This window comes from Cupressus sempervirens, chromosome 5 (assembly GCF_028749045.1).
Source record: "Cupressus sempervirens isolate cs-2001-9-10 chromosome 5, ASM2874904v1, whole genome shotgun sequence".
NCBI classification, from domain to species: domain Eukaryota; kingdom Viridiplantae; phylum Streptophyta; class Pinopsida; order Cupressales; family Cupressaceae; genus Cupressus; species Cupressus sempervirens.
Genome location: NC_143122.1, coordinates 953,928,851 through 954,073,029, shown reverse-complemented (window position 1 = coordinate 954,073,029; position 144,179 = coordinate 953,928,851). Strand labels below are relative to the sequence as shown.

At 35.7% G+C, this 144,179-nt stretch overlaps 1 pseudogene across 1 annotated transcript; it reads left to right on the top strand.

The window, feature by feature from the left end:
- The first annotated feature begins 32,016 nt into the window (after positions 1-32,016).
- Positions 32,017-124,397, top strand: LOC149559120 (putative potassium transporter 12; annotated as a pseudogene). Its single transcript, XR_016364768.1, has 8 exons — positions 32,017-32,116; positions 53,750-53,995; positions 77,862-77,912; positions 78,131-78,391; positions 78,526-78,578; positions 79,480-79,594; positions 79,709-79,962; positions 123,337-124,397. The product of XR_016364768.1 is annotated as a putative potassium transporter 12 (transcript).
- Positions 124,398-144,179: the final 19,782 nt, after the last annotated feature.

The following is a 144,179-nucleotide window of genomic DNA, read 5'->3' as shown; positions in this document are numbered from 1 at the left end:
ACAATTGAATGTACAAAGCTTGCAAGAAAATTCCCTTTCTTTTGAAATGCCCTTCTCAAAAACTAGCTCCTCCAAACCTTTTTCTTATTAGTTTATTTTATTTTAATTTCATGTGCAATCATTTTGCATTTTGATTAAAATAAACTTTATTCAATTAAATCTTCCTCTCTTATTATTTCACAAGATTTTTTTAATCAAATATTTATTAATTTAACTAATAATGATATTTAGAGCTTATTATAAAAATGAAACTCCTGAATAAATTATTATTAAATTAAATAAATATAATTACACCAAAATTAGAACTTTAATTGAATCTTTAGATTTAATTCTTTTATTTAATTAATTTCTCAATTAATTAAATATTAATTTTCATTAAATTAAATCATTTAATACTCATTTAATTTGATCTAATTATAACTAAAAATCACAATGAACCCACAAAACTAAATATGAGAACCCATTATAAAGTACAAAATACTAACTCAAACTCAAGGATCAAAATCACAAAATCACATCACTTGTCGAATTTAAAAGGGTTAAAACTTAGATACTTGTCCTACTTTCTAGGACAATTAGCTTAGGGTTAGGATTTGGACTCAAGAATTATCTCTCCTCTTTTACCATTGAGATACTTGTGATAGGGCACACTCATCGTGACAATTTAGGGAAGTCGATGCTTGGTATCTATAATCTGCATAAAATTTGAACATGTACATACACATAAATCTAAACTAAACAAGTAATGGTAGGGAGTAGTGCTTTGTGTATATCTTGACTAGCAGGTGACTACCACTCCTCCCTCAACCACATTAGAAATGCCAAACATAAAGTAAAACATACAAGTACATCATACACATGCAAGTATGGGGTAAGTAACCAAAGAAACTGCATATAAATCATCCATCTATCTATTATCATGAAATAACTAAAAATTACTATATGAACATACATGCATCATAATCGAAGGAATAACCATAAACACCTGAAATAACCATTACACAAGTAGCTAATAAAATATATCGACTGAGTCTGAAATAACATTTAATAAAATCTAGTAACCAAGTACTACTAATCATAATATATGATCATAAAAATAGCCTAAAAGGATTGGACAATAACACATAAAAAGTAAACTAGGGGTAGGCATTACATTCACCCCCCTAGACTTAGGCTTACTTCTGGAAGCCTACAAGAAAGACAAAACTCAAGCACTTATTGTGCATATCCTATTGGACCCTTTCCCCTATAGGAGGCTACAACTCAATTGAAAATACCCTCTACGATCTATCCATATCTCCAACTGTAGGTTCTGATGTTGTAGGTCTTTGATCCGAGAAGCATGATTTCCATTGAGGACAATGGGACAACTTATGCCCACATTGTCCGCATGAAAAAAATTCTCTATCAAAACTCTTTTTCACTCTAGGTGTGTTAGATTTCTTAAAACTACCCCCACTAGCAAAAGAATGAATACTCTATGATGGTTGGTTATACTAGTTGTGCTTATTGCACTGAGAGTATTGTGAATCCCTAGTGTGTGAACCATCATCATCACTTTGTGCTTGAGGATAAGATCCTCCCTACTAATATTGTTGATTTCCTCCAAAAGAAGGAGGCTTCCTACTACTACTCACTCCTTGATTACCTTTGGACCCTGTTGCTATAGGTGCTCCCACAAAACAACAATGTCCCAAGGTGACATTTTTCTCTACAAGAATAGCCTGATGTACCACATCCTTGAGGGTTTTAGGTTGGAAAGCCTTTACACCCCCAATGAGATGGTTGTTCAAATCCCAAATGAAATCTTGAACCATCAGTGATGAACTGTCATTGGTTCTTGCATAAGGCATGATCTCATAGAATTTACACTCATACTTTACCATAGTCATAGTATATTGCCTCCAACTATGGAGCTCATTTATCCTCTAATAGTGTCATTACTCTTGTAGGAAGCATTCATAGAAGTTCTCTAGGAATAACTCCCATGTAATGTTGTTCATGTTCACACCCAATTTATTCTCCTCAATGTTCTACCATGTAGCTCTAAAGAGCTCTAGGTGGGTGATGGAAAACCTCTCTTTGACATTAGAGTCAAAGTCCTGTATTGCAAAATATCTATCTAAAGCAATTAACCATTGATCTACCACATATACTATACCAACCCCATTGAAAGGTTGTGATATTTCTTCATCAGCATCCTCTCATACAGACAAGGCATACTAATGAAGCAATATTTCAACCAAGCATCATCTCTACTCCCATCCTATCATGTACTAGCACTCGAGGAATAAGAGAGGAAAACATTAACTCTTATTAATTTATTTTACTCTCATTTAATGAAATTTTATCACTTATTAAAATAACTTACAATGGGTTACATAGGCAACCTCTTTAGGGCTTTGGCCTCCATTGCAAGCCACTTCGCAACATACACATAGATTACCTACCCTAGGCTCATATAAACAACTCATAAAATCACAATTTTCACCTTAGACTTTTACAAGCTACTAGAAAGCACCTAAAAATAAAACATAGTATTCACCTTAGTCCTTTACAAGCAACTGGAAAGCACCTAAGGAACAATCACAATAATCACCTCAATCCTATAAAAGCAACTAGAAAGCATCAAAAAGCATTGATCAAAACTCATCATAGAAACATGTGACACATTACCATGGTTGAGTATAAAATATTGTGACCAAAATATGCATAACATTATCATAGTACAAAATCCCCAAAACCTCTAGTAAACATCTTAACTGGTCAATGTACTAATTCAAACTCGAAACCAACACCAGTAAACCATACATAACGTCAAATATATAACAAAAGTAGTTTTCATTATTTATCAAGTTTTCAAAACATAAAAATTCAATTTTCATTTCTAGGTTTCAATTTTTCATTTTCAAAGTATCACATTTGATATAGTTTGTGGGTTCACGAGTGTTCCAAAATTTCCTTAGTAGAAGAAAAATCATTTTCTTCTTATGAACTGAACCATTTAAACAAAATATCAATCTCATAAAAATTCACTTAACTAAACCAAAATGGGAATACATTACGAATTTAATATATATACATTTTAATAATAACCAAGTAATAAAAAATAAATTCTTTAATCTAAACATTATAAAATCTAATACTAATTATTAAATTATTACTACTAATTATTAAATTACTAATAAATAATTCACTTATTTATTAATAATAATAATTTTTAATTTTTAATAATAATGATTAATTTTAAACATTTTTTTTAATTAAAATTTAATATATTTAAAAATACTAATAAAAAAACTAAATTAAAATAACCTTACCTTAATTTTATTAAGCTCATGGGTTATACTACTACCACTGTAGCTATGCTAACATAGCTACATAGTACTACCTATGATAGGCTTTAAAATCTTGTCGGCAGCTCTGTAGTCATGGAGGAGAAAGGAAGGGAAGGGGGTGGGGGATGGTGACCCCGCCTCATTTTATTTAATTTTTTTTTAATAATAAAAACAATATCAAAGCCCCCTCCCCCCCTAGAACAAGAAAATGTATTTTTAAATTTATTTTTCTTACAAATTATAATTATCAGAGCAATTTTTTATTGTGTTAATTAATATTTTCTTTTGTGTGTGTGTGTGTGTGTGTTCCTATAATAGATCTAATAGGAAAAATACATACTACTAGTCAAATTCTTTATATAAAATCTTGATTTTCTTTTCCAAACCCCCATCCCTTTCAAATTACGAATCTCTAAATTTACCAAACAAGGGTTTCCAATCATAAATTCATTTACAAACATTTTTGAAATGAAGAATAATAAATTCACAAACAAGGGTTTCAACTAATATTAAATTTTGAATATGTATCCACAACAAACATAGAGAAGATAAAGATTTCAATAGAAGAATTAATGCACAAAACTTCAGTAAGATCCTACTTCAATCAAATGCTCAAAGCTCACAAGAAAATTCGCTTTCTTTCAAAACCCTCTTCCCAGAAATTGGCTCCTTCAAACCTGTGTGTGGAGAAATGAGCTCTAATTTCTTAATAAAGAGTTTTCTCCAATTAGGGTTTTGATTTTTTAATCACGCAAAACTTTTTTCTTATTATTTTATTTTAATTTAATTTCATGTGCAACCTTTTTGCATTTTAATTAAAATAAACTTTATTCAATTAATTCTTCCTCTCTCTTATTATTTCACAAGATGATTTTAATAAAATATTTCTTAATTTGAATAATAGTGTTATTTAGAGTTTATTATAAAATAGAACTCCTAAATAAATTATTATTAAATTAAATAATTATAATTATGCTAAAATTAGAACTTTAATTGAATCTTTAAATTCAATTCTTTTATTTAATTAATTCCTCAATTAATTATATATAATTAAATATATATTCTTCTTTATAAAATTTTCATCAAATTAAATCATTTAATACTCTTTTAATTTGATTTAACTATAATTGAAACTCACAATAGACCCACAAAATTAAATAGGAAAACCCATTATAAAGTATAGAATACTAACTCAAACTCAAGGGTCAAAATCATGAATTTACATCACTTGACAAATTCGGAAGGGTAAAAAACTCAGATACTTGTCCTACTTTCTAGGACAATGGGCTTAGGGTTAGGATTTGGACTCAAGAATTATCTTCATTCTTTTACCATTGAGATACTATTAGAGTAACTAGATATTTCCCAATTAACTCTAATTTTCTTAAGCTAAACTTTAAGCATATCAAAATTAATTTTTTTATTAATTATTATAATGCAACCTAGGTTAGACCATTTAGGGTTTCATTCTCCTTTATAAGGATGATATCTCATTGTAAACATTCATTAAGATTAATTCATTGTTTATAATAGCAATTTATCATTTTGCTCATCAAAAATGTCTCATCTATGGATCTGGCACTTCCAACCTCCATAGTTTTTGCTTATCTCTTTCTGTGATAGGTGTTTGGATGCAAGTGATTCTTATGAGCTATGGGTTTGATCTTTCATCAACTTCAACATGGTATCATAGCTCCAAATCGTCATGCCCCTATTCTGTTCTTAAGAGAATTAGCATCAATTTTTAGATCTGAGCTTTTAGCAATTTTTTATTGGATCTAGGGGATCACTGATTTTATGGAGCACTATGAGCCCAAAAGGACATCACCATTGAGCTTAGACCACTTGAAAACCCCCATTTTCATATAAAATACATCTAGTTTGGACGTTGTTGAAATATGAGGCAAAAAAAAATTTGCACCTAGATCATTTTAACCTGGGAATGCATATTGAGGCGGTGATGCTTTTTGATATATTTTTTGGAAAAAAATCATTTTGCAAATACACTTTGACTGAAAGGGAGGCATTGTGTTTTAATGGAGGTGGTGCTATTATTAAAGTTTTTTTTTAAGATTTGAGACTTTTCCCTTGCCCTCTGTTATGGATGACCATCTGCTCCTACACTGATAGGCATACCTTATCACATTGCCTTTCCATTTGCCAGGCATTTTTGGCCCCCATGCTATCCTTGGGTTGCAATTTTCTTTGTTTGCGGAGGAGGGTGACATTTGTTTTTGTGCTCCAACAGTTTCGTTCACTTCAAGCACTGTCCAATAGTTTCCAATGAATTTTTTGGCAATTTATGTCTTTCATTGGTGATGATTTCTACCCAAGTTGGCACTCCTCCATGGTGGCATTTTTTCCTCACACGCACAAGCGAACTCTAATGCAAAAAGTGCAAACCCGTTAGTGGCATTGCAATGGATTTTTTGACACTTCATTGGTTATTTTGTGTCTTTTTTCCTTTGGCAATTTCTAATGTTAAAGGAGGTTTTTTTTTGGTGGTTTTCATTATTTGAGGCAAATCTAATCCTTTCCCACATGTGCCATCTTAGCAGATTTTATGGATGACAGACAGTGTATTTCCCATTGGCTGACTTGTATGTTTGGTCATCTTAGTTCAAGCCATCCTTTTTCCCTTGGTTACTGCCAAAATTATCGCTAACACATCATTTAATTTGAGAAATGTGCACAATAATTTTTGGAGATGAAGTCTATGCTAGGCCTAGAATTTGATGGCCATATTGGCTATTTTTGTACTTTTTAACCATATATGACAGGCTAAAAATTGTAAGACCGTATGAATTGATAGGCTAAAATTTTAAAGAAGTGTCAATATAACAAATAAATTTATTAAAAAACCATCAATACTTGTTATAGGTAGCTTAGTATTGTATTTAATAATATACAAAAATATAATTTTATAATATGTATAATATATATGCATGATAAATATGTATTGTTTCTATTTAGATATGTTTCTATTTTGATGATTGTATATATATTTATTCAGAACCTTTGTTGAAATAAGAATATAATGAATTTTAAAAACTAATTTTTATATTACTTATTACATAATTTTATTAATTTAAAAATCTCTTATAGTAACATGAACTTAGAAACTTCTTTTATTTGAGATTTTTGTATTGATTACTAAAATATAATATTAAGTTCTTCATTAAGAATTTTGCACATATTATTAATCAATATTTATTATTCTCATTTATAAAATATTTGAATTTAAAATGACCTCTTAGATTATCTTGAAACTAAAAAAATTGACAATCAATTTTTTTCTTAAAATGAAAAATGAAAGGCATGAAAAAATTAAGCCATCATTGAAAAATCATATGACGCGTAGGGGTGACTGTCAAATTCCAAGGCTGGTCTACACAATAAGTTTTATGAAGTAGATTTCAAAAAAAAATTGGTTGCCAATGCTTGGCCCCTTGGCTTTTCCACCACATTGGCACTCCTTCTCATGTCAACGAAAGTTAGTGGTCATGTCAACACCCCTCCCCATGACTTCATACAATCCTTTGGGAATCCCACTTGCTACAGCCACATGGACCCCTACTTATTATTTATATTGGCCTCTTAATTTGTGTGCCCCTTTTTTGACAGCGTCATTGGCATATATATACATATATATATATATATATTAAATTTATTTTTTTATTTTTTTATTTTTTTAAAGTTTGATGGGTGGATTTTAGTTTCCACATAGCAATTATGGTTTATTGTTCATGATTAGCGGTCTCTCCATCTTTTTTGGTGGTTTGTAGGCTTGGGTGATTTTTAAAATTATCTGGCATATTTGACTTTTTCTTGTCTACGATGTTCTTTTTGGAAACCAATAGTGGATTTGGTGTGTTTTTTGAAAACACATGCTATTGTTTTGGCCACTGTATTTTTACTCTGGAACTGACCCTTTGTTCTAGCTCTTGTTTCTAGCAGTTGGACTTTTTATCCAGCAAGGGTGTTTTTCTGACTTTTTTTTTGCCTCAATGGTCATTTTCCTATCAAATTTGAGCTCATCACTTGCTGATGTCAATGCCACATCAGCATTGCATCAACATTCATGTCACCTCCTTGGCCTCTATTTAGACCTATCTTTACTTTTCAACTCATATATTGGGTATATAGACTTCATTTTCCACAAACAAGATATCATTGGAAAGATGGTTCTAAGGCCGTCGTAGTGGTATAATTCATTTTCAGTTTTTTATATTTTTTTAATACCTTTTTTCTACTACGAAAGTCAAGGGTATAGTTTTGCACTCCAAGAGATATATATTCAGCATCTAATCTCTGATGTGAAATTTTTTTATATCATTGGAAAGGTCCTTCTGACCTCTTTCTAGTGATGCTAATTATTTTCCTAGGTTCTGCTCTAGGTAGATTCTATTAAGTCTTCTGCATTTTTCATTCTAGTGGATAACTTAGTTATTTCAGGTCCAAGGATCGATTTCACCACTTTCGATGATTTGTCATGACTTGTACTATCTATTGTATTGGTTTTATGTCTCTTTTGGTCTATTTAGACATAATTTGTATGCACTTTTGCAAATGCACCGAGATGAAGTGTCATATTACATCTGTATTTTTATTTTAGTAGTTTTGTCTTATTTTTTCTTTTAATTCGAGTAGTGTCATCTAAGGACACTCGTGCAGATTATCGTATTCTTGGGATTCTTTATGTCTTGTACCTTATTGTACATACACTACTCATGATTAAAGTGTCATATGGGGTTGATGTTTTGCCTTTGTTTTCCTTTGGGGGGTTGATGTACTATTTTGTGCATCTTGATCATGGTTCCTTGACTTGCAGTTCTCTTGGCCCACCTTTCCAATTTCCTGTCACCTAATCCTTGTCTACATTGGGGGGGTTCTTCTTTTATTTCTTATGCTTCCTTAGTTCGATGAAGTGATCTTGGTTGTGGCCTTCCATGTTTGATTGATCAAATCTTCAAGATTTGGTGTTTTTATGCCATATGTATCTTTGAATTTAGTTGTTTCCCTTTGTGTGCCTCCTGATTTGATGCAGATTGCAATCTTCTCTACCTAGTCAAGTTCTATTTCAGTGGAAGTTCTTCATATCATCACATACTTTTGGCAGATCTTTGTAGCTTCTACATGCTTCAATGGTGTTCTTCATGATCATCTTTTGTTCCTATCTTCTGGGACATTCCCTAGTCTAGAGGCTTCTTTAAGCCTTCACTAGTTTCCTTTTAGCATTATTTCCATCTCTTTTTGGAATAGAGTTTTTCCCATGTGGTTTTCTCTATTTTTCCTCCTTTTTAGAGATTTGGTTGTGCTTGGGTGTCTCATCAAGCCTTGTTTCTGAGAACCCAAATCTACTTTTTGTAGTAGCTTCTTGGTTTTTAGCTACTCTCTAAGTTTATCTTAAGGGGTGGGTGTTAGAGTAATTAGATATTTTCTAATTAACTCTAGTTCTCTTAAGCTAAACTTTAGGTATATAATAATTAATTTTTTTATTAATTATTATGATGCAACCTAGGTTTGACCTTTTTAGGCTTTTGATTTCCTCTATAAAGATGATATCTCATTGTAAACATTCATTGAGATTGATTCATTGTTGATAATAGAAATTTATCTTTTTGCTCATCAAGAATATCTCATCTATGGATCTAGCAATTCCAGACTCCCTGACTTTTTCTTCTCTCTTTGTTGTGCAAGTGTTTGCATGCAGGTGATTCTTGCAAGCTGTGGGGTTGATGTTTCATCAACTTCAATAGATATTGTGATAGGGCACACTCATCCTAGCAATTTAGGAAAGTCAATATTCGATACTTGTAATCTGCATAAAATTTGAACATGTGCATATAGATATAAATTTAAAATAAATATGCAATGGTGGAGAGTGGTGCATCATCTACATCCCGACTAGTAGGTGACTACAACTCCCTCCCTCAACCACTTCATGTTAAGCATAAAGTAAAACATACAAATACATCATACACATGCAATTATGGGGTAAGTAACCATAGAAATTGCATATAAATCATTCATCTATCTATCATCATGAAATAACTCAAATCACTATATAAACATACATGCATCATCATCTAAAGAATAACCATAAATCCCTTAAATAACCATGTATCAAGTAGCTCATCAAATATATCAAGTGAGTCTAAACTAATATCTAATCAAATCCGATAATCAAGTACTACTAATCATAAAACATGATCATAAAAGTGGCCTAAAATAATTTTGCAATAAAACATGAAAAGTAAACTATGGGTAGGCATTATAGTTTCTTACCCTCTTTGCAAATAAAGGTATGTTTTGATAGAAAATGCTTGGTTAGGAGACTTTAATTAACCTGGCATAACTTTTGACTTAGGAATCTGATTCCCAAAATTCAAAGTGCTAGATAGAGCTGGGAAAAAACCAACAACTTTGCAATCACAATATCATCATAAATTTGATAAAAGAATGATCATTTTAGGGCTCAAAGTTGCATCTGGTGAAATTTTTTAAAGTTTTGATCGAGTTTAATACCAACAAAACATATTGTGATGGACATCTTATGGTGTCTAAGTAGATTACAATAGATGATAACTTGCATGGTGGATTAAGTTTCCTAAATAGACTATGGTTATTCCTATGGTAAGTATCCTTGAGGATACATGTGGACACACCTTATGAATATTTTTTGAGTACTTGGTAAATGCCATGCAACTTAAAATTCAAGAGGCTATTACTCTTGATATCATGAGATGGCATCTAAATGATGTATATCTTCTAATCAAAGATATCCTTAAAAATTGTCATTCTTGGTTTTAGATTTTAATAACCCTGTTAAGTTATGACTCTAGCAATACCACTTATTCAGACATTTAAAATTTTAACAAACACTTGGTAGACAGCCCAACTATCATTGAAAATATGGTATTCATAATTCTGAAACACGGTATCATAGAATGCAACAATTATTCACAAATTTAGTTAACATTAGCCTTATAGATTGCACAAATAAATATCAAGAACTAGTATATAAATCTACCATGTGAATTTGCACATTTAAATCAAAAACAACAAATGGCTCACAATAAATTCTGAATTTATTCATTAACTTACTATTCTTCAGAAAATATGCTACAACAATTCATCAATGCTGAAAATAGAGAATTACACCAAATAGATTTTGAACTTGTTCATTTCAGCCTTTTAAAAATTAGAATGTAGGCCTTTTGTTAGCTCTAAAACAATATTCTAGGTCCCTTTGATAATAATGTACAATCTCCAAGATGACATCCCAGCCAAAGGAATAGTTGTTGGTGCCTATAGAACCCCAAATTCTTGCCTTCCAGAACAACTCAACAATGACAAATGCCCAAAGTAATTCTCTATATTGCAAGGACATTTTGATATGACAGTCTCTATGAAATTCTTCATAGTTTCAAACACAATCACCAACAGCTAGCTTCTCCTTATCCACAACAAAATACAATAGAAGAATAAAAAATGTGTATATCTCAGCACAATTACAAGTGCAATGCTTAGAATGAAAACTCAAAATTGAATCTACAGTACTTCAGTTGTGCATCTCAAACCCTTATACTTCAAAAGTGTCACAAAGACAACAAAAGAAAAATAATATTCAATCAAATATCTTTCTCATCAAATAGGCTCATATTTATAACTTTCAAATAGCACAAGTTTTCCAAAAAAACTCCACAACATTAAAATATAATAAAGTACCATTATAATATAATTATTAATTGCTTTTGGCTCCCAAAAATGACCGTTTCCACTATAACATAATATTTTGACACATAAGGACATTGTTTCTTGTGCCCATGATTTAAAACATTTTGATCCAGTTCCAACAAGCTATGATACTAAGGTGACCAATATACAAAACCAACAAATATAGAAACCTTAGCATATTTAGATGAATAATAATAATAATTCACCAATCTTGTGAAAACTACTAACGAAGCATCAGAATCAAAATCTGACAATACTGGAGTGATCCTGATGATGAAAGACAATGAATGAACCTAACTGGGTTGCTTACTATAAATAGACACTTCATTCAAGATTTGTGGAGCCCAAACTAGAAGTCAAAATAAAAACTAAGAGCATCACTCAACTTGTCTAACTCAACCGAGCTCATCAAAACCAACAGTCTGACTTGCTATAAATAGTAAGCCTCTCAAACGGAGCCAAAATACACCATAGGTTGTTAGAAAGTCTATAACCACACAATTGAGTTCCTCACATCCCACTTTTAGATCAAGAGGATTGTGATGGTGAACTAACCAAGCCAGCTGTAGGAACCTGCTAAAAATGGGGACATTATAGTCCTCCCTCCCTAAGATTTCTTATTCCCAAGCAATCTTGAAATAAATAAACATCACAATCTACCTAGATCCCAAGGTTAGAACTATGTACTATCCTTGTAGTGTACAAGAAACTCTTGTAGCATTAGCACCCAAATAATTGATATCAATGAAAAAATCATCTAGAAACTAACTATAGGCACTGAAGGTGATAACAACCCATCAAAGTTCAATCTAACTAATATACCAACATTTTCCACAATTGAGTCCCCATCAAACTAACACTCACATCCAACTACACTATGGAGGTGATAACAACCATATATACCTAAATCACTATCACCAACTCCAACCATTGATAAAGAATCATAGGAGGGGTGCTAGGGTTTCAACATAAGAAAATGTTGCTCATAATACAATTAGTAGTCACAGAGGACAATGCATTAGTCTTGGATGTCTTTGAAGACTACCACATAAAGCCTCATGTGTATGGATAGATTTGAGCACATCCTCTAAAGATTGGTGTCGTGTATTTGAAATCCCATTCATGAAGTTTGACATGGGAAGCCAAAACCCTAAAAATCTTCCAATCAGACCATTTTTGGCAAGAAAGGCTTCATTTTTCCATACTTCCTATAAAAGATCCTTTTCATGCTCTACTATCAAAGAGGCATTGACACAATGAAATGAATTAAGTGTACCAAGAGGCATAGGACATAGAGTTTGTTAGCACGAATGCCAGTGATACTACATTGGGGGAGTATCCTAAGCATTGGAGAGTATTGAAATGTTGCATTCATGATTGTGTTTGTCATTAATGTCAACATAGCAGTATGTCTGTGAAGACTAGCATAATAGCAAACAGAGATCCTATTTGTATGCTTAAGGTTTTGATTGTCTGGTGATGTGCAGCTAAGGACATGTTCCACATTGTGTCTTGATGACGAGTTTCAGTGTGCATATAGTAAGTCAAAGATGTGCGGAAGATATACCTAATTTATAGTAAGCAGTGCAGAAATAGAGTAATTGTTAAGCAGTTTTTGATGATTACATTATATCTTATAGCAAAGATATAATCTAGAGATGCATGATTAGTTAGTGATACAAGATAGTCTTATGGTGACATCAGCGAGTGCTCAAGCCCTAGTATCGCACATGTAAAGTTTTCTATAGACTGTGAGCTGACAATGCTATTGTAATTATGAATTAATTAATTATCTTATTATAATTAATTGTGAAAGCTTCAAGGCTGACTCAAAAAATTATTTTGAAGACATGGTATAAAGGAAAGATGTTTTCCTTGTTTGTAAAGTGTGCAAGAAGTATTCAGCAAGTATCAAGTGTGAAAAGGAGTAGAGTGTTTTGGTAAATGCGAGTAAGTGATCCAAGGGATTTTTGGATGTGAGGTGTGATATAGTTACAAGATCAAAAGGAGAAGAGGTCTAGTTGACTGGATAGAAAAAGAGGAAGGAAGTACAATTCATTTCTATTATTCTGCAAGGAATAATATAGAGATCATTTAGACAATGGGTTCATTGGTCTTGCCCCTAAAGCTATTTGGATAGTGGGTCAATCTACCTTCCACAACTCCTAATAGGGTTGGAATCTCCTAATAGGGATTGAAAGTCTCCTAATAGGGACTGATATGTACTAAATGTATTTATAGACTCCTAACAGGGTTCATCCTCTAATAAGAAACTTTATATTAGTACATCATCTTTTGGGTACCATCCCTATTGGGGTTTTCTCTCTAATCAAGGGTTTCCCTAGTTAACATATCTAGTGTTATTGTGCATGAGTATCTTGTTATAGTTTCTGATTATATTGCTCACATGGTTAGGATTTATTAAGATAGATAACTATGAAATTAGTTGGATAATAGATTCAACCCCCCTCCCTCTCAGTTATATCTAGGTTGCACGGGTGCCTCCCACCCCTCCGAACCATGATCTAGTTCGAACCAGTTCCAAGTTTGGGTCCGGTTCGAACTTGGTTCAACCAAGGTCCTCTTTTGCAGGCCTAGTTCGATATGGTTTGAACCCAGGTGAACCATGCCCAAAAATTTGAACCAAGGTCAAACTTGTAGCTACGGACATGATTTTGACTATTTTATTTGCAATTTTGCATAATTTTTTGGCATCCATGTAACCTAAAAAGGTGTTATTAATTGGTTTTGTGCCCTCTTATTGTCATTTGATGTTTCTAAAAAGGTAATTTTTTCTTAAAGGAGAGCACATTAGTTTTTGATCAAGCAACTGGTTGTGCAAGGAGGAGTTTGAAGATTTATTTGTTGGTGTTCTTCAAGTGTTTGTGCATCATTCATACACATTTGCAAACTTGCAATGGCTAGAAAAGGACCAAAAGGTAAGATCTTATTTCATTTGCTATTGTTTTTGTTCTAATTTTTTCATTTTTTCATTTCTCTTTCAATCTTCATATGTTCTTAAATCTTTTCCATTATTCCAAAATTTGTCATTTTTTTGTGTATAAATTATGAACATGTATCTAATTTCTTGCCATAGGGAAAGGAATGTCTTCTACATCTTCATTAATAGGCAACACTGAACAAAGAATGGAACCCAACTCTGATTCTCCTCTATGGAAGTATGTATACATTATAAAACTCATTCTGGGAGGTGGTGCATTCTGTTGGAGATGTCGAGGATATGGTGTAGAAAGAAATAGCTCTTATTATTGTGTGGTAGGTCATTTATGTGGTTATACTAGAAGAGGAGTCAAGAAATGCCTTGAAAAAAATGGTGCCCCTATACCAAATCAAACTATGTTAAAATATATTAAAGAGCATGAGGTAATAGAAGAGAGAGAAGGACGTGGGGCAATAGAACTTAGTAGCAATAAAAGTAAAAGAGAAAAGGGAATGCAGCCCCCCTTAGATGTTATAATACAAGACCACCCCTTCTTCAGTACTGCAATGAATATTGACACTAAATCTGTCCCCATTGTACACAAAATAAAGAGGCCACTAGAAACTTCTTTTCAAAATAAGGCTCGGGAAATTGCTAACATTAAGGTGGGAAGATGCCTATATGCAAATGGGTTGTCTTTTAATGTTGTCTACTCTTCATTTTGGAAGGACATGTTGAGGGGTGCCAATGAAGCTCCAAAAGGGTATTTTGGCCCCAAGTATGAGAAAGTGTGCACCACCTTGTTGGATGATGAAGTCCAACGAGTTGAAAATAAATTAAAACCCATAAGGGACTCATGGGTTGAGACAGGGGTGACAGTTGTTTCAGATGGCTAGAAGAATTTTAGGAACCATCCCTTGATCAATGTCCTTGCAGTGTCCCCTAAAGGGGCAATATTTTTTAAAGTGGTGGATTGTGAGGGCAAAGTAAAAGATGGGCCATTTCTTGTTGATCTCCTAATTGAGGCCATTGAACAAGTGGATGCAAGAAACGTTGTCCAAGTCATAATGGACAATGTAAAGAATTGTAGAGCAGCAGGTTTGTTAGTTGAATCACAATATCAACATATCTTTTGGACACCTCGTGCAATCCATTCACTCAATCTTATGCTACAAAAGATTGGGAACCAAATCGAGTGGATCAATACAGTGTATGAAGAGGCTAAGGACATTCAAATGTTTGTCACAAACCACCACATGACTCAATCTCTTTTCAAGAACCACTCAAAATTGGAGCTATTGAAGGTATATGAACTTGAACTCAAGTTAGTAATTTAATTTTTAATATTTGACAGTTTCTAATTTTTCATATTTTACTTGTGCAATTGCCAATGTGTATACTTTTCTTAGTTTTCTAAAATATGTATCTAATAGTTTTTTTTTCTCTAATTTATGTCACAGGTTGTTGAGACTCATTTTGCATCACATATAATCATCTTAAGACAACTTGTGCAAGTGAAAGATGCACTTCAAAGTATGGTAATCAGCAAATTGAAAGGGCAAACAAAATAAAGGATAGGTTATTGCTTGAGTCATGGTGGGAATGTGTGGAATATCTCCTTAAGATCACTAAGCCCATTATGAGCATGCTTAAAAACACTAACATGGATAGGCCTTGCCTTGGAGAGATCTATGATGGCATAGACTCAATGATTGAGAAGATCAAGCAAGTTATAAATGAGAAGGAGCAAGATCCGCAAGAGACCTTTTTCAAACAAGTGCAAAAAATTATTGATGAAAGATGGAACAAAATTACCACTCCATTACATTTTCTTGCCTATGCCTTGACCCCTAAATACTATAGCTCACAATATTGTGATCTACCAAGAAAGTTGCCACCATATAGAGATATGGAAGTGTCTGACAAGTACTGGGTAACATTTAGAAGAATATTTCCTGATGATGATATAAGAGATGTAATCATGGATGAATTCATAGAGTTTGTCAATGCTAGAGGTCTAAGTAATGATGCTCTTTTTCATTGGTTCAAGAAGGATGCTCATGGTTGGTGGTACCTCCATGGCCAAAAATTTCAAACATTGCAGCCTCTGGCAATCAAAGTTATATCACAAGTAAGTTTTATTTTTAAAAAATTAGCTCACTTTATCTTCAAAATTTTTTTTTTATAAGATTCAATTAATTCTTTTTTAATTCTTACCCTATGTTGTCTTTATAGGTTGCTAGTTCTTCTGCATCAGAAAAAAATTGGAGCACCTATTCTTTCATCCACTCGGTGAAGCGCAATAGGTTGCAATCAAAAAAAGTAGAGAACCTAGTATTTGTGCATAACAACTTGTGTCTTCTTTCACACAAGAGTCAAGAATACAAAGAAGGGGAGACAAAGAAGTGGGATGTAGATGCAGAGATTGCGGACTTGGATGCTTCCATTGTTGGGCTTACAATTGATAATTTTGCTGATTTTGATGCCAATATCATTGTTGATTCTACTGCTGATCCCATTGGCCTTGTTGCAAGTAATAGTGGAGGTAGAGAAGGAGGAGATGAAGAAGAAGATGAAGAAGAAGAAGATGAATATGAAGAAGATGAAGATTGAAGAACTTAGAACTAAAAATTCAGAATTTTAATAGATTTTCATTCCATTAGTTGATGTTAAACCCTAAACGTGAAACAATGATACTTGAACTTGATATTTTAAATTATTTGAATCTTTCATTTTTGATGTTGAAGTTGATTGAACTATATTACTATATGATGGTATGATCAACATGATATGTTATTGTTTATGTTGTTTTAAAGTTTTTGTTGTTTAGATGTGTTTATGCTACTATGCTACATTCTAATTTTAACTCATGTTTCACAAAGATGTGTGTGTATATATATGTATGTATGTATGTATGTATGTATGTATGTAAATAAATATTTTTATTTTTTTATTTTTTATTTATTTTTTAAATTTTTACATGTTTTTGTACTAACGAACCCAAATGAACTCAAACCCCTTTTCAAAATTTTGTCAAACCAGCGAACTGGTTCTTGAACTTCAAACTTGGAACCAAACCTAAACCAGCAACTTAGAGTTATATTGGTGGACTATAAATTCTGATAGAGATATGGTTGTAGTGCAAAGCCAAGTCCCTCATTACATCCTTTCCACCTAGTTCACATGGATCCCAATCTCTCCTCTCATATCCCTGTCCAAGGTGAAGGCTGATGAACCACAAACCTCCATGATCCTTGTACCCATTTTCATTTCAACAAACCCTGGCTGCAGTTGTTATTTGCAAAGAAGAAATTAGGGGTTTTTGTAACATATCAGCATAAAAAAGCTTGCCTTGGTTAGGAGAATATTGAACACTAAGGGAGTCCAACAACTCCTACCCTGGCCACCATGAAAATAAACCTCATAAGTCACCCACCATCAATGTCAAAGGGAGCCTTAGCAGGGACAAGATTCTGTAGCTGCTGGTTCATGCTTCAGAGGAAAAACATCATTTTATTTATTGTTGATGCTTAGTGATTTTTAGATAGGTGTATTTAAGATATTTTTATCTGCAATTTTAATAAGTTATGTACTAATTTGAAATATCATGGTATCAATAGTGCCAAAGTTTTAGGAAAATATTTTTTCGCTAATTTTTAGATAGATTTATTTATGATACCCATATGTACAATTTTAATAAATTATTTACAAATCTTAGATATCTAACTCTATCAATAGATTTTGTTCTACACATAATGTTTACATGGTACCTAATTAGAATTTTGGATATCCTCGGATAAATGCAAGACTTTTCATAAGAAATTGGGATGCTAGATAATAATTCATCCTGGAAAACACTTAGATTTTCCACATTTGGAGTGACCCAGATGTTGCAAATTCATATAAAACAGTTTGGGATGAATCCACACTGTTCTGCATAGTGAAATTTTGAACTAAAATAAGAAAATGGATATCTTTTAAGGACATCTACGAGTGGTCTGTCTATTTCATGGTGGGCGTGGAAACCTGTAAAAAGATAATTGAAATATTTACATGTTCCATATTTCTCTGGGGCTTCTGTTCTAATCTGTACTGTTAAAATCTTTATTTTTCTTTGATACAATAGGCTATGGCTCAAAAAGAATGCATTATTTCTTTGTTTTCATTACCATTTTATAATATACCATGTAGAAGTTTGTATTGCTTCAAAGAAAATAGAGAGAGATTTATGATGGTATTGTATAAGATCAGAATGTTTTGGGAATATCTCTAGTGGGTGGCATTTATCACTTAAACACAAAACTTTGAAATTTTCATGAAATTATTGTTACATAATAACAGAACAAGAACAGAGATTGATGATAACCTCAGTTCTTAGCTTTTGGAGGAAATTTGATTTATGTTCTTCAATGTTCCTTTGTTTATTCTTCAGGACCTAAAAGCCACGACTGTTCTAAGACTTGCATTTCAGAGCCTTGGAGTTGTATATGGTGATTTGGGGACATCTCCTTTATATATAGTCTGGCCAATTTCAAAGCTGTCTTGTATGATCAAATAAATTTGCACTGACAATACTGCTTTTCATTCTCTACATCAACAAGGTTAGATGAAATATCTTTGTGAATGTGAAATAACTATGATTTTCTCTTACACAGTTCTTATGATTTTAGTAACCTTTAATAGAATCTAGAACATATGAGAAGAGCATATTGTGTTAGAAGTTTTTGGATTATTCTCTTTTCAAGAACTGACTATGGATTGGTTGGTTATTTGGCCAAAATTCAAAGAATAATAGAGAGCATGCTACCCTTGTTTACATTTTATTGAGAACGCCTTGTTACTGTGCATACTTTGCTACTTATCCTGCACTCCCAGATTGCAAAAATTAAATACTAACAGCAGTAACAATAAACCAATAGCAGCACTTCTCATCTAGCTAGTGTTTTTACAGTTGTTTTATACGAGGAATCTCCAAACTCAACATGCTATCCTTGATATAGACTTGCTTTTTAAAATGAGAGATAGAATAATTAAATCAGCAAGAAGAAATTGTCGGTGGGGGAATAGAATATGTCCCTAGAGCTGTAATAAGTGGTAAAGTGGATCATCTAGTGTTATTGTCCTTGAGTATCCTAGTTCAACACAAGGGGCTATAAGTTAATGCTCTTTTGAGCACTTTGCCATTTTAACCACTCTTTTAATTTTTCCCTCTGCCTAAACTCCTTGGTTGTTAACCATAGTTATGAGACTCAAATTTGGCTCAGATTTTTAAAAATGACTTCTAACCTTGACTTTGACTCGATGTCAAAACTTGATGAATTGGAAAACCCATGAAAGATAAACATTTTTTATTTTTAAGGATTGAAAACTTTTATCATGCAACTTTCAATAGTTAAAATTTAAAGACACAATCAACTAATCAATAGAAGCTACTTTGATCACATAAGCATTACTCACACAAGTATAAAAGTGTATTTAGTTGAGGGAAACAACATTTATATATATATGTATGTATGTATGTATGTATGTAGAGAGAGAGGGAGAGAGAGAGAGAGATTGATAATTGTATACAAAACTCATGGATTATGAAATGCATGACATCAAAACAAATACCAAGACTAAAATTATTGATCTATGGCTCAAAGAGGCTATTATCACTCATCCCAACATCCATAGTTGTACAACACTGCTATGTGGGCATTTGAGAAAAGTTCATGATTCCTTCTTTGCCATAACTATTATGTTTTCCTCTAGATCTACCAAATCAACCCATGAAAAGAATTTTTTGTTTAAGATACAATCCTAAACCTTGGTGAACTATTTGATTACAGAACAAACACCTCTAATGTGATGAAACATCTGGTCAAGAATTATATGTGGTAAATGTGGAGGTTGTAATGATTATAAACAAGATCTTAAACCTTTGCATTGACAACTTGTTCCTTTTGGACTAAATCCCCTCAAATATAAATTAATTGTACTTGTATCCTAAAGCAATGCACAAATGGATGGAGACATGGTTTACAATCCTATTAACATTTGGCATTCGAGAGCCAATATTTTTACAACATGCATCTAAAATGTGAAAAATACTAATCTCATTGTCTCACATTGAGTTTTAATCTGCAACACCATTTAAGTTGTCTTGTTTATATCCTGTGAAAAGAATGCACAAGTCACTAGATCTCAATCTTAGAGATTATTTTTTCCCAAAGTCAAGGTTTAGGTACCACTGGTTCTATAACTATACAACCCACTCAAAACCTTCTCATCAGCCTTGAAACCCATATGAAATTGGAATTTTTGATTGAAGAAAAAGGTAGCTGCAAGTAAAGTTTTGCTACATTACTAGATTCATGCTTGCAGACCTTGAATCGGATCCAAGTTTGAGTCTGATCTAGATTCATGAGTCAACTCACATTGGATTCAGATAATGTCTGTATTTGACCTTGTGGGTCCATCCTGATCTGTGAATCATGCGTGAACCCAGCATCAATCTCAAGGGACCCATGGACCGAACTTGAAAAAAGTGGAGCCAAACTTAATGAAATTTTTATTTTTTTTTGCCTCATACCCTAAAATCACCCTTATATAGAATTTACAAACACATTTCATCTCTCATTTGTTCTCTCATTTTTCTCTCTGCATATTGCAAGTTTGAAGTAAGGTAATTGTATTCAAAGGAGATAAATTATGGAGAGGAAATTACCTTCCAAAAAACAGATTTGAGTGTTTGTGATATGAATTTCAGCCATATTCTTTAGTTTTTTGATAGAATGTTTCATGTTTTTAAAAAGTTTTAATTTTTTTTCAAGTTTTTGAAGAAATTTTGGAATATGGATTTTTTTCATTTTTGTTAGATTGCAGCAATAAGTAGTCAAAGTTCAATGTGTGGGGAGCAATCTCAACAATTTAAAATTGTTATAGGGTCTTTTTGTGAGGTTTTCACATCAGCGCCCCAAAAAAAATTTGGGGACCCCCCTTTTCCAGTTGCCTTAACAAATTTTTTGGAATTGCCAAGAGGTTTTTGATTTGAAAATTTTACACCTTGGATGCCTTTGAGGAAAGAGGGATTTGATTTGGTTTATTTTTCACTTGGTGCTAAACTTGATTTTTCAGATTATGTAATTTTATCCTTAGGCCAAACAGAACTCAAAAAGAACATTTTTCGATGGTTAAAATGAATACTTGGCAGGATAACATTGCAAATTTTTTTGGGACTTTGATGATATTTTGAAATTTTGAAATAATTATATAAACTTGAACATTTTCAAAATGAATTTGTTAGATTTAGTCATTTCAGAAAATCTTGAATTTTTGGTGAAAAAGGAAATTTTTGATAGTGAAATTGAAATTGGAGTTTGAATTTCGATTGCTAGGAAAAGGATTTATTTTGTTAAAAAGGAAAAAAAATAAAATTATAATTGCATTGCACGATTGAAAGTGGACTAAATTGCAAAATCCCATCAATTTGGTTGAAATATTGCCTAGAAGATTTTAAAAATGTTAAAGGAAATCGGTAAATTGGAATTGAAAATTGATTTTAGCTTGCTAAATTCAATTTTAATGATATTTTAATTGCCAAAATGTTATTAAATGAAAACTTTGACATCACCTAGGCTTACCTTGTTTCTATTTTGCAATTTTTTTATCAAAACTAGCAATTAAATGAGTGAATTTCACTCTGAGCTAAATAAGTTTAATGTTGCATTTAAATTTGGGTCATTAATTAAGAGGCTAATTTAATTTTGTTTTCCCTCCAGGCAGGTCGGCCCACTTGGGGATGCAAAAAAAAAAAATTTATAAGAGGGGCTTCCCCCCCTCTTATTTCCTCATTCCTTTTTCCTCCTCCTCCTTGGATCTACGATTTTCCTCTAGAGACAAATTTCTTTCTTGGACAAATTTTTGCCCTAAGGCAATTTTGGAGCAGATATTTTTTTTCAGCTTGGGTAATTTTTGCTGGGTTTGATTTCTCCATCTTTGGTAGTGATTTCGCCTTCTAGAATTGGGTGATTTTATTTGTTGAAGAGGCTATGTGATTCAAGGTCAGATATTTTGGCAAGTGTAGGCAATCTCAAGGAGGTTAAAATTTTGATTTTTGCGAGGGCATCATTATTTGCAAGGAGGATTGAAATTTTTAAGATCTAATCTGAACTTGAAGAGGGCCTGGTTATTGGTAAAGGCAGATTTAAGGTAAAATTCTATTTATTTTTAGAGGTGAAGATTGGTTTAAAGGTGGATTCTATTCCTTGTTCTTGCTTTGTTTGTTTCTCTTATTTTCTTCTTGCACTCATCATCCACCACTTCATCATTCCATTGATAGGCTATAAGTGTAGATTGTATGATAGGACACTTGGAGAGGCAAAAATAAGCTAGACCACCCTAGGTCTAAAGTTGGGAGATATAAGTGTAGTCCATCCTAAGGTAACGAAAAGGTAGAAATAAGTGGTAGTCCCACCCCTAGGAAAGAAAGTTGGAGATTGATATGTGTAGAGATAAGACTTGAAGAGGTAGAAATAAGCTAAATTTTATGAATAGAAAGAAGGTTGGAGATTGATAAGTGTAGTCTATATCATTTAGAATGAGGGGGTAGAAATAAGTGTTTAGAATGGTAGATGTTAGTGTAAGCAAGAACCAAAGGGAATGAAAATCAAAAAAGACAAGAAAAATATGATGCCTAAGACCACCTTCTTCTCGAAAGTGAGGCGAATAAGTGATACCAATATCAGTACAATGAACATGATATAGTTGAAGGACAGATTGAAGGAAGGACAATCCCCCATGGCAAAGAAGATCTACAAGAGCAGAATTGTACACATAGTAGCTTTTCCTCCTACCTTGCCTTGTTCAGAATCAGTAATGGAGTGTGCATCTCAATTTGATATTGTTACTAAGTCCATCATTTTTCATGAAGGGAAGGGTGTTGGCTAACATTAGTGGACAAGTGGTTGAAGAAGCATTTAATATTCCTTAGTATAAAAGCATGATAGTGGTAATGATGGATTAGGTGGCCAAGTTATTTCAAGATAATTAGGAGGCTTACTTCATTCATCTAAAGTAGAATTGGTTACATGAAGGCAAGAAGGGAGTCATCAAATCGTCAAAGCTCACCAAGTCAGATTTCAAATCAGAGTATGGTGATCTTATTGTGCTTCTCAGCCAAATCACTGGTGTGGCTCAAGGTATGCAATTTGAGAACTGAATGTATTATTTTATTGATGAAATTGAAAATGGAAATAGAAAATTTGATTAGGCTAGAATTATAAGCTGAAATTTAGAGTTGCAACTTAGGATAGTTCAAAATCAAAAGAAATTCTATATTGGATCCTATCTTTTCTATTTCATTGTGAGACTATATGAAAACCTTGGACTTAAGGCCTTAGGAGTGATTGGCAATAGGTTGGGGCAATGTTTAGTGCATGAATGCTATCCACAGTTTCATTTGCACAACACCAAAGATTATAAAATGTTTCATGATGCCTTTTCCACAAAGATGGTAAGGATATTACAAGGGACACTTGCTAGAAGGCTCTCGACAAAAGCGGAAGTAAAAGTTAAGAAGTATGGGAGTTGGTTCATCCAATTTCCATAATTTGCATATATCAGAGTGGCAGGAAGTACAGTTTGTCCCAAGAGACTTCTGAGGTACCCACCCAACGAGATAGTTTTGATGGAGTTGGCTAGGCAACTTGAGCATTATGAAAAAATGATGAAACTTAAAGGTGAGACAGGGATTACCTTCTCATTTGGAATAGGCAATGATACTTGCCACAATCATGTTGCCTTTGCAGCTATGGAGAAAGAATTAGAATGGTATCATCTAGGATGGTATAGAGCAAGACAAGGATTCAATCCTAATGGTCTTATCAAGGCATCTCGTGAAAACACATTCAAACATATTCCTACTATAGAAGATTTTTGGGACAATGCATAGGATGGCTTTCATGTGAGGAAGCTAGATTTCTCAAGGTTGTTAGTGGGCATGACGAGGGAATCATATTGAGAGGCCTTGATATTCCTGATCAACTAGAAGATGATGAAAATGTGCTAAGAGAAGATTATGATACCATGGATGGAATAGAGTTGAGTCTAGTGGATTGGGATGATCATGAGGATCCTTCCTCAAAGGTAGTTACAAGGACTAATCTACACATTGAGTCATGGTACAATGAGAAGTTAAAGCAATTACAAAGTTGGAAGGTACACCTTACTTATGAGAAGATGAAATTAGAGGAAGGTCCAATAGAGTTAGTCGGATAGAAAGGTGAAGGCAGTAGCTAGCAACAAAGAAAAATTAAGAGCAAGAAAAGAGGTTTGGAGGTTGAGAAAAGAAAATAACATTAGGAACCTCCAGCAAAGAGACAGAATGCAGCACCGTCAAGGGAGAGCACAATTGAGGCTAGAGGCCAAGGGAATAATACAAGTGGACAAGGTGGGGAAGGTTGCCATCAAGAAGAAATATTTGGGCACCCTTGCCTCCCTCAATTCTTTTATCAAATATGCAAAAGAATATGAGAAGGATCATGAGAAGACACTGCAAGTAGCGAACAACATGATGAATTCAACTGAGCTCAAGATGAAGCACACATTTTTCCTTCGCATGAAAGAAGTCAACAACAGGCTAGCCAAGTTCATTGTTTTGGCTAAGAAGATGAAAGAAAAGGGTAGAATTATATTAGAAGATCATTTGATGTAAGCCCAAGTGGCAATTTCTCCTTTCTTTTGGGTAGGATAGGTGTCTGATTCTAATTGGCTACCATTTTGGTGCCTTCTCATTGGTTACCACTTTTTCCTTTTTTTCATTGGTCCATTGATGAGGTGGCATCTTCTCGATGGCCGATGGGCTGGTAAACCTAATTAGGGTTTCTAGGATCTAATCTAGATCATTGATTTTGCCTCTTAATCTCTACTGTTGGTTGTAATTTTGGCCTCTATATAAGGCCATTTGCTCTCATTTGTAAAGGGTTGAAGAAAATTGTTGCTTAAGATAATACCAAAAAAAAATTTCTTTATCATTTTTGTGACTTGCATGGTGATTAAGAGCACTTGGTGTTATTGCATGGCTTCTACTTCTAATAGTTAGAGTTATATTTCATTGAAGTCATTAAAGTGGATTTTATTTCAAGAAAGTTGTTAAGAGTAAGACTAGATGGATAGTTGCATGGTAATATTAGTGGATGTTTGAGAGGGGTCTATAAACTAGGCCACTAGCATCCTAGTGGCTTGTTAGGAAGCCTTGTATGGTAATCTATTCTTTTTCCCTTGAATCATTACATCTATGGAGGTAGAGCCACTGGTAAGCTTTCATTAGATTCAATCCCCATCCATTTACTAATCTTTCCATTCATAGGAGTAGGAGTAAAGTAGCAAGTAGTTTTGTAGTTGGAGTTTTGAAGAAGAAAGTTAGGAAGGCATAAGTCATTTGAACACACACCCTCCATCATCACCATCAACATTATTTGGCACTCATATACTTACCAAACCTAGACATCATCATCATCACAAAAAAAGTCCAAGTTATCTTTGAATGAACAATGTAAGGCCACTTATGTGATTAACCAAAAAATCACATTAATATAATTGAGTTAGTATCCACAGAGGTAAGGAACATTGGAGTTTTTCTCATGTCCTCATGAGTATTTACTTTTCGAGAGAGGGATTGAGTGTTTGATATTTCGTATCAAGTATTCAGTCACTATATGTTATTTAGTGGTACAAAACTGACATCAACAGGTCTCCTTTATCAAGATACACTACAATAATTTCTCAATATGTTTGAGGAGAGTTTATTTGGAAAATGTAATTTTTCCAATGCACAATATAGAAGCTCCTACTCCCAAGTCAAACTTCAGTTTTTTTGGTCCCAGGGGTACAAGAATTAATGTGTAAGGAGTTAGATAAAAAGGGATTTTTAGCTAGGCAAATAGAAACATCCACAAAAGAATAAGAAAATCCTAATTTGGGTATCTAATTGGAGCTGTTCTTATGGATTTGGGTCCTAATTGATATTATTGTAATGTGTTTCTATATCTTGGAGATTGTTGATCAGATAAGTCAACTTGTGGTTGGTGATTTTGTATATATGGAGGGTACTAGTTCTTATTTTTGTAGTAGGGGGGATAGAAGGAAAAATAACCAAGTGATTTGATATTGAAGATTGGGAATAAAGCTTATTTGCTTAGTAATGAGGCTTGTCTATTGAAATTCTATAAATTTGTAGTTACAAGCCAACTTGATGTAAATCCATGTGCCTGTGATATTGAAAACCATTTGTCTTTATTTTTTGGTGGTTTTTATTGCTTTTTTTTGTCATTTCCAGTGTATTATCTCTAGCTGCAAGGTTGCATGTCTCCTTTGGGGATTTTTCCTCTGTTGATTGCATCAAATGGTATTAGAGCACAATTGTGATTCTTGGATTGCAGACCCAAATTCCTGAGTTTGTGAAGCAGAAAATTTGTTGCTTGTGGGGTGATCAAACTAAGCATTTGACCTACAACAACAAGGGGCTTGCAAAAGGTGGTTCACAATAGGAATTTTCACCAGTGGTGCATGACATTAGAGTTCCTAAAGACCTAGATTATGGGGTGGTTGAAGGTAGATCTGACTTACAGTTGTAGAGGGTTGCACAAAGGGAGTGACGTGAAGAGTTGGTGGATCAATTGAAGGGCAAGTCGGTGATTTTGAAGGACTTGTTAGACAAATTGTTTGAGGTAGATTATAGGTGTTCATAGATTGCTTGATTATGTTAGGGCAATCAACACTTGTGATTGGATCATAGAAGCTGAGATTGTTGAGAAGATTCCTAAAGTGTTCAATGATGTTGCTAAGAAGAATGAACCATAGAAGGATACAGAAAATGATGGAGGGATTCAGGAATTAGTAAGATGAGGACTGAGATCTGAAATGCTTTAACTGGGGTTAGGAGGACCCCTGAGACTGAAAATGAGTTGGAAGAAGTTGCTTAAGCTCTTGTGACAACCAAAGTTGAGATCCTTATGGATGAAGAAATAATATTGAGAGCTATGGCACAAATGGGTAAGAGTCATAGATTGGGTGTGTCCTTTTCTAGTTCATTAATCCTAAGGAATTGAAAAATTGAATTTAAGAACTAGAAGATTACATTGAGCTTGAATATTTTAGGGATCCATAAAGGGTTAGGTTATCACAGACTAAGTTAAAAGAGTTGGCATTTGATGAAGATCATGAGGACATTGGTAATGGAATGGTGTTATCATCATTGGAAACAAGATTTTGCAACAAGTGTATGGCATTACAACAAGGACACATGGAAGGATACAAATCAATTCAACTTATGTGTTCTTGATTAACTAATTTATTAATGTACTAAGTCATGTTAGAATAGGTGAAGTGAGTGTTATGGTGTGCATTGTGGTGTGCGGTCATACACATAGTTTCTTGACATATTTGCTATATTACTTCTATGATCGCACATGCTAACCATAAGTCTAGTGGAAGTTATAATTAGTTTGTTAAATACATGAAACTATTTCATAGTGCACAAATAGAACAAATAATTTGATCATTGTGCTTTATAGGAATCAAATTAAGTAGTGTGGTTGGAGATATTAGATCCTAATTGTGTTACTAAGTTGTTGCAACCACATGTTTATTGGTGATTGGTAAATGAAGTTATTGGATTCTAATATCTAAGAGAGACCAGTGAAGAAATATGGAGAAAAATAATTTAGCTTATTGATTGTTAAAGGATAGTAGTTTGTGTATTTGACCAATAAGTGTAGGATATGTGATGACATGTGCATGCCGATGTGGAGAGTTATGTAAGACCTGTATTGGTTGATTTGATCTAAGTTTCATGATAAAGTGGATGTACCTATGTGATGTTTTGAAGAAAATCTTGGCCTAAGGATGACCTATGTCCGAAGGACTATAATGCCACGAAGGTGATCTTTGTTGGAAGGAAATCTCAACTTGAAGGCAATGTTACATACCAAATTTTGCCCTAATTTTCTTTTATGATAAAAATAGCCATTGAACCAAAATAATATTTTCATGTTCAAAGTATTTTATAGCCGTTGTGTTCATGTGAAATGGATTTAGTTGTTAGTCATTATATTCATGTGAAATGGATTTAGTTTCTAGCCGTTATGTTTTATGCGAAATGAATACAGTCTATAATCGTTATGTTCATGTGAAACAAATATAGTTTTAACAATTGTTCAATCAATTATTATTTATGATGAAATTCTTAATGATATTATTAAGAAAATTATGAATTATGAAATTGATGTTTTTGGCAAGAATGATTGTTTTGAAGGTTACAGGATAAAGACTCAAGAAAGAGGGGGAAGTATTACGAAATGAGGTCATTCAGCACTGGGACTATCATGTGACCTAGTTATCAGGAAGATCAGGTTGATCAAAAGGTGCCATGGCGAGGTTGTTAAGCTTGAAAATTAAGGTTCAAAATGGAAAAGTTACATGAGCTATAAATAATATAAAATTGTAAAATTAAATAATAATAAAAAACTTACCTTTAAATTATCAAACAACAATATCATTTAATATTGTATTATTACTTTGATTAACTTACAATCAAATATTGCATAGTGCCACTATGTATATACTTAATTATAAATTAACTAAAATAATAATACAACATTAACATATATCTTCTTATCCTTGTTCCAACGTATCTTACTTTCTAACCGATGGGGAGTTTCTTGCGTATTACAATCTTGTAATGGCAGTAGATGAACAATCGATTGATATCATTATATATACTGCCTTGTTGTTTTGGGAGGGATGAAGAAATATATCTTTTCTTACTTCCACCTCAATCTTTTAGTAAATGCTTTTCTATACCCAAGCTAGTGGAGAATGAAAGTCTTTTCTGCAGTGAGTGGTCAGTCCCAAGACTCTCTTCTAAATTTCCATCGACTGTCCTAACTTTCTTGCAAACTTCTGTCGCCTATCCTAGGATCTGGTTACGCACGAACTCAATCACCCGATATTGTGTGAAGCCATCCTTGCATGCTTGTGGGCCATGGACTCCAGAACCGGTTGAAGACTATCCCAAGAAAAAGCATACAATACACTCCAGACAAGTAAGGATGAACTGCAATGTTCATATCTTCTTGCACGCATTCTTTTTCATCTCTGTTCTGTTCCTTTTTTTGAGTCGGGTTGAATAAATGTGAAGAGTAGGAGTATACAAATTGAGTCATAGTACCATACATGTGCTTATCACCTTAGTAGAATATCACTGAATATAGCAACCTTTGTTAGCAATAAAGTAAGAAATGTCTTTGACAGTGGTGATAAGGAAATAATAAGACCTCTGATTTTTTTTATTTTTTTTCACATATATGTCTGAAATTACCTCAATGTTTCCTTGTAATAGAACTATATCAGTAACAACCCATGTCATAAATCTTAGGAGTTATGTTAAGAATTGATCCGTATCCATCCATCAAAATACTAATAAAGATCAAGTCTAAGTACCAACAAAAATTTGAGAAAGCCAAACCAAAATCTTATGATTAAGTGTAAGATTGTAATGGATTCAGGCACCAAGAATCACCGATCTGAAGATCTGTTGATGGTGAGAGGTGTAGATGAATTTGATACAAGAAAAATAAGATAGATATCAGTAATTGTTAATAGACAAATAATTGTTAATGGAAAAATAATCTAAATAGCTCATGTAAATCCACTTGAAGAATTAATTGTCAAGCTGAGCGATGGAGATTGGGTTAAAAAGATCTACCTCTGAAATCCCTGGCTAGGGCGATAAAAAGGGCATTCATGCCACAACAAATGATCACGTTGTTGTCTTGATACTTCAGCTATTCAATAGCTGTTGGGACCTCAACCCACTTGAGTACTCCGATGACTGGATCGATGTACATCCCAAGCCTGACCTCAGGGTAGGGAGGGTTGTTCTATTTAATTAGAACTTGTGGGGATAAGTAAAAAGGTCCATAGTTGGGAGGTTAAGCCCATGTTAATGCTTCTCCTCTCACCAAAGTCAAAGCTTGGTCAATTAATTGGAAAAGTCTCTCAAGAAATTAGTACGTATCTTTGTTTATTTAAGTTTCTTTATATATATATATATATATACATATACATATATATATACATATACATATATACATATACATATATATATATACATACATATATATATATATATATGTATATATATACATATATATATATACATACATATATATATATACATACATATATATATATATATATATATATATATATACATACATATATATATATATACATATATATATATACATATATATATATATGCATATTTCTGAAAGATTCTTCCATGCACTTAGTCATTCCTTAAATTGAATTCTTTTTAGCATATTAGATACAATTTTTCTTACAATAAGGTAGATTAGAGATTTTCAAACATTAGAATAAATTTGATACTAAGTAATTAAAATAGATTCAGAATCTTAGATTAACTTCAATATTAGTTTAGATATCTCATCAGATAATTGGGATATTAAATTCAGCAGATTTATAATTATGGAAATAATTGGATGTTACATATGGTATCAGAGCACTGGGTTCAACACTAAACCTGGGCTCATCACGTCCATAAAATCTAATAAAGATGAATACAAATACAGGATGCTAGTACGTAGAACACCTCGCAAGAAAATCCGACACCCTATATTTCCTTACCTCCTACAAAATATGACTAAGTATGACTATTCTTGCTTCTTTGAACCTCGAGATGATGAAACAATGTATCAAACCATTCGACGGATGAAGAAGGAAAGGATTCGATGGACCTCGGACAAGAAAGCAACGTACAAGAATAAATTGATTCAGATTTGGAATGCTCAGCAGAACAATCCCCTTCTTCACTTTCACAGATCTTGGATGGTATGGGACATGTACCAAATTAAGCCAGAAGTTGCAAAACAAAAATAAAACATATTCTATGAATGTAGGCAACCTCATTAGAGGAATTTTTCTTTTTGTAATTGCTTTATCGAGCAATGTTAAATAAGATTTTTTCTTTGTTGAGCAATGTTTTTGCTTTGTCAAGCAATAAGATATTATTTTTTATTTTTTATTTTGCTTTGTCAAGCAATGGATATGAGTTGTAAATAAAAATTTGCATAGATGTGCAATAAAATAAATAAATAAATATTTTGGAAACAATGGGGGATTAAACTTTTGAGCAACAAAAGCTAAACTTTAAACTTAATTGTGTAAACTAACAGGTGCAACTCCTGCAAATACAACATGAATAACAATGAGGATGTGGAAAACCGAGAAATAGTCCAAGAAAATCAACAAGCCTCTAATGAATTATTACTTCAAATTCTTCAAGAAACACAATTAAAATTAGAAGCAATGGATAAAAGAATGAGTGAGATGGCAGCCCAGATGGGAAAACAATGTGAGGAAATGCAAGAGACACCCAGAGTTGAGACTGAAGTCTCGAAACATAATAGGACTCCCTCCCCTAAGCAATCTGATAAACAAAAGAAAAAGGAGATCGTAGCTGATTTATCAGCTGATATTAGGAAAATTAAACCTCCAAAATTTTGTGGTACTAAATTTGGGGAAGAAGTCGAAGCATGGCTGACGGAGATGGAACAATACTTTGAGATTCAGAACTTTTTAGAGAATTCTAAGGTTGTTTGGGGTATATACCAATTCACTGGGGAAGCAGCAACTTGGTGGGGAAACACTAAGGTAGAGTTGAACATTAGATCAATGGACATAACCTGGGAAAAGTTTGTCAACATATTTAGAACACGGTGGCTACCTCAAACCTTCTATGATCAAAAACTCATGGAGTTTCAAAATCTGAAACAAGGGGAAATGACAGTTCATAAATATTGCGAGAAATTTATCAGATTACTTAAATACGTACCACCTTACCAGTTGGATATTAGTCTAAAAGTAAGAAAGTTTATCATGGTATTGAATAATAGAATAGGGGGAGCTGTGGATGTTTTAGCACCATGAACCATGGAAGAAGCCTTGGAAAAAGCTGTGGGTCAGGAGCATAAAGTCAAGAAGGATGATTCCATTAGGGACAGCAAGAGAAAAACCAATTGGAATTCAAAAGGTGCAGAATCTAGACCACCAAGAAAATAGTTTAAGGACTTTAAGAATGACAAACCTGATAATAGAAGCAGTGGAACCAGAGATAATCAGGGAAACGTTCATGTAAACAAAAATGACAGGAACAATGAAAAAAGAGGACCACCACGAGGTTGTTTCATTTGTAAAGGAAATCATTTTAAAAGACAATGCCCTAACCTCAATTAGCAACCACGCCCATCCTTTCCACATCAACAATAGGTTTTTCAACAAAGAATTCATGCAGCCCTGGATAATCAACAGGCAGAACAACAAATAGGCCTCATTGAAACATCGGGTAAGATTTATGGTAACCCTATAACTATTCTTATTGATACTGGAGCAATAGAATGTTTTATTTCACCTAAATTATTAAGTAAATTTCCAAAAAGATTTGGCTTTATAGTAAAACCGTGGACAGTCGAATATGCAAACCAGACAAGGGCTAAGGTAGAGCAATGCTTGTTCGAAGCCCAGGTTGACTTTCCAAACTTCTCTACAGAACTAAATTTATATGTAGCACCATTAGGATCTTATGACATTATTATAGGAATAAATTGGCTCAGCGAGAACAAGGCTAAGGTAGATTGTCTAGCCAAAATAGTAAGTTGTGTGGATGACCGAGGCAGGCCTACAAGTATTTCAGGGGTCAAACATAAAATAAGAACCCAACAGATTTCAGCAATGCAGCTTAAGAGGTATGGAAGAAAAGGTTGTGAGATATTCGAAGTAAAAATTTAAGATTTAAGGAAAACTACACTCGGAGATGAATATATTTATGAAGATGGAGAAATTAAACAAAAACTAAAGGAATCTTTTGAAGAAAAATATCCCTATCTAAAGAACTATCAAGATGTATTTCTTGAGGAACTTCCTAGATTACCCCCTTCTAGGATATTTGACTTCTCCATAGATTTAGCACCAGGAGCGGAACCTTTATCAAGAGCCCCATACAGAATGACCACCACAGTACTTATGGAATTACAAATTCAATTATAGGATATGTTGGATAAGAAAATGATTCAACCCAGTGTCTCACCATGGGGAGCTCCTGTATTGTTTGTAAGAAAGAAGGATGAAACCATGAGACTGTGTATAGATTATCAGATGCTTAATAAGGTCACCATCAAAAATCGATATCTGTTACCCAGGATAGATGATCTATTTGATCAAATGATAGGTACAACCATGTTTTCAAAAATTGATCTGAGATCAAGATATCATCAATTATGAATTAAGGAATCAAACATACATAAAACTGCCTTCAGAACCAAATATGGACATTATGAGTTTACAGTCTTACCGTTTGGATTAACTAATGCCCCTGCAGCTTTCATGAATTTAATGAATAGTATATTCCATGATTGCCTAGACAAATTTTTGTTGGTATTCATAGATAATATTCTTATTTATTCTAGAAATGAAGAAGAACATCAAAAGCATTTAGAGATGATACTACAGAGACTAAGAGAACATAAATTATATGGAAATTATCAAAGTGTGCTTTCTACCAGAAGGAAATTCAATATCTAGGGCATATAATATCAGCACAAGGCATAGCAGTAGATCCATCTAAGATTAAGGCGATCAAAGAATGGCCAATACCCAAAAATGTGTCTAAAGTCAGGAGTTTTATGGGATTAGCTGGATTTTACAGGAAATTTGTCAAAAACTTTTCAAGAATATCTTATCCAATCACAACACTTCAAAGAAAGGGAAAGAAATTTATTTGGACAAAAAAATTTCAATCGGCTTTTGAATTTCTAAAGGAAAAATTGACTATTGCACCTATTTTAATAGTACCTGATCCACAAAAACCATTCACGATAATCACTGATGCTTCAGGTGAAGGACTAGGGGGTGTGTTAATGCAAGAGGGACAAGTCATTGCCTATGAGTCTAGAAAATTGAAGAATTATGAACAAAACTATGCACCACACGATCTGGAATTAGTAGCCATAATACATGCTTTACAAATGTGGAGACATTATCTGATTGGAAAACCCTTCGAACTTCGATCTGATCATCAAAGTTTAAAATATATCTTTACTTAGAAAAATTTGAATGCTAGACAAAGGAGATGGTTAGAGTTTCTAGCAGATTATGAATTTGACATAAGCTACATTAAGGGAAAAGAAAACAAGGTTGTCGATGCCCTAAGCCAAAGGAGGCACATTTCGGCAATGACTAAGATAAAAGTTCAATTGAGAGACATGATTTTATAGAATTTGGAGAGTGATGATTTTTATGTAGAAATTAGTTTGGCACTTATTAGAGATCCACAGGACCCCAAATATTAAGATTTTAAATTAGAAGATGATGGATTGTTGGGATATCGCCATAGGATCTATGTACCCAATCAATCTGAGCTACGTAGATTAATTCTAGAGGAGTATCATTTAGCTCCATATTCAAGAAACCAATGTTATCAAATATAAAACCTTCATACTTTTGGAAGGGAATGAAAAAAGAGATAATTGAGGTTATAGCAAGTTGCTTAGAGTGTCAAAAGGTAAAAGCAGAACATAGATACCCTACAGGACTGTTACATCCAAATGAAGTACCTGAATGGAAATGGCAAATAATATCTATGGACTTTGTACAAGGGTTGCCTATGACTCGAAATCAACATAATACTATTTTGGTCATAGTTGATAGATTAACTAAGGCAGCACATTTTATTCCAGGAAATCTAATTGATGGAGCATTTGAGATAGCCCATAAATTCACAAAAGAAATTTTCAGATTACATGGGCTACCAGAGAAAATTATTTCAGATCGTGATACAAGAATAACTTCTAGATTCTAGGAGACATTATTCTCAGCCTTGGGCACTAAATTGAATATAAGTTCAGCATATCATTCTGAGATAGATGATCAAACAGAGAGAGTTAATTAGGTATTAGAGGATCTTCTAAGGGTTTATTGCATGGATCGATAGTATCAATGGGAAACATATTTGTCACTGGTTGAATTTGCATACAATAACTCCTATCGGTCTTCGATTAAAATGGCACCTTTTGAAGCCTTGTATGGCCATAAGTGTAGAACCCCAATAAGCTGGAATCGATTAGAAGATAGAGTTATAGTTGGCCCGAAAATGCTTCTAGAAATGGAAGAACAAGTACTTCAGATCCGCCAAAAATTAAAGGAAGCTAACGATAGGCAAAAAAGTTATGCTAATGCGAAAAGAACACCCACAGAATTTACTATAGGGGACAAGGTGTTATTAAGGATTAAGCCCCAGAAAAGTACTATTAAATTCGGCAAAAATGCTAAATTGGCCCCTGGATATGTGGTTCCCTTTGAAGTTTTGGAGTTAGTTAACCCCGTGGCCTACAAGATTGCTTTACCTCCAGCCCTTGCCAGGATGCATAACATTTTTCATGTGTCCTACCTTAAGAAGTTTGTCAGTCATCATGAGCATATGATTGATTGGAAGCTATTGTAGGTACGAGAGCCAAGGGTGGTAAAGGTAAAGCCAACCAAAATACTCGAGGTGCGTAAGCTGCACTTATGAAATCGAGAAGTGACTCAGTGCAAGGTTCAGTGGGATCAATATTCAGAAGATAATGCTACGTAGGAAGACTATCATGATATTTTTCAAAGATACCCATATCTATTTTTAGAAACTGGAAACTAAATAATTATCTTATTCTAAATTTATTTATTAGCTTCTTTGGTACTATTTCATCGTGGACGATGAAAACCTAAGGGGGTGGCTATGTTACATCCCAAATTTTGCCCTAATTTTCTTTTATGATAAAAATAGTCGTTGAACCAAAATAAGATTTTCATGTTCAAAGTAGTTTATAGCCATTATGTTCATGTGAAATGGATTTAGTTTTTAGTCGTTATATTCATGTGAAATGGATTTAGTTTCTAGACGTTATGTTTTATGCAAAATGAATACAGTTTATAATTGTTATGTTCATGTGAAACGAATATAGTTTTAACCGTTGTTCAATCAGTTATTATTTATGATGAGTTTCTTAATGATATTATTAAGCAAATTATGAATTATGAAATTGATGTTTTTGGTGAGAATGATTGTTTTGAAGGTTACAGGATAAAGACTCAAGAAAGAGGGGGAAGCATTATGAAATGAGGTCATTTGGCACTAGGACTGTCATGTGACCTAGTTATCAGGAAGATCAGGTTGATCAAAAGACGCCATGGCAAGGTTGTTAAGCTTGACAATTAAGGTTCAAAGTGGAAAAGTTACATGAGTTATAATAATATAATATTGTAAAATTAAATAATAATAAAAAACTTACCTTTAAATTATTAAACAACAATATCATTTAATATTGTATTATTACTTTGATTAACTTACAATCAAATATTGCATAGTGCCACTATGTATATACTTAATTATAAATTAACTAAAATAATAATACAACATTAACATATATCTTTTTATCCTTGTTCCAACGTATCTTACTTTCTAACTAATGGGGAGTTTCTTGCGTATTACAATCTTGTAATGGCAGTAGACGAACAATCGATTGATATCATTATATATACTACCTTGTCATTTTGGGAGGGACAAAGAAATCTATCTTTTCTTACTTCCACCTCAGTCTTTTAGTAAATGCCTTTCTATACCCGAGATGGTGAAGAACAAAAGTCTTTTCTGTAGTGAGTGGTCGATCCCGAGACTCCCTTCTGAATTTCCATCGACTGTCCTAACTTTCTTGCAAACTTCTATTGCCTGTCCTAGGATCTAGTTACGCACAAACTCAATCACCCGATATTGCGTGAAGCCATCCTTGCATGCTTCTAAACCACGGACTCTAGAACCGGTTGAAGACTATCCCAAGCAGAAGCGTACAATACACTGCAGACAAGTAAGGATGAACCACAATGTTCATATCTTCTTGCATGCATTTTTTTTCATCTCTGTTCTGTTCCTTTTTCTGAGTCGGGTTGAATAAATGTGAAGAGTAGGAGTATACAAATTGAGTCATAGTATCATACATGTGCTTATCACCTTAGTAGAATATCACTGAGTATAGCAACCTTTGTTAGCAATAAAGTAAGAAACGTCTTTGAAAGTGGTGATAAGGAAATAATAAGACCTCTAATTTTTTATTTTCTTTTTCACATATATGTCTGAAATTGCCTCAATGTTTCCTTGTAATAGAACTATATCAGTAACAACCCATGTCATAAATCTATGGAGTTATGTTAAGAACTAATCCTTATCCATCCATCAAAATAGTAATAAAGATCAAGTCTAAGTACCAACAAAAATTTGAGAAAGCCAAACCAAAATCTTATGATTAAGTGTAAGATTGTAATGGATTCAGGCACGAAGAATCACCGATCTGAAGATCTATTGATGGTGAGAGGTGTAGATGAATCTGATACAAGAAAAATAAGATAGATATCAGTAATTGTTAATAGAAAAATAATTGTTAATGGACAAATAATCTAAATAGCTCATGTAAATCCACTTGAAGAATTAATTGTCAAGCTGAGCGGTGGAGATCGAGTTATAAAAACTTACCTCTGAAATCCCTGGCCAGGGCGATGAAAAGGGCATTCATGCCACAAAAAATGATCGCATTGTTGTTCCTGATACTTCAGCTATTCAATAGTTGTTGGGACCTCAACCCACCTGAGTACTCCAATGACTGGATCGATGAACATCCCAAGCCTAACCTCATGGTAGGGAGGGTCGTTCTATTTAATTAGAACTTGTGGGGATAAGTAAAAAGGTCCACAGTTGGGAGGTTAAGCCCATGTTAATGTTTCTCCTCTCACCAAAGTTAGAGCTTGGTCAATTAATTGGAAAAGTCTCTCAAGAAATCAGTACGCATCTTTGTTTATTTAAGTTTCTTTATATATATATATATATATATATATATATCTAAAAGATTCTTCCATGCACTTAGTCATTCCTTAAATTGAATTCTTTTTAGCATATTAGATACAATTTTTCTTACAATAAGGTAGGTTAGGGATTTTCAAACATTAGAATAAATTTGATACTCAGTAATTAAAATAGATTCAGAATCTTAGATTAACTTCAATATTAGTTTAGATATCTCATCAGATAATTGGGATATTAAATTCAGCAGATTTATAATTGTGGAAATAACTGGATGTTACAGGCAACCTTGGTCAAAAGTTGTCTTGGATCCAAAGGCAATCTTATTCCAATGGGGATCTTGGTCCAAAGCTGAAGGTTATCTCACTCCAAAGGAAACCTTGATCCAAATGGGATCTTTGTCTGAAGGCAATCTTGGTTGATGGGTACCTTGGTCCAAAGGGGATCTTAGTTTGAAAGCAATCTAGGTCTAAAAGGGATCTTGATTTGAAGGCAAAAACTATTTCAGTCTAAAGACAACCTTGATGCAAAGGGGATTTTTTCTTGAAGCCAACCTAGGTCAAAGGGTATCTTGGACCGAAGGTGATCTCAGTCCAAAGGCAATATAAGTCCAAAAGGGAACTCAGTCTGAAGGTAAAGGCTATCATGTTCCAAATGCAATCTTGGTTGAAGGGTACAGGAAATGATCATAGGTATAGGTACAAGAAATGTTTGAAGGTATAGGTATAGGTATTGGAATCCCAATGTAAACAAGATATTCACCAAGGAAAAGGAATGTATGCAAATTGTCACCAAAAAAAAAATTTATATTAGTAGACAAAGATGACACTCCCAATGCGCTAGATCCAAAGAAAATTAATATAGAGAATCTAAATAGGGTAAGAGTTGAATCCCACTGAAACTGTAACAACCAAGTAGTGAAGATCTTCCATTTCCAAAATGGCAAACAATACTAAACTCCAATAGGAATTTTCAATACAATAAAATAATTCAAAATCACATACTAACAACTTCCTACATGCCACATATAAATACCCATTAGAAGAAAACTCTCGAGGGTTTACAAAAGAATGCTGACACGGAAAACACCTATGGATAATCAATAGAAATTGGGCCCCTTTATTAATTATGTCAATTAATTAAATGTCCTTGTGATATTATTTTATTTTTAGGACCATTTAATTGATTAACATAATTTAAATATTTTATTAAAAATTGGAAACATTACAAACCCTTGCCGGCCAAAGATTACTTGCCCACGTGGAATCTATCATCAAATAGTTTTCCCACTATAGCTCTAGGATCCCAAACCAAGGATAGACATAGATAGTTGTATCTATTGAGGTCTTCATGCCACATCATGATCACGTACTTGGATGTAGGCGAGAAAAGAAAACAACCATTAAAATTTTGTTACGCCACTCTGATATAAACATGGCCATGCCTAGAGTCATTGGGATCTCATTGAGACACCTCAAAATCTGTCATACCATCATACTCATAAATTTCTTCATGGATTTCATAGCTCAAGTACAACTTGTAGTTTCCATGAGGATGCCCATCACATGAAGAGGTAGCAATCATGTATGCCTCAAGTGTAGCCAAAAGGTAAACTCCATATTCAACCAACTATAGAGATAGCTCTTGCAAACAATCCTCGATCAAGTCTGCATTACCATGAAGATGAAAAACTTATGGTAGAGCCTATTTATTCGAGGGGATGTTGGTAGAACTCTTATTTGCATCAGGTTTATTGTCAAGCATCAGTTTAATGATATTTGTGCAAGTGTCTTCTTTTAGAATCCTTCCCTTCATCTTGGTCTTGGGTAGCAAATAGATTATGTCCTTGTAGTAGATGATGTCATCGACTATCTTGTATTAGTCATCCTAAATTTCATCATCCATCAATTTGTATGCAAAAGTGTTCTTGGAGTATTCGACCAACTTATGTGCCTTCTAATCGGCTAGAAACTAAGATAGAGACCATATGGCATTACTGGGTTCCATAGAGTTATCCAATTCCAAACTCTAAATTATCCCAACATGCTGGAAAAATAACTAGCTCTTATACCATTATAATGCTTTGAAGATGGTCTTGGCCCAAGGGAGATTTCTGTCTGAAGGACTGTAATACCCTGAAGGTGGTCTTTTCCTAAATATAATCTTTGTCTAAAGGAAATCTTGGCCTATAGGAAACCTAAGCCAAGACTATCTCAAATTCGAAGGAAATCTCAATTAGAAGGTGAAGGCTATGTGAGCCCAAAGGCAACCTCGATACGAAGGGGATCTTCATCCAAAGGAAATCTCAATTGAAAGGTATCTTGGTCTGAAGGGGATCTCCATCCGAAGGGGATCTTGGTCTGAAGGCGGAGACTATCTCAGTCCAAAATCAACATCAATTTGAAGGAGATCTTTGTCCAAAGGAAATCTTAGCAGAAGGGTATCTTGGTCAAAGAGTGGTCTCAATTCGAAGGCAATCTTAGTCTGAAGGGAAAGGCTATCTTGATCTGAAAGTAGCCTTGACCTAAAGGTGATCTTTGTTCAAAGGCAATCTTGGCCAAAGGGTATAGGAAATGACTGTAGGTATAGGTACAGGAAATGTTTGTAGATGTAGGTACAAGAAATGAAAATTAAGATGCCCAAAAAAGATGTGTACCATTAATTGGAATCCCAATATAAACAAGATATTCACCAATAGAGATATTCGCCAAGGAAAAGGAATATATGAAAATCATCACCAAACATGGAATTTATATTAGTAGACAAAGATGATGCTCTAGATATACCAGATTCAAAACAAAATAATACAGAGAATCAAAATAGGGTGAGGGTTGAATCCCACTAAAGCCATAATAGCCAAGTAGGGAAGACCTTCCACTTCCAAAATAGCTAACAATATTGAACTCTAATAGGAATGCGCAGTACAATAAAATAATCCAAAATCACATACTAACAACTTCCTATGTATTTCATATAAATACCCCTTTGGAGAAAACTCTTGAGGGTTTACAAAAGAATACCGACACACCAAACACTTACGGATAACTAATAAAAAATTGGCCCCTTTATTAATTAAACTAACTAATTAAATATGCCCGTGTGATATTATTTAACTTTTAAGACCATTTAACTAATTAACCTAATTAAAATAATTTATTAAAAATTTAGAAAATTACAACCTAGGGATGTGTGACATGTTTTGAATTTTACTGTAATATCAATTGTAATAACCCTGACTTGGCTATAACTTGAATAACACCAACTTTGTCAATTTTCCCACTAATCAGATATTTGGCATTTTGTCAAACACTTGGTAAGCAATTCTAATAAGAGTTTAGCCAGTCGTATTAAGTCTGAAAACTCAAGAATCTACAAATCTTCTAATGGATTACTGTGCATAATAAGATGTGTTGCCAATTTTCCTAATTTACTCCATGTTAAACTTCACATACACATCTCAGCTAAATTCTAAGCTAGGAAATGATTCACACATATACTGAGAAATTTCTTGCTAAAAAATTTATTGCTTTCATTATTGAAGTCATTTGAGATAGCATAAAACAAAATGAACCTTGTTTTTGTACAATGAATTTCCCTTTGGCATCCCACAAAATGACAAATCAAATGATAATATCACCCAACAGATAGATTGCAGCCTCCAAGATGATGTACGCTTGTAGAAAACAGATAATATAAGCCTCCAAAAAAGATCACAACTCACAGGAGATGTGGCATGACCTTCTAGATAGGTTCTTGGCTCCCAAAAATGCAAAGACATTGGCCTTAACTCCCAACTTAGGTATCTAATCTCACATTGCAGACCCTCCATCTTAAACACAGACCACTAGAACCTAATCTCAGCTTCCCAAGAATGAGTGCAGGCCAAAATAGATGAATTGCAAGCCTAAAATTGGTGAACAAAGGGCCTTGAAATTAGTCTACAGGTTTTCAGTTTAATTGCACACTTCTCATGACCTGAATTGCCACCCAAATTCCATCTCTGGCAATGAGCATTTCCAAATGCTAAACAGTTGAAGAAGATTGAATCACAATGGCACCTATTTTTCCAATGCCAAATCGGAATATATCAATGTCAGTCCCTAATAATGATGATTCCATATTTGCAATTATGATTTACTATCAATATCTTTCAACCATAGTGTAACAACAAATGGAGATAACAAACTATTTCCAGAACTTAACAATCAACATGACTTCCAGCTTGCACTTGTAATCACTACCAGTTTCCCTAGATATAGTAGCAACATAAGGGAACAATTTCTTAGAATTAATTCACAATACCTCATCTATGAACTACTAGGGACTTCTCAAATTGAAATATTTTTACTACAGCAAGGGCAAAGAAACCTTCAAACTTAGAAACTCTTCACAGGAAACAAAAGAAAATATTCGTATAATCAGATGTTTTTTCCTTCACAATGGGCTCATATTTATAATCCTAAATGACATTTAGTTTCCCAAATGCAACTTTATTTAAGAAGCTTCACTAACACATCATTTTATAACATTAAATATAATAAAGTGTCATTATAATAATGTAACTTTAATAACTAATTTTAAAAAATGAACCCAACCAATTAAAATTTCCATCTAATGCAAGAGATGACCAACTGCCAGTGCCACCAATGCCAGTTCATGAGGGTCACTATGATGAACTGACTCAATCATCTATAGAGATGTGCCCCCAATGGGGACATTATAATCCTCCCTTCCCAGGATTGTGTGTCCTCAAGCAATCTGGGAACACACTGAAACATCCACTAGGATCCTATATGAAGCACGCGACATTCCAATCATAACTAACCACCTCCTGTAACATCACCACCAATACAATTGACTAAATGTGCCAAAGTGAATCAAACTTGATTGTAGATGCCACAAGAGTGAACATCTCATAGGGAAGCAAATCAGTAAGCTAACAAAGGTTACTTCCCATAAAGTGTGTTGTCAAACACACTATCTGACACATGCACAACTGAACTATGCACCTAAAAAGGATGATGAGCATGAGAGTCAAAAGAAAAACCATATATACACGATATCATGTACAATCCCAAGACACGGCTACAAACCCTGTCAAAAATCCTAATGCACTAGAAGAATTCCAAACACCGAACTCTTATAGATATCCCACTGGCTCTCAAAAAATGCACTCATCTTAATGGTGTCAACAACACCCTCATGATTACACATAGATATAGGAGCATCGCCAACTGCAACTATAGGAGACTCAACTGTGTCTAAAGATGGTGTAAATTGTTTCCAACTCCACTCAGGTATGACTCATCCACTCTAGTAACAAATTCATGTACAACTCATCCAGTTGCTCCAACTCATAGCCTATGGTAGAACTCAACTACTTTGTACTTCACACCCATATGACCAATTCTTGGGCCCCACGAGAAGTTGTGTGTGGTCAACACATGTACTATCAACCTATCTTCACATCACCATACAATTAGCACACATAGGGTTAACATACTTGTGGTCAACACAAGTACAGTTGGTTAACACACATATAGTCAGTTAACACACACAATTAACACATGTAAAATTAACAAGTTCTCTTCCATATGGTATTGCTTCTAATGGAGTTTGGAATTAGGAATTGCCAATACTAAATAAACTTGCAAAATAATTATCAACAAAGTGCACAAGCATAGATCTAGAACTACTTATTTATTCTTAAAAATGGGTTATAAGTACTCTTCAAATGAAGATGTTACAGATTGGAATGATGAAAAAGTAGGGTGAGGGCTTCCCATGGACACTGTAATTACCAAGTAAGGAGGATGTTTCATCTCTAACAAGCTGAACTCCAATAGTAATTCACACATACAAAGAAAATACCAAATTCACATACCTACAACAATGACTAACTAGACCATATATATGACTTTGGGAAAACCTCCCTAAGGATTACAAATGTGTTGACTTGACACAATGTTACAAACAATAAAGTAAAAGGATTAGATGTAATGACCCATACCTGCAACTCTTCTTTAAATCGATCTACAAGCCCTAAGCTGAGGTAGTACGACAGACCAAGTGCAGAAAAACACTTGTACAAAGGCCAAATAGTGATGTACAGTAAAAATGAAGGTCATATGGTACACTATTGGTCGCCTAATATACTATACGGCGAGCAAGAGAGGGGTCGTACGGTGGTATGAAGAGATCATATGGTGTCAAGGCAGGGGAAGTGCGGCAGCCAAGTCTTGGCCATATGGTAGATTAGAGGACAGTCTATACGGTGGTGAAGGTGTCTTCAATTTGGCTATATGGTATTAGATAGTTGGCTGTATGATGAATGAAATACAATACGGGGATGTTTTTGAAAGTTGTACGGGGATGTGGTCGAAGATGTGTGGAGAGTGAAGGCCCTATGGGCCAAGAGGGAGCCATACAAAAATGTCCAGATGCCACACAGTACAACAATGAATGCAAATTCATTCATACACAACACAAGTAGATCAAATGCAAGATTAGAAACTTGAATACAAATAATTCCTTCAATATATGAAAAAAGATGGTGCTACTATTTTCCAGATTTGAGCGAAGTATTACAGGCAATGGAATAGGTTGTGGGTTGAATCCCACCGAAATCGAGATGACCAAATAGGGAAGATCTTTCACTTATGAAATGGAGAACAATAGATAATCCCAACAGGAATTTGTAGTACAAAGAAAATAATCCAAAATTGCATACCTAAAGACTACATACATGTCATACTTAAATACCCGTCAAGAAACTTTCCAAGGGTCTACAAAGATAGCCGACGATGACACAAACTATGAAAACAAAAATAAAAATGGGTCCGAGATATATTAAATCAATTGGCCCATTAACAATAGTTTGATACATAATTTATTTTATAATGGGAACATTATAGTCCTCCCATTCCAAATTTTGCTTGTCCTCAAGAAAATGCAATTCCAAGTGCTACAGAATGTGCTCGCCCTCCCACGTCAGCATCATCCGATGGAAAGTGTTTCGAATGCACCAAGTATTCTTTCACCATGTGGTTATGCAGAGTCTTCTCATGTACTTCGATGATCTCAGTTGGTTCTAGTATGAGCTTTCCTTCTTCATTGAGTGGTGGAAGGTTTGTAGCTACCGTGACGTTCTACCCTATGGCCTTCTTCAAGCATGAAACATGTAAAACATTATGTATATGGCTTCCCTCTGAAAGTTCCAACTCGTACACGACTTCACCAATGCGACTAACTATATGATAAGGGCCCTAAAATTGTGGCTTCAATTTTTCTTTTCCCTTTTCTTTCAATGAGGATTGTCGATATAGCTGGAGTTAGAGATAGACCAAGTCCCCTACTTCAAAACTCCTCTCCATTCTATGTCTATTGGTGTACATCTTCTGTTGATTTTGTGTTTACTATAAGTTTTCCTTCAAGAATCTCAGTATGTCCTATCCCTCCTGAAGCTAGTCCCTCACCCTTGGTGTGCAACTATCACCCAAAACTATGTCGATGAAGGAAAGGAGTTCATACCCATACAGAGCTTTGAATGGTTCCATTCTGATGGACATGTGGTATGTGGTATTGTAGAAATGTTCCCCTAGATGTATCCATTTCACCCATGCTTTTTGTTGTGCCAAAATGTAGTTCTAAAGGTAACCTTCAAGCCACTTGTTCACAATCTTTGTTTGTTCATTTGTCTACGGGTGCTAACTAGTACTTGGTGAAAATTCTATCCCTTCCATCTAAAATAGTTCTATCCAGAAGTTGTTGATGAATCACCCATCCCGATCACTGACAATGTTTCGGGGTAAACCATGTAGGTAAAAGACTTCCCTAAAAAATAGAATGGCAATTTGAGTGGCCTAAAAATCTAAGGCAATGGCAAAGAAGTGAGCATACTTTGTCAATCTATTAACCACCACAAAAATGCAATCCTTTCCATTCACATTGGAAAGCCCTATTATGAAATCTATTGAGATACTTTCCCACTTATGTTCAGGAATCGGTAGAGGTTGTAGTAACCTGGCAAGTAGAGTATGTTTGGATTTGTTCGGTTGGCAGACCACACACTCTCTTACATACTACAACACATCCCCTTTGAGTCCTTTCCAAGAAAACCTCTCCTAGAGACTTCTGTAAGTTTTGAGGAAACCTAGGTGTCCTGCCAAGGGTGAGTCATGTATTTTCTACAAGATTTTTTGCTTCAATTTGGATTCCTACATTAAAAATATCCAATTCTTATAGTAGATGATGTCATCCACCACTCTGTATCGATCATCCTGGGTGTTGCCATCCATTAGCTCATAGGAAGATGTGTTTTTAGAGTATTCTACCAATAGATGTGCCATCCAGTCAGCTGAAATTTGATTTAGTGAGCAGATAACAGGTTTCCTAGACAAGGCATTTGCAAGTACATTGTTCCTCCCTTTCACATATTCAATGTCAAAATCAAAAGCCTAAACCTTGCTTACCCATTTTTGTTGCCTTCCATTCAAGTCCCATTGCTCTAGAGAATATTTCAAATTGTTGTGATCCATATGGATGACAAACTTAGCACCTACCAGATACTGCTAGAACTTGGTTAGTGTATGTACGATGACCAACATCTCTTTGTCATAGATGGAATATAGGCATTTTGTCTACATAAGCTTCTTGCTCTCATAAGCTATGGAGTGTCTATCTTGCACTAGTACCGTGCCAATGCCTTCTTTGGACGCATCGCATTCCAAAATGAACGGTCGAGTGAAATCCGGTAATGCAAGTATGAGACAAGTGCTCATTGCCTCTTTTAGCTTATCAAAAGTAATTTGTGTCTTTTCATTCCACTGGAAAGACCCCTTCCTTGTCAGATCCGTTAAGGGTGCGCTAAGCTGAGAGAATCCTTTAACGGACCTCTGGTAGTAACTACACAGTTCAAAAAATCCTTGCAATTCCAAAAGTGATTTTGTGGGAGGCCAATCAAGGATACCCTAAATCTTCTCCTGATGAACTTTAACTCCATATTTACTAACAACATGCCCCAGGTACAATATTTTTGTCATACCGAATTCACAGTTTGATTTCTTGGCAAACAAAGATTGTTCCTCCATGAGCCTTAGGACTTCCTCCATCTGTTCCTCCCATGTCTTGCTATAAGTAAGATTATCAAAAAATACCAATAAGTACTTATGCAATTTTTTGTTGAAGATGCAATTCATGCATGATTGAAATGCAACAAGTGTATTTGTTAATCCAAATGGCATGACTAGAAACTCATAATGCTCATAGTGACAATGAAAGGTTGTGTTTTCTACATCCTCCTCCCTCATGCAGATCTGATGGTATCTAGAACAGAGATCTATTTTCGAAAAATAGACTATGCTATGTAATTCATCCAACAACTCATCTATCCTTGGAATGGGATATCTATTCTTTATTTTTTTGTTCAATGCATAGTAGTCCACACACATGCACATCATCCCGTCCTTCTTTCCGATCAATACCATAGATGACAGAAAAGGGCTAGAACTAGGATGAATCCATCCTTTCTCTAGCAGCTCTTAAATTTTCTTTTTGATCTCATCTTTGAATTTCTTAGGATGGAGTACAGTGTGATTATGACTGGCTTGGCTCCTACTTTCAACTCAATAGTATGTTCAATCCCTTGATGAGGCGGTATGCTAGGAGGAATGTCAATGAAAACTTTATCATGTTTACTCAAAATATCCTGGAGATCATCATCCTGTGAAGGTGTTCGTTGCCCTTTTCTAGGTTCCGTCAAGACAAAATGTGCAGCCCATGCAACATCATCACGCCAAAAAATTGCCTCCATCTGATGTACAAAAACTTCCTTTGGACACTCATTTTCCATTCTGCAGAGAACAACCTTCTTTCCATCGAAAAGAAAAGTAAAATATATCCATTTAAAACTCTAAGTATATTCATCAAGTCTCTCTATCCACTGTATGCCCAAAATAACATCCATGTCATCAAGGTCCACCATGAAGAAATGCTTGGTCATCGTGTGATTCACCATTGTGATACTTAGCTGAGGAACAAGGTGTGTGTAGGGTAGAAGAGTCCCTCCAACAACCTTGACCTGAAATCCTATGTGTGTCTTTGTAGGTAGACCTTTTCGCTTCACCAGAGATGCGTTGATGAAATTTAGAGTAGCTCTACTATCTAGCATCATTGTATCCCTTTGTCCTTGAAGGGTATCCTGTACAAAAAAAATTGTGCACCTCAGGTTAGCAGCTAGGGAAATAGTTCCTCTATGTCGTACCAAAGCTACAATCCTTTCCATATGGTTTAGACTAACCATGTTCGTGTTGTCATGATGTTGGTTGTCTTCGGTGAACATTTCTTCCTGTTCATCCTCATCATTGGACATGACCTCAATGTAGTGTATTTTTCCTTTTTCAAGGCATCTGTGGCCAGGTTCTGATGGTCCCTTGCAATTGAAACATAATTTCTTCCTTCGGAGTTCCTGTCTAGTAGCTTCATCCAATAACAGTTTCTTGGGTGGAGGTTTATTATCCTTGTCCTTCAAAAATGCTGGTTGTTTGGGGTGTAACTTCAAGAGGATGATGTCAATGATGATGCCATGCTTCGTGCCTTCTTAATAGCCTTTGACAGAGTGGTAGGATTAAACCCTTTGACCCAACTTTTTAGTTGTTCTATCAGTCTATCCATGAAGAGCACTATCTGTCTTCTTTCAAAAATGTTCATGACCAAAACAGAGAGTTTCTGAAATTTTGCAATGTACTAATTGACTGATCCAGTTTGTCTCAACTATGCCAAATCTTTGAAATTGAGTTTTGGATCTTTACCATGAAATCACTCTATCAATCTCTCAGTGAATTCGGCCTAAGTAGTTATTTGATCATGCTCCAGTGTGATGGTGTTACGATGCGACCATTCATGTGCAACTCCCTCCAAATGTAGCACCGCAAATTTGATTACTTCTTTTGGCATAGGATTTGGCTAGAAGTAAGTATCGACGTTCATTACCCATGCTTATGCAGATATGGATTTGGATCTATCAAATGGAGATAGATTTACTTTACTCAACTTTCTTTTGAGATCATCATTAAAATATCCTCGATTTCCGTTTCTTGAATATCTCATTCTTAGATCCACATAATCTTTGTAGGATATATCTTCCTCAAAATTCACATTCTTTCAGTCTTCCTTTAGTTGTTCTTGAATCTCTTCAAAGGTTGGTTGTTTCCCTCCATGTGGTGCCTCCATCTGTGGGGAAAAAGATTATATTCTCTGGATATTTTATTGTTCGCCAACTTGTTGAGAGTCTCTTCCATGAGTCGTTGAGTATCAGTGATCTATGCTTGATTCTTGGCAAGTTTCCTTAGTAGTGCCACAAGTTCAGCAACTATCGTTTCTAGTTCGATAGCCATTAGTTCAATGGAATGTGTCCTTTTTTAGCTATAAACTCTCATTCATTGTCCACAGGCTGCTAGAATTGAAGCACTTTGATACCATTGTAATGACCCACACTTTCAACTCTTATTTAAATTGATGTAAATACCCTAAGCTGAGGCACTATAGTAGACCAAGTGCAAAAAAAACACTTGTGCAGAGGCCAAATAGTGATGCATGGTCAGAATGAAGGTCATATGGTAAAGGCCATATAGTATTTTGGTGGTCGCCTATATATTGTATAGTGAGCAGGAGAGGGGTCGTACGGTGGTATGAAGAGATTGTACAGTGTCAAGGGAGGGGGAGTAAGGTGGCCAAGTCCCGTATGGTAGACTGGAGGACAGTTTGTACAGTGGTGAGGGTGTCTTCAATTTGGCTGTACGATGAACAAAATGCAGTATAGGGATGTTTTTGAAAGCCGTACAGGTATGTGGTGGAAGGTGTGTGGGAGAGTGAAGGCTATACAGGCGGAAAGGGAGCGGTATGAAAATGTCTGAATGTCAGACAGTGCAACAATGAATGCAAATCCATTCATACACAACACAAGTCGATCAGATACAAGATTAGAAACTTGAATATGAATAATTCCTTCAATATATACCGAAAGATGGTGCTTCGATTTGCCAAATCCGAGTGAAGTATTACAAGTGACGGAATAGGGTGAGGGTTGAATCCCACCGAAACCAAGATGACCAAATAGGGAAGATCTTTCACTTCCAAAATGGCGAACAAAAAAGTATCCCAATAGGAATTCGCAAATACAGAGAAAATAATCCCAAATTGCATACCTAAAGACTACCTACAAGTCGTGCTTAAATACCCATCGGAAAATTTTCTAAGGGTGTACAAAGATAGCCGACAGTGACACAAACTATAAAAACAAAAATAAAAATAGGTCCTAGATATATTAAATCAATCAACCCATTAACAATAGTTTGATACATAATTTATTTTATAACAAGAACATTACATTAGAGAGATAATAAAATTAATTTTTTTTGTTATACACAACTATTAAATTATGTCCATCCTCCCCGTCCAAAGATTTCTTTCCCTCAAGTAATCACAAGTTCAATCTTGGGAATCTAGCTAAGGGTGGATCGTAAATCTCTCCTGTGATCATCTTCTTCAATTTCAAGATGAGTACTAGATAGATTTTATCATTGTAGTAAATGACATCATCAACCACCTTTTATGTGTCATCTGAATGTGAGCATCAATCAACTGGCATGCAAGAGTGTTCTTGCAGTACTCAACAAACAAATAAGACATTCAATCATTCAAAATTTGAAAGAATGGACCTAAGGTAGGTATCTTGAGTAAAGCATTGGCCAATGGCTACTACCTTCTTACTCACATCTTTAGTGTTGAAGTTTTATGCATGGGTCATTTCTTGTCTGAAAATTGCCTTTATCTTCTTCATTGAAATTTCCCTCAATCCTCTATTTGACATTCCCCTTAGCACCACCTTCTTACCCTTTGCCTCAAATGAGAACTCCATCCTATTGAAACTATGTGTGTACTTGTCAAGGCTCTCCATCCATTAAATGCCCAATATGATTTCTATGTCATGCAAATCTATCGCAAAGAAATCATCTGTCCATCCTATTGAAACTATGTGTGTACTTGTCAAGGGTATCCATCCATTAAATGCCCAATATGATATCTATGTCATGCAAATCTATCACAAAGAAATCATCTGTCACTGTATAGTTTTTCATGGTAAGGCTCGATTGTGTAATCACCTGAGTGTAGAGTAGTAAAGTTCCTCCTGCCACCTTGAACTAAAATCCCCCATGCTCCACCATGTACAACACCCTCTTCACAATGAATGATGAATTCATGAAATTGAGTGTGGCTCTATTATCAATCATTACTATGACTTGCTCCCACTGAAGTGTGCTACAAACCTAAAATTTATTACATATGGAAGTTGTGAAAAGTGAAGGAATGGACCCCCTCTTTCATGCAAGAGTGATAATCCTTTCTGCATGATTAGTGTCTTCCCTTTGAATTTTGAGTACTTTATTGTCTTCCTCATCATCAAGTATCACCTCAATATAGTAAATCTACCCCTTGCCAAGACAATAGTGACCTAGTACCCAAGGTTCCTTGCAAGAGAAACAAAGCTTTCTCCTTCTGAGCTCCTAATGAGTGGCCTCATCCATAAAAGGCTTATTTTGAGCTGGCTTCTTGTCTTGTCCTCTCGTGAGAGTGGTAATGGGGAATACATGTAATCCTTAGAAAAAAAAGATTTGGCCATGTCACGTACTTTCATAATTGTTTCGGTGAGCATGTCGGGATTGAACCCTTTCACCCAACCTCTTAGAGGTTCCATTAGCCTATCCCTGAATAACACAATCAATTGCCTCTCTCAGATGGCATTACCAACACTACCAGCCTTCAAAATTTTGTATCAAGTAAATTGGGTTACTCTAATAGTGCCAACTCCTTAAAATTAAGTTGTGGATCCTTTATGTCAGAGTAGTCTATGAGGCTCTCTATGAATTCAGCATATGATGAAACTTGATCATGGAAAAGTGTGACCATTCCATGATGCCACCATTCATGAGAGATTCCTTCCAAGTGAAGTGTGAAAAATTTCATCTTCTCATCCTTAGAGAATCGAGTTAAGCTAGAAGTATCTATCTGCCTTTTGTACCATGCCCATGCGGATGTTGATCGAGATCCGTCAAAAGATGATAGGTTTACCTTGCCTATATTTAGTTTGAGGTCATCATTATATAGTACCCATAATTGTTGTCACTTGAGTATCTCATTTGCAAATCAACATAATCCTTGAAGGATATGTCTCCTTCAAGATCCACATTCCTCTAGTCTTTCCTTAGCTGCTCTTGTATTTCATGGAAAGTGAGCTCTCACTCTCTTTGAGGTGCTTCAGTTCTTGGTGGAAATTTCAGCATCAATGGTCGAGTGCATGAATGTTGAGGGTTTGTTCTTCCTGTGATGGAATTATCATTGTGCACATTTTGTTCTCTTCCTTTCTTCCCTTCTGCCAATTTTCGCAATGTCTCCTCCATGAGACGTTTTCATTCATCCTCTCTGATCATGGTGTCATTGAGTTGCTCTTGGCTTTTGGTTATCACAAATTCAATTACAATTGGCCAGCAACATGCAGGCTTACGTTCTAGACATAATGGCCTGATTATAGATCAAAATCCAAACTATCCTTCAATGCTAACCTTTAATAGGTTATCTTCCTAGGGACTGCTTTCCCAATGAACAACTACATCAATATATAGAGCCTTTGCAAGCATCGAGCCAACCAAGAATGATCACATTCTCCAAGGTGAGGAAAACATATTACCAAATATAGTTCATGACCTAGATCATGAAGAACTCCACCATAATGATTTGAAATGATGCATTAACCCATAGGTAGATTGGCCATGGGCTTAGGAGCATTGCACAATAAGCCACATAGGATCATAAAACAAGGGAATGGTTTGGAACATAAGTAAACACCATCAAGCATTGAAATGTGAAGAACAAATAGGTCCCAGCAAGACTGCAAGAGATCTCCACCATAAAGAAACATATTGAGATGCAAACCCAGAAGTAGATTGAACATGATGTCAATAACATGCCAGAATGTTTGCACAAGCAAATGAGACAACTTGAAGGAACATCACAAAAACACAACTATCAAAACATGAATTGAGAATAAATATTTTTGGTTGATTTAAGATTGCCACGAACCCAAGAATTCTCCTGCATCATAAGAACTTCAAAAGTGTTCGCATCATTGTTAGTAATACTTTCCTATAAATTCTGAAATGAAAGTATAATAAATAGTTAGCAATATGATGTAAATGACCTAAAAGACTTAATAATTCATTTATTTTCCTATTTGCATTGAACTTCTTGACTATATGCTTCTGATTCTGCCCCCCTAGATTCAAACAATATATAAATAATAATAAGAGTATATATAATGAATAACAAACGATCAAATTTTGCAATATAAGTAATACCTTAGCCAAAATTATTACGGGGAGACCAGAATCAACATTCCTTGTCGACATTCCTTCTGTGATAGAAACTTTCTTTTTAAATGAAAGTAAATACATTTATTTGCTTATAGAACCATTAACAACCAAGCAAAAGACATTACTATCTAATGCCAACAAAACATAATGGGTTTGTTATAACCAAATATTATTATAATTTCTACCAAAGAAACTAGTGATTTATTTATAAGAGGAATTGTAGAAACGGTTGTGTTGCATACTGCTCTGACATTTTAGTATATTAATATTCCATTTTATTATGCTATGGAGGGTGCTTTCCCTGATGAAAAGTTTGGTTCCTATGAATAAACAGAAACCTGTAATGTTTCATATGCAGGTGGGACATTTGCTCTTTATTCTCTAATATGCCGACATGCCAAAGTGTACACAATCCCAAATCAGCATCGAAAAGATAAAGAATTGACTCCATATAGCCAATGCGAAATTGCAGGTAAAACAGTTGCTGCAAGAACAAACCAATGGTTGGAGGAAAAAAGCTATCGGCAAAAAGCATTATTGATCTTGGTTCTTTTGGGAACCTGCATGGTAATTGGTGATGGCATCCTAACTCCTGCTATTTCAGGTATGCGTACTAGCCAGTTCACTCAGTATGTACTAGTACACTCTCTTCTTTTTGCTTCTGCCCTCAGTTTCTGACTATCTACACTAGGATTGCACATGGTCTTCACATTTAGTACACCTTAGTTTTATGTCTGGTTAATGATGGTTCATTAAAAATTGAATCATTATTATTAACATTGAAGAATGTAATAATAAATATTTTTATATTTGACAGTTCTGATAATCTGCGAGTCTGATATATTTTCATAAATATTAAGAGTATTGCAGACATGTACTCCAATGCAATTTCAAAATTCGGTAATTAGTGTAAGAAAGTGTAGAATACAATGCATCATCTATGGATTGAATTAACTATCTTTTTAATCTAAGAGACAGATGCTTGAAACAATTGTCCCAAAGACATTTCAAACTTTCTTTAAATACATGTATTAAACAATTATGTTATCAATGTTTACCTTTACTCCAACCATCAAGTTCTGAAGTCTCCTAGATCATGGAATTTTACAAAATCAGTGTTAAACAAATAATATGATTTTAACTTGAAAGCAGCAAAATGCTTCAAACTGAAATCATGGTTGTCTTCATTTCTGTTACAAGCATGTCTAACCATTTTGAAGATGAAGTTCTTCACAAAATAATAACACAGTCAAATATATAGCCAAAGGCAACCATAACATGAATGTTCAAGATAGATACTCTTTCAGAGTGCTTATAAAATAAATAATTCTAAGATCATGAAAGCGGATATGATATTGATGATTTTCTTATGCATACAACATACAAATGAAAAAAACAGAATAGATGCATTGAAGATTAACACTAAGATTGCTGCTGCTCGGAAATAGAAAATTTCAGTTCCACCACTGTTCACAACAATTAAAATTAGAACTTTCATGCATAGTTGTTAGATTGCATGGTTATCGGCAGTTTTTTTAGTAGTCATACAAATTCCTAAATTTGATGTTTAATAATGCTTGCAATCATGCTGAAGATGCCGTATAGAACTTGAGATTAGGTAGTAGTTTTAATTAGTTCTTTTTCTAAATAAATATACCAGCAATGGTATTGAGTGTAATGTTTTTTTTGGAATAGTATAATCTGTAATAAAAAGGTTGTTTGATTCTGCTCTAAAAAAATAGAGCATACTATGTCTCTTCATTGTTGGAGGTTTGTTTATTTTGCTTGTTTATCATCTTTTGTGTTATAGATTGGATTGTGCAGGTGTTCATATTCTACATTTGGTATCAGAGCTGAAGGTGTTTGGAAGACAGCAGCATGGCAAACAATTTGCAAATCCCAGAGTTTGATGGAGTTGATTACCAATATTGGTCAATCAAGATGAAGACTTTTTTGATTGCAAAAGATTTTTGGGAGATCGTTGAATCCGGATATGAAGAGCCTGCAGATTGGAATACTCTCCAACCTAATGACAGGAGATTGAAGAAAGAAGCTGAGAAGAAGAATGCAATGGCATTGTTTCACATTCAGATGGCTCTTGATAAGAGCTTGTTTCCCCGAATTGCTGATGCACAGACAGCAAAAGAGGCTTGGAAGACTCTAAAAGATGCTTACCATGGCAATGAACAGATCAAAGTTGTGAAGCTACAATCCTTGAAAAGAGAATATGAGAACTTGAAGATGAAGGAGACAGAGAGTGTGCGAGATTTCTGTGTGAGAGTGAAAGATGTGACTCATAAAATGACCACTTTGGGCGAATCTATTGCTCAAGAGCAAATAATACAAAAAGTATTGAGATCTCTAACCCCAAGATGGAATATTGTAGTAATTGCCATAGAAGAAAGCAAAAATTTAGCTACCATGGAGTATGATGAATTGGTTGGATCTCTTATATATAGAATAAGGAACACATCTACCAGTGTTAATGAGAAGGTTTTTGCTTCCCAATTGCAAATTTCAAAGAACGATGGTGCTAGCAGCAGTAGTAACAACAACTAAGGCTCAGGAAGGGGCCAAAATCAGAATTTTTCAAGAGGATCTAGAGGAAGAGGAGGTGCTCAAGGAGGAAGAGGTAGAGGCAGATTTAATAAAAGGAACATCCAATGCTATCATTGCAATAAGTATGAATATTTTGAGAGAGAGTGTAGACTAAAATCAAGTAACAATAATGCAAATTATGCCCAACAAGGTGAGGATCCTTCCTCGGGTAATTTATTTTTGTGTTATGGGAAAGGTGAAAGTAATGTGAATGATGTTTGGTATTTAGATTCTGGATGCTCTAACCATATGTCTAGTAACAGAGAAATATTTTCAAAGCTTGATGATAGTTACATATCCAATATTACCCTTGGTAATAACAATACTGTGGATGTTGCGGCCAAAGGAGCCATGGATGTTCAGACAAAGGAAGGTATGAAAAGTGTTCAAGATATTTATTATACTCCCAAGTTGAAGCATAATTTATTGAGTGTTGGGCAGCTATGTGAGAAGAATTATAGAGTGGTATTTGAGAACATGCAATGTACTATCTATGATAAGAATCAAAAAAATAAAGTGATTACAGTTGTTCCTATGACAAAGAATAGGATGTTTCCTTTGAATTTTGGTCAAAATGACAATCAGCTTGTCAATATGGCTTATGAGGATAAAAGTTGGTTGTGGCATCTCAGGTATGGCCATTTGAATTTCAATAGTTTGAAGAACCTAACATCAAATGCATTAGTTCTTGGATTGCCTAAGGTTGAAAAGCATAAACATATTTGTGAAGGGTGTGCAAAAGGGAAACATTCAAGGGAATCATTTCCAAAAGGCAATGCATGGAGGGCCCAATACCCACTTCAGCTTATTCATTCAGATATTTGTGGTCCAATGTAAACACAAAGCTTGGGTAAGTCATCATATTTCATTACTTTTATAGATGATTACTCACGCATGTGTTGGGTATATTTTTTGAAGACTAAGGATGAAGCCTTTGATACATTCAAGAGGTTTAAAGCTCATGTAGAGAATGAGAAAGGGAACACAATCAGATGTTTGAGAACAAATTGAGGAGGATAATTTTGCTCAAATGATTTTCAAAATTTTTGTGAGATAAATGGCATCAAAAGACAACTCGCAACTGCATACACACCCCAACAGAATGGAGTGGCTGAAAGGAAGAATCATACTGTGGTAGAAATGGCAAGGAGCATGTTACAAACCAAGGGTTTGAACAATTCTTATTGGGCTGATTCAGTTGCTACAGCCATATATATTCTCAACAGGAGTCTTACAAGTGCCCTACACAAGATGACTCCATATGAAGCATGGTATGAGAAAAAACCTAACGTAAATCATTTTAAAGTTTTTGGTTGTTTGGCTTATGTTCGCATCCCTGATCAGAATAGGTAAAAGCTAGATGCTAAAAGTGAATCATGTATTTTTGTGGGCTATAGTGAGGAAAGAAAATCTTATAGATTATTCAATCCTATTACTAATAAGATTGTTGTTTCAAGAGATGTGATTTTTGATGAAGGGGGAGTTTATGGTCATCAAAAATAACATGTTGGAAAGCCAAAATCAGTTTTGGGTGATGATGATATTGCTAATAATGATAATAAGCAGCTAGCTAATAGTTCTATTTCAAGATCACCAAGCCCACCAAGAAACCCCTCACCAATCTCAAGAGAAAATCCATCCTCAAGTCCTCCAAGGAAGGTAAGAAGATTGAGTGATATCTATGAGAGGTGTCAAAATCAAGCACATGAAGAAGATCCAATAGGTGAGACAGTAAATTTTGCATTACTTGCTAAAGCTGATTTTGAGCCATCATGTTTTGAAGATGCATGTGCTAATGAAGTTTGGATGCAAGCAATGAATGAAGAGATGGATTTCATTGATAGGAATGAAACATGGGAGCTTGTAGATCTTCCACATAAGAAGAAGAAGATTGACACAAAATGGGTCTATAAGACCAAGTATAATGTTTACCACATAGATTAGTTAAGAACTGCATACAGATAGTGCACACGAACTCGAACAACAGAACACTTCTTTTATTATTCGCATATGCCAAGATATTACATGAGGTACTGATGATTACAATGATCCCGAAGGGAAATATAAATACTGTCCGAGGAACCTTCTCGAAGGTATCCGTCGGCCGCATACAACATGCCAACTGTAATAATAGAACCTTCTGGATACATCTTGATACATGTTGGCCTAACGGTACACATCCTGATACACTGACAGAACCCTCCCGATGCACCGTCGGGGAACTCCCGATACACCATCGGGAACATCCTGAAACACTGTCACGAACATCTTGAACCATTATTTTCTGATGACATCATCCCCCCCAAAAAGAAAGTCATCTCCTGACGACGAGACCACAAAAAACCCACACTATATACATTATTCATAAAACAAAAACAACATGGAGGTATACATCATCAACCTGAAGGCTGAGTCTCAGACTGTGACGACTGGCTGTGTTGAAGCTGGTACACCTATTTTGTACGTATCTGCAAATCAGCTCTGATCTGTGAGTTCTCTTCCACCATTTCTTTCAGCATCAACGCAACCTCCTAACACTCAACTTCCTTCTAATCGTGAGCCTATTGCACTGAGTCCTTTTCCTGACATGTTGTTGCCAACTGCTGCTCGGTTGCTGCTAGTTTCTGCTCCACTGTGGTTAACTGATGTTCTACCTGCTGTTTCCCTCGCGTACTTTCCTCAAGCTGTACTAACAACGCTGTCCGTTCTACTTCCCATGCCAGGTGTTGGGTGGTAAGTTGGTCGGCCATCTCCTCCTGACCCTTTTCTGCCATCTCCCAAGCCTTCCACCCAACTTCTACCTTCCTTCGCTCTGTCAGCACCATTTCCACTATGGACTTGCTTTTCTCTGCAATGATAGCCAGGCGAGAATGAATATCCATGTCCTCCGTCTCTTCTGGTAGAGGATCTAATATTTGTACTTTCGTGGCCGCCTTCTTGGCTGCCACTACACTCTGATCCTCCCCTTCAGGTGATGCTGATATCTCGACTATCTCACTGTTGGACCAATGGGCCTCCAAGGGTGTGAGCTCTCTCATGGGAGACTGAATGGAATGACCTCTGGCAATAGGGGCAAGTAGTTGGCTCCTTAGGTACTCACTTGCCTGACTTGCTACACTTGTTGCTGGAGCCTGGGGTGCCACTTTAGGGATACTAGAGTGAGCACTCTGATCCTCACTTAGCAGAGTGTCCGCTACAGTGACTACCGCATCTGACCCAATTACTTCCAGCCGAACCTGCTCCTGCGTACCTCTCCCACTGACTCCCTCCTCTTTCATAGGCTTCACAGGAAGTGGCTGAGGTAAACTCTCTAGTATAGGTATGGGAGCCGATTCTTGAACTGCTGGCTGTGAACTCGTGGCTATAGGTACTACTGTCCGCTGGCGCACTGCTAGCTGCACAGGTGCTACTACTGTTCGTGACGCAGGATGTAGAGTAACCAGGGTCATTACCACTGGATGCCAAAACTGACCAAACCTTGGGATGTGAACATCTGCCATGGTGTGAATGTGGGGCGCTGAAATTACCGGAGTTGAAGTGATAGTCATAGGTGCAGCTGGTTGCAGAAAGCGAAGTGGGATTGTTGAGAAAATGCTACCTTCCTCATCTTCTTCCTCCTCTTCCTGCTCAACCTCCATACCTTTAGAGTTATCATCCTCATCACCAGATGTGTCCTAACGGCCACTATCAGTGTTACCTGATTCCTCCATCTCCTGCCATGTCCTCTTCTGGCCCCCGCTCTTCTGACCTAGAGGTGTATCTAAATGCTTCCATTGCATTACCGGAGGCTCGCTAGGTACAGTCAGAGTTGGCTTAACTTCTAGCTGCTCATGGGGTATCGTCCTGGCCATGGCGTCCAAAAAGAGTCCGATGGCATAATGCAGCATATAGAACGTTTTGTGCTGTAAGGTCATGAACTCCTCCATGCGCATAGCTAACAATGAAGCCCAGTCATAGACCTTACCCTTCATGATTCCATTCATCATACTGACCAAGGGGAAGGAAATGTCAGATGCTCTGCTGGATCCTGTAAGCCTGCTTTTAACCACATCCATCAAACACTTCCAATGTCCTTCACGAATCTCAGACTTTCGCAGCCCTCTTTTCTTTGATGCGTCCATGAGAGTATTGATGTGCTTCTGTACTTCGTCATTACACACCATCCGTATGAGCTGCAGCTTCGTGTCCTTGCTCATTTGTTTGGATCTACCATCAATCTTGGTTCCACCTTGCGCCGCCCCTAGTATACCAAAGACTCTCATAAAATCAATTGGCCGAAAGGATACCACTATGTCATACCCCAAATATGGAATTGAACATTTTCGAGAATGCTTGTCATAAGCCTCAATCATCGGCCGTAAAATGCCCTCAAAGTCTCTAATACAAAAAAGTGGCATCCGAATAGCCCACTCGACCTATGCTTTCCTGATGCTTGCTTTAACCAGGTGAGTATCTGGATGTTCTTCCCACCATTTCCGATAGTCTCCTCCATTCAGGCCTTCAAACGCTATAGTTTGTGGTGTTGTATGGACATCCGGTGGAGTCTGTACTTTTGCCCTATGCTTGCCTATCTCCTTTCCCCGTAGCCGTGCTTGCGAGGGTCTTGCCTGCACCTCTTGATTCATGATTGAATCCTGTTCCAGGTGTCTTCTCCAAGCTCTCTTACCGGCTGATTGCATACTATGCCCTTTGTATGTTTCCTGTGCCTACCGTACAGCCGTACGGATTCCCAAATTTCCCACATATTTTCTACTGTAAGTGCCTTCCAATGAAACCCTTGAAGGTACGGCTTCCAAATACTCACTAACAGCTTTCAATAAGGTGCCAAGACACTTGAAGAACCCCCTAATGATTTTGCTATAGGCAAGGCAAGCTGTCAAGTATCGGAATGGAGTAGAGCTGATGATAGTCTGCAACCACATTGTTTACTCATTCACCACGTCAAGGGCTTTGATGAAGCTGTTCAAACTATTTGTGACATTGATCCCTCTACACTAAAGAGTCGAGTTCAGGCAATGAGTGCAAATTTCGTAGAGCAAAACCCTGATCTTTATAATAACTCAATGCTCCATTTTTTTAGGTTCTTTGGAAGGAGCTAGAGCATTCGCAGTAGAGGACCGAAAAAGAAAATGGGTTACAAGAGGACGAAAGTGGGGAAGAAGGCAATCTATGAGAAGAAGATATGGGAGATGCTGCAGGTGCTAGTGTGCCTTGCTAACAATGTGAGTTTCAACTGGCTGCAGTTCATTCGGCATGGCCTCTGCTTGGACTCCATCGTGCTCACGGCAAGAACACTATGATGAAGGGAACTCATGTAAGGAGGTTCCTACCAGTTTGCTACTTCAGCCCACATCCTCTCTCTCCTAATCTGCAAGCACTGTGTTGAGAATAGCTAATTCGGAAATGGCCTTCGTGTTCAGCTTTCACTGATTACATGCTCTTAAATAACCAAAATAGGACCATATGGTGACATGGACAACACCATACGGTGATACTGACATGAGATAGCCTGCCGTACGGACCATACGGTACTCCACAACGAATGGCCTTTTTTCACATTTAATGCTCTTGTACAAATAGCACCGTACGGTGACATGGAATAGCCGATTGTATGGTGCCATGAAATAGCCTGCCGTACAGACCGTACGGTGCCATGAAATAGCCTTTCGTACGAACCGTACGGTGACCACCGTACGGCTCTCTTTTTTTTTCTTTTTGAACAGCAGAGTCAGTTTTCTCTACGACCGTCAGCATCGTCGATCTGCAACGACGACGAAGAACCCGACGGTCATTTTTTGACACAAAATTCTTCTGATCATGGTATACCTTGAGCTTCGAGCCATTCACCACCTGGAGCACTTCCTATCCATCCAAAGTCCATAGTTTTATTGCTCCATTGTCTCCTACTTCCCGAATCTAATACGGTCCGACCCACTTAACTTTGAACTTGCCTGGCTTGATCTCATTCTGGCCATCGTACTTCAACACCCACTGTCCGAGCTAAAACCTACTCAATTTCAAGTTCTTATCGTGCCATGCCTTCCGCCTGTTCTGGGTTACTTCAGTGGCCCACTGTGCTAACAATCGCTTTTCTTCCAACCTATTTAGTTTGTACAGCTGCTCCCTTAAACTTTCCATGTCGCCCAACTTATTTTCTAGCGCTATCCGCAAGCTTGGTATCATGAATTCTGCTGGTACTATAGCCTCATGCCTGAACATCAATTGAAACGGCATGTGTCTTGTTGTAACTTTATACGCCATACAATAAGCCCACAGAGTAGAAGGTGATTTTTCCTCCCATTCCTCTCCTTCGACTACACAAGATTTATATATAATTGATACCAGGATTTTATTGGTAGCTTTGGCCTGTCCATTAGCTCTTGGGTAGTACGAACTTGATAGCGAATGATAAATTTTGAACTCTGTGGTAAGTAGTCGGATCACATAATTTACAAAATGTCTGCCTCTATCACTTGTTAATTGTAACGGAATGCTGTATCTAGTAATTATTTGCTCATAAATAAATTGTGCTGTACTTACCGCTGAGTTGTCTGGTAGCCATACTTTCAAGGGTTTCATCGGAAGGCACTTACAGTAGGAAATATGTGGGAAATTTGGGAATCTGTACGGCTGTACGACAGGCACAGGAAACATACAAAGGGCATAGTATGCAATCAGCTGGTAAGAGAGCTTGGAGGAAACACCTGGAACAGGATTCAATCATGAATCAAGAGGTGCAGGCAGGACCCTCGCAAGCATGGCCATGGGGAAAGGAGACAGGCAAGCATAGGGAAAAAGTACAAACTCAGCTGGATGTCCATACAACACCACAAAATATAGCGTTTGAAGGCCTGAATGGAGGAGACTGTTGAAAATGTTCAATTCCATATTTGGGGTATGACATAGTGGTATCCTTTCGGCCAATTGATTTTATGAGAGTCTTTAGTATACCAGGGGCGGCGCAAGGTGGAACCAAGATTGATGGCAGACCCAAACAAATGAGCAAGGAGACGAAGTTGTAGCTCATACGGATGGTGTGTAATGATGAAGTACAGAAGCACATCGATACTCTCATGGACGTGTCAAAGAAAAGAGGGCTGCAGAAGTCTGAGATTCGTGAAGGACATTGGAAGTGTTTGATGGATGTGGTTAAAAGCAGGCTTATAGGATCCAACAGAGCATCTGACATTTCCTTCCCCTTGGTCAGTATGATGAATGGAATCATGAACGGTAAGGTCTATGACTGGGCTTCATTGTTAGCTACACGCATGGAGGAGTTCATGACCTTATAGCACAAAACGTTCTATATGCTGCATTACGCCATCAGACTCTTTTTGGACGCCACGGCTAGGACGATACCCCATGAGCAGCTAGAAGTTAAGCCAACTCTGGCTATACCTGGCGAGCCTCCGGTAATGCAATGGAAGCATTTGGATACACCTCTAGGTCAGAAGAGCGGAGGCCAGAAGAGGACACGGCAGGAGATGGAGGAATCAGGTAACACTGATAGTGGCCGTCAGGACACATCTGGCGATGAGGATGATAACTCTGAAGGTATGGAGGTTGAGCAGGAAGAGGAGGAAGAAGATGAGGAAGGTAGCATTGTCTCAGCAGTCCCACTTCGCTTTCTGCGACTAGCTGCACCTGTGACTATCACTTCAGCTCCGATAATTTTAGCGCCCCACATTCACACCATGGCAGATGTTCACATCCCAGGGTTTGGTCAGTTTCGGGGTCTAGTGGTAATGACCTCGGTTACTCTACATCCTGCGTCACGAACAGTAGTAGCACCTATGTAGCCAGTAGTACGCCAGTGAACAGTAGTACCTGGAGCCACGAGTTCGCAGCCAGCCATTCAAGAACCGACTCCCATACCTATACTAGAGAGTTTTACCTCAGCCACTTCCTGTGAAGCTTGTGACAGAGGAAGAAGTCAGTGGGAGAGGTACGCAGGAGCAGGTTCGGCTGGAAGTAATTGGGTTAGATGCGGTAGTCACTATAGAAGACACTCTGCTAAGTGAGGATCAGAGTTCTCAGTCCAGTATCCATGAAGCGACACCCCAAGCTCCAGCAATAAGTGTAGTAAGTCGGGCGAGTGAGTACCTAAGGCATCGACTACTTGCCCCTATTGCCAGAGGTCATTCCATTCAGTCTCCCATGAGAGAGCTCACACCCTTGGAGGCCCATTGGTCCAACAGTGAGATAGTTGAGATACCGGCATCACCTGAAGGGGAGGATCAGAGTGCAGCAACAGCCAAGAAGGTGGCCACAAAAGTGCAAATGTTAGATCCTCTACCAACAGAGACGGAGGACATGGATATTCATTCTCGCCTGGCTGTCATTGCAGAGCAAAGCAAGTGCATAGTGAAAATGGTGCTGACCGAGCGAAGGAAGGCAAAAGTTGGGTGGAAGGCTCGGGAGACGACAGAAAAGGCTTGGGAGGAGATGGCCGACCAACTTACCACCCAACACCTGGCATGGGAAGTGGAATGGATAGCGCTGTTAGCACAGCTCGAGGAAAGTACATGAGGGAAACAGCAGGCAGAACAGTAGTTAACCACAGTGGAGCAGAAACTAGCAACAACTGAGCAACAGTTGGCAACAACACGTCAGGAGAAGGACTCAGCGCAACAGGCTCACGATCAGAAGGAAGTTGAGTGTCAAGAAGTTGCGTTGATGCTGAAAGAAATGGTGGAAGAGAACTCACAGATCAGAGCTGATTTGCAAATACAGATAGAACAGGTGTACTAGCTTCAATGCAGTCGGTCATCATAGTCCGAGACTTAGCCTTCGGGTTGATGATGTATACCTCCATGTTGTTTTTGTTTTATGAATAATGTATATAGTGTGGGTTTTTTGTGGTCTCGTCATCAGGAGACGACTTTTCTTTTTGGGGGGGATGACCCCATCGTTCAAAAAGCTCCTGGGCATGAGAGGGATTCAAAGGCATGAAGTCTCTCTTCAAGGGTTTCCCTGCACACTGACATGTATCGCATGCAACAACCCATTCTCTAGCGTCATTGTATATCGTTGGCCACCACAATCCTGCTAGAAGTATCTTTCGTGCAGTTATGTCCGGGCCCATATGTCCTCCGGCCGATCCTTCATGTGCTTCCTTCAGTACCCGTGGAATTTCTTCCTCCAAGACACAACGCCTAAGGATCTAATCGGGTCCCATTTTATAGAACAGTCCATTAATCAACTGAAATGTTTCGCTCCATATCACCAACTTTCGTCTTTCATTTGATGGCATGGTATTTGGAAACTGTCCTGTGGACAAGTATTCGCCGATGCTTGTATACCACTTCGATAGTGCGACAATCTGGAACAATTGTGCATTAGGAAAGTCATCATTCACACCATCTGCCAGTTCTCCTGAACTGATACGTGATAAATGATCGGCGCTTACATGCTTCTTTCCTGGTTGTATGATGATTTTGAAGGTAAACTCCTGTAAGAGGAGTAACCATTGGCTGATCCTTCCTTGAATGACTGGTTTATTGATCATATACAACAAGGCCTGATGATTGACATAGAACACAAACAGAGTAGCCAGCAAGTAATGGCAGAATTTTTGTACAGCATAGACCATCCCCAATGCTTCCCGTTCGGTCGTACTATAATTTTGTTTTGCTTTTGATAGTAACCGACTGGCGAAGTAGATCGGATGATCCAACTCGTGGCTACCGGTTTGTGCGAGAGTTGCTCTGATCGCATAGTTAGATGCATCAACATGCGCATGAAACTCCTTATTCCAATCCAGGTAGGCCAAGATGGGTGTAGTAGCCAACCTTACTTTGAGCCCTTCAAATGCTTCATCTTGATCTTTTTCCCATCGAAATGATTCTCCCTTGCTCGTCAACCTGTCCAGTGGATATGCTATCCTGGCAAAATTTTTGATGAAGCGTCTATAATAGCCTATATGTCCAAGGAAAGATTTTACCTCCGTTACATTGGTGGATGGCTACATCTCCAATATGACTTGCACTTTGTCTAGGTCTATCTTTAGTCCCTCCTTACAGACTATGTGTCCGAGCAACCTGCCCTGGGGAACCATAAATCTGCACTTCTTCGGATTTAGGGCCAGGCGTGCATGTTGGCACCTTTCCATACAGTTGCCCAATGCTGCCAGATGTTTGTCCTCCGCACTGAACACCGATCAATCATCCAAAAATGCCTTGAAGTTTTCGATGGACATCTTATCAAAAATATGTAGTATTATTCGTTGAAATGTTGTAGGTGCATTGCACAGATCGAATGGCATTCGATTATAGGCATATAACCCATCTTCTACGACAAATTTCATCTTCAGCTTATCCTCCTCTGCTATGGAAATCTGATTGTAGCTGAAAAACCCATCCATAAATGAGTAGATCTCGTGTCCCGCTACCTCTTCTAGGATGTTGTCTGTGAATGGAATCGGAAACGGATCCTTGATGGTGACGGAATTTAGGCATTGGAAATCAACACATATTCGGATCTGAGTGGAGTCCTTTTTCAGTGAAATCACTATCGGAGATACCCATTCACTGGTCTGTACCTTGAAAATAATGCTGGCCTCCAACATTCGATTGATTTCCTCCGTAACCCATGCCACATAATTTTTGTTCATTCTGTAGGGTCACTTTCTTACAAGTATTGCTCCTTCGATCAACTGAATGCGGTGCACGCACAACTCTGGCGGTACTCCTTTCAGGTCCTTATATGTCCATGCAAACACATCCTTATACTCTAAAAATATTTTGAATGCTACTACCTTTAGTACTGGGTTCCAGTTGTCTCCTACCAGTATGTTCCGTGATTTGGCTTCATCGCCCAAATTCATGGTCTGTAATGCAACTTTGTTGTATTTGATGGGTTCCCCTTCAGAGAACTTATGTGCCGAGGTGACATCAAGTGACGCATCACCTTCCTTTAGTTCAGTAAACTCCTTTGAGAATTCATCATTATTTTATCCTTGTATTGTCAATACGTTGCAGCTCAGAAACAATTCATAATCTTCTATCTGCCAATGGTAGAGACCATTTACCGAATCCAATTCATCATCTCCTTCCAATCGTAGAATTCCCTCCTGATCTGGTTCCATGCTTTGCTCCTTTTCATCTTCTTCGCTTTCAGAGTCTGACGATAGGGCTTCTTCCCTAACCATCTGAGTGTGCAGAACGATAACATACTTTCGGCCTTTGCTTTCGAGCGATAAAGTATTTTTCTTCCAATCGTGCTTTGCCTTGGCTTGTATCAGCCACCCCCAACCCAGAATAGCATCATACCCTTTTCGTCTTAGAGGAATCACCACGAAGTCCAACAGGAATGGTTGTGTTCCAACTGTCACTGGTTGTACTGTGAGTATTCCCAATGGCTTGATTCCATGTTGATCAGCTGTTAACAACTAGAAGGTAGGTGGCCACAATGTCGGCTGTCCCAACTTCCTCCAGGTATCCTCTGGCAGCACATTGACACTAGACCCTCTGTCCACGATTGTTTTTGTTAACACAGTTCCAAGAATGCCCATTTCGACAACTACTGGATAGCGTCCAGATGAAAGAGCCAATAGCATCGGGTCTTCTGTACTTGTGTTTCCCTGTTTCTCCTTTTCTTGCTCTACCGGTTGCTTAGCAATCAGGGCTGTGTTAGTGAGTGCCGTACGGAGTTGAGGCATAGTGAGCAACAAATCATTGATCCTAACAGGTACCTCGGCTTGCAAGATTTTCCTTACAATGTTTTGTTCTGCACAGTTCCGAACAGAGGTGCCAGGTGTGTCCTTCACATGTGTTGGTTCTTTCTATGTTGCTTTCTAGATTTCTGCATGGGTTTCCTCCAGTCTCTTCCTTTCCTTCGTCGAGTCAGGGTAGAGCTTCGCCTACTTCCATGTGATAGCTAGAACTTCTTCCTCATCTGTCTCGACGGCAATCAAGTTTACTCTAGACTTCGAACACTTAGTATCATCATGATCGCCAAGTTTGCACCATCGGCATAGCAATTTTGGTGTGTTCGCCTTGTACATTCTTGGGCGAAGTGACCCCATAGATTGCATGTGCGACATTGAACTATCGATCGGCCATTCGCATCATACTGGATCCAACTTCTTCCACCATTATTGTTCTTGCCACTATTGTTGTTGTTGTTTTGACCATGTCGATTATTTCTGTATCCTCCCAATGTGGCACCTTCCGTACTGGTTTTCTCGTTCCCTCCTAATGGGGTTGCTTCCTGTGTCAGGAACACTTGTTGCAGTGTTCTTGTTTTCAAATTGAACGGGCATTCCTTTACTGAGTGTCCCATAATCTGGCAGATCTCGCAATATTGCTCTTTCGGGTAGGATCCCTTCGTATGGCCTTCTTTTTTGCACTCCGTTCACCATAGTTCGTTGCCCTTAGTTTCCTTGTTCATGTTCTTGAATTCCCTCATCATCTGAATCATGTCTTTCTGAAGGGCACAAACCTTCTTGTTGCTATCCTCATCATCACTGCTATCTTCTCCTGAAGAGGTGTCATCATCTAAATCGGATGAACTAGTCTTCTTCTTCTTCTTGGTATTCTGCTCACTTTCCAAGTTCATTGCAATGTTATATGCTTCAATGTATGTTGATGGTGGCACAATCTTCATCTTCTTTCGCAGTTTTGGCTGAAGGCCTTCAATGAACCATCATTTTTGTAACCCGTCAGTTGGCTTATTCTCCATCTTATTGATCAAATCCTTCAATTTCCTTGCGAAGACTCAGACTGTTTCATTCTTCCCCTGCTTAGTATTGAATATCTCCGCTACAATTTCATTATCATCGCGCAGGAGTTAAAGTTTGGCGATGAACTCCTTCTTAATGTTATCCCAACTATTTAACTTTTATGGATTAGTATCAGTAAACCAATCAATCGCAACACCCCGTAGGGTTGGCAAAAATTGCCGCATCCATTCATTTGTATCCATTATGCCGTTAGCTCTCCAAATTGTTCCACAGGTTTTACAATCTCTGATGGGATCAGTTGCTCCATCACCATCAAATTTAGGTAACTTCTCCTTTGGTCCCGCCATCTCGATGCTCACACTTGGTATTCCGATGCTGACACTTGGTATCTCGACGCTCACACTTGGTATCCCGACAGCTGTGTTTGGTGAAGAAGGGTCTCCGTTAAGTGAATCTGTTCCTTCTGGAAGTGGATCTTGGACGAAGAGTTCACTCCATGCTCTTGCTCCTTTGGCACTACGAGCCATGCGAGTCGATTCTCTTCCGTCTGGACTTTCTTACCTCAGCGAACACCAATTCAAAAACTCCTCCCTTGCCTCTTCAACCAATTCCACCTGCTGTCGCATCTCCTCCAACAATGCTTCTGTGCTTCTGCGTCCGTCGGCAGCAATCTTCTGGAATCTCTTTCTTCGTTCGGCTTGCTGTGCCAAAATCAGATCGCCACGTGCTATGCATATTTTGTCCTTGTCCTTTAGTTCGTTCTTATTCTTGTTTAGCTGATTTGACATTACTCTTCATTCTCCTGCCTTTCCAAGTCTATTGGGCAACGACGCCAAATGTTTACCACATAGATTAGTTAATAACTGCATACAGATAGTGCACATGAACTCGAACAACAGAACACTTTTTTTATTATTTGCATATGCCAAGATATTACATGAGGTACTGATGATTGCAATGATCCCGAAGGGAAATATAAATACTGTCCGAGGAACCTTCTCGAAGGTATCCGTCGGCCGCATACAACATGCCAACTGTAATAATAGAACCCTCTGGATACATCTCAATACATGTCGGCTTGACAGCACACATCCTGATACACTGACAGAACCCTCCCGATGCACCGTCAGGAACCTCCCGATACAGTGTTGAGAACATCCTGAAACACCGTCAAGAACATCTTGAACCATTATTTCCTGACGACATATAATAGTGATGGGAGTGTTGAAAGACACAAGGCAAGATTTGTTGCTAAAGGTTTCACTCAAAGGTATGGCATTGATTATGAAGAAACTTTTGCACCAGTAGCAAGACAAGAAACTATTAGGATGCTAATCTCTCTTGCACTCAAAAGAAATGGAGTATTCATCACATGGATGTGAAAAGTGCCTTCTTGAATGGGTACTTAGAAGAAGAGGTATATGTGGGACAGCCACAAGGTTTTGAGATTCAAGGCAAAGAAGATTATGTCTACAAGTTGAAGAACGCTTTGTATGGCCTCAAGCAAGCACCACGTGCATGGTATGCAAGAATTGATGGATATTTTCAGCAGAATGGCTTTCAAAAAAGTAAGAGTGAACCTACCCTTTAATACAAACAAGAAGGTAATGATATTCTCATTGTGAGTTTGTATGTTGATGATTTGTTATATATGGGTAGTAGTTCAAAGATGAAAGATGAATTTAAAGTTGCTATGATGAATGAGTTTGAGATGAAAGATTTAGGTCTCATGAAGTACTTTCTTGGCATGGAGGTTTATCAAGGTAAAGATTAAATTTTTATTTGTCAAGAAAAGTATGCACAAGATATGTTGAAAAAATTTGACATGGCTGATTGTAAACCTCTTTCCACTCCAATTGCTCATGGAGTTACATTATGTAGAGATGATGGTGCTAAAATTGTTGATGAGACATTACATAGGAGCATTGTGGGAAGTTTGATTTTTTAACTCACACAAGGCCTGATATTGCTTATTCAGTTTCATTGGTTTCAAGGTATATGACAAATCCATCAGAAGAACATATGAAGGCAGCCAAGAGAATTTTGAGGTATGCGAAAAGCACAGTAGATTTTGGCATTCACTATTCTTCTAATAAGTTTGATCTTGTTGGCTTTAGTGATTCAGATTGGGGAGGTTGTTTGGATGACTGAAAATCTACATCTGGTAATTGTTTTTCTTTGGGTTCTGGTTTAATTACATGGAGTTCAAAGAAGAAAAGTATGGTTGCTCTCTCTTCTACAGAAGCGGAATATGTTGTGGTCACTTCAGCTGGCACACAAGCTTTATGGCTTAGAAAGCTTCTTGAAGAAATTGGAGAGATACAGGGTCAGCCTACTGTGATTTTTTGTGACAACATAAGTGCCATTAAATTGGCCAAGAATCCAGTTCATCACAGCAGGACCAAACACTTTGATTTGAAACAACATTTCATCAGATATTTGGTACAAAATAAAGCGGTTGAGTTGAAGTACATCAACACAAAGGAGCAAATCACAGACATCTTCACAAAGGCAGTTGCAAAAGATCAGTTTTTGACACTCAGAGATCAGATTGTTGGCCCTCTCAGCATCAAGGGGGAGTATGAAGATTAACGCCAAGATTGCTGCTGCTCGGAAATAGAAAATTCCAGTTCCACCACTGTTCACAACAATTAAAATTAGAACTTTCATGCATAGTTGTTAGATTGCATGGTTATCGGTAGTCTTTTTAGTAGTCATACAAATTCCTAAATTTGATGTTTAATAATGCATGCGATCATGCTGAAGATGCCATATAGAACTTGAGATTAGGTAGTAGTTTTAATTAGTTTTTTTTCTAAATAAATATACCAGCAATGGTATTGAGTGTAATGTTTTTTTTGGAATAGTATAATCTGTAATAAAAAGGTTGTTTGATTCTGCTCTAAAAAAAATAGAGCATACTCTATTTCTTCATTGGTGGAGGTTTGTTTATTTTGCTTGTTTATCATCTTTGCTGTTATAGATTGGATTGTGTGTTCATATTCTACATGCATGATTTAAAAATGGATCCCGACTTTAGGAATTTCTAAATTGAACAATATAGTGTCATGTGATTTCTTGACTTAACTCTTAAATAGCCTTTTGCTATCTTATCGTATACAGACAACACTCAAGACTATAGCAAATCATCATAAATAATTTTGGATTTCCATAGAGTTAATAAAGGGAGAAAAAGAAAAGTGAGTGTATTTACTATTAATAAAGTCAGAAAAAATGGTTGGTTGTCTCTGGAGCCACACGCCCATCTACCTTGCAATGACAATTAAGTTGGTAGGTGAGTTTGAAATCCAAAAAGAGAGGGAAAGTTTTTGATGCAAGACAAAAGGAAAGAAGCCTCATTCATTCGAAATGCAGAGAGAAGATCAGCAGACCAGAGCAGGGGAAAAAAGAATAATCAGAGCAGAATTCAAAGAGAAGAAGGAACACCAGAGGATTAAAGTTGCAGCAACACATGATTAGTTTGTTCTTTATAAGTTCATTGTTGTTTGTCCTATGAACCAGTGATTGCTCCAATCATTATTGTATGCAGCCCTGTAGTGTTGCAAGTTTATATTTCAAGTAGAAGTTATAGGTTGAACTATTGTCTCTGGTTGAAGCCTTATGCTCCCAAATTTGTATTTAGTTAAATCGGTTTATGAATAGAAAGCAAGCAAGTAGGCATATTAGTTGATCCAGTTGTTTTGGCTCTTTGTTGTCTCCTGTCTATTTATTATGCATGTTACATTGTGTATTTGAGAAGTTTAGAGTTGCAAGCTCTCTGTCATTATTTTTGTGTTTTAATGGTGGAAAAGATCAAACTGCAAGTCTGCAGTTAACTTGCTTGGTTCTCTCTTTAATTGAGCTTTCCTTCAGACAGCTCGGTCAGTGTAAGTCATGTTGTGCCTACCAAGTTCATTCAGTTTTCTAACTGAGTTTCCTTGCCAAGTACACTGAGCTCACTCGGTGCCTTCGTCAACTGAGTTCACTCAGTCATAGTGTTGGTCGTGTGTTGAGTCTGTCGAGCTCCACCTTCCTGTGGTGACCAAGTCACTCAACTCCCATTGTTTTCGAGCAACTCGTCATGCACTGCTACCGAGTAAAGCCTCAAATCGACACCCACTGCTGCTGAGCACTTCACTCGAGTCCTTAACGTGTCGAGCTCACTTGGCACCCACTGCCTATCACTTGACATCCACTGTTTGTCAAGTGGAATTTTTTGAATTGTGAAGTTGAATTTCTTTACAAAGTCTATAGTAAATATGTGAGATGTTTCTACGATATGTTAGTTGTCTCCATAAACATGATAAAATGAAAACTTGCAAACCTATTATTGCTAACCAATTTCACTAAACTACTAAAAGTCTATATTTCAACACAAATACTTGTAATAAAAAATAAGAATAAAAAATCTTTTGCAAGGTTTGCACAAGAATATAACAATTGGCACTTCATTTCAAAGGTAGTGTCCATTTACACCAATAAGAAGTGGTGGATGACATACGGGTCAGTCTAAATTCCCTGACTTTGCAAGTGCTATTTGAAGGACCAATAATTGTTGGTTAGGCCACAACCATTGGGTTGATTACTCATATGATATATCTATTTATAGCTCCCCACCTTTATGTATAATTAAAACCACTGTTTAATGGGGATTCATTGTCCCCAAAACCAGAAGTCTCAAAGATGCAAAAAGATGGACAAAATGTCTCCTTGTTACACACTTACCATTTTTTCATGACTATTTATGTTCAATGTTCGATGTTCCAATTCAATGCAATGTTCAAGTATTTACTCTTTTACATCTTTATATCTTATATTGTAGTACATCTTTTCATAAGTATCATATATATAGTATATACAATCCCCGTGGCCCCCTGCTGCTATCCCCCCGACATCCCCAAATTAAGGCCCCTCTATCTCCCTATCCCAGAAACTTGTCCCCCCATTTCCCTATCCCCCAGGATAGTGTAACTATGTTTCATACCCTATTGAGACAACTCAACCTCCTATACATCACCCTAAGGCTTAAGATTTGAAAATTGGTTCTATCTAGACTCCCTAACACTACTAACCTACTACTAAAGTGAAAAAAGGGGGTCCTCGTTTGAAATGGGGCAATAATATTGAAACCTCACAACAAATCTTAACTATTTGAATGCAACCTAGAGTTTATAGACCTCTTCTACATGTTGCTTCAGGTGATATCTTGCAATGATTTGTTTTATTTGGACTTCTTCCCTAAACATGCTTCCTCTCCATCACAATCTGAGGCACCCTAGTTTTTAATTGAGCCACTTATCACTCAGATGCAACATCCTCAACAACTTAGATCCTAGGAAATTGATTTTGCCTAAGCCAATTTTTCTTGAAATTGAGTATTTTTTTGGTTTATCTCATAAACAATGAAAACTTTTGTTGCTTCTTCAAATGCTCCATATTGCTCATGCAAGGTGGTTTCCAACATGAGACATTGTTACCTAAAATGGAGCTCAATGGTTTGGGTGATTGAATCTGAAACATTAGGAAGACTTTTGATTAGAAACTACTAGTTTTTAATCTTTTGTATATTCATTTCTAGCATACCATGGTTCACAACACATGTTAGCAACTTTAAGTGGAATTCTTTTTCTACAAACTTCTTAAGATGGACTTCCTCCTCTAAGATCATCAAAAGATGTGAAAAATGTACATTACAAAACATGTAGGCTACATTGAGCAAGGCTTGAGCTATTAAACTCAAACTATGCGTAAATTCTTCCTGAGTACCTATAGGGTTTGGAAGATCTTACCAAGGAAATCACATCAAAAAAGAATTTCTCAGGTGACAATATGGCTTTCTTGGCTTGTAGTCTATTGGTTTAGTGGGGGCGTAATATTTTCTTGGAATGGTTGACACTCCATTTATTGGAGTACCATTGGTGAATATGCTACAAGTATAGGTAGTGTATGAGTGGGTCTCATAGAAGAAATGTCCAGCGGGTTTGTAGGAGCATCTACGTCATTGAGCCACTTGTCTCTATTGTAGGTCGACCTAGTCAAGTTCTTGACACTCACTATCTTCTTCTTAATTAGCTACATCCTCCTCTTTTTGTATTGTCCTTTTCCACCTGTTTGACATTTTTTTGGCTTTTACATATGTGAGCAACGCTCTTAATGATTCCCTTCTAATGATAGAGGCCAAGTTAGGTGATGAATTTAATCACCCAATTTTTGTGTTACGCAAGGATGTGTCCCTAGCCTAAAAACCCTCATCCCCATATGAGAAACATTTTGGGGACTTGGATCGACTAGGGGACGTCCCCACCCTATCCCCCTTTTCTAAAAATTCCCAAGAAACGTTCCAAAAACTTGGGGACTTCAGGAAATTCTTTTGGGGTCATCTATATGTTTCGAGGATGGTTGGGGACACCTTGGAAGTCCTCGAGGCTGATGGGTGTCCACAATTTAATAGAGAAAATCAATGCTTATAAAATATTTTTCATTTATAAGACATTTTCTTTATTAATTTTAAAGTGGGGCCCTCCTTCCAAGTTCACCCTAACATCTTTATTATTGGTAGTTGATTCTTGCTATTTAGGGCCCTCTAATTAGTATTTGGCAACATCACAATAAGAATCATGGAATTAATATTGCTGTTACAATCGTGCTACACACTTAGAATTATATAATAGATTGTTTGAAAGGTGTTGGGAAAGTCTGAAAAGCACATTATAGACCTACAACATGCATCCTTATGTCATTTTCTAGCAGTACACTAGTGCTTGGTTGGTCTTGGGTTGATCTAGGTTCTTTGTGGAAGATATGGTGACTATTGGAAGTTACATTAAGATATCGTCTTACTATGACAAACCTATATCATGATTAAGACTGTATAGAGGACCTTTTTGTATAAATATTAGTCCACTTACAGTGAATTAAAAGTGTAGTTTCAGAATTAAATGATAGTAGCGTGTTTCAATTTGGAAGGTGGGTTATTGTTCTTGTTGCTATTGAAAATGAATTCTAAATTATGTTCTTGGGTATATTTCAAATGTTTATGTTATTATTTAAATATTACATACACATTGACAATAATTCCAAATTATGAATGCATTATAGCATATTGAGAATTGAGTTTGATTACTAAAACGTTGTATGGGAATGTTCTATGATGTTTAAATGGCATAGTTTATCCATGTCTTTGTATGAATGTAATGTATATATGCAAATTTCCCTATGTATTTTATATTTTCTTATATGTATATAGTTCTACCCATTTTCCGTTCTCCTCATCCCAAAAAATCGGCAAAATATTTCACTGTCCTAGAAACCCGTCCTGCCTTCATATCGTCCTTGTCCTGAAAAATCCAGTGAACATAGCCTAATTTTTGGTCTAGTAAACTATAAACCCCCTTTGTGAGTATTTTAATTTATATGCTAGACCACATTATGCACTTAATCAATGTTGCATAATTAATCAACCTATAATCCTTGATCAAATCATCATTTAATCAATTTTACCTCTAGTTTGACCACCTTATCCCAAGTTTATTTGATTAAAAGAACATTCCCCCATTTAAAATTAAATAAAATCCCCTTTACTCTATGTGCACATGAAAAATATTTTCTAATTTAAAAATAAAATGGAAAAGAAATTGTCTACAACTTAAAAGTGCAATTTTCAAGGTGAGTGGAATCTTGACTTTTCAAAAAGGCTTTTGCCCCTTTATCTCCACCACTCATTATTTCCCCTCTTAATCTCATCCACTCCTTTTGCCTCTTGAGACATGAGCGCATGGATTAACTAAGACTCAATCTCCACCATTGCTTTGTGTCTCTTAACCTTGACTATCTAAATCTCTTTAAAAAGAGGCTCTCTCCTCACTCTTTGATACATCTAGTTCATGCTAATGTATTGTTGTCATTTTGATTCTTGAGCACTTGAGCACTTTGCCTCTTGTATTCTCATATAGCTTAGTTTTTACTTCCTTGCATTTTCACTTACTACATATAACTTAGCTTATCATGGAGTAGATTTGTTATCTTGTTTACCCTAGTTTTCTTTCTTGTACTTGCATCTCTCATTCTAGATTAATCTTGCATGTCATCTTAGATTAGTCTTGCATTTCATCTAGTTTATTTTGCAATGCATTCACTTGAGATCTTCGATACTTGGTCTCATATTGCATGTTACCTTTGAATCTCTCCTTTTATGGTGCACCTTGCAAGGGTCTCTTATTTTAGGTTCATTTGAGGACCACCACCCATATCTTTTCATCTCATGCATGTCATTAATAGAGAGCTATAAGTCGCTTTCGAAGCCTCCTAATCAATGGGATTCCTTGGGAATAATGGTTTATAGAAGTATACCCTAATTTTGGTATACAATGAGAAGTACATACTTAGAGGTTACCATCAAACACTACTTAAACATAAATATTTAACTTCTAGGAATAGCTTGATGGTCTTTTCAGCCATATGAAGCACTTGTGCTTTAACGAAACAAACTCATGAAGTTGAGCAATAGTAACTCTACCCAATGTAGAGTTCCCTCTTGATTAGCCCATCCTTTAATTTACACTCTACAGGCATAATTTTAGAGGCCCCTGTAACACCAATGAAGCACCCAGAAGTGATGACTATTATCAAGTGACATTTCTTTCTGGCTAAGTCTTCTTTTTTCAACCCTCTATTTCCCTTGATCTACAATATATCAAACACCCATACTTATTAAGCATTATATTGAGCCATTATTCTTGGGGTTTGGTAACGATTTGACTGGAATTGATACAATATCTTCAGAGTTTAATCTAGTTTTCTTATCAAGTGACAATATTTAAAATGATCCATGAACATTATTTGTCAAATATTTTGATTCAGTTGCATCTCAAATGCTCGAATTTTCTCAATGTACAAGCAACTTTAAATCTGATAATCAGGAATGCTCAGTTGCTGAATTGGCTTCCCTGTTTGAGAAACAAATATGTAGCTAAACACTTACATGTATGAGCATATACTAATTCCCTTGTATTTGTTACTCGAAACAAGGTCCTTTCACGCATATAAATAAATAGTACATCTCTAGACTTTCATCACACCCTACCAGCTTGATAACTATCTTAAGAAATATATTCACTGCATTGATTTGAAGCATATTGAAAATATTTAATTTGTAATGTTGAAGCCTCATATTTTTCTTCCTTTCTGGCAGTTCTATCATGTGTAGGTGGCATCAAAGTTGACCATCCCAGGGTAAGCAATGGTAAGCCTCCAATTCTATACGCACTACAAGTTGTTTTTTCTAACTTCCAATTGCAATTGTTTTGGTGATTGAACACAGCTATGGACCTGTTCATTTGTACTTTGTTTTTCAATAACTAATGGTACTTTTGCAAGTATGAAGATTTTAAAATTACACACTCAATAGCCATAAATGGAGAAAGGTCATGCCATCTCTTATGAATTTGGAACTGTTTGCAGATATAGTAGTTGTAGTTGCCCTGGTAGTCCTAGTGGGTTTATTCAGCATGCAGAAGTGTGGTATTGACAGAGTTGGATGGCTCTTTGCTCCTGTCATTTTGATTTGGTTTCTTTCCATTGGTACCATTGGAATTTACAATATATGCAAATATAATCCAAAAGTTCTTAAGGCCTTTTCTCCATATTACATTCTAGAGTTTTTCAAGAGGGGAAAGAAACATAAATGGGTTTCACTTGGAGGTATTATGCTTAGCATTACAGGTGAGTGCATTCATATTGAACTACACATACTAGTTTTTAGGGTTCAATCTTCCTTCAGTTATGATTCTTGAATCTTTAATTTTATCTTATACTCTTCCATCTTTACATGTCTGAGTCTTGCTATCAAAATACAGGAACTGAAGCTATGTTTGCAGACCTGGGCCATTTTTCTTCATTGTCTGTGCAAGTATGGAAACAACTGTTTACTGATTTCTTTGATAACGGTTTTTTCCTTTTCTGAATTTTTTCTTAAAATTGTTCATTTTGTTCTGAATAGCCAAATCCTCTTTGTATTTATAACTGAAGAACCAATGTTTTGTCTCTATTAGTGAGATGTGTATTTTCAACATATTTTTCTTTTAGTATTCATCTTAGTTTATGTTACGCATTAAAAATCTGTGGGCTTTTGGACGCATCCTCATGAATAAATATTATCATGTATTTTCTTGTAATCTCTCTTTATCCTTTTCAGGTTCAAGTGGATACTGTGATATTTCTCTCTTCCCCCCTCACCTCCTGTGCTCTTTCTTCACTCTTAAGTTAATTTCTTTATCTTCTGATTCTGATTTGTTGTATGGGCAAGGGATTGCTTGCTACCTCACTTATTTGATTAGTCTCTCTTGAGAAGCAAGATGATGACATTGACACACATTCATGTTCCAAAAAAAACCCCTTTTATTGTATAACTCCTTTTCTTCTGGGCAATCTATTTTCAACTAGATCGGTTCATGCTCTATTCTGTTTCACTTGGAAGAATCATTGGGCACCTATCTTTATCTTGTTTCCCTGCACTCAGAATCATGGGCAATTTGAAGAATTTGATAGGGAATAATCTCAAGACGATGATTTTTTGTGATTGTACTGGAAGAAACAACTTTAGTCTGTTTTTTTCATAATTTACCTAGGTAGGCTTCTACATAAATAATAAATATTAGTCAGATTCAAATTTATACGTAGAAATAAATCTTAATCCTAATGATATCGCTTTATGTTGTTTCTTTTCTTACCTCTCTTTATGCAAGAACATTTTCAAGATCAGATATAGATTTGGCATACCGTTTATTCCTTCCAGTTATCTCCTCTTGCAGATCGCATTTACTGTGGTGGTCTTTCCATGCCTGCTGTTGGCATACACTGGGCAAGCAGCATACCTGACAAAACACCCATATGATGTCTCTGAAGCCTTCTATAGGTCCATTCCAGGCATGAGAATTTGAAAATAGCTTTTAACACCATGCATACTAAAGACCAATTAACTTGTCAGTAAACATGCATGATTCACTTTTTATTGCTAAGTTGATGACAATTCTCCTGCAGATGCTGTATATTGGCCGATTTTGCAATTGCAACTGTCACAGCTGTTATTGGAAGTCAGGCAACAATATCTGCAACATTTGCAATTATCAGGCAATCAGTGGCTCTTGGCTGTTTCCCTGTGGTTAAGGTGGTCCATACATCAAAACAGTTTCCAGGACAAATTTACGTTCCTGAAATCAATGGGGTCCTGATGATACTTTGTTTAGTGATTACTGATGGATTCAAGAATACCACTCAGATTGGGCATGCTTATGGTGAGTGTCCAAATCTGGTTGACTTCTGAAAGCTTTTGATACATAAAATTATAATAACATTTGGACTCGGAAATAATTTGATTGTTTTAGATAGCCATTCTGTATAATATCTCAATAAGTTTGTTTAATAAGTGTCTCAAAATAATATGTTGCTCCTAAAGAATATTCTCAGAGGATTTGTTATCTTTTATTTCAAGCAATAATCTTAAATCATTTCTGAAACTACATTTCTCTTGGTTTAGTGCTACATATATACTTAAGTGTGGACATACAGGCATAGAAATTGAATGTTTTTATTATATTCCTGAATCAAGTAAAACTTTCTATTGGAATTTTTTTTTTCAAATAGAAGCTATAATGTCAGCCCTTTGTGCAGTTTAGCTTTTCTTACAAAACATTCTCAAATATAATCATGACAGATCAGCTAAGACCTACAATAAATTTTCATATGCACAAATTTAATTTAGAGAATCCGAAAAAGATTGTTGTTGATCTATGGATAGGTGCCTGGATAATTCCTGTAATATCTACAAAACTCATTTGTTTTTCTTATGTGAAAGATTGTCAGCCTTAACAAGTTTCACTTCACCTACTCACATGCATTATAAATCCTGGTATAATGAAGCCATTGTCAAAGCACCATGAAAGTATGCATGTCCTTTTGATTCCATAATTGTGTTGTGACAAACAATGTCTTTAATATTCATATGAATCCAATTAGGCAATTGACTGATGAGAACATAGTTATACTGGGGCCGTGTGAATCAATATTCATAATTCTTTTATCCATTCAAAACCTATTTGATTCAACTAAGCTTATAGTCTAAATTAACTCGAGAGAAAACAATAAGCAATGTAACTGATATCTCTAAAAGTTGCACCCTAACTAACTTCTAAAACTCAGTCACTCTGAGAAACATGGAAACACTCGTGGGTAGTAGGCTTCCAAAAATGGAGTTAATCTTTGGATTCTAGGTCAGTTTCTATATGATACTTTACCTATTGATGCAGGAATGTAAAATACTTGGCTGGAAAAGGGTAAGAAGGATTTCTTGTATAAACTTCAAATATTGAAAAGGTAAACTTTTACTAAAACTTAAGGTGAAGTATCATATAGGAACTGTTCTAGAATCTGGAGATTCACTCCAATTTTGGGAAACCCTCTACCCAGGAGTGTTTCCATGTTTCTCGGAGTGACTAAGTTTTAGAACTAAGTCAAATTGTAACTTTTAGGGATAACAATTTTGGCAGGCCCAGTGGGACTAGTTCTTTAGAACAGATTTTTTTAACAGTTTTTATTGATATTTGTGCTGATTCTGATATGCTGTCAGCATAGAATAGACCTGTTTTAGAGGTTGTTTTGTTGCACGTCTGGTGATTCAGTCTCATGGTTATGAAGAACAGTTCTATATGAGATAAATTGAGACAAGAAGCTCAAAATCATTTGAGCATTTGTAGTTGTCACCACCAAAACAAAGAGGGAGAACACTTCAGAGGACTCATTTGGAGAGAATTCAATCTACACCACCTGACATATGAGATAGACCCTTGTTCTCTTACAGAAAAAGAAATAGGCTCACCAACTGGCAAAACAGGGTCCCTATTTTTATTTTCTGCATCCTTTTCAGCAACACGAGGTACTACACATTCAGCGAGTGCAAATTTAGCTGCTGCAACAATTTCAATTCAGCAGGTACTTGTACTACCAACAATGATGGCCAGGCAAATTGCCTTCGTGCCTTTTAACCAAGGCAGCCCCTTGAATCTTGCCCAACATGATGATATTCCCCTTGCAGAATTGAAAAGTTTACCAGAGTATACTGGGGAAGGGAAAACCACAAAATTGGAGCATATTAGAGATGTGGCAACCCTGTGTTATGCCCATCATAGCACACAAGATAATATTGTAGGTAAATAGCCTTTAATATCCCATTGATACTCAACCTCAATCGAAAAGAGAGCACTAGCATGTTGGTTCTTACACTGCCAACAAATGGGGCTTGAGCCAAGATCAAAGTTCTAACTTGAAGTAGACATACGATCATCAAGATCACCAATCCATTCCTAGTTTGTATATCCAACCAAGTTGTGTGCACTACTTTTTACATAGTGAATCCCATAATTATGTGTACCCTTTATGTAGTGAAGTATGTGTTTGGTTGCCTTCCAATGAAGCTTATGTGGCTCTTGCATGAAGCAAGAAACCATGTTAACTGCAAAAGATATGTCAGAGCATGTACCTGTCAAGTATATGAGGTTGCCTCCAAGATGTCTATACAATGTGGTATGCAACACTTGGCCATGAGTTTGACACCTAATAGAAAGAGTAGGTGCAATCTTAAAATCTCTCATGCAAAATCAAGAAAGTCAAGAGCATACTTGAGCTAAGAAAGTGTGATTCCTGCTAAGGATTGTGCGATCTTAGTACCAAGAAAATAGTAGAATAAGCCCAAGTCTCTCATGTCAAATTTTTCCTACAAAGAAGAATTGACATTGTCGTTGATGGATTAAGTATTCCTTGTTATGATCAAGTCATCAACATAAAGGACAAGTATTAAGTGTGAGTCATCTTGTCACAAAACGTAGGCAATTGGATATCAATGACACCTGGTGAACCTTGCTAAGAAAAGAAAGGAATCCATCTTGGCATACCAATCCCTAGGAGCCTACTTGAGGCCATAGCTAGACTTACTAAATTTGCAAACCAAAGAAGTATCGAATATGGAGCTCTGTAGATCCTCCATATAAATCTCCTCATGAAAATCTCCATGTAGAAATGCACTCTTCACATCTATCCAATGTGCAACCCAACCATGACCTACAACAATAGCAAGTGTCAAATAAATGGAGTTCATCTTAGATATGGGTGCAAAGGTCTTAGTATAGTCAACACCTAGAACCTGTGAGACCCCTTTTGCAATATGTCTAGCCTTATCCACACTTCCATCCACTGCAAACTTGGTCCGATAGATCCACTTTTATCAAACCATCCTTTTGCCAATAGGAAGAGGAACTAAGTCCCATGTGTGATTCTTCATCAAATGATTATACTCTTCCTCCATGGCTTGGTCTCACTCAAGAACTTATGGCGCCTCTTGAAATGACTGTAAATTAGAAACAATAGAAATGTAAGCATGTGGTAAAGATTAATGTTGTGACCTTGTCCTTTGAGTGTCTAAAGCATCTCCCACAAGTGAACCTGCTAAATTAAGAGTTTGTTGAGCCCAATAGGATCTAGTGGAAGAAGATGAAGGAGTATCCCCAACCTGGACCCTATGAAGGTGTAATCCTATGAGTCACGGTTAAAGGAGTATCATCATTTGAATCACTATCACTTTCCACGATGGAGAAAGAAAGAGTAGTAGAGACCAAGCTAGGAGAACTTTCCTCAAAGTAAACACTCCTCACTATGAAAATATCACACGTCTCTGGATCCACAAGTCTAAATACCTTAACGCCTCTAGGATATCCAACAAATATGCACAGCCTACATTGAGGTTGCAATGCCTTGTGTTATATGGAGGTATGTGTGCCCAAGCTAGACAACCAAAAATTCTAAAGTATTTCACAACTAGTTTTCTACTACACTAAGCCTCAAAAAGGAGTGATTTTGACCAAGGCTTCATGAGGAACTTGATTTTGGATGTGATTGACACAACTTATGGCTTCAACTCCACAAGATAGATCAAGAAACTTAGCATAAATCATGCAACTAGCCATTTCCTTAAGCATTCGCTTATTCCTTTTCACAACACCATTTTGCTATGGAGTGTATGTAACTGAATGCTAAAGATCAATCCCCTCAAGTGTACAAAAGTCCATAATTCTTGAGTTCACATATTCCCTTCCATTATCTATTTGTAGAATCTTGATGGCTTTCTGTGATTGCTTCTTAATAGAGCCTTGAAGACGTAAAACTTGTTGAACACTTCTATTTGGTGACCAAGAAAGTAGACCCATGTAAAGCGTGAATTGTCATCAATGAAGGTGAATCCATAGCAAGCATTGCTAAATGATGCCACTAGAAAGGGGCCTGCTACATCATTATGAGTATGAACCAATTCTAGAGAAATCAATACTCTTAAAATGTTCCCTTTTCAAACTTCTCTTTGGGATGCTTTCCCAATGAACAACATGAAGATGCACCCTCTGAAAACTTGATTGTAAGTAGACATTTGACCATGTTCTTGTTGTTAAGTTGCTCAAGATAGCAATAGTTGAGATGTCCAAATTGCTCATGCCATCATAACTTTGTGAATTTGAATGTGCCAACAAGGCTTGAGAAGGAGACTTAGGCATAAAATGGGAGAATGTATAAGACTTGTTGTAAGATTATCTTTTCTCACCATAACCAAAACATCATCCTTAAGATTTTTTACCACAACTAAATCAGGAAGGAACTCAACTTCATTTCCACCTCCATCGTGAGTGATTTGATAAATTGAAATGAAATACTGCTTATGATAGGAACTTAGGTAAAAAGAGATATTGCTTATGTTAGGAAATCATTTTTTTCCTCCTTTAGCTCTATCATCCTGATGATGAATTATAGAGTGTGATCCGAAACCTTGGTGCAAAAAAAGGAACACAACATGCCCAAAAAACACAACAAACATTCTTGAATGATCCATTTTCCATCTCAACTTTACCTTCCCCTTCAACTTCTACTTTAATAACATCTCCTATGAAGACATGAGATACCTTAGATGGTTGCAAAAAAGAAAACTAATCCTTTGAAGAACCCTTATGATGAGTGGCACTTGAGTCAAAAATTCGTTCCTTCAAAAAACTCATAGGAGATCAATCCTTGGAGCATTTGGTATATTGATTTTGTTCTTCTAAGTAAATTTTCCAATTCATCAATTCTTTCCTTGTGGCAAATATGCTTATCATGATTTGGTTTCTTGCAATATGCACAAATTGCTTAATCTTTTTAAGAATTGTTTCCCTTCTTGTTGGAAAAAGATGAATAATTGCCTTGTTGTGAGGAGGAGGATTGTGTTGTCTTTGATTGTGATTCGGCCTTCCAATGCTTTTTCTTCTTGTTGGAACCTTTTCCACCTCAATTCCTTTGATTCTCATAATTAGCCACCCATAGTCAGATTTTGAGTTTGATAACTTGAAACAAAAGCTGAATATTCTAAAGGAGCCTTGTCCAACATGTTATGAATTAACTATCTGCCCTTCTTGATAACACCAGAATCCATAACTTGTGCTCTAAGCTTGTTTTCTTTGTTGATATAATCTTGGACCATGTCAAAGTTCTTAAGATAAAAGTTAAAGAGATCCATTTCAAGTGAGTATTCCTTGTGCTTGTCCACTTTAGCATACAAATCTTCAAGTTTATCCCAAGCTTCATTCGCATCGTCAAATCTTTTAATGTGAGACAAGAGATCTTTGTGAACACAATTCCTCACAATTCCCAAAGCCCTATCAATTTTGACCATCCAATCAATTTTTGCATTGTCATCTCAATAGGATTAGTGGGTTCTTTAATTTAACCATCCACTTAAGGATTTGAACCTTTTTTCATTAATTTACTCCATACGTTATCTTTCCATTTGGTATAGTTGTGTGGAGTTAAAACTAGAAATTTAGGAGAACCCATAATACGAAAGTGAAAGAGCGCAAGAAGAGACACAAGAATACAAGACCTCCCCACTCCCCACCCTGCCACAAAGACACTTCCATCTCCCCTCCCCTAAATTAACTCAATCAAAAAATCCCTACCCCCGCCACCCAAAATAATGATTTTAGAACTATATATAGTGTGTAGAGATGTCACTTGCCAAAAATGGGGCTAAGTGGACTACAGATTTTGGTAATAACAACCACCTCAATAAACCAAATTAGACTCATAATAATGTTGCTAAGGATCAAACTGAAACACTAGCATTATAATTATCATAAGTAGATACAAAATGACCTAGATTTGAAAGTGATTTTTTTGGCCCAAATAAGGCAACAAGTTGATTGCAAATTTGAAAAGTAGACAAAAAATTGTGCACTTTAAAATAAATAACACCTAAAATTGTGTCTGTATGAGCCTGAAAAAAGCCTATGAAGTAGCAAAATCAAGGATTCCATAGGTACAATAACTAAAAAAAAAGCCAAAACCAAAAATTAACACCATTAGTGAAAAATTCAAGAGATTCTATTAGCCAAAATAAATTTAAAAATGTACTAAAAGATGAGTGTTTACACTATTATGGCCCTCCAAAGCTGGACTTCAAATCTGAAAATGAAAATAGTGAGGCCTAAAAATATTCAAACCCTCCTGATGTCAACAAAAAATGTCATTAAATTTGATAGTCAAGCAGTCGTCAAACAAACTAAAAAAATCTAAAAATGATGGTCATACAGCATCCAATTTTAAGATCATTGTGAAAGAAGATATTACAAGGTTAAATGTGATGATTAAATGCATGCTTAAGAAAAACAAAAAACCTTATTTTGATGGTTAAACGCTGTTAAATTAAACCCACTACCTAGACTCGTGGCAAAAAAACTAGGGCTTGTGCTAACTTTGCATATAGAAGAAAAATGTCACAGTGTAATTAGGAGTGTTGTATGTGTGGCCTAGTAGATGATTGCCACATGTTCTTGGTTGTAGGAAGTGTTGATAATCCCCCCCTCCTTATTTTCCAAGAATTGACCAATTCCATGAAACCAGGGCAGTAGCCATGCTCTTCCTCATTGTCCATTCATTTATTGCCATGCGAAGTCTAAGGGATACGTAAAAAACTTTGACCTTTTCTTATATCCCTAAGTCTAACAATAGCTTATGCTTTTCATGTTATATTTTATGAGCAGTTTAAGTTGCGACCGTGTGATTACCCTTCATTGCCCAATCACAAACTGTTAGCACTTAACACTCATGTAAGACACGAGGGTGCGAGACGGTCATTTCAAGCGGTTGGCACGGCTTCGCAGCATTTTATGTAGCATCCTATTTTATGTTGTGAGGTTGTGATTTTTCAGTTGTTTGCACAGTTGTAAAGGATCAATAGTTAACCATGGTTTCAGCTGCAAGGTTGCTTTCTTTCTCAATCGCTCACTCGCAAGGGTTAAAGCCGGAACTTGAGTCAAGGCCGCGAGATGGCAATTTAGTGATTCGTGCGATTGCATGGGTTTATGTAGAGTTTAAATGGTTAAGTTGCAATGGAGCAAAATGTCATGGTTTGCATGATCGTGATGAGTTAAGGATGACCATGGGTTAGTGCTGAAATAAGGCAAAATACTTTGGTTTGCATGTTCGCAAGGGTTAAGGAAAGACCTTGAGTTAAGGGAGAGAAGGTGCGACGAGCTGCCATGTGGATAAAGTGGGTGATGTGGCAGTCCGGTGTTGGGGTGAGCTATTTCAAGGACAATCTTTGATTGGTTGAAGTGCTGAACTGGAGAATAAGTAATTGCAGGTTCTAGGCCGTCGAATTCTTCAATGATCGAGGGTCATCACTTTGTCACTAAGGGAAGTTGCGTAATTGTTAATCATGGCGACAAAATGAGAGATCGTAAGTTCGCATGGTGGGACTAGGGTTAGATTTTGAGGGAGTTTTGGTTGATGGAGATACCTGATGTTCATTCGATGTCGCCTAGCCGAAAAGATTGAAGTCACGATCTCGCGATATGAATATGGTCATAAGATTGTTTGATGAATAGAGCAGGCTTGAGATGCTAAAATAAAAGGGTTATCGAAGGATCGTGAGTTTGTAGCATTGTGAGGTCGAGTGGTCGTAGACGCAAGTAAGTTGAATCCCGATTCTACGATGATCAAGTGTCGTGAGATTGTGAGGAGTATACCAATGGCCTGATATGTTACAATGAGCTATGTTGCTGCAACATTGAGTGTTCATAAGAGAAGGAGATTGTCAAGCTGAAGGTGAGTTTCAATGTTATGACTGGTAGTGTATCGTAGTATCTCAAAGGTGAAATCTAGAAGCGTTAAAGGCATGACGTAGTTAGATGGTTGTGGTCGTAAGATCGTAAATGCTAAGACCTAGATGTAAGATGCTACGATGTTTGTGTTGATCTTAAGTTCATATAGTTGTGCCTTCATACAGTCATGGGGTCGTAGAACCAAAGGAAGAATTTCATAAAGTGGCAATGTTACGACAAGGTAGTGAAGCATAAGATCTCAAGGCTAATTCTGAGGGGTTACGACCATACGAGGGAAGTGTTCGTCATAGCATCAAGAGATCATCCAGTTGTGAGGACAAAGGGAACATTTCATAACTGTTAGAATTCCCGAGGATCAAAGGTTGTCATTATGTCATTGTAAAATATTGCTCGACCTTTATCCATAGTGACATAACGATAGGTTGACACGTGGTGTCATGGGTCCAGTTTCATAATGTGGGCTACAGAGGCTAAGAAGTATGTCAGAATTTAGCCAGGTGTGCATTTCTATTGGCCGGTTGTATTGGTTACTTTAATGGTTTTCAGTTCTTTCTAGAGCCATTGATTTGATCATGATCAAAAGTGGTCGTATTCCAGCATTCTGAAGATGTTTGAGCTATAATGAAAGCAGGGAAGTGACATATTGCTATGTCTCCAAGGTGGACCTGAGTTTCAGTTCCAGTCCATCATAGCATCGTGGGTTTCATCTTTCAAGAGGCCAATGCATCGAATAAAGGTCAGATTGTTCATTCAAAATTTTCTACCGATAAATCAATTAGAAAGAGCTTCGATCTTACAATATCCTGTTGTTCGTGAGATCACAGAGAAAAGTGAAAGGGTCTCTAATGCTACAAAGTTCTATACATCGTGAGATCGCAAGGCAAATGAAAAGGGGTCGCGACCATATGCCAAGGCTATTGTCGTGACATTGGGGCATCGTAACATTGAGCAATTGTAGGATCATAGGAGCATAAAGACTCAAAAAAAGGTTTTTGATGCTATGACAAGGTAGTGGATCATAAGATCTCAAGAGAAAGTGGATTGGCCTCTGACACTACGGGGAGAGGTAGTTATCGTGTCGTCGTATCATTGTAGGATCGGAGCAAAAGATGAAAAGGTAAAGGACCAATTTTTGGGGCAGTCACCCGTTGAATGAAGGGATCAAAGTTTCAATCGAAGATCATTCGACAAAAGGCAGCTAAAGGAGTTCCAATCTTACGATAGGTCTTTTATCATAAGATCATGGAGGAGAATTGATGGGCTCGTGACTATATGCCAAGGAGATTGTCGTAAGTTCGTAGCATCGAAGAATTGTAAGGATCTAAGAGAGTGTTGCCGATACACCAAAGAAGGTGTTTGTAAGATCATGAGCTAGAAGAAAAAGGGGCTCGACGCCACAACAAGGGAATGATCAGAAGATTGTAAGAAATCCATGGAAAGCTTTTGACTGTGAGATAACTAGCAATCGTAGGGTCGTAAAGGTTAGGTTTTGACTACATTGATGATCGTAAGATCGTACGACCCCAGAGTAATATAAAATGTATTTTTGCTCCTTTGAGCTGGAAAGTGAAGAGGGTCTTCGACCAATAATATTGCAAGGAAGGTATAGGATGATAATTGAATATAGTTCACTTGCAGATTTTTTCTGACTTGGCATGCTGATAATGAAGGAGAGGGTGGTTTTCAGTGGCAGATCTAATCTTCTCAATCGTCTACTGGTTATCTTCAATGATCCTTGTGCCTGATAAATGAAAGGAGACTGTCATGCCCCTTGATTTCTTATAGTAGAATTTAATAAATAAATGGATAAAATAATATAAATAATAAATTATATAATTAAAATAATAAGGAAAAAAATAAGATATAAAATATTATTATATAAATCATTATATATTATATTATAATAATATAATATATTACATTTAAATAAGAACATCAAATATATGATTATTTCTAAGCTATTATTATAAAAGAAAACATGTTAAATTATATTATTAATAAATAAATATAATATTAATTAATAAAGGTATTTACATATTATAGTATAATTATATTAATAATTAATCTATATTATTTGTGACTTAAAGAACAGTCACGACTGCTGAGGGAAGTTACATAAAACATTAGTGGAATCATCGAACAAAGGGGGGGGAATTAAAAAGAGGATTTTTGGAATATTACTTCTTTAAAACCACAACGAGCAATTCATATCTGAGATATAACGAGGAGGAAGGAAATTACGGAAGAGAAGGTAACAGGTCAATCAGGAAAAGAATATCAAGCCGAGCACAGAGGAAGATGACACAATGACAGTCAAGATAAAATGAAGACCATTCCATAATCTCTGGCAAATTCGACCATGGATGGAGGCGAGACAAATCCTAGACTACGGGCATCCTTTTCGGCAACAGCAGGGAGCACACTGCACAGGATCACGGCTAGAGGAAGCCTCATACTGAGAACGTGGGCAAAGATTACTGCTCGGCAACTAGACATCCAGGCGTCTAAAGAACAGTTTCAGATGAGCAAAGGGAATAGAAGGCAGGGAAAGAAAGATAAAGTAACTACCAATTACAGAAGAGAAGGAGAAAATTCCAGAACTCAATTATGTGCAGCGAATAATATATGGTAGACGGAGAGAATTGAATATATCGAACAGGAGAAATACAATCAGTTTATATCCAAACAGTTTATAAGAGGAAAACTTAAGCAATAATGATATATAACAGTCAGAAATTACATTGAATAGGATAGTGAGCTTTCGTTGGAGAACAGCTTTCGTTGGAGAACAGATAGGAGACGATATATAGATAAAGGAACGGCATAGCATATATAAAAACAATATTTAATCAGACATGGGTAAACTCATTATAAATATTCCCATTCCTCCATTCATACGCAGCCAGTAAACCTCTCGTGAGTAGTCTTGACAGCAAGTCAGAAGAAAAGGACACAGTGAGCATTAAAAGAGATATACAGTTATCTTTCGTAATACAAAATTCTGGAATAAGACATGATATAGAAGGGAAGTATAAGGGCATATGTTAAGAATCATTTTTTTTATACATAGAAAAGCTATATACATTCATACGTAATTACAATTTATATATATAAATAGTGGTTAATCAGAATTTCTAATTATATAAATATATTTGTTAACTAGAATGAGTATATATATATTTTAAATCTGTTGTATGTATTTGAAATATACATTCGAATGTTCTATAATATATTTCTAAAAGATCTAATATATCTAATTACTATAGTAACAATAAAATCAGAATTATATATATATATATATATATATATATATATATATATATATATATATATATATATATATATAATGTTTTAATATAATTTGATTTTTTAATGTATAAAGTCTTATGGTGATCATTTGAAATTGGCATTCTTTTAGCAGGGGACATTACAAGTTATCATTACCAAGTGCAATCCAAATCCTAATTGGGAATTTCAGGGTAAATCATGTAAATTCCGAATCAGGGACATTACAGAGACACTCCATCACCACTTGGTTATCCATCTACTTGGTCAAAGCATTAATGGCCACCATTTATGTCTTCTCAGGATTCTATTTTTGGTGAAAAGCATGATTTTTTTTGCATCTGGATGTGTACCAAGATCAAATCTTATCCAGATTTGCATGATTGTCTTCTACAACTTTAATTGTAGTGGTTGAACTTGGCTTCTTGGTAAAGTTATCTCAGTAATGCTTGCACTATAAAAGCAAATTTTGTAACCCTTCTTAGGGTCGGCCTTTATCTAGTTCATTAGTATTGCATTTTATGCTTTGCTATTGTAATTTTCCTTTTGTCTATGCATGAATGTATTCTTTGTTATACCTCATTCTTCCATTAATACAAGTGCAGATTTTCCTTGCCTTTTGTTGGTGTTTTGTTTTCTATTCTTCAATTTGCATAGCAGTATCTATTTGGCCTTGAATGTTATAAAGAGAAGTTCCTTTCTTGTAGCATTTCATTTGGTTTCTAATTTGTATGTGGTTGCTGATTGTAACAAAGGTTGAATCAAGGTATTTTGAGTTTATATTGGTGAATAGTGCATTGTTAGGCAGAGATAAGGTTGAACATACTATTTTGATGTATCACCCCCTTTAGATTAGATTAGGTCATTTTATTTCATGCATTCCTTCTTTTTTTTCCTCTCAAAGAGTAGTTAGGTGCACCCTGATAGTAAGGAAGTCGGCCTTCTCTGGAGACTCAATTTCATAGTTCAGGTCCCACAACTTGGAGATTATTTTCATGTTTCACAAGGTTGCCTTTAGGTAAAAACTCTAGGCAAGGGTGCAAGCTTTTGTGACAACAGGAAGCAAGTTGGGTTGGTTGTGGATCATGTCGAGTTGTTGTGGTTCACGTGGCAAAGTGGAGAATTGTCACATGTCCTTTGTGTCCTTCATGGTTGGGGTGTGGTAGACTAGTCATGGGCTGCAAAGAACAATGGTGCCACTTGGTGGGGGTGATGCTTTAAGGTGCACTGCTTACTACTATTTATTCCACATTTGTGGGGTGAATGACCTATTTGTTGTTTTTATACAACATTCGGCAAGTCATGAGAAAAATCATTGCTTCTAGTTGTGGTGTTTGTCAAATGTTGGGTTGATGGGGCTGGGAGGTGATTGTCCGATGGGAAGTTAATGGGAAACCTTTGTAGGGAATATTCTCTGCAAGTACGATCTCTTTTGCTTGTGAATTCCTAATAGAATAGAGATAAGGCTAGAGCTCATAAAACAACAATAAAATCCTTAAAAAAATATAAAGTTCACGAAAATAATTTGTAAATTTGACAAAAGAAAATAATTTTTTTCCAAAAAAATCCATATTGACTACAAATCTAGTTGTACAAATCTGATCCACAAAAAAAATTGCCTCAATTTTAACTTTTTCCTAAATTAGAAGAATTTTATAGTCAATTTGTTGAAATGGTCCCTCAAATGCAATGGTGAAGTTAGATCTTGCTCTAGACATTCCTACAAGCTGCTACTCCCTAGATCTAAATAGAAGCCTATTGTGAGGTTTTCACATCATCGCCCCAAAATTTTGGGGACCCCCTTTTTCTGGATTACCTTGACAAATTTTTCGAGGTTGTCCAAAAAATTTTGATTTTGAAAATTTTATGTCTTAGAAGCGTTCAAACCAAGAAAGATATGGTTAGATTTGTTTTTCACCTGGTCATAGCTTGATTTTTTTGAAAATGTAATTTTATCCTTAGGCCAAACAAATTTCAAAAATAACATTTTTTATGGTTAGAACAATATTCGGCAGTATAGAAGGGAAAATTTTGGACTTAGGCGGATTTTGAAAATTGGAAATAATTGTATAGACTTGAGCATTTTCAAAATAATTTTTTTTTTTGGATTTAATTATTTTGGAAAATCTTGAATTTTTTTGGTGAAGAGAAAAAAATTTTGATAGTGAAATTAAAATTGGAAAATTGATTTTGAATGCCAGAGAAATTATTTATTTTAATTAAAAATTAAAATTGCATTGCAAAATTGAAAGTGAATTAAATTGCAAAATCTTATTAAATTGGTTGTAATATTGCCTAGAAGATTTCTAAATATTAAAGAGATTGGTAAATTAAAATTGAAAATCGATTTTAATCTGATTTTAATGATATTTTAATTATCAAGATGTTATTAAATCTAAATTTTAAACATCTCCAAGGCTTTCTTAATTTTATTTTGCAATTTTTGGTCCTAACCGGCAATTAAATGTGCAAATTTCACTATAGGCAAAATTAATTTTGGCTTGCAATTTAAATTGGGACCATTAATGAAACGCTAATTTAATTTTCTTCTCCTATAGGGCTAGTTGGCCAACTTGGAGGAGTAATGGGAGTGTGGTATAAGAGGGCTCACCCCTCTTCCATTTCTTCATTGCATCATAGCCTTCTCCCATGTTTGGTGATTTTTATAGCAAGGAGCAAATTTCATGTGCTTGGCGATTAGAAAGGAGTCTGATTTTCTTGCAGAGAGCTGCAATTTCAATTTCAGATCTGAGCAACTTCTATTTGGTAGAGAATGCATGATTGAAGGTCTAATTTTTGGACAAATATGGGAAGTTTCAATGAGATCAAAATTTTGATTCTTTATACGGAGGCTTGAATTTTTTAAGGTCTGATCCAAATTCAAAGAGGGTCTAACTATTGGTAAAGGTAAAATTCAATTCATTTTAGAGCTGAAGATTGGTTCAAAAGCAGATTTTACTCCTTGTTCTTGCTTGGTTTCGCTTCCCTTATATTCTTCTTGTATTCATCATCCACCACTTTATCATCCCATTGCTAGGTTGAAGATTGGAGAGATAAATTTAGATTTCATGATAGGACACTTGGCGAGGTAGAAATAAGCTAGACCACTCTAGGTTGAAGTTGTGAGATATAAGTGTAGTCTGCCCTAAGGTAGTAAAGAGGCAGAAATAAGTGGTAGTCCCATCCCTAGGTTGAAGGTTGGAGATTGATAAGTGTAGAGATGGCGAGGTAAAAATAAGCTAGATTCCATCAATAGAAAGAAGGTTGGAGATCGATAAGGGTAGTCCATATCACTTAGAATGAAGGAGCAGAAATAAGTGTTTAGGATGGTAGATGTTAGTCCAAGCAAGAACCCAAAGGAAAAGAACACCAAAAAAGAGAAGGAAGACATGAGACCTAAGACCACCTTCTTCTCAAAAGTGAGGCAAATAAGTGATACCAATATTGACACAGTAAACATGATATAGTTAAAGGACAAATTGAAGGAAGGACAATCCCCCATGGCAAAGAAGATTTATAGAAGTGAAATTGTACATGCGGCGGCCTTCCCTCCAACCTTGCCTTCTCCAGAATTGGTCATGGAGTGTGCATCTTGGTTTGATTTGGTTAGTAAATCCATCATTTTTTATGAAGGGAAGAGGGTGTTAGCCAACATTGCAGATAAGTGGTCGAAGAAGCATCCAATATCCCCTAGTACAAAAGCATGACAATGGTAATGATGAATTATGTGACTAAGTTATTCTAGGATAACCAAGAGGCTTATTTCATTCATCTAAAGTAGGATTGGCTACACAAAGGCAAGAAGGGAGTCACCAGATCATCAAGGCTCACCGTGTCAAATTTCAAATCAGAATATGACAATCTCATTGTGCTTCTCAGTTGGATCATGGGCCTAGCTCAAGGTATGCAATTCGAAAACTAGATGTATTTCTTTATTGATGAAATTGAAAAAGGGAAAAAAAGATTTGATTGGGCTAGGATCATAAGAGAAAATCTAGAATTGCAACTTAGGACCATGCAAAATCAAAAAAAATTCTACATGGGATCCTATCTATTCTATCTGATTGCGAGATTGTATGAAAATCTGGCACTTAAGGCCTTAGGAGTAATTGGCAATGGGTTGGGGCAATTTTTGGTGCATGAGTGCTATCCACAGCTTCATTTGGACAACAACAAAGACTATAAGATGTTTTGTGATGCCTTTTCCATGAAAATGGTAAGGATATTGCAAGGGACACCTAATAAGAGACTCTCAGTGGAAGCATAAGCAAAAGTTAAGAAGTATGGGAGTTGGTTTATTCAATTCCCACAATTCACTTATATTAGAGTAGTAGGAAGCATAATTTGTCCCAGGAGACTTCCAAGGTACCCACCCAACAAGGTAGTTTTGATGGAATTGGCTAGGCAACTTAAGCTTTATGATAGAATGATGAAACTCAAAGGTGAGAGAGGGATTACCTTCTCATTTGGAATTGGCAATGATAGTTGTCCCAATCATGTCGGCTTTATAGATGTGGAGAAAGAATTGGAATGGTATCATCTAGCATGGTATAGAGCAAGGCAAGGATTTGATCCTAATGGTCTTATTAAGGCATCTCATGGAGAAAGCTAGCTTTCTCAAGATTGCCAGTGAACATGATCAGGGCAAACAGATGAAGAGGCCTTGATATCCCCGATCAACTAGAAGATGATGAAAATTTGCTAAGAAAAGATTATGATACAGTGGATGGAATGGAGTTGAATCTAGTGGATTGGGATGATCGCCAGCATCCTTCCTTGGAAGTAGTTACAAAAATAGTTGATCTGCACACTAAATCATGGTACAATGGGAAGTTGAGGAAATTACAAAATCAGAGGGCACACCTTACTTATGAGAAGATTAAACAAAAAGATGGTCCAATGGAGTTAGTCAGACAGAAGGGTGAAGGAAGTAGCTAGCAACAAGGAATAGTTAGGAGCAAGAAGAGAGGTTTGGAGGTTGAGAAAGGAAAAGAACATCAAGAACCTAAAGAAACAGAAGGCAACATAGTCAAGGGAGAGCATAATTGAGGCAAAGGGGACAAAAGGCCACGGTAGAGGTGAGCTCTGATTTAGAATCAAGTGATTATAGCAACAACATCGAGTACTCTCCTCTCTAGGAGAACCAACGTGGAGAAGATGTGACGATCACTAGTGAAGAAGACGATCGGCCAATTGATATTGAAGAAATGAGATAGGCACCCAAGGCCATTGGCAAAGCTTTGCTAATTAAACTAAATCCAGATTTGGGGAGATGCACTGCACCACTATGGTTAAGGAAAATGCTTATGCCAAGAGGCGAGGTAGTGACTGCCCGAACAATTGAAGATATCCAAGGATTAGTAGAAAAGGGTGATAGTGAGAACCAAAGAAAAATTGCAAAAAAAGTGGCAAAGGTAATCAGTAGTGACAATGATGGGCACCAAAAGGTTCAGATTGCTATACCAATGGTTAACAAGGCATTGGATGAAATTGTAGCTCAGGAATATGAGATAGTTAAGCATAACTTGGGAAGAATCACACATGACATGGAAAGTAAGGAGATCCAAGAAGGCATTGTTTCAATCAGAGAAAGGTTGAGGAAGGAAAACAAAAGGATTGTAAAGTTGGAGGCCGAGAACAAGCACTGGAGAGATTGCCAGCCTATCCAACAATTGCACTAGGCAGCCCTTCCCTAAGACAACGGGAGCAACACAAAAGAGATATCGGCTTAGCTACGTAAAGTCAAGGATTGAATCCATGATACAATCCAAGATGGGCTAAATTTATTGCCTTCCTTTGTATCAACATTCAAGTCATTAGTGGCTATTAGAGACAAATTCAGAATATTTGAAGGTGAATGGAAAGATTTCCTTCCAGTCAATGACTTAGCCATTCCCAGGCTACAAGCATTCATTGAGCTACCAGAGAAATATTTGGAAAGAGCCAAGTTGATAGATGAAGAAGGATTGAGTACGGTGGGGTCTTGGTTTTTTGGCTTGACTATCAAATTGAGAAGACTTGAAGAGGTACAGAATGAGATTGCACAACACAGCCCAGGCATTGACACTTCCATTTCAACCATGATGAGCAATGTTGGGGCTGCGTTTGATGTTGAAGATATCAAAGAGGAGAACATCAATGAGATAGAATTTTGATTGAGATTGGATGAGTTGGGGAAGGTTTCCATCAAGAAGAAACATTTGGGCACCCTTGCCTCCCTCAATTCCTTTATCAGATACGTGAAAGAATATGAGAAGGATCATGAGAAAACACTGCAAGCAGCAAGCAACATGATGAATTTAGCTAAGCTCAAGATGAAATATACACCTTGCCCTCCCATGAAGGAATTCAATGAAAAGCTAGCCAAGTTCATCACTTTGGCTAAAAAAATGAAAGAAAATGGTAGAACTATATTAGAAGATCATTTGATGTAAGCCCAAGTGGAAAATTCTCCTTCTTCTTGGGTAGGATAGGTGTCTAATTCTGATTGGCTACCATTTTGGTGCATTCTTATTGGTTGCCACTTTTCATTTTTTTTTCATTTGTCCATTGATGAGGTGGTGTCTTCTCATTGGCCAATGGGGTGGCAACCCTAATTAGGGTTTCTAGGATCCAATCTGGATCGTTGGTTTTGCCTCTTTATCTCTGCTGTCGGTTGCAATTTTTGGCCTCTATATAAGGCCATTTGCTCTCATTTGTAAAGGGTCAGAGAAAATTATTGCTAAGATAATGCCAAAATTGCTTTTCTTTCTCATTGTTGTGACTTGCATGGTGATTAAGAGCTTTTGGTATTGCTGCATGGTTTCTACTTTCAATAGTTAAAATTAAATTTCCTTTAAAGTTGTTAAAGTAGATTTGATTTCAAGAAGTTAGCAAGAGTAAGAATAAGAGTAGATGGATAGTTGTCTGGTGATATTAGTGGATGTTTGATAGGGATCCATAACTAGGCCACTAGCATTCTAGCGGCTTGTTGGGAAGCCTTGTGTGGTAAACTAGTTCTTTTCCCTTGAATCATTGCATCTATGGAGGTAGAGCCACTGGTTAGCTTTCATTAGATTCAATCCCCATCCATTTGTTAATCTTTCCATTCATAGAAGTAGGAGTAGAGCAGTGAGTAGCTTAGTATTTGGAATTTTTAGGAAAGAAGTTAGGAGATGCATCATTGGTAAACATACCCCCATCATCACCATCCGCATTATCTGGTACTCGTATATTTTACAAATCCATTATCATCACCATCATCCCAAAACCCAAATTATCCTTGAATGAACAACATAAGGCTGCCTACGTGATTACCAACAAATCACATCGATAATTGAGCTAGTATCCATAGGTGTAAGGAACATTGGAGTTTTTCTTATGTCTTCATGAGTATTAACTTTTCAAGAGAGGAATTGAGTTTTTGATATCCCATATCAAGTGTTCAATAGCTATATGTTATGTAGTGATACAAAACTGACATAAACAAAGCCCTCCAACAAACAAAGAAAAAACTCTCCCAAGGCTATGCAATGAGTACTCCTTTGGCTCAGAAACCATGTAAGAGTTTTCCTAAGGCAATATGCCAAGATCTAGAAGACCAAAGAAGGACACAAGCAAGAGAGACAAAATCATATGATCAATTAATTGATCGAATTCAATAATGATCAATAATTCATCTAATGCCCATAATAAATATGTACAAGGTAGATATGCCTAAATATATGGACATTGCATGATAACTAGTTGATAAGCAAGAGATAACCTATCACACACACTAGGTGGAATCACATGCCCACCAAAGGTGTATCATCCTATATTGTACAATGAACTATGTGCAAACATGTGCCACAATGTGAGATTGATAATGTGATAAGTGCACTATAGGTGGATCTTACACATAAAGTTGAGATATGAGAAGAACTATCACCACCTAAAGTAGAATTTCTCCTACACCATATGCAAGAATAAAATAGAAACTCTTAGGTGTCTCCTATGCAAACTACTATGTATGCATTATCCTAGGTAAGCTTAAGTGTAATTAAAATTAATCAATTACACCAACATATATTTATTAGTAAATCCTCGAGAATTTGATTTGTGCTATGTTGCTTGTTTGGATCAGGTATTTATTTTACTAGTTCAAGTAAAAGAAATTGGGGTTTGAGTTCGTTAGTACAAGAAACATATAAAAAAAACATGTGTGTAAAAGTAATATGTTTTTCTACTCAAGAAAATGCTAATCAATGTAAATTATAAATTTGTCATGCAAAGACTAGATATATGAAAACCTAAACTAACAGAATCATTTAAATCAGTCATAAATAGTTGTTATTTAATTGCATTAATTATGTTTATTGCTTTGTGTTTAAAGTTCTGTAAATTTTGTGTTATGATGCAATGTTCACAAATTAGATAGTTGAAACACAATCCTAAGCCTCAATGAATTTAAAAATGAAACATTTAAAAATGTGAAATGTCGATTATACCATGGTTCTTAATAGTGCATGTTCTTAGAAAGATAACATTTCTCGTAAGAAGTAAATTATGCAGATGGTTTCTTGAGCTAGAAGTCTCTATCAATTACTTAATTTGATGTTCTATAGTTACGGTCATAAATACTAGCACTTTAATAGACTGATACTTCTACGTTTACTTATATTTTCTAAGGAAAGCACTTACACAATAGAAATTAAGATGCATATTATTGATTGTAATCATGTCCAAAGTTTCATTAATGAATTACAAAAGAATAACCATCCTTATATAGATCCCACGTAGAACCTAGGTAGCTGGGCAGTACCTTGGGCAAGCCCAGGGATGTACAAGGACCACACCTATACCTAGGTTGAACTAGGACCTGGTCCTAGGCCTACAAGGAAAAATATGAAAACTTGGGATCTATTTGTTTCATATACTCATCCAGATCAAGATGGTAAGATGGACTAAAATTTAGCTTGGATCCCCAAGAAAATTGCAATGATCTCCAAAAATCAGTTGTTGTCTCACATTAGGAACACTGCAATCTGAGAATCACTTGCATAAATTGTCTTTCAAGGTTAAGAGCATTGTCTATGTCTTTTCTTGGTATAAAGTACGCAACTTTGGAAAGTTTGTCTATTGCAACCAAAAGTGTATCAAGGAAGTTCTCCAACATAATTTTTGGGTGGATATTTTACAACCGACAGTTTTGGGTAAAATGCAATCACAAAATAGGATGACCAGCCACAACATGTGAGACAGAGTCTCTCCACCTTAAAGGGAAGGCTCCCCCTTCTCATCGTTCCTTTGATCAACTCAAGATAAGAAAGAAGTTGAGAGAAAGGGGGGTTACCAATATTCTTTCCTCTTAGATTTCAGGATATAATCCACTTACTTGTGAAGCGAGTAATGGACATGATTTAATCTCTAGCTACACTTCTATCTAGTAGTTGAAAACTGTGATATCAATAAACCAACACTAACTCAAAGGCTAGTTGAAAGTGTATCGATTTGGCTATAAGTCTGGTTGTACTCTATTCTATAAGAAATATCTTTACTATTGGGGCACAAAGACTTCTAGAAGTAAAAGATTCAAACTATTTTATGATTAAAGAAAGAGATATAAGCTATAGTCAAAGCTTCTAGTCCATATATCTCTACAAGTGCTCCCAGTCAAAGATTTGGCCCCAACTGCTTCCTAATTCTTTTATACTCAATTATCAAGAATGTGAAACAACACGTGAATCAAATATTAACAAATGTAATTCGCAGTCAAAGCTTTTAACTTGCACAAGTAACAATTTCACTCAATCAAAGTTCAGTCTCAATTGATTCTTTGTATTCACTTTTCTTTTAAAATGGCACTACACAATCAAAGTTATGCTTACACAATTTCTCCAAAGCTCTTTTGCATATAATAAAAGATAGATTTTACAATAAGAGAACACTCTTTTATATAGGCAAAGAATTGAGAAAAAGATGGAGGAAAAAGTGGGAGCAACTCAAACAACTTTGAACTAGTCTAATTGAAATAGAAATTATTGGATTACATGTCACTACACATGCAATTCATATTACATATTAATACACAATTTCATGAAATACATCCTCTTTGATCAACAAATGTAAAGAAAAAATAACAGTCTTAAAAAATTTTATTTAGTGCCTTGAATTTGATGATGACATCATGCATTGTAGAAGGATCATAAATCTTCATTGTCTTTGATATGGCTTCTATTCTTACTACATCTACATATGCTGAATTCACAATCTTGAAATTCTTTGAAATTCTCTGACAGAGAATATCGTAAGTGCTTTGCTAAAGATTTATACAAAGAAAATATGTTCATTGTATGAGAACCAAAATCTTCAGAATCTAAATCAGCATTGATCCTGATTGTATATTCTGAAGTTATCCCTTCAACTGCAACCAAGTTACCATGTTCATCAAGAGTTTGACATCCCATTTGTTGCAAGTCACACGTGATCCCAACTTCTATTGCTTGGCAATCTTCTAAATTGGCCTACAACTTTGTTACGAGATTTCTTAGTGTGTCTTCCTTGTAACCCATGAGTCCATGGCATCTGTGGAACATTTCACAAGACAAAAGAATATCACACATGACCATGATATCTAGATCAGATTTGGCAATTTCATCCCAATCATTAGAGTTTCTTTCAAAGTATTAGCCTCCTGAGCCAAAGATGCAATCAAATCACATATCATTTCTTTAACACTCTTGATATGTCCAAGGACTCCAGTCATATCTATAATGGCTTGTACTCCTTCAAAAATGGCTTCTCCCATCCAAAAATTTGTAGCTTCTACTATCTTTCTTTCTTTCTGTGTCTGAGATACAACAACTACATGTTGTGAGGATTGTTGTCAAATAATCTCATTTAAGCAAACAACCTCTTGCTTGAGCTGGTTTTTCTTTTCCCATAATTCATGATTGTTCTTTGACACATTAGCAAGTGTGTCTTGAGCATCTTGTAAGAAACCTAGTCATGATTTCTTTTGGATTTCTACTTTGGTGAATTTGCAATCAGAATGAGTAAGTTCTTCAACTTGCTTGTCCACCAATTGCTGAACAACTTCTGCAAACTTGGTCTTTCCAAAATCAACTAAGATCCTTGAAACAATCTTATTTTTCAAAGATTTGGACGTAGTTTTGTTAATAGGAAGGTCATTTGGGGGTCTGACAACCTTCCTTCTCTTCATTGTAATCTTACTCAACCATGCAGGCAAACTAAAATTTTAATCTATGGAAATAGGTGCAGTAGAGACCATTGGCATTGATCCTGATTGTATCTCTATTGTGACTGAGTATGATTGAGTTTGTACAACTGAATTCATAAGTGCATGATAGGAGGATTTTTTCATGAATAACTCAAAACTTGTTAGGGATGTATCAAGTTGCGAAACTTGACCTTCTGTGAGGGTTGGAAAATCCTTGAACACATTCCCTAAATGTTCACATTGTTCAACTGTTAAAATGGGAGGAGTTGTTGAAGATATAGGAAGAGTCGATGCATTTACTTCTAAGACATAGGTGTGAAAATAGTGGAAAATGAATCCACATCATCATTTATTGCACCCAAAAAATGTGCTTCCTGCATTGATGGTCCCTAAGTTTGTGTAGGTCTTGGAGGAGATATAATCATGACTTCTCCTTCTTCCACCTCATCTTCTTCATCAAGACCTCCATTTGATTCTCCTTCTAAATCTTGAACTTTACCTTTCAATTTGAATTTGAGAGATTTCTTTAAATCAGAAGAAGATACACCATTTGTCACTACAGTTTCTAATTGTAAATTCCTTCCAGGTGGACCAAAACTTCCACAATCCAAACCCAACTTTGGATTGACTATTTTAAGACCTTTGATTTTCAACCACTTGTTGGTGATTGCTAGAATACACTAAAATCGATCAAGGATAGAAGTATGTGCTTTTTGCTGCCATTGAATAGGGAAAGGGCGTCACTTATCAAAACCAAATTGATGATATTCTGGATCAAGAATGTTGCCATCATCTTCAATTTGAAAATCAAATGGAATCTTGAGCATATTAAGATCAATAATCTACTACAAAGTCAATCTACAATAGTCCATTTTCATTATATCCAACTCCGTCTGCATGTCAATCCAAATATCTTCTATATGATGGACATGAGTCAATGTTCTCTCAATTTTTGAATTCATCTCTCAGTAATCAAAATCATATTTAGTTTTGAACTTCTTCAATGTAATAAATTGAATTTTTGCTTCCATGGCTTTCACTTTGTGTACAAAATTGATCATATAATGACCGATCACCAAGGGTTTGGTAGAAGAAATACTAAAATCCGGTCTATGTAGAGTATGTTGATCAAATTGAACCTCCATGAGCTATCTAGCTAATTCCATTAGAATAATCTTGTTGGTAGCATACCTAGGTAAGGTATATGGTTGTCCTTGAAATACCTAACTCTCAAATAGGCAAAATTGGAAACTAAATAAAGATGCAACTATATTGATTAACCTTATCCGATGCCTCATCTAAAATTGTTTTGACAGACAATTGCTTATTAAAAAAGCACTAGAAATGTCCAAAGAACGCACCTCAAACTCTCCTATAGTGATACTCACTATTTGTCAAAGTAATCTAATCATAATACTCCCAAACTGGAACTTGAGGACGGTCTCCTTTGGTTGAAAGTCCTAAAAAAAATCCCATAGCAGCAATATAGACAAGATAAGAATTCATGTAGAATAGTGTCAATATTCCTACATTAAGTAGCTACTCATAAAGTGCAGCGCTGATGAGTTCTACCCAAAAGATATATTCCTTATTACTAATGATTTGGAAAATGAACTTATACATCCATTACTGTTTGGAAAATGAACTTATACATCCATTACTGGAATCTTTGATACCACAAATTCTACTGAGAAGGATAATAGGGTCCTTGTATTCTAGCTTAAAATTGGATCTGTGAATGGGTTTAGGCCATCTTGAGAAATTATTTGTCTTGGAATCCAATTAATACAGATTAACATATTTCTAATAATTTTCCTTATTTGCATTCCATATCTCCAAAGATGCTTCTTTTATCAAATCCACACTATCTGCACTTTGCAGTGCTTTGAAAATCTATTCAATAACCTTTAGATCAAGGCTAATAATAATATTACCATCAACCTTGATTGTTTTTTACTTTGGACTGAAACACTTTGCACATCCTAGAACAAATTCCATTCTAGGGCAGCCATAGGAAGGGAAGACACCAAATGAATATTACTCCTTTTGATACATTTCATTTCATGATTAGAAGGAGCTTCTATCCTTCACAAGAAATCAATCATATCCACATGCCCAATCTCTGTATTTGACACACTATCAAGAATAGATGTAACCTGGGATGGAATTGCATGGGCCAACTCTTTATCATATTGATATTTTATTTTACCTTTCGATTTTGTAGATGAGGACATTCCTTGTGCTTGTGCTGCAACATGAAAATTTCAAAATGTGAACACATCATCAGAGGATATAGCTTCCATAAAAATTTTGACACTTGATCAGCAACAAATCTTTGGAGTATGGATGAGACACTTTGAAGATCTAATGTGATGATTTTGAAATGAGACAACATGCATATGTAAAGGCTGAAATATGTCTTGAGAGGATGGAAATATGAGGTGGAAATGAGTGTTTATGGATATGCTTTAAGGCATGAAAGTTGAATGCATGTGAATGCATGCAAAAAAAAAATTTTGACTTTTAAATAATGACTTTAATTAAAAAACCGGTTTCCAAGATGTCATTGCATGAAAAGTGAATTACATGTAAATCCAACATGTGATCGGGATCAAAAAATGAGATTGCATGTAAATGTGGATGGAAAATGAGTTTACATGTAATTGTATGTACAAAATGAGATGCAATGTGTTATGACATGAAAAGAGGAATTACATGTAATTGCGTATGAAAGGAATGGATGCAATGTGCCTTGGCATGTGATGACGAAAATAGAATGAAAAGATGCACTTGCATGCATTGATGAAAGATGGAATGAAGTGAAACGTGCTCAAGTTCTTGAGAAAGAAATTGCAATTTCTTCCAAAAGAAGAAAAACAAGAAAAGAAGCAAGCAAACAACGAATAAAAGCACAAAAGAAACACGTACCTTCAAACACGTCAACAAGCAAGATACATCAACTTGCAAACTCGAATTTTGAATTTGGGTAAAAACCAAAAGTATGAAAATGAGACTTTTCATCATATTAAAGAGAAAATGCACTTTTCATGGCATCTATATCAAAAAGTGTGTAACATCAAGCTAAAATGCATCAAATCAACAAAATAAGCATGAATTAATTAACAAAATGGAAAATGTCCACTTACTTGAAGATTAATAAATGCAGTTCCAACTTTGACAAATTCTCAAACAAAATTAGACCTCTTCAACCTTGCAATGATGAATTTGAAATGAGTGTCCAATAAGATGGTTTTTTATAAGAATTCCCAAAATGTGCCCTAAAATCCACCACAACTCCAATGTTTTCAATAAATGCAAGTTCTTGGGACATTTTTGGATAAAAACGTGGTTTCAATTTGCCATTACTTGAGTCAATTTTGGCATTAAATGTCAAAAACATGACTTCCAATAGCTATGGAAATACCACAAAATGCCTCTACTATATGTAGAAATGTGATCCAAATTTGGCCAAATCTGAGCTTTTTTCATGAAAACGTGCCCTAGAATGGAATGCAAAATGACATTTTTTGCATGGAGATTCAATGTTTAAGGCGTGGAAATGCATTCAAATGCAAAAATGACCCTAGGTAGAAGATTTCCTTGACTTGGAATGAAGAAATTTGGAGATTCCAAGAAAAAACATGTTCTTGGAGGGCAAGGTCATGCAAATTTCTCTTCAATCTTCAAAAATAGGTTTCTTGGAGGCAAATGCATGCATTTGGAGACAAATTCCACCTTTTAGGTGCCATTACATGCTTTAAAAACTTGAAAATGGTCTCCTTATCAAAAACACACCTTTTGGGTGCAAACACATAATTTTTAAAACACATGTAATAGAGTCCAAAAGAAAAATTGCACCTTTTGGATGCATATGCATATTTTAAAATTTTCTCACAAATGACCCTTATTAGTGCACAATCACACCTTTTGAAGGTCATTGTATATTTTGAAAACACTCAAATATGCATGTCTCACCTTTTGGGAGTCATTGCATATTTTAAAACACATGTAATGACGTGTTTTATGTGTTTTAAAATTGCATTTTCATTCAAAATCACACCTTTTGGATACAATTGCATATTTTGATAAAAATGTGCTTGTAGACATGTTATGCACAACTTAAGTGATGAATTAAGCACATGTTAATTTGATTTTGGAAGAAATATTACTCAAATGGGTTATATATAATATGTATGCTATAGATAAATATATAATGTGCAAATATCATTCAAAAAGTAATATTTACTAAGAAGTTTGAATTAAAATTCAAAAATTAAATCAAACTATATAGTTAATATAGTCACTTAATTGAAAAATTAAAAAGCAACTAAACTTAAAAATATAACATAAAATGCTCTATAGTTACTTTAAGTGAAAAATCAAAATGATGAAATAACTTAAAAACATAACATAAAGTGAAATTATGTTATATTTTTAAAAAAGTGAATGTCAACTTCAAAATATAGCATAACATTTTAATTTGTGCAAAATGGTCATATATTTTAATTGACAACTCTGATTAAACCCTAAGATAGATTGAATCGAAAGGAAAATTGAAAGCAATAACTTGAGTAAAACCAAAGGACCAAAAGCCAATAAACACACAATCAAAAATGAGAAAAAGGATGTTGAAGGCTTGAAAAATCAAGCATAGGCTCAACAAATAGAAAAACTAAAAAGACTTGATAAAAGCCTTTAGTAACAGGATTCATTATATCAATAACAAATGATTGATTGATCAATACTAACTAATTAAATAATGAATTAAGCTCAGAGAAATGCAAAACTAAGTTGAAAATTTTCATACTATTACCTACATTTTATGGTGACAAAATGTAGGACAACTAACTCTATTTGGGAATTTACTCATTTGTTGTTGAAAACAAAGAGTGAGATAGAATCCAATTCTCTAAGTGTCTTCATCCACTCCATTGGGCTATAGAGTTAGGCGACCAAAAATAAAACAAAACTAACGTAACTAAAGAAAAGAAAATCTAATAAAACAAAAATGTGCAAGTGCACTTTGTTACATCCCAAATTTTGACCTAGTTTTAAAATTCCTCATAGCTGTTGGATTTCACAGATTTTCTTTTATGATCATGTGAAGTGGGTAGTTATTTATATCCATTGTATTAACTATTAATGGAGATGATCATTAACCATTATTTGTTATATGATGTGTAGTAGTTGCTTGATTTTGAAATTATGGTTAATAATTTAAAGTCTTTTAAATGTTTATATGAAAATTATTATAGAATTGTTATTATGATGGAAGTGTTTCACGGGTGATTATAGGAGAAGATGAAGTGGGGAAGCATTGCTAAATGGGATCATTGGAATGGGATACTTTCTTAGTCCAGTCAACAAGATTGACAAGTATGACCTTAAACTTCTTTGGAAAGGACTTAACGACTTGAACATAGGATACATCTATAGGACCTGCATGAGCTATTAAATAAATAATTTAAGAAACATAAAATAATTTAATTAAAATATAAAACATACCTCAAAGAATTTTAAATGATCTTTCACCATTATATTATTATATATATATATATGTACGTACATATAGATATAAAAATAAAGTGGCACCATTATATTATTTTTTTATAATAAAAATGATGCCACCTCACAAATATATTTACATGTATGTATATAAATATAAATTATAATAATATTTGAACTATACCCTTCTAACTCTTTTTCCATCTTTTATTCTTTTCCTTGTTTGTAACCGATTAAACACTTGGCATTTTAAATTGAAAAATATTCTTATGTAACAGAAGCCAAAGAGCCACCTTATTATGTTATAAAAAATCATGAGTGAGAGTCAGAGGCATCATTTTTGTAAGCACCCGACTACCTTTTCTATTAAACCAACTTCTTCTTCTCTCTCTCTCTCTCTTATTTATGATTTCCATTCAAAGATGATAACCTACAAATTATCTTCTGAAAATCTTGTCGCGCATAGTTATTCAAGTTCCTTTGCTATAGTCCTATTTTGCAAAAGAAGTGATCTTTTATACTTTGGATATTTGCGCTTGGAGAAACATTTGTGGAAGAGGTCGAACCATAGCAGCCAACTAGGCACAAAAACTTCTTTCTTTTCCATAATAGTCTCAGGTTATGTAATCAACCATATTACAAGCTTTGTTGAATATTTCCATGTCATTTGTTACTTTTCTTTTTTTTAAACTTTCATAACAGCTAAAATAGAATCATCATAGATAATATCGGATAGAACCTCTTAAGAGAGAGCTTTTTAATTGTAATAAAATTGATTGAAATATACTGTATGTTAATCAGAATTCAATAATATTTTTAGTTGGTCTTAAGAACATATTATTTGAAGTCACAGTTTGTGATAAGATATACTAATTGTAGACACCTAAAAACCTTTAGAAAATAAAGTATTTTTATTTTCTGAAAAAGTCCTGATGACATCATCATTAATTAATTAATTAATTATTTAATTAATTTATTTATTTTTATGCCATTAAATCCCTTTATCTTAATTAAAAATATTTAATTAAGGAATCCCTCCCAAAAATGTTTAAATCTTATTTAAACATTATTTCCTTATTTATTAATTATTTAATTAATAAATTGACCAAAAAACTCAAAATAAATAAAAAATTTATTTTTTGCCCAAAACTTGGCCAATTTTCTTAAGACCACTAACCTCTTCCAAAATCTTCTAATCCTTCTTTAATTTTAATTAAAGGCTAATCCCATCATTTCCTACCCATAATCCCAACTCAAAATATTTAATTAAGATTAAATATTAATCCTCATGTTTATTAAAAAAGTTTTAATAAATATCTCCTCAACCCAAACTCTTGAAATAAATAAAAATTTATTTATTTCTTAAAAATCTAATTTATCCTCATCCTAGAAAATTCTAAACTATTCTAGAAAGTCTTTATCCTCATCCAAAGTCTAGACTCTTCTAGAAGATGTCTTTAAAACTAATCCTAATCCCCTCCTAACCTTGTCACATTCCCTAAACATGGGTTAAAACTTACTAACCCAAGCCAAAGTTAACAAATATCTCCTCCTTCACCTACCCTCATTAAATGCCATCCACTTGCCTATCCCTAAGCTAATCCTAAACCATCCTAATCCATCCTCTAATCATTTGCACAAGCCTAAACAAGCTTAAAACCTTCCTAATCAAGTCCAAGTCAAAATTGCTCTCATCACCCTCAAAATATCTCAACCATAAAACTTTATGAAGTCCACTAGGTCATAAATGACTCTTACAAGCCCTTTTATTGCTCTTATAAGTCATTATGAGGGTCTTTATGAAGATTTTATCCCTTGAGCCTCCTTTGTTGACTCATCCTTCCCCTTTCCTCCATCCTCTCACCATGTGACATGTGTCATTCTTTGATTGGTTGTAAGGAAGCACAATCCATGTGCTCTCCTCTCATGCAATCTGAGCCCTCCATGAGCTTTTTCCCATCCTTGCATCTTAGCCCTCAATCCCTCAAGCCTCTTGCCTATAAATTGGATCCTTCCCCTTTGCAAAATAACACAATTCATGAATTAAAGTTATAATGCTATTTTGAGAGCCAAATCCATACTAAAGCCATCTATCCACACTAAAAATCCACAATCATCCATTGAAGCCTTTGGAAGCATATTGAGCATACATCCTATCCATTTAGATAAAGCTACTCAACAAGAGAGCTTCTTATTGAGAGAGTCCATTAATGGCTCGTATTCTCAATTGAGAGTTCATCTTAGTCTATCTTGAAGTTTATGAATTTTGTTTAGTTTGTAGAAGCTTTATTTAAATTTGGTTTCTATTAGCATACTAACATTGCTCATATACATTTTGGCATGCCCGGTGGGACCTCGCATGGGTCATCTTCATTAGTTTTTTTAGTCAAGTTTTGTATGTCATTTTCTGATTTTGGCTAATTTTGCTTGTTTTTGTGATTGGTAGGATTGTATAAATTGGTTTTGTAGGTCCACATGAGCATGAAGAAGACAAAGGAACTCATAGTATATCTCATAGTATTTGCAAATTTTTCAAGCTTATAGGTGGACAAAGAACTTGGAATTCTTCTTCCTCTTCTTGTCTATATTCTTCTTATTCCATCTACTTCTTCTTCTTCTTGTGGGAGATCTTGGCCATTTTTTTTTTAAAGAAGCAAAATCATACACACTTCTTTTTAGTGCTTAAAATGAACCCCCAAATCATACTTAAATCCCATAAAAACTAAAAATTTGCCAAAAAAAAAAAATCTTTTAACAAGTGAAACTAAACCAATCTAATCATTTGCATCCTTGCAACATCAAGGTTTTAAATGCATTCATGCAAAGTTAGGAACACTTTATTTTTGGGAATTTAAAAAGAACTTCAAGTTTTCATTTCAAAAGGTTCAAAATCAACACTAAGTGCACACTAAAATCTAAATCAAACTTAAAGCATCAATCAAGGATAAAATGAACCTCATTTGCAAATATGTTAAAGTTCTTTTAAAAATCTCATGAAAACTAAGAGTCCTAAATGGTTGCCAAAATTGTCCTAAAAAGCTTTGTTATTTGTTCCAAACAAATGTCTTGTTGCAAAATCTTGAATGTTTCTTAGGTTTTTTATGCATCAAAACAATCTAGGAATATCATTTTTGGGCTTAAAACATGCAAACTAGAACACAAAATCTTGAATGAAAAAAAAAGTCCAAAGAGTCATTCTCACTTTTGAGTCCAAAAACAATCTTGAATGATCTAAGGTTAAAACAAAGCACTTCAAAGTTCTTAAAACAACACACATAATCTCAATCTTGAATGCTCAAAGAAAAAAACTTGAATGTTTAATCACTTGTTTTTGAATGCATGTTGCTAAAATCACTCTTGAGTGCCATGGATTAAAATCAAAGTTTATTTTTTTATGAATGCATGATTAAAACAACAAATTCAATCTTGAATGCCATAGATCAAATAATAATCTTTTGGAGCATAAAAAGAATCTACATTTTTGTAATCTTTTAAGTTATAAAAACAAATAAAAATGCTTTGAGTGAGTTTGTCGTTGGACTCACCCTCTTTAATCAACCATCAATTTAACCATTGGTTGCAATCTTAGTGCCATCTATGGGGATGGGTCCACCTAAGAGGGTGTTAAGTGCTCCACGCAAATCAAACTCCACTCACTTGGGTTTTTAGTGGTTTTTCTAAGTTAGAAAATTCCTTGAATGCACATTAATCTCGCTCACACTTCATTTGGGCATAAAAATTGGACAAATCTTGACGTGGAGGGCCTCCGGCTGCGCGCTTGAAATCGAATCTCACACACCTTTGTTTTGGACTTAAAATAAACTCACACTCAATCTTGAATGCCTTAAAAAAAATCAATCGATACTTGACGTGGAGGGCCTCCGGGCGCACGGGTTTACCTTCTTGTTGACCCTAACTCTTCTTCTTGTTCACATTCTTCGATCAATTTTATTTTTGTCGATGCTTCAAAGTTGGAATAAACATTGTATCTTAAACATGAGTGCTTGCAAAGTCTAGATCAGAAAACTTAAGCGTCAGTTGGTAAAAGAACAAGCATGTTTTTTAGCCCAAGATCATCCAAGTCTTCTCTCCCCTTGTCTTCTTTCGAGGCCATCTTGGGTGCATAAGATTAGGATCCAAAATCTTGTCTTAGCTTTTTAGGAGGCCTTCTTGGGGATTTCATCACCCCTTGGGATGACCTCAACTCCAGCGTTCTGGCAGAGTATAAAGATCGGGAGGTGAATCCAAAGACACCTCTCTTGGGATCAAAATTTTGTCACTCGGGCTAAGCCTCAAGGAACTTTATACCCTTGAGAAGTGAAAGAGGAGAAGTGGGTTATCGCTCCTCTCGGCTGTGTGACATCTTTTTGGTTTCATCTATAGATTTGGGCCTCACGTACCTTGTGTATATCGAGGACTCCCTAGCTAAACCAAATTTCATCCTTGTAGAAAGCTTCCTAAGATGTTGGTGTGTTTGATGTTCTTGCTCGAAACTTTTGTCTACTTGTTTGTTCATAGCTTTTGAATGAATGTTTGCCAATTTTGGTCGAAATCTCAGAAAAGTAGAAATCTCCCAACTCAAGGCATACTTAGCGTAGTCACTGCCTTATCAGAAAATCATCCAAGCTCCCCCGATGCAACCAAATCTATCTAGTTCTTTGCCTTAGAACAATCCCAAATCCAAAGTCCATCCAAATCATCCCCCCAGCCAGCTAGCAACCCAATCCAAAATCACCCAAGCCTTTAATGAGTTGTTGTCACTTTGCCAAAATTTGCTATCCAATCAATCTATCCTACCAATCAACCAATCTCACCAAGGTTATCCCTCTGACAGAGCATTGTCTAGGGTAATCTAGCTTTGCCACTTGCATCCCTCATCACCTTGAGCTAAAGGTTGGGATCCACAAGTGGTCAATCTCGTGTCATGCCCATAGGATCATTATTCTATCCTCAAGTTGACACAACCACCACCGAATCCTGCACATAGGAAAGCAAAACTCTCACTTTTTGATAGCATACCCTTGAAGTCGTCCACCCACAAGACAACCAAAAATCTCTAGCCAATCCTCCTTAGGTCTGTCATGCAACTTTGACTCTCCCTAGGAAATCTTTCATCAGCCAATCCAAAATCTATGCTTAACCCAAATCCAACCATGAGCTTCCATGTTCATCCATATGCAAGACCCCATCCCCATCAAACTCATCATCAAAGCATGAAGTACCAATCCTATCATGATGTGTTTGGTCGCATTGTCCTTGCTCCCGCCACCTCCTATTCCAATGATGATGAAAATCTTGTTGACTATGATGGGTATATTGAAAGCCTTAGAAACATTCCACCAACCATCCCCCAAAATCCAAGAGTTATTCCAAACTATCTAGTCATGCCATCTGATATTCCAGCTTCCCCTCCATCACCCCATCAACCAAGCTTCCAATCTTCCACCCCCATCACACTAGCTAATCTTGTCAATCCACCTCCACCTTCGACACACGAGTCTCCAAGGAATCTCCTAGAGGAAATACAAGAAAAGTTGCCTCCAACAGTCGATAAGCCATGTCATCTAATCCAACCATGTGAAATAGTTAGTGATGAAGCTTCCCCATCTATAATATCACCTCCATCTCTGATAGCTATCATCCCCATACCATCCATCAAATTGCTTAAAATCCTTCCACTTCCCGCAAGCATCAAAATCCCACCACCTGTCAAATCCCTTCAAATCCTATCCACATCGCCTCCAATCATTTCCCAAATCTCTCGTAATGACCCTTATGCATCCATCTTCTACTCACCCATCTCCACTACTGAATCTCCCATCTATCCATCCGCTACCTTTGAAGAATCCATCCCTTCACCTCCTATCGCACCATCCACTCCAAACCAATCCTATCAAGATCCTGCCCAAAAGCATGTTGATATCCCCCAAAGCATAAATGAAGATATCATCATACCATGTCTTCCATCCATATTGCAGTCACCATCTCCTCCATCTCCAAAACCTCGAGCCATATCTCCTCCACTACAAGATATCTTGTCATCCCACCAGCTACATCAAGATCCTATCCTTCCATCTCCCCTGCTCCATGCTTCCATCTTACCACCTATCCAAGCTATTCCACCATCTATAATCTACCCTCTTGGTTCACTTACATTCATCCACGGTGGCCCTCTCTCAGCAGAAGAATTAAGAACAATATCTCCCCATTGCAATACACCTAATAAATCACTTCTACCATTTTCTGCAAGCAAAAAGTTTCCTCATCTTGTTCAAATGCTCAATCGATGGCATTATCAAGGTCAAGGTTTAGGACCACAAGAGCAAGGAATTAGAGAGCCTATTATTGCACAAAAAAATCTAGGATTTCATGGTCTTGGATATGTATCCAAAGGCTCACCATCTAAAGGTGTTGGTACACCACACCCCCAAACCAAGCCTATCTCCAAGCTCACCATGCCAGCCTACAATCACTCCTTCAAGAAATCTTATGTCATCCCCCCTCCACCATCTTTGCAACCCAAAACAACCTACCATATCCCCCCTTCATCCGCTAAATCCATTTTGGGTCTCTATGTCCCAAAATCTACCATCCTCCATCCTCCTATTAGCCATCATAAAAATCTTATTCCATCCATTTCTATGCAAGATCAACAAAGGCACATATCAGGGCACATCATCCATCATCATCCCCCTACATGCTCTTTCATATCCTCTCCATCTCACAAAGCTTCTCCTAACCATCTTCCCAAAGCTTACCACAGCAATGTGAATGCCAACTTCAAAATGCATAAAGCTAAAAATCCACATCCTAGGCAATCATATGTCTATTCTAAAAGACATACTCCAAAAAGGAAAAATCCAATCAAAGAATGCAAAACAATGCAAAAGCCTATGAAAAGAAAATCCAAAATCATGTGGATCCCCAAGAAAAAAGTTGAAACCCAATGCATAATGGCATCCACGATTGCTAATCCCCCATCTAGTGACTCATGTCCCCCATCTCCTAACTCCATCTTGGGTGCCTATATTCCCAAGCACGCTTCCACAAATCCTCCATCACGCCCGCATCTACCATCTATCCCCCATATGCTCTTTTCACACCCATTCCAACATGTGCCAATGTTTCTCTTGCAAGCATCCCCATCTCATGCTCCTTTCCAACATTTTCATTCCTCCATCTCCTACCATCAATCCCATCTAATCCGATCTATTGCATAAATCACACATCCGGTGTACCAATAGCTAGCAACAAAATTGAACATTCCAACAGCCAGTGAAAAATCCCAAAAAAGCCAAAATAGCTGAAGAAAGCCAAAATCATTTCAGCTAAGTCCAAAGTCAAAAAGTCAAAAAAGAAAAGAAAAATAAAGCATTCACTAGTGAAAACTTGGCAATTCAAGCACCTTGGACAAGTACCATGATGAAAACTTGGCAAACAAGCGTCATGCGTAATCCTGCCATCCCCAGCTTAGGCTATCACCCTCATGCTTTTGGTCATCTCTTGACATCCAACTCCATCTTCCAATCTATCCACCTATCCTCCATCCTTCAGCTTCCATCTCACACCATCCACTAATCTTATGCAGCTTCAGCCAATCATCTCAGCTATCATCCATCTCCCTAGCCCCTTAAGCTTTTTCCATCCTAGCTTCAATCCTATCACATCCATCATAAGACCTCCTTCCGATTGTTATCTTCTGATTGAGGGCACTATATTCCTTGGAGATCTTGTCTTTTCCATCCTCCCTTGTCATTGGTATCTAGCTCTAGGCTATCCTCATGCAAACCAAATGTCATCTCTTTATATCCATCATAATCCTAGCTATCTACCATCCTATCCAGCCATCTCATCCTGCTCCTCTAGCTATCATTGGTCACAAAATCTCTCATCATCATTGGATGCATCCTGCCAAATCCATATCTTTTGCTATCACCCCACCCTTAGCTTTCGCATCTTGCACAACATCGAACCATCTCGCTATCCTATCATCCTGAGCTTTTGCCTGCTTGTAACTATCTTGATCAGCTTCAGCTTGTAAATATCTTGGTATGTCAGCTTGTACATTCTCTTTAGCTTAGTACCATTGTATCTATCCAGTGTTCATGTCAGTTCATCCTTGATTAGCATCTTGCACCCATCGCACATCTTGGTTAGCTATTCCAATGCATCCTTTAGCTAGATTTCCTATCACCAAAGTGTTATCTTTCTTAGCTCAGCTTGCCAGACGCATCACTCATCCAAATTCACTAGCTTAGGTGCTCTCCGATAGGTCCTTGCAGGATATAGCTTTTCTCATGTTTGATCTTGGTCCGTTAGTACCTCGTCCTACCCATCTCGTTGGCAAACGGTTATCTTTTAGATTTTCGCTTTCTTTTGATTTGGACTCTTCCCTATTGGGTCTTGAAATATCTTTTCCAAGCCATCTCCTTGTTCTCTCCTCAAGGTTGCCACGATCTTCCATATCATGGTATGCTACAAATGGGGCAATTAGAGTGTAAGGTCTTGATCAGGTCTTTCATTTGTTTTTCTTTTCTGCTTGTGGGTTCTCCAGTGTCGTTTCCACGTTGCTTCCTCTAGGATTCATGTGTGATGCTAGGGCAATCCTTGCATGTTTGTTTTGAGTCAGTCCGTCAGTCCTTTGGACAGTTGGTGAAAAGGCCTTGATGTTCTTGGTAACCTTGGCAATTAACCAATAGTCCTGTAGAAAATCTAGTGCTCAACTATATGGTGGTACTTCTCTTTTAAGTATCCCCCCGCTCAAAAAGCTTCAATGGTTTTCCTTCATCTCCATTATCCCCCATCCATATCTAGCATCTGTCTCTCCTACCCCAGCTTATGCATCAGTATCTCTTTGAATCACTCCTCACCTTTAGCTTTAGGGATTCACAATCCTAGTCTTAGGGATCCACCAATCCAAATCAATCCACCAAGCCTCATCTTTTGAGATCCACAATCCTAGTCCTAGGGATCTCCGAAACCCATCTTCTGCCAATCTGACTCTTTGAAATCTTGTTGCATTAGCTTTTTAATCCCCTCATCCATCTCCCCATCTTGGATTCTTTTTATAGCGCTCCGCTCCTTCATCCTCCACCTTCCCTAAAGTCTTAAGCTTGCTTCCTCTTGTGCATCTGATTCTCCTTTATCATTCTCCCATAGTGAGAGTTTGAGCTAATTCAGCCCCTTCTCTTTGCCCATATGAGTTTCCTTTCTCATTTGAGATTCTTGTACATTTCAAGAAGCCACCGAGCCTTGCTTTCTCTCCCCACTGCCTTCTTGAGGGGGCATCTCACAGTCCATTGTCTCCTCTTCTGCTCTAGCCTTGGGCATCTTATTTTCTTATCTTTGATGCCATGCCACTTGTGACATCACATCAAAGAGGGGAAAAATGTAGACACCTAAAAACCTTTAGAAAATAAAGTATTTTTATTTTTTGAAAAAGTTCTGATGACATCATCATTTATTAATTAATTTATTTATTTATTTATTTATTTATTTTTATGCCATTAAATCCCTTTATCTTAATTAAAAATATTTAATTAAGGAATCCCTCCCAAAAATGTTTAAATCTTATTTAAACATTATTTCCTTATTTATTAATTATTTAATTAATAAATTGACCAAAAAACCCAAAATAAATAAAAAAATTATTTTTTGCCCAAAACTTGGCCAATTTCCTTAAGACCACTAACCTCTTCCAAAATCTTATAATCCTTCTTTAATTTTAATTAAAGGCTAATCCCATCATTTCCTACCCCTAATCCCAACTCAAAATATTTAATTAAGATTAAATATTAATCCTCATGTTTATTAAAAAAGTTTTAATAAATATCTCTTCAACCCAAACCCTTGAAATAAATAAAACTTTATTTATTTCTTAAAAATCTAATTTATCCTCATCCTAGAAAATTCTAGACTATTCTAGAAAGTCTTTATCCTCATCCAAAGTCTAGACTCTTCTAGAAGATGTCTTTAAAACTAATCCTAATCCCCTCCTAACCTTGTCACATTCCCTAAACATGGGTTAAAACTTACTAACCCAAGCCAAAGTTAACAAATATCTCCTTCTTCACCCACCCTCATTAAATGCCATCCACTTGCCTATCCCTAAGCTAATCCTAAACCATCCTAATCCATCCTCTAATCATTTGCATAAGTCTAAACAAGCTTAAAACCTTCCTAATCAAGTCCAAGTCAAAATTGCTCTCATCACCCTCAAAATATCTCAACCATAAAACTTTATGAAGTCCACTAGGTCATAAATGACTCTTACAAGCCCTTTTATTGCTCTTACAAGTCATTATGAGGGTCTTTATGAAGATTTTATCCCTTGAACCTCCTTTGTTGACTCATCCTTCCCCTTTCCTCCATCCTCTCACCATGTGACATGTGTCATTCCTTGATTGGTTGTAAGGAAGCACAATCCATGTGCTCTCCTCTCATGCAATTTGAGCCCTCTATTAGCTTTTTCCCATCCTTGCATCTTAGCCCTCAATCCCTCAAGCCTCTTGCCTATAAATTGGATCCTTCCCCTTTGCAAAATAACACAATCCATGAAGTAAAGTTATAATGCTATTTTGAGAGCCAAATCCATACTAAAGCCATCTATCCACACTAAAAATCCACAATCATCCATTGAAGCCTTTGGAAGCAAATTGAGCATACATCCTATCCATTTAGATAAAGCTACTCAACAAGAGAGCTTCTTATTGAGAGAGTCCAAAAATGGCTCACATTCTTAATTGAGAGTTCATCTTAGTCTATTTTGAAGTTTATGAATTTTGTTTAGTTTGTAGAAGCTTTATTTAAATTTGGTTTCTATTAGCATACTAACATTGCTCATATACACTAATCAATGAATCTTTTTAGAATTTATGCATAGAGTAGATTGCTCAGAATTTTCAAACACCTAGGATTCACCAGCTGTATAGCCATATAAAGGTGAAGAGGTGAAATGAATCTGCAAGAATACAGAAGTGGAATCAAATATGATTTAATTAATTCATTAATCATACTTAATAGCTCATGCTCATCCTTATAACTGTTTCCTGTTGTCAAGTCGAGTAGTGGTGATCAGGTTGTTGAACCCATCAGAAAACATTGGCCAAGGTAGTTTAAAGGCATGTTTGCCATTTTTTATCATTTGATGTTAGTGGTGCCAGTTATGTAGACATGTCCATCCATAAGTGTGCGGACATTCTAAATACCAAGATGCTCAGGTGGTTGGACTAAGAATATCCCAAGCCTAATCCTAAGGTAGAGAGGGTCTTTCTAATTCAATAGATTGTGTGAGGATAAGTATGGTCCAACGTTGGGAGGTTAAACCTATATCAATGCTTCTCATCTTATCAAAAGCTAAGGCTTGCACAACTAGCTAAAGACCTTCTAGTTGATACTTGTATATTTCTTTTCTTCTTTCCATGATAAGTATTTACTTACTTGTATGTAGAAAAGATAGTTAATCATTCATCTAGTTATTTCAATTGATCATAGATATAGTCATTTTTAGTTAATCATTAATTTAGTTATTCTAGTTGATCATAGATACAATTATTTTTAGTTAATTGTTAACCTAGTTATTTCAATTAATCATAGATATAGTTACTTTTAGTTAATTGTTAACCTAGTTATTTCAGTTAATCATAGATACAGTTACTTTAGTTAATCATTAAACTAGTAATTTCAGTTGATCATTGATATGGTTACCCTAGTTGATCATTGTTATTTTAGTTGATTGTTGATAGTTAAAATGGTTAATCTCATATGAAAAGGAATTCAATTATCTATTTCAATGAATCTCTTATAAACTATCTTGTTTTTGTTATGAAAAACCATTTGTTACACACTTATTAACAACAAACAAAAACCTACATAATTAAAACTAGCCGAAAATGCAAATTTTAGATGAAACCATTTACGGGTTGAACAAAATAGCTACCCTTTTTTAGTAGCTTGCAACATGTTCACAAGCAACTTCATATTGATGTACCATGAACAATTCGAGCAATGATGTCAAAGCTTGATGTAACACCTCTTGGAAAAAATAGAAGAATTCACCTTTTTTAGATGAATCATGTGTACTACTGCTCTAAGAAAGTTCCATGAATTGAAACTGCTCCTAAAAAATTGAACAATCTTCATTGGTGTCTTCTTGAATGGTATTTTCATGTTCAGGAACATGTGGAATCTCTAGCTTTCCATTAGCCTCCAACCATGCAAGATGTTGAATTGGACATCCCCTTGATCGACAAATTCTTAATTTTTCTTGCCAACTAAAACTTGTTTTACTAGTTCATCAATCACCAACACCTCAAAATGATCAAGAAAACCTAGCTGAACATACTAGTGACAACCTTCTGACTTGGGAAAGTCTTTATTGTTTATGAGAAGTTCTTTCTCAAGCTTCGAAGTAGAACATTTTTGCAAAGTGTACTCATGCTTATGACCTTGAGACATAACTACATCATTTTCAGCTTGATTAGAACTTGCTTGCCTGTCAACTTTTATGACATGACTATTTTGAACCTTGGAAGAAAAAGTTTCCTTCCTCATCTTTTCATCACAAGCCTTCTATGTCTTCTTCCTTTTCCTGGAAGAGAATAGCAAGATCACTAGCTTCAAACACATGATGCTTCATTGTTGTCTTCACTAATGGTTCATCAATCACAAGCTTCTTTGATGGTGAAACTAATTTTTATTGATTTCCATGAATAGAACTATGAGAAATAGTTGGAAGAGGCCTCCTTGGTACATCTTCGTAGAACATGCCTTGAGCTATTTGATTTATGAGGACTACTAACTCATTTGCTAACCTTTGCACTACAGGATCCACACTTGCGCTCAAAGAAGATGAATTTGAAGAATGATGACTTTCTTCAAATCCTCTTGCTCCGATCCTTATCTTCCTAGCAAGAATAAGATCATTTTCAATTTCAATCACCAATGTCTGTGCAGCTGCAATAGTAGTTGAGGCTTCTCTCCTTAATAGAAAACTAACTTCAAGAATTTGAGCATTGACAAAATAATACTTTAAATTAGCAGTTGTAGGTTGAGCGGCAACTAGAATTCTTTGTGTCAATTTGTTGAAACGAGCAACAAATTCACACATAGGCATGTGAGATGACTTCTTCCGCTAAGTAAGTTGAGCCAACAATGAATGAGCATCTTCAGGAGGCTTGAACCTTTTCTCAAACTTGGCTATGAGGGTAGCCCAGAATGTGATAGTATGTGGTGTTAAATGGTAAAACTATTCAGCAGCCATGCCTTGTAGATTTTCCACGAACAACCTTGCAGACACTTCCGTGTATTCAATAGCATGAACACTACATGCAATTCAATAGCATGAACACTGCATGCAATATAAAAAGCAGCAATATGTTCATTAGAGTGTTGTTCTTCACTGAAAAACTTGGGAAAGTTCTTTCGTGATCCATCATGAAGATCATGTAGAGGTGGAGATAGATTCAACAGTCCAAATGCATTTCCCCAAGGACCTTGGGCCATTTACATGTCTTTGGTAAATGCACGAAACAATTACAATGAATATTTATAATGAAAAAGGGCATGGGCATGCTTCAAATGAAAGCATGAGGCTCTCAAATACGCGTTGTGTCCCCAGTAGAGCTACCAACAAACTATTGAATGGATATTTTGCAACGAACAGTCTTGGGTAAAATCTAGTCACAAAATAGGATGACCAGCCATAGTGTGTGAGATAAAGTCTCTCCTACCTTAAAGGGAAGGCTCCAAGGAACAATGAGAAGGAGGAGCCTTCCCTTTAAGGTAGGAGATACTCTGTCTCACACATTGTGGCTGGTCATCCTATTTCACAATTAGATCTTACGCAAAACTATCAATTGCAAAATATTTACCCAATAAATTTGACTATGCACAAATTCCATACTAATTACTTACCATTTATATTCAACTATAAAATGAAATAAAATAATTGAATAGGTTGCAGGTGTATTACCTTTAACCGTTGACATTCAAGACACCTAGATACAAATTCTCTTGCGCTCTCACTCATTCTATGCTAGAAATAGACAGTTTTAAGATCAGCCATTAGTTTCTTTGTCCCTGGATGCCTTACATGAGAGTTATATTCCCTTCCTACAAAATTATTCCCTGCTAAGTTTTTTAATTTAAAATATAAATTCTGTTATTATAATATTGTAATCTATTTGAATCTGCTTTATATTCTAAATGTTTACGTATATCTGAGCCTGCATCTAATTCTCTTTTCACATGTTTGTAGAACAAATATGATTCTTGTGCCCTGAAAACCTGTTATTAAATGTAGTTTGCAAAGTATATATATCTACAATATGCCTTTGACTACTTGGCACGTCAGTAACATGGTTTTCTTGTCTCTTAAGGTGGAATATAGCAAAAATCATATCAACTAAAACAATTCAAGCCATCTCCATTGTCTGGAATTTAAATGAACTCTGTAGAAATGTATTTCAACCTTAAATGGTTTGTGTTCAACTCGAAAGGCTTTCCTTTAAGGAGATGCCTCCACTTTTGCAGTCTGTCATTGTGGTGGTCAACTCTAGATCATGCAGTGTATGTCTACTTCATGAATTTTCAGCTTTCTACTCTCAAACGTTACCACATACCCTGTTTGCACGAGTACAATTCCTAATCCATCACTGGCAGCAGTCGCTACAGATATAAATTCTCCGTTGGCTTGTTATTTAGTATTTACCTTCTGTTTATAAGTTGTAAGGCTATATCATAATTCTCATTTCAAATGAACTGTTTTCCTTACTTTTACAAGGAGGTATTAGGACTAGCGATTCTTGAAAACCCTTCAATGTATTGGTGATAATACCTGATCAGCTCCATAAAACTCCTGACATAAAAGACATTCTTAATACTAGACTCATCCATGAGAGCAATGACCTTTTAAGGTTCAATTGACGTTCCAGTTTCTAATTTTATATGCCATAATTCTGAATTTTACTTCAAAACATTTAGAGAGATTTTGAACAAATGACGCTTCCACGACCGTTACACTACCATGTAAAGATATTCATGCATATGGCCCTGGATATTATTGAAGTTTTATCTAATAACACGAAGAAAAATATGTAGTGAAATTTCATAATGATTATTCTTGATTCCATATCAACAGTAATTATCTTAGATCCTATATTTCAATTTCATTCCCATTCGTAGGAACATGTACCCAATGCATGAATCTTGTGTAAAAATAGATTTTCCTGATGATTCATGTCACAGTAATATAATCACTTCAATGAATTCTGTACATCACACGGCCATATTTCTGTTTTGGATTGAAAGCCTAAAGATGTTATGAAACAGTCAAGAAAGAGCTCATATGTTGTCACACTCTATACGTTAATGCCTCTGATAAAATGTTATACATTTTCGAATCTTCATTTTTTGATTACGCCTGGAGGCTGGATCAAATAATGGTTTGGCTCTGGCAATAGTTTCTTACAACTAGTTTGTGCATGCAGGTATTGCTGTTGTTCCTGTAATGCTGGTCACCACAATTTTGATGTTACTTATCATGCTCATTGTTTGGCGAAGTAATTTACTGCTCGTGATAATCTTTACAGCAACCTTTCTATCAATAGAGATGGTCTATTTCATGGCAGTACTGTTCAAAGTGGGTCGGGGTGGCTGGGCTCCCTTGGCTATAGCTGGAATCTTCCTGGTTGTTATGTATGTCTGGCACTATGGAACTGTAAAGAGATACGAGCATGAGATGCAAAGTAAGGTGCCAGTAGCATGGATTCTTAGCCTTGGTCCTAGTCTTGGGATTGTACGGGTTCCTGGTATCGGTTTTGTTTACAGAGACCTTGCCCGGGGAGTTCCACCCATCTTCTCTCATTTCGTCACCCATCTGCCCGCGATTCATTCCATTGTTGTGTTTGTGTGTGTCAAATATCTTCCTGTAACAACAGTTACACCAGACGAACGGTTCTATGTGAAACGAATTCGGCCAAAAGAACTTAACATGTTTCGCTGTGCAGTGAGGTATGGGTACACAGATTTGCACAAGAGGGAAGATGATTTTGAAAACTTACTCATCAAGAGCCTTATCCAGTATGTGCACCAGGAATCCCTGATTGACAGCTTCTCTGACTCGAGTGATGAAGATGAAGAGCACGAGGAGCCCTTGAGACCAGGATATTCTAACTTACAAGAGAATGATGTTCTTCCAGACTCTGAGCTTGGTGAGTTATCCGGTGCATCAATAGCTTCTGACTTATCTTCAGATACAATGCAGATGAAGAAATCAAAGCAACTTCAATGTTCAGTTCCAAGTGAGACTAGCGGCACTCATAATGATAATATCAGTGATTTAGACTACTTGCTTAGTTGTAAAGATGCAGGAATAGTTCACATTGCAGGTAATACAATAGTAAGGGCAAGGAGGGATTCGAACTTTTTAAAAAGAGCTGCTGTAAACCACATCTATGTCTTACTTCGCAGAATATGCAGGGAGAACAGTGTCATCCTCAATGTTCCACATGAAAACCTCTTAAATGTAGGGCTAGTGTTTTATGTTTGAAGGAACATTGTTAGCAAATTGGTCTACCGGTGAAGTTGAAAGGTTCTTCAAGAGTCCACCATGTTTCATTGAGTGCGAATGGGTGGCTCTGACATTGAAAAGGACCTCCAAATATTTGGTGGAGGACCTCCATAAAAATTAAAAATCATTGTAGTTTTCATTTTCAAATATAAGTAATATTTAGTACTAGGTGCAAATATTTCAATGCAACCCTATATTTTTGGACAAAATCTAAATGGAAGGCAATAAAAGAAACTTTGGAGAAACTGTTTCATAACTATGTGTAATGAATAGACTCTAAAACATATTTAAGTGTATTAAGAATAAGGGACACATTTGTCAAAGTTCATGTCTATAGGGTAATGGTTTTGGGATAACATATGGTGAAAATAAAATGTGGTTAGCAATTCAATTAAAACTCAAATTAAACCAAGTATGTGATTAGCATAATTTTCATGTTGTCATGTACAAAAGGTTGACCTACAAATTAAATGTCCTATAAAATCTAATTTCAAAATGCAATGCACTCTAGGAGTCATTGTCTATTATTTGGATGATTTCTAAAATTGAAAATATTTTAACTTTATAAATGGATTTTTTAAATTTATTTTGCATCTCAAAATTTACATATTTTAAATTTGATAAAGAAATTAGAATTGGTAACAATAAAAAAAAGAGAGATTAGATTATAACAGGAAAATTTTTATTTCTTTCGGTAGCATTGCACAAAAAAACTAGAAAACCAAGTTTTAAAGGTCCTTCAAGATGTACATTATGTAAAAAGGATGAATCAATTGACCACATCCTTCTTAATTGCTCTTTTGCAAATGAATGTTGATTAGACATCTTCTCGAAATTAAACTAGCAAATTGGCCATCATTGAAATTTAGTTGAACACTTAAGACAATGGTCGATACTCATTCATAAAGGTTTCTATCAAAAAATTTAAACTATAGTTCCTTCAATAGTGGTATGAGAACTCTAGAAGAAATGCAATTGTTGAAATTTTCAGGCCAAAGAAATCTCACCAAAACTTCTTGGCAATAAAATAGAAGCTAATATAGTTGAAACTATGAATGATAGAATCTGCAACCAAAACCTCTTAGAAAGTATTGTTTCCAATATAGATGATATCATTCGAAAAAATCAATATGGTCTTATTATACCACCTCAAATACGGAAAGGTGGTTCAAAGAGTAAAGAGGATAGGGAAAATAATAGATGGCTTCCTTTTAAGCTAGGACATGCTATAAGTTTAATTTTGAAGGAGTGTCTAGGGGAAACCCTAGTAAAGCATGAATAAGTTGTGTTATTCATAACCATAAAGGAAAAGTAATAGCTAAACTAGAAAAGCGTTTAATTAAAATCCCTAACAATATAACATAAACAATGGCCATAACAAAAGGATTAAAGCTAAGTGGGACTTTGGGTATTAAGTTATAAAATATTGAGGTTGATTCTCAAATCGTTATCAATGTGCTTAGGGTATGTAAGACCCCAAACTAGAAGATACAATATTTTCTCAATAACACATTATAATTTTTAAATTCTTTTCAGGAACATGAGTTCAAACATATTTATCATGGAGGAAATATAATGATAGATAATCTGCCCAATAAATAAATTGTTTGGATTGAAATAAAACTCTAAATATTATTAAAAATCATAAAATATTATGAAAATAAAATAAATTCAGAACTTAATTCAAGAATATTATATCCATACATATATCAAAGATATGTTACACTTACTCTTAATGAAACTTCATGGTGTAATTAAACATTTTTTTTGCATCCTCTATCAATGGTTATGATATACATCCTTCCCGAATAAGGGCAATTATGTTATTAGTGGGGTCACTGAATACTTAATTTCTAGTGACTAGACAATAGCCAAGGTGTCTTTGTATGTAGCAATATTTAAAATTTGATAGCAAAGGAAAAGGAAATTCTCATTAAGAAAATCAATCCAAGTAATAATCATACAAAGTACATACATTCAATAAAAGTAAATCTCGAGAGGTAACTTAATTGCTTTAGTTTCTCTGAAAATCAATACAAATCTAGATTTTTTATACTTTGTGTTCAGTATGAAGTGAGCTCAATTCATAGGGTTCATTCTGAAATTCATAAACATCAATGGTCTATTTAATTCTCAAATATGATAAATATCAAGTCAAACTCTCAGACAATCATGAGCTACAGAGCCTGATAATGGAAACCAACATTCCTTTGTATCATAAGACCAGAAATAAAATAATAAAATTTGTTGGTGAAACCAAACAAGAAAGATGGAATGACATTTTAAACAATCTTGTTGATCTTCCTAGGCACACAATGGAAATGGAAATAGTGTTAGGAGAAAGACATTTCAACTACACTAGGACCTAGAGGGAAAATATTGACATTTATTTTCTTCCTAATTTGAGCTAAAACTAACAAATGTGTCATTGCCAAATAATCTTTGACAAAAACTAGCCTGTTGGTTTAGAAAACATTATTTGAACAAAATTAACAGAAAGGAGGAAATTCATTTCGCAGAAGAGTACATGGTTGCGCCAATAGGTAGAATGGTTTCAATTGAAGTCCCTAGATGACCTATATTGGTCACAAGGGACGTTGTGGCCTTTGAATCAATATGGTTTCATATGGAGAAAAATATGTTGGAATATTTAATGCGGTGGTTGTCTTGCCCTGGAGCCAAACACCCACCTACCACCTGATGACCAGCAGAATAGCCAAAAAAAATTAATATGGGTAGGTGAGATTTTTTGAAATAAGAAATGAGGGGGAAAATGGAATGTGACAAAAGGGAATGTTTCTACATTCATTTTCATTCAATCAGATTATTCAGAGATTTAGTTCAGCAGAGTAGAGCAAAGGAAGAAGAAGAAAGTGGTCAGCAGATCCACTTGTTACAGAGATAGAAGGAAGTATGTTCAGTGTCTCCAATTGTACGTGACACCTCTGTTCATTTTATGAGTTAGTTGTTGTTTTGTTTTTGTCCTATTGAAGAAGTGATTGCTCTAGGCACCATTGTATGTAGCCATAAGAGCTGTAAGTTTAAAGTTTATTGAAGTTTGAAGTTTTACCATTTTAGGGTTATTTTAGGTTTTATTAGGTTGAAGCTGAATGCTCCCAGATTTTGTAATAGTTTAAATCAAAGATTGAATAGAAGGCAAGGAGGCATACTTGAATCCATTGCTCTTCCCTTGTATGTCGCATTTGAGTAATTTGTTTGAAAGCTTAAAGCTTTGGCTCTCTGGTTTTAATGGTGAAAGCATTCACGTTGGAATTTCCTAAGTTAAAATTTTTTCAGTTGAACAAAATAGTCGGCATCCTCTTTCTCCGTTGGAGCCGAGCTCACTCGGCATCTATTATTGTCGAGCATTTACTTTGTGTGCTAAGCTTCCTATCACTTGGCACCCATTGCATGTCACTCAACACCATCAAGTGCTAAGCAATCTATGACTTGGCACCTTCAAGTGCCAAGCAAAACTGCCACTTGACACCTTCATGTGCCGAGCAAAACTGGCACTCGACAATTGTTACTATTGAGAAATTTCTAGGTTTAGGGTTGTGAGTTTATGATTTTGATTTCTATTTTTCACATGGTATTGGAGCTTTGAGGCCCCACATCCACAGTGAGTTAGGGCATTTGTTTTCTTGGGATATTTGTCATGGCAGTAGATACAGGAAAGATATGGCAACAACCACCATCCTTTAATGGAAAAAATTATGATACAAGGGAAAAGAAGATGAAGACCATTATGGTTGCTAATGATTGTGGGAGTTTTTAGTTAATAGATTCAATGATGTGATAGACCCAACTCAGTATGTTGCTCTCACAAATTCACAGAAGACTGATTTGAAAGAGTCAATGAGGAAAGATGCAAAGGCATTAAGTCTTATTGAAGTAGCAATGATAGAGACTGTATTCCCAAAGATTGCAACAACAAATTATGCAAAAGAAGCATGGGATATCCTTGAGACAAACTTCAAGGGGATTGATAAAGTCCGTACAATAAAGCTATAGAATATAAGGAGGGAGTTTGAGAACAATCAGACGAAGGAAAATGAATCAGTTGCAGACTTTAGTTCAAGGACCTCCAATGTGATTAATCAACTAAAATCAAATGGAGAAGACTATCAAGAGAAGAGGATAGTGGAAAAGATATTGAAGAGTTTACCTCATAAATATGACAATTTGGTCATGACCATAGAAGAGGCAAAAGACCTCACTGTTTTGACAATGGATGAGTTGATGGGTACTCTTCAAACCCATGAGCATAGGGTCAATAGATCTACTTCTTCATCTTCCCAAGAGCAAGCATTCAAGGCTCAATCAAATCCAAGAGAAAGGGGGAGAGGAAGAAATGGCTCAGGCATAAACTCTAGAGATAGAGGCCGAGGAAATGGAGGACAAAGAAATGCTGCAACAGAAACTTTATGAAGAGTAGATGGAGCAAGTAGCTCAAAAAATACTTCAAGAGGAGGTAAGAAAAACTACAACTCAAATAAGAGTAATGTAGAATGCTACTACTGTCATAAATATGGGCATTATGCAAATGAATATTGGAAGAAGCAGAAAGATCAGTCAGGACAAGAAAATGTGGCTGACGTGAATATGGGAAGTGAAACCATTGCCTTCATCATGTGTAATGTTGGTGAAGAAGGAAGCCGTGAGGTTTGGTACCTCGAAAGTGGATGTAGCAACCACATGAGTGGCAATGAAACCTTGTTTTCATTCATTGACAAGAGTTTCAAATCTAAGATTAAAATGGGTAACAATGGAACCCTACCAGTTGTGAGCAAAGGATCTATTATGGTCCACACCAAGAAAGGTGAGAAGGACATACAAAATGTGTATTTTTCCCCTGGTATGATGCACAATTTGATGAGCATTGGTCAACTCATTCAAAATGGATACAAAGTGCTGATGGAGAATGACACGTGTGTCATTCATGAAAAGGTTGGGAGCAAGAACTTACTTGCAGCAATTCAAATGAAAAAAAATAGAATGTTTCCCTTGACGATAGAGACATGTTTCTCATCTCAAGTTGGTGTTGCACCTCCCACACAATTAGCTTTGAGTGTGATTGAAGACCCCTCATGGCTATGGCACCTTAGGTATGGTCATCTAGGCTATGCTGGTTTAAATTTGTTATCAAATAAAAGAATGGTAGAAGGTTTTTCATGTATAGAAAATTCATGTGACAAGTGTGAGGCTTGTATTATGGGTAAGAAACATAGGCTTCCCTTTAATTCTAGAAATTCTAGAAGGGCTACATATATATTAGGATTAGTGCATATTGACCTAGTTGGTCCTATGCAAGTCACTTCCATTGGGGGGAGTACTTATTTTATGACATTTATTGATGATTTTAGTCGTAGGACAGGGTTGTCTTTCTTAAAGAACAAATTTGAAGCATTTGATAAATTTGTAGAATTTAAAGCCCAGGCTGAAAAAGAATGATGACACTATATCAAGGTCCTAAGATCAGATAGAGGAGAGGAGTATACCTCCAACTCTTTTGTAAATTTTTGTAGGAAACATGGCATAAAGAAAGAGCTCGCAACCAGTTATACACCATAGTAGAATGGAGTGGCTGAAAGAAAGAATAGGACCATTGTAGAAATGGCAAGGAGCATGATGAAAGAGAAAGGTCTCCCAACTGAATTTTGGGGAGAGGTTGTGGCAACAACAGTTTACCTAATTAATAGGTGTCCTACAAAGGTAGTCCATGATAGAATTCCAATGGAAGCATGGTCACGAGAAAGATGGACAGTTGAACACCTAAGGGTGTTTGGATGTGTTGCATATGCACATGTGCCTAAAGAGAAAAGGTAGAAATTGGATGACAAAGGTGTGAAGTGTATCTTCATAGGGTACAACTCAAAATCAAAGGCATATAGATTGTATGACCCATTGAACAACAAGATGATTCTCTCAAGAGATGTGGAATTTCTTGAAAATCAATCTTGGTATGGTTCAATTGATGATTCACCGAGCACTTCCAATAAAGTGCCAATTATGAGTGAAGAAGAGGCTGATGAACAACAAGAAGGAGGAGTAAGTAGAAGAAAAGGAAAGCAGATTCAGACATTTTCGAGCTCCTCTAGGCATGACCAAGTGTCAGTGCTGGGTGCCAATGAAGATTGAGCTAGTCAGCAATGTAGCAGCAGTGAAGATTCTAATCTCACACTCTCCTGTCTATTACCAAGAAAGACTAAGAGTCTTAGGGAGTTATACCAAGAAAAAAGGTATGAAGATTATGATGAGAGTGTTAATTTTGCATTATTTTCTCATAGTGATCCAATATATTTTGAAGAAGCAATCAAAGAGAAGAAATGGTGTAAAGCCATGGATGAGGAGATAGATTCTATAGAAAGGAATGAGACATGGGAGCAAACTGGATTACCTCCCAAGAAGCAAGTGATTAGAGTGAAATGGGTCTACAAGACCAAATGCAATGCTGAAGGCAAGATTGATAGACATAAAGCAAGGTTGGTAGTCAAGGGCTACAAACAATAGTATGGTAGAGACTATGATGAGACATATGCCCTTGTTGCAAGAATGGAAACCGTGCGTGCTGTCATGGGAATTGCAGCATAGCACAAGTGGAAGGTATTTCAAATGGATGTGAAGTCCACCTTCCTAAATGATGTATTGAAAGAAGAAGTATATGTGGAGCAACCACCTGGTTATGAAGTTGCAAGTGAAGAGAAAAAAGTATATAGATTGAAGAGATCTCTTTATGGGCTCAAGCAAGCTCCAAGAGCATGGTATAGTAGGATTGACTCATATTTGATGAGAAATGGCTTTAGCAAAAGCAATGGTGAGTCCACTCTTTACATCAAGGCAACAAATGGTAATGTATTGATTGTTGTCTTGTATGTAAATGACTTAATTTTTACTGGAAATGACAAGGCTCTAATTGGTGAGTTTAAAGAGGCCATGAAAAGTGAATTTGAAATGATAGACCTAGGTCTCTTGAAATACTTTCTAGGTATAGAAGTAAAACAAATGCATGATGACATTTTCATCTCTAAAGAAAAATATGCAAGGCAGATCTTGGAGAGATTTAAAATACAGAATAGTAAGGCAACCCCCAAACCAACAATAGTAGGTCTAAAGTTGATCAAGGAAGACTCTAGCAAGAGAGTGGATCCAACACTATAAAAGAGTATGGTTGGAAGTTTAATGTACTTGACTGCAACTCGGCCAGACCTAATGCATGCAGTAAGTTTGATTTTCAGATTTATGGAAACACCAAAGGATTCCCATTGGCAAGCAAGAAAGAGGATCCTAAGGTATGTGAAAGGTACCAAGGGATTTGGAATTTTGTATACTGCAAATGATGATTTCAATTTGGTTGGTTATATTGATAGTGATTGGGCTGGAAGTATAGATGATAGGAAGAGCACTTTTGGATATGTATTTCATATGAGATCAGGTGCAATTTCATGGGCATCCAAAAAGAAACCTATTGTTGCTCAATCTACAGCAGAGGCTAAATACATAGCAGCATGTCAAGCAATTTGGCTAAGGAGGATCTTGATAGATTTGAATGAAAGGCAAGAGGATGGAACCACAATTTATTGTGACAACATCTCTTTAATTGCATTGTCCAAGAATCTAGTCTTCCATGGAAGAAGAAAATACATAGAAATCAGATATCACTTCATTAGAGAGTTGGTGGAGAATGGGGATATCAAAATGAATCTTTGTAAGTCTAAGCAACAGCTAGCAGACATTTTCACAAAGCCATTAGGCATCGAAAGTTTTGTACACCTAAGAGAGTGTCTTGGTGTAGTTGATATGGAGTAGTAATAATCCTTTCTTGTTTGGCTTGGGATAAAGGGGAAGTGTTGGAATATTTAATGCAGTTGTTGTCTTGCCCTTGGAGCCAAATGCCCACCTACCACCTGACGGCCAACAGAATAGCTAGAAAAAATGAATATGGGTAGGTGAGATTTTTTGAAATAAAAAATGAGGGGGAAAATGGAATGTGACAAAAGGGAATGTTTCTACATTAATTTTCATTCAATCAGACTATTTAGAGATTCAATTTAGTAGAGCAGAGCAAAGGAAGAAGAAGAAAGTGGTCAACAGATCCACTTGTTGCAAAGATAGAAGGAAGTATGTTTAGTGTCTCCAGTTGCACATGACACCTCTATCCATTCTGTGAGTTAGTTGTTGTTTTTTTATTTTTCCTGTTGAAGCAGTGATTGCTCCAGGAACCATTGTATGCAACCATAAGTTCTATAAGTTTAAAGTTTATTGAAGTTTGAAGTTTTACCATTTTAGGGTTATTTTAGGTTTTATCTAGTTGAAGCCGAATTCTCTCAAATTTTGTAATAGTTTAAATCAAAGATTGAATAGAAGGCAAGGAGACATACTTGAATCCATTGCTCTTCTCTTGTATGTTGCATTTGAGTAATTTGTTTGAAAGCTTAAAGCTTTGGCTCTCTGGTTTTAATAGTGAAAGCATTCACATTGGAATTTCTTAAGTTATAATTTTTTCAGTTAAACAGAACACTCGGCATCCTCTTTCTCAGCTGGAGCCAAGCTCACTCGACATCTATTGTTGCTGAGCATTTACTTTGTGTGCTGAGTTTCTTGTCACTTGGCACCTATTGCCTATCACTTGGCACCATCAAGTGCCGAGCAATCTATGACTCGACACCTTCAAGTGCTGAGCAAAACTGGCACTCGACACCTTCATGTGCTGAGAAAAATTGGCACTCAGCAATTGTTAGTGCTCAGCAATTTTTAGTTTTAGGATTGTCAGTTTATGATTTTGATTTCTATTTTTCACAAAATATATACTTCTTACTTTGCTAGTTTGGAGTTCTAAAAGACAAAAATTCTCAGTGGTTAGAAAAGTACTTTGACTCTAATGAATATAGCATACCACCATCTATGACATCGAAGATTGATAATAAAGGAAAGACCATGATTTTGGTTGAACTAGAATCAGATGATTTTGATGAAGAATTCATCATTATTCGTTGGGTTTAGCCACTTTTTGTTCAATCTTGTCTACTTAGTCTCTTTTACAATATTATAGGTTCGTAGATCTTCGTATAGCTATTTCTTTATGTACATACTAGCTATGCTTTAGGTAGTGGACATAGAATGTACAACAATTTCAATATTTTATGGGATATAAAAATTGAATGCGGCTATCTTCCCACAAAAATGTATAGTTAACCAATTTTCAAAAGATCGAAAGCACTATGGATTTTTTTGAAAATTTTAGCGTTTGATCTACATGATCTGCATATTTTGTCGTCGAAAACAACAAAAAAATTTAGAAAAAAATCACTAAGTTTTTATGAATCTGGGAAAAAAAAAAGTTTGACTTTGTTTTATCTTTGGTACTTTGTTGTTAGAGATTAGCCCGTACCATAAAAATTTGTACTTTGATAATCATATCATGTGGATTCTAATATTTACACCCCTACTACATTTAAATACAAATAATGTTGATAAAGCTTTGTAGTATTTCTTAATATGGTGTCTTTAATTCGATACAAAGTTGATATTTGGTATATTTTGATTAGCTAGACCATCTCAAGAATATGAGAAGCAATTCTAAATTTGTTGGATTAATTCTAATCTATCATATATTAGGTTTATAGCCAGGGTCTGAGCATTATAAATAAAATGGATTATGACTTGATGTGTAGAATGATCTTTTTAGTTGACCAATCTTATAGATTTTCTCTAACATAGATAATGCTTTTGTAATTTTTTCAATATTTTTCTTGATTATGTCTTTCTCTCTTATGACTTTAGTATTTCATAGTTTAGCCTAATTGTTTAGCTCTCTTATTTTCTAATAATTTTTGAAGAAGGTTTCAGTTGATCCAAATAAGGACACCTTTGTAAGGTATGGTTAAATTAAATATATTTTTAGCACGTAAGTTAATTTCGATAAGTGAAATAGATGAACATTATAAGATAATTTTAGTTTTTCATTGAAGATGATAGATCTCAACTTTCATACCTATAATGTTTAGCCCCTCATTTTCCTCTTTTATAGGAAGCTATCTTTATCTTTCATCTAGGAGTCCTTTCATATACTATCTTCCCTTCCTTAGCATTGGGTTTTTGGATGTCCTAACTTATAGGTTAAGTTTTCCTAATACCCATGGTCATTTTGGCAATCTTTCCTCTATCAAAACATCTTTTAACCCCTCTTGGTTTATTCTCCCCACTTACTATATTTCAAGAAAGTGTCAAAATATCCAATGGTCAAGTTATTTTTAGCCTTTTCTCATTCACCATGGTTTATTCCTTTCCATTAGTAGCCCAATTATTTACATTTTTTTCTCCCTCTTCGGGCTTGGAGGTTCTTTGCTAGAAATTATATCTAGGAGATATTGTATGTTTGAAATGTATGTTTGGAAGAGTAATTGGGCTTCCAAACATAACAACCTCCCCTTGATACTCTTTCTCCTCATCTAAACATCCTCATATCAGTTCAATATTGGTTGATTCTATATTGTCTTTTCTTGATTCCTACTTCCATTTGTCTACTCCCTTATCTATAATTGTGTAGCCTAGATAATCTAATATCAGGTAGATCTTATATTATTAGGTCACAATATGGTTATTCTAGGTTTATCTAATCCCTTTCTTTTAGCTTAAGGTATACTCGCTTGATTTCCTTTGTCTTATTTCCACTCTCTTCCTTAGGCTCTCCTTCTTATAGTCTTTCCATCATGCTTTACTACTGACTCATTTTGTAGTAGTAATCTCTTATCTTAGTTTGGATTGTCTTCTCCTTTTGGTTTGATCTAATTCTTTCTTGGTTTGTAGATATTTGGTCATTTAAACTATTAAGGGAATGTTTCTCCCTTCTATATTTGAGTTTTTTCTTCTATCTCAATGGTGTTTCTTTTGGCTTACTATATTAGACTTGAATAAGTCATTATAAATTCAAGGATTAGAAATGATGCAAGCACATCATAATTGTAAGGGTAATCTTGCATCACCCAAAAAAAAAATCATTTTGTCATTTTTAATAAAGGCTATTTTAGTATAGAGTTACTATTTATGGGAGCTTATTATTTTTAGTAAGTGGGTTATATGATCTTAGAATGTTCTAGTTTCATATCTAGAGGTTCATCTTAGTCATAGCATCATACTAGTGGAGTTTCATGGTCATAACATATGTATTTATAGAAGTTATTAAGGTTTTGGGTACAAAATATTTGAGTACAATTTTGAAGGCCTTAGAGGCTCTGGAATGAGGTTAGACCTAGGTTGACTAGTGCTTGTGCATGTGAGGAATTATAGATTAGGAGTTGACAATTGTGAAATCTACTTATAGTTGAAAATGAGAGATGGTATACAAAAGTTATAGCCTCAAGAAGTTGGGCTACCTAAAATTATAGTTTGGGCCGACCGTATGGAATAAATAAGAAAATTATTATTATTTTGGATTTCATCAGCCTCAAGGATTAGGGTTAATGTCTAGAACCTTCCTAGGAGGTGGAATTTTCCTATATAAGTATCATGCCCAAATTTCATGAACAAAAATGCCACATTTTTTTTGTACACCTTGGGTTTCTTACACTCTAATGTTAATATAATTCATTTTGGTTATTGATTAGCTACATATCTAATATATGTCTTACTCAAAATCTATGGAGGTAACTACTTAGTTCATTAAGTTTATATTGTCTTGATGCTTGTACCCCAACATGGGTTAAGAGGTTCCTATTGAATTATTTAACCAGGGCTAAGGCACTGAGATTATAGATAGTTATAATTAAGGTATCTATAAGACGTGTTAGGATTAGATATGCAATTCTTGTTTGGTGATTTGAATTTGATGCGTTGTTCGATTCCATATCTTGTCCTATAATGATCATTGTCACTCCCATCATGGAGCGTCTATTCACAACTTGATTCACTAATGCTAGAATTTCAAGGTTTAAGTCCTACATATTAATGAAAGATTAATTTAAAGGATATGATTATATAATTTTTTTATTTTCCTCGATTCTAAGAATGAATTACCATTTATAACCAAAGCGATTACCTATCGATCTCTTATATTCAAATCCCAATATATGCAATTCTAAAATCAACTAAGCACATCATATCACATATAACAATCCAATAGGTTTCATTTCTAATTTGATCTTATGTTTCTCATTACAAGATAACTTAAATCAATGTAATGAAATAATTTATACCTATCTAGGTTTACAAGTTTCTTTGGGAAAGTGTAACCCAAAATCACAACATATGAAAGTGAATTTGACGTTATATTTATAACATTCAGAATTTTTGTATACATTGCATTTGAACATGTCTATATGCATACATATATATGCCCAAAATAAAGTTCTATATAAATGATTTTTGTACATCTCACATTCCTATAATTATATAATTATATTTATAATGTATCAATATTGAAATTAACATTCAACTATCAACTAAACCACATATACATGCATATTCTAAATATCTACCAAGATGAAAATAAGTCTCTACTCTACTTAATACTTTATCACTAACTAACTAACTACTAACATACTCCTCATGATAACCACACTAAACAACTATTTATATAACTTAAATACTTTTTATACCCTAATATAAACTAATATATTTCAACCCCTAACTATTATATTGATAATCATTAAATAATACCAACAATACTACCCTTTTCCTTAACTATTAACTACAAATTATTTTTATAACACATATTACTAAAATATTCATACTACCTAACTTGCTACTAACTGATATCTAAATTCCCTAAATCCCAACTAATTTTTATGGCAAGTGTCAACCCTAACATTATTTACTCCCCTTACCACCTACCAACATGCCCCATACATAGCTCCTCCAAATGTCCCCATAACCTAAACACCTATTTCTAGCATTAAACCTTGTCCCACCCCTATAGACCCAAACACATGCCCTAGCTAAACCCATCACTAGAAATTACACCCTTGGTGTATAGTATCATGGAGGTGTGTGTGGAAACCTCATTAATGTTTCCAAGTTTGAATAGCACTCAAAAGTGATTGGCTTGGGCTTAGTGTGAATGGAGAGAGAGAGGTAGGGACATGTTGGATACAATTGATTATTTGTGTGTTGTCCCTAATGTTACACAAATGTCATAATCATTATCACTCAGTATATGCCGAGCTCACTTGGATAGTAAAAATAGTTCTCAGTGTCTACCAAGAATTCCTATGTTTATCTAGTTTAGAAGGAAGTATCTACCAACTTCACTCGAGTGTCAAAGGAAAAGTTGTAGAAAGTGAGTGTTAAACAAGCTCATTCGAGTATCAAAGGAAAGTCGAATGGAATCAGTGTTAACCGAGCTCACTCAATTGCTAAAGGATTTTCATAAGTTTGCAGTGTTAACCAAGCATTTGTTGGTTAACAAAGGAAATCATTTCAGAGTTAGTTTCTATTGAGCAGGGCTGACCAACAAAGGATTTTCCTATTTTTTTGTATTGATTTTAATTGATCTATCTATTGATTCTGGACAACTAAGGTGATAAATATTGATTATCATAAGTTGTATTTGAGTTGACTTGACAAAGTGGAAGGTATAAGTATAAGGTCAAGTTGTGATTTCAAAGTGTGCAAGCAAGTGTGAAAGTGGAAGTGCAAGAGAATGTGCGAATTATGATGATGTCATTGAAGATCTATTAATAAGCAAAGGAAGAAAATTTGAAGGATAAGTTGAATATCGTTGTGCTGTAGCAAAGCCATATTCAATCAGGAAGGATCAAGTACAAGCTAGAATAGAGATCTAAAATCAAAAAATTAGTTGTAGTCAAATTCGGTCATCTCATTGGTACTCTCTAACCATTGTAGTAGTGATCTAAATCTCTTAACAAAGTTGGCTTAACAACTATTTTTAAATCCTCTAACTAGGTGGCAATTCCATTGAATTGTTCTCAAGACCTCTAACCAGGCCACTCCTAATAGGGTGATTAAATTCTTTAATACGGTCACACCTAACAATGTGTTTTGTAACCTTTAATAGGGTTGGCTCCTAACAGGGCTCACTTTAGAAGAGTGAAAATCAGTAACTAGTTGATATTGGTGGTTTTTTCCAAATTGAGTTTCCACGTTAAATCTTGGTGTCAAATGTGTTCATACTATTTTCTTTATCTATTTGCAACTAAGTTAAAGTAATGGTAATCATAGATAACATTTAATGGTTTATATGTTAATATTTTACCAAGCTAATCCAATTACTACCAAGTTACAACATTCTATGTTTACTAAGCTTCAGTAGTATTCAATTATTTGTTTGAAGTTTGTACTAACATCAAAAGGGATCTGGGATTTATTTTTGTAGTAATTGATTTACCCCTCCCCTCTTAGTTGCTACTCTTATATTTCCAACAATAGGTATCTGAACTTTTGGTGCTTACAGAGAAGGTTTCAAGGACCTAAGCTAAAGATCAGGATGTCTTACAAAAGAGAGATTCCCAAGATAAATAGAGATAATTTTGCAGCATGGAAAGGACTTATAAGATTACATCTAGCTACCATTAGTGATTTAGGTTGAAGTATCTTGATTCTGAATATAAGACTCCCACTAGAACATTATCATTTGAAGACATTGTTGAAAAGAAGAATCATAATATCATGATGATTGATATTGCATCTGGTCTCAATTTTGTTGAATTTGATGAGGTAAAAGATTGCAAAACTAATTTTGAAATGTGGAACAAATTGAAAGATATCTACGAAGGAGATGACAATGTAATAAGAGCCAAAGAAAAAAGCCTTAGAGGACAATTTGATCAATTGAAAATGAGAGAAGATGAAAACATTGAAAAATATGTGCAAAGCATCAAGGCTGGTGTAAGTGCAGTCAAAGCATCTGTAGGAGACATCAAGGAGGAAACTGTTGTAAGTAAAGTGCTCAAAACTCTTCTTCCCATTTATGCAATTAGAGTATTTTCTATTCAAGAAATGAGATGTGATCCAACTAATAAGATAGGGTTGGATGCTCTAGTTGGAAGATTAACAACTTTTGAGTTAGATAATTATGATAACTATGTTCCTGCTTCAAAAAATATTGAATCTACATTTAAAGCTAAGCTTTCATTCAAAGAAAAGGGTAAAAAGTCAAAATCTAGTCAATCAAAATGTGAAGAAGATGGATCATTAGAAGAAATTTCAAACAGTGATCTTGAAGTTGTTGAAGCCCTACTTGCAAGGAAGTATTCTATAGGAAGAGGAAAGTACAAAGGTAAAGTTCCTCTAATTTATTTTTCTTGTGAATAAATTGGTCACATTGCTACTAGGTGTTTAAATAATGAAATAAAGAATGAGAAGAATAGCAATAATCATAAAATCAAGGACTCCAAGAAATACAAGAACTTCAAGGAGAAGGGTAAGAAATCTTGTTTCATAGCTAAAGATTCTAATAACAATGAAGATGAAATGGTATATATAGCTAGGAAAGATGAATTTGATGAAGAAGAAGATAAGATGGCACTTATCTCTCATGTTAGAAAAAATGATATATGGATTATTAATAGCAGCTGCTCACATCATATGGTTGGTGAAAAATCAAAATTTAAGCATATGGAATATTATGATGGAGGTAGTGTAAGATTTGGAAACATAAAAGGAAAAGGATGTATCTTGTTGACTAAAGAACTTGTATGTGAAAATGCCTATTGGGTTGAAGGATTAAAGCATAATATATTGAGTGTGGAACAATTGAATAACATTGGGTTCAAGGTAGAATTCATGAATGGACAGGCCAAACTAGTGAATGGGAAAGGAAATTTGGTTGGTTCTAGCAAGCAAACAAAAGGTAGTCTATTTTATCTTGATCTTAGCGATTGTCCATGTTTTATTGCTCAAGTAAAAGAAATTTGGTTATGGCACAAAAGATTATGTCATGTGAATTTTGATAATTTGGTTAAAATAAGAAAACATAAAAGAGTAAGAGGTATCCCCAGTTTGAAGAAGCCTACATGGGTCTATGCAAGAATTGTCAAATTGGTAAGATGGGAAAGACAAGCTTCAAAAGAAAAGATTATCAGTTAGAATAAGTCTTGGAAATTGTTCATATAGACTTATGTGGACCTATTAGAATAAAGAGTTATAGTGGAGAAAAGTTTTTCATTCTCTTTGTTGATGACTATTCTAGAATGATGACAGTAATGTACCTAAAAGAAAAATCACAAGCCTTTCAAAACTTCAAATGGTATTTGGAAAGAGTAGAAAAAGAAGCTGCAAAGAAGTTGAAATGCCTAAGATTAGACAAAGGTGGTGAATTCATCTCCCATGAATTCAAAAATTTTTACATTGAAAGAGGAATCAAAAGACAAGTATTTGCCCTTGGTATAGCACAGAAGAATGGTATAGCAAAAAGAAGAAATAGATCTATCATGGATTGTGCAAGAACCTTGATGATAGAAAAGAATATTGCTCTCAAATACTAGAAATAAGCTACTAGCACTAAAAATCATACCTTGAATAGAGTTTAGTTGAAGAAAGATTCAAAAAAGACACATTATCAACTATGGTATGGCTACAAACCTAATGTGAGTTACTTGAAAGTATTTGGAAGCAAATTTTACATATTGAAAGAATCTAGAAAAGGAAAATTTGATGTAAATGGAGATGAAGGCATATTTATAGGATACTCCTATAGAAGTAAAGCATATAGATGTTTGAATTTAACTACTCACAAAATTATAGAGAGTGCACATGTCAAAATTGATGAAAATGTAGAAAAGAGTGAAGAAGAAAGTAGCAAGGAACTTGTAGACTATAGAAGTTTCATGTACTATGAACTTGATACCCTTCCTAATCTATCTAAAAGAAAATATTCTTCAAATCTTGAGTCCTAAAAACTCCAATAGCTATCAAGTTGCAGACAATGCAACCCAAGCTGCAAGGACTCGAGTCACAATCAAAGGCTACTGAGCTAGTTCAAATTGATCCTAATGGACCTAAGTCACAAATAGAAGGACCCAAGATTGAAACTAAAATTCAAGAAGATGGTGGAACTCATTCAAAGACCAAGGAGCCTATATTAGCAAGATATGTCAGAAGACATCATGCCCCTAGTAGATCATCAGAGACAAATCAAATGGAACAATGACAAGAAGAAAATTAAGAGGTACATGTTTACTTGCTCAATTTGAACCTAGAAGTGTTAAAGAGGCTCTAGAAAAGGAAAGTTGGATTGAAGCCATGAATGAAGAGATAGAACAGATAGAGAAGAACAAAACTTGGACTCTTGTTCCTAGACCTAAGGATAAAAATGTAATTAGTACAAAATGGGTATTTAGAAATAAGTTAAATGAAAATGGAAAAGTTTCTAGAAACAAAGCAAGATTAGTATGCAAAGTTTACTCTCAAGAAGAAGGTATTGACTATAGCGAGACTTTTTCTCCTGTAGCAAGACTTGAAGGTGTTAGAACTTTACTAGTATATGTAGCACATAGAGGATTTAAAGTATCAAATAAATGTTAAATCTGCATTCTTAAATGCAATTCTTGATGAGGAAGTCTACATTGAACAACAAGAAGGTTTTATAGATCCTAGCAAAGGAGACATGGTTTGCAAACTACACAAAGCTTTATATAGTCTCAAGCAAGCTCCCAAAGATTGGTATGAAAGGCTCCATAATTACTTGGTACAGATTGGTTTTCAAAGGACTAATGATAAAAATACTCTATATATCAAGGAAGGACCAGATAAGAAGATTGTGTTAGCAAAAATATTTGTTGATGACACTCTATTTATAGGAAATGATGATTTATGCAAAGCATTCTTGGAAGAAATGAGTAAATAAATATTTGAGATGTCCATGTTTGGTGAAATAAAATTCTTTGTTGGATTGCAAATACAATAGAACAAGAATGGTACCTACATCACTCAATCTAAGTATATCAAGGAGATATTGAAGAAATTTGGAATGGAAGATTCAAGACTAGTTGGAACACAAATGTCTACTGGACATAAGATTTCCAGAAATGATGATTCCAAAGAAGTAGATAAGACTACTTAAAAATCAATGATTGGAAAATTATTGTATGGAGTTCACACAAGGCCTGATATTGCTCTAGCAATTGGAATAGTAGCAAGATTCTTAACAAATCCCAAAGAAAATCACATGATGGCAATCACAAAAATCATGAGATATCTGAAAGGTACTGAAAACTATGGTTTATGGTACAAACTTGGAGGCAATTTGGACTTGAAAGTATTTACTAATGTTGATTGGGCAGGAAGTCTTGATGACAGAAAAAACACTAGTGGTGGAGCATTCTTTCTTGGTAAAAGACTAGTATCTTAGACAAGCAAGAAGAAAAATTATACTTCTCAATCCACAATAGAGGCAAAATATGTAGTAGCAGTTGTCAATTGTTCTAACATTGTTTGGTTCAAATAACTGTTGGAAGGAATGAATGTAGAAATCAAAGATGGACAGTTGTCATAGATTGTGATAACAATAGTGCAATCAACATATCAAAGAATCTAGTGATGCATTCCAAAACAAAGCATATTGCTATAAAATATCACTTCTTAAGAGAATTGGTGCAAGATAAAGAAGCTAGATTGGACTATGTGAATACAAAGGAATAGATTGCAGACATATTCACCAAGCCATTACCTAAGAATGGATTTCTATATCTAAGAGGTAAGCTAGGGGTCATTCCCCTACCTAAAATTCATTGAATGAAGTTTAGTGAATGCATCAACTAGAACATATTGAAGATCAATCAGTTAGTCAGAATTAGCAATGACATATTATAGATGAATTATTACTTAAGGTACATTGGAATTTATAGATTTATTGTCTTTGACATGTGTTGTCAAAGAGGGTGAAGTTTACTATCATATCTCTAAGAAATTTTTGGAACCATAATAAAGTTAGAAACTAGAGAGGGAGAATTATTTTAAAGATGAAGTATGCTAACAAAGGAGGATGTTCTAAATGAACTTGGTAATAGCTATTGTAGACAAAATTTAGTAAAAGGAAGAGCTCATACTGACAGATGGAGTTTTCAAATTCAAAATTTCATTGTGCTATGACATGTTGTGTTGCCATCAATGCCAAAGAGGGAGATTCTTGGATACAATTGATTAATTGTGTGTTTTCCTTGATGTTACACAAATGTCATAATCATTATCAGTTAGTATATCTCAAACTCACTTGGACAGTAAAGACAGTTCTCAGTATCTACCAAGCATTCCTATGTTTGTCTAGTTTAGAAGGTAGTGTCTATTGAATTCACTCTGGTGTCAAAGGAAAATTTGTAGAACACAATTGTCAACCGAGCTCACTCGAGTATCAAAGGAAAGTTGGATGGAACCAATGTTAACCGAGCTCACTTGGTTGCCAAAGGATTTTTGTAAGTTTGCAGTGTTAACCAAGACTCTGTTGGTTAATAAAGGAAATTATTTTAGAGTTAGTTTCTACCGAGCAAGGTGAGCTAACAAAGGATTTTCCTATTTTGTTGTATTGAGTTTAATTGATCTATCTATTGATTCTAGCTGACTAAGGTGACAAAATTTTGATTATTGTAAGTTATATTCGATTCAACTTGACAAAGTGGAAGGTATAAGTATAAGGTCAAGTTGTGATTTCAAAGTGTGCAAGCAAGTGCAAAAGTGGAAATGCAAAAGAATGTGTGAATTATGATGATGTGATTGAAGATCTATTGATAAGAAGAGGAAGAAAATTTGAAGGATAAGCTGAATATCCTTGTGGTGTAGCAAATCCATATTCAATCAAGAAGGATCAAG